General features: G+C 40.5%; 3 protein-coding genes across 4 annotated transcripts; 2 read left to right on the forward strand and 1 right to left on the reverse strand.

The window, feature by feature from the left end:
• The first annotated feature begins 23,447 nt into the window (after positions 1–23,447).
• Positions 23,448–87,490, forward strand: cspg4 (chondroitin sulfate proteoglycan 4). 2 transcript variants are annotated; one of them, XM_041038834.1, is made up of 11 exons: positions 23,448–23,585; positions 57,567–57,730; positions 60,133–63,687; positions 65,489–65,677; positions 65,851–66,126; positions 69,996–70,172; positions 77,755–77,959; positions 78,268–78,399; positions 79,867–80,027; positions 82,262–82,445; positions 83,327–87,490. In XM_041038834.1, the coding sequence occupies exons 1-11, from the start codon at positions 23,510–23,512 to the stop codon at positions 85,147–85,149; spliced, it is 6,942 nt and encodes a 2,313-aa protein (XP_040894768.1). In that variant the 5' UTR covers positions 23,448–23,509; the 3' UTR covers positions 85,150–87,490. The 2 variants fall into 2 exon arrangements, with proteins under 2 accessions (XP_040894768.1, XP_040894769.1); XM_041038835.1 differs by having other exon boundaries at positions 77,755–77,953.
• Positions 87,491–105,537: 18,047 nt separating this feature from the next.
• snx33 (sorting nexin 33) lies at positions 105,538–123,929 on the reverse strand. The gene is made up of 2 exons (XM_041038481.1): positions 121,600–123,929; positions 105,538–108,940 (listed from the first exon to the last, which is right to left on the reverse strand). The coding sequence occupies exons 1-2, from the start codon at positions 123,029–123,031 to the stop codon at positions 108,687–108,689; spliced, it is 1,686 nt and encodes a 561-aa protein (XP_040894415.1). The 5' UTR covers positions 123,032–123,929; the 3' UTR covers positions 105,538–108,686.
• Positions 123,930–125,082: 1,153 nt separating this feature from the next.
• On the forward strand, positions 125,083–133,256 carry snupn (snurportin 1). The gene is made up of 9 exons (XM_041039356.1): positions 125,083–125,162; positions 126,178–126,343; positions 126,846–127,029; positions 127,316–127,420; positions 130,511–130,607; positions 131,046–131,143; positions 131,309–131,386; positions 131,895–131,975; positions 132,182–133,256. The coding sequence occupies exons 2-9, from the start codon at positions 126,186–126,188 to the stop codon at positions 132,500–132,502; spliced, it is 1,122 nt and encodes a 373-aa protein (XP_040895290.1). The 5' UTR covers positions 125,083–125,162; positions 126,178–126,185; the 3' UTR covers positions 132,503–133,256.
• Positions 133,257–136,484: the final 3,228 nt, after the last annotated feature.

The raw sequence follows: 136,484 nt of genomic DNA on the forward strand, positions 1-136,484 counted from the left end.
TGGTGGATCACTTCACTCCAGAGGAAGTTGTTTTTGTTACTGTTCTTACTATACAAGAATGAATGGCAGCAAAAGGAGAAAAACAAGTCTTCATAAGTTCAGATGAATATTTGCCGAAAACACCAGGGAAAATGAGGACACCAGGAGCCTCTCACACTGTTAGTATTACAGTGAAGGTAGTAGTAATTGTAAACAATTTAATGAAGAGAAAAATAATGAGTTGAAACTATGCATATTAGTGGTATTTAAATATGATGTGTACTGAGAAAACTGCAGAAAATTATAGAAAAGGAAAAAAATAATGTTTAAAGATTTGCAAAATAAGAAAAATGTCTAATCCTATTTTATACATTGTGCAAGTAAACCCATTGTCTTAACACTGACACTGTAGTGGTAGCACCAAGTGATGCCATGCCTTTTTTGACAGATGTTCTTGTTTCTTTTTTCTTTTTTTGCATGTATGCATTTGTACACGTCTTATTGTAAGATAAAAAAAAATTAACCACTTCCCAAAGTTTTATGGCCTTTTTAATAATTGCAGACTTCTTAAGTATCCAGTCTTTACATATTTCATTCAAGCGAAGTTTCCTAACACTGGTGTGAACAGACCCATAGTACGCCTAGTAGAAAAACACTTAGGCTTATCCCGGGGCAGACTGCACAAAGAAAAGCCAAAATATACACCACAGGCATACTACATGGTCCCTGACAGAGATGCCATGATATCCTAAGTTTTCCCTCCCAACAGAATATCCATTTTACTACTGTGTAAGTTTAACACAGGGCCACTGTGCAAAACTCGTTTAATAACATTTAATCATAACAAAAAATATAGTAAGTGTATTAATTAACTACGTGGGTGTGCTACTGAGTACACTGCATCACGAGTCATTTGCTGATCATATTTTTGAACTGAATTGCAAAAGTAACTATTAACTATATCGCCCAGAAATGTAGTGGAGTAAATACAGCCGTTCCCTCTGCAATGTAGTGGAGCAGAAGCATATAGTAACATAAAATAGTAATACAATAGCAAAGTACACAACTTCGAACCTGTACTCAAGGACAACACCTGACTACATGTAGTGTATACTCCTCACCTCGCCAGGAGTCTTCCTTAATGGGATGCCACAGCGCATTATTATCAGAGTATAACAAACCGTACAGCACTGACAGATTATATTTACCAATTAAAGCTGATATTATACAGTACAACTCACAACCAAAGCAAGAAGGTGGAAAAACAACTAAACACCAGACCTCTGCACAGGCCGCAATCACGGATCACACACGACTAATCTGACATGGCAACAGTTAATACAAAACTAAAATTATTTCAGAGCAGGCTCTGACCATGGTGTCTGCATGTGGACAATACACATCGACAAACTAGCCAACACAAGAAGCCACATACGGGTAAATAAGGAACACATATTTACCCACAACAAGCGAGAAGGCCACAGCAGCACAGACAGCGTGTTTTACTCACCTGAAGTCCGCCGACGCTCCGCTATGGTGCGAAGATGTCCAAAAACCCGTCGCACAAATCCCGCTCGACTTTAGATCTTTCACGACAGATATTTCCATTTAAACTCCGTCCCCTACTTTTAGTATCCGGGTTCAGATCCAGTCTTTGAGTCGGACTTCACCTGGTTGCTCCACCTGGACCCGACAGGCGCTCCGCACACTGACTAACATTTACCACGCGCTGCAATCCAGAGGGCCGCAGTTTCCCCAGGCTAATTTGAATAAATTCAATAAACTGAAGAGTACTGTATAAGGCTGCTGCTCGGGTTTGTTGGTGACTTTGTAGTGCTGTTCAAATATGAGAGACTGAATATGGCTCAAAGCAAATAAGTTTAAAAAAAAAAAAAAAAAAAAAAAAAAATATATATATATATATATATATACATAAATTTTCAATTCCAATCCACTAAGAATAGCAAGGGGATCAATATGGTGTCCATTCCTTCTATCGCTTTTATATTGTAGGTTGTACTAAAAATTATAGTCTCTAGGGTCTATCCAGTGGACTGTCAAGTCCAGTGAATAAGCTTAAAGTTAAGAGGTAAACTTCCCAAGATTTAAAGAAAAAAAAAAAAAATCACCAAAAACTGAAAACTCATTTATACTGAGACACTATATAAATTTCAGCTACAACTGGAAACTGGAGGAGTTCTAAAACGTTTGAGTGGTGTAAACATAATACTAAGATTTGAATAATTCCTTCAACAAAAAAGAAATGGAAAATATTCATTATGACCCCACAGGTCAGTGTTAAGTGCTTCAGCACATAATGGTGGCATGAATCATTACTTCTGCTAAATACTGTACATAAACAAATGCCAACATCCATAATGGATGGAAAACTGACTGAACAGACCTCTACACTGTAATCTGTAGCAGCAAAAGATACAGGACGAGTGGGAGTTGTAATTTGTGTCAAACAATAAATGCAGACATTCAGCAAAAGAATTCATTCAGCTGGATTTCACTGCCATTTTCCACTATGTACAGACACTTAAAAGGTCTGTATATGTGATTGCGAGGTCTGCATGTGAAATGGTATTATCCATGATCGTGCTCACATTATGGCCAATTAAAGCACATGCTCCTCAACTATATGTTTGAGAATCTTCTGCTGGCTTTAATATCAAAGCATACTGAAAACCTAGTGTTGACCCTTTGTGTCTGAACAATACAAAAAAAAGGGGGTCAATGTAGTGATGAATCTACAAAGAAGTGACTCCTGAATCTGCAGCTCACCTCAGCTTCACAGAGCTTTATGGTGAGTTTCAGCTCACCGTTAAGTTGTGGGACCCTTTACTGTTTTTTTTTTTTTTTTTTCACTCTCACTGCACTTATAGCATTGTTCTCATTCTGATGAAAAAGCCTCCTGTTCAAAAACTGTCCACCATATTTGCTCAGCACCAAATGGCAGACATGCACAGTTGTGTACTGGCTGGTGAACATGGTGGAAGATTTAGCAGCTGAAGACCAAAATGTTTTTCACAAGAGTTGGTAAAGAACAAATCAGAAATAATAAAGTGAATGCTTGACTTCCATCAAGTGGCTGTGTAAGTAACATCTGTTTATTAACAAGATTTCTAAAACTAACAAATCATCACCTTGAAAGATTATAGTATTGTCAGTGGGTTTTGAAAGCCAGAATCCCACCAAAGCCCAGCAGAAATGTTATCATTACTTTGTCATCCAGACATTAAAATCTTTATTGCTCAGTTTTACTGCACTTTCATTCGCTATTTATTTAACTGAGATGCTTCCCAAGCATGGTTAAAAGGCAGTTTCTAAGTAAACACACATTTACTTCCAACCATGGAAAAACAGATACATGGAAATGTGCCTGAAATTGTTTAGTTCTGTTTTGTGCAGAGCTGAACATGGAGCTGCAGCATGTTATTGTTATTCACACATTTGTTCTCTGACTAGAATCAGGCTTTGACTCAGAAGTACAATCTCCTTGACACTAAAAGACGGCAGCTCCGGTGTTTCACTTGTTCTCTCAGTCTCTTTGAGCTGTGAAAGAAAAGTGCAATCTGTTTTAGTGATTAGTGACTCACAACAAACCACCAACACTGAAGCGCTGGAGGTGTCTTACCTCCATGTTGAAGGGGCCTTTTCTCCAAAATGTCTTGTGACCTCTTTAAACAACAAAAAAAAGAGACACTTCTGAGTCAGCCTGAGTCTGTTTTGTGACAGGACTTTTTGTTCATTACGGAACATGGAGATAGCAGTGTTATACGCAAATAATCTCCCATCACGAAACAGCTCAATAATGTTTTACATGAGCTGCAGCAATGAGATGTCTTAAGGCCTGTTAAATGCTTGTGAAACCACCTGTCATGGCAGTTGGATTTTGACAGTCTTCTGTTCAAACACTTCATGCTGACATCTTACAACGTTGGGACTAATTTTATTCCTTAGGAAACAATTCCAACAACAATGACTGAACAAAGCATCCTTCCTAAGCCAAAGATATTCAGAGTAATTTGATGTATTCCACCTTAAGAAAGCAATACATATTATAATTCAGACAGACAGGTGTTCTCAGAGTTGCATTTCTTCAGAGAAAGTCCTAGGTCCATGTAGGAAAAGTCACTTGTCATGCTTTGGAACCAGATATTTAATTCAGCTGAGTGGATGTGAGGCTCGAAAATTTATCATTTACATATTCATTTGCATGTCACAGTAGATCTGTTTCAGTGTGATTTTGTTAGGCTGCAGTGTCTCTGGTGTCTCTGCATACATTGTTGAATGTGAATGTCACTGCCTGTTGAAAAAGGCTGTGACAAAAAAAACTGTTTCATCATTGGCTCAGTTCAGGAGAAAGGTTGACTTGTTTTTCTTGTTCACTGGTTCATTCTTATTTGATGAACCCATTAATTCACACTATTTACCCCCTTTTGAAATGTTTATTTTAACTTCACCATGGAGGTCAGAGGTCAAACTCAGCCACAGAAGAGCTCCTGGGAAGTTGACAGGGATTTAGAGACTTGCTCAAGCACACGTCAGCAGGGCAGATGCTCGCTGTCACTCAGGCTTCAGCCTGCAATGACATCAGAATTAAAAGCAGATGCGAGTCCACAGGTCTGCCACTCCAGCATTAAACATCCAATTATGAGCACCATTTCTGTGGTAAAGGTTAAAGAAATAACTCCACTATGGAACTATTTACCACATCAGAGCTTCATTTTCCCACTAATTTTAGCACAAAACTCTAATTAACTAGCTAATTATTGTTGAAAAGGAAACCTGCAACAGATTTGGCAAATTTTAAAGGTTTCATTGATCAGTGTTTCATGTATAAATTCTGAATCAAATGGCTATTTCATGTGTGAGCTGGTGGGTTTTTGCTAACCTGTCATCTTCAAATTGTATAATAGACTGTGTATCAGTGCTGTATGTCTTCATGTTTGTTTTTTATTCATTCTGCCCTCCATTGGCCATTAATGAATGAATGCAATTTGTAATGAATGAAATGAATTAACAGACTTTAGAGAGTTGCATTGTTTGTACCAAGATGCCTTCATACCATTAAAAGTGGTTGACTGGGTGTACATGTTGAAAAATGGCCAAAAGCACAAGCACATTAGAGTCCTCCTCTGGCTGACCTTTCTGACTCCCTGCACACACGAATGGCAGGACAATGATTTACAGATACGCGTCATGTGGTTTTAGTTTTTATTGCACCTACTGTGACTGTGACAATACAGTTTCAGAGGATTTATGATGATCAGAATCTTTTGCTTCACCGATTTACAGACATTTTTCTTCTGCAATGATTTTGTAAGTTTTTTTTTTTTTTGCCATTCTGACTGTGGCCACGGTGCCAAAATGCCCCTCTCAGGGGATTGCATTAACAGATTAATTTTCCTTTATGCAATGAGATACATATTTTCCTGAAAGTTTGGAAAATGTCACAGTTGTCAAAACACTTGGTTAGCATTTCTGGAAGCAACAAGGCTCTGTGTGTAGATTCTGAAATGCCATGAGGTCTCAAACAGGGCGTGGATCTTGTGCAGTATACAGACTCCATTATAATGACGCTGCCCAACCTTTTAATGGAACTAAAAAAAAATCATTTCAGAAAAACCATTTGGCTGAATGTTTGTCTGTTTTATTGTCATGCAAATGATGATAACAAGTGGAAACAGTGAGCCCTGGAGATTAAAACAATTACTTTTATTGTGAGAGGCAGCTACAAATGAAATTGGCAGGCCTGCAGCTTTTAAGAGGTGACAGAAAAGAGGTTAGGAAAGCAGAGGGGGGAACGGAAGCCAAAGTCGAGCTGTTGAGCCATCTCCATCAGGTTAAGTAGTTAAACTCTTGACAGTCTGATTGCAAATGAGGTCTGCAAGCTCCCATGAGCTGTGGTGTGACAAGCTCTCTCTCAGCAGACTGAAACTGGCCCACAGTGCTGCCTGGCGCTGTGATCACAAGGTCGGCAGATGTTGAGCTTTAAGCAACAGCTCCCCCTTTAGAGCCAGGTCAGCTCTAAAATTTGTGTAACGAATGTAAGAGGAAGAAAGGCCAATCAGAGTTATGTCTGTTGAACACAGTCCAGATGTGCCCTGAGGGGGAATTTGAACTGTCTCCACTTTCTCCTTTCCCTCCTGAAACACAGCCAACAGCCGTGAAGATTTGAATGCATGCATCTTCATATTGACCTCACTAGAAGAGACAGATGCGAGGCTGACACTCTGAGTCTCCAATTTTTTGCTTTTTTTTTTTTTGCTTTCTTCTTAAAATTCTAAATTTTGAGAAGAAAGTTGTTTTTATGAAAACAAAAAAATTAAAATGAAAGCCATTTAGCGATTTTGCATTTTGATGAGACTCATTTGCATGTACCTGTCTGAGTAGCATTTTCTCCTCTAAGACTTCACAAATACCAGAATGTTGTGTTTTTAGATTTTACAGGGTTGTTTTGCAAACTGTCTGAGATTGAAAAAGCCCACTCAGTTGTAATATTGTCTTTCTATCTTATGAGAACTGAGGAGGTTATTTTTGATGTTCTAGGAAACAAAACTTTCCCTGTGTCGTGTCTAATGTTGATTATTTATGTTTTCACTTTCACATGTAAACTTTATAGTATGTACAATAAATTATTAGTGTTTCAAGAGTATGTGAACCAAAAATAGAATCACTTTAACAATGAAGTACAATGAATTCATGAATGCGTGAGAAGTTAAGGTTAGGAAAGCTTCTCAGTACAACATATTTCATAGAATTCAGACAATAAATATTAAAACTACACTATAGTTAACATTTAATATCCACTCACACCCTCATTGTTTTCATCCTTAATGAGTCAAGGAAAGACCCAAATTGATTTTATATCCCACTGTATCAAACCACCATTTCCGTTGTCAGTATCAGAGCAGCTCCGAGACATAAGCATCTCCTCCTGAGATACTTGCTATGCTTAATCTGCCAGCACTGCTTGCCCTCATACGTCTTCTGATTCCCTCTGTCTCTCTGCGTCTCCCCAATTGTCTCACCCTCTTTCTCTCTCCCTCTCTCTTTGTGTCTCTCAGAACACGTCTCTAACATAAATCTTCCTTACATCTCTGTGAGTATGTTCTTTTTCTTTTCATACAAGATTGAAACTTAGACACCTTGGCCCTGTTTATCAGAATCTCATTCAAAGCATCAAAATGTCCTTATGGGGGATTAGTATTTATCCTCTCCTGGCATACCGTAACATAAATGGATTTATAGATACCTACTCTATAAATATGCTACCTATGAAAGATGCATCCTCACTTTTATCTCTTGCATGAATAATAAGCTGCTGATGCTATACCTGCAGAGGGTTCATACCACCAGGCTGTAGGGCATAACAACCCTGCGAGGGCACAGGAGGAGTGGAGGTAAAGATGAAGGTGATGTGTGTATGTGTGGATATGCATTTGCATGAATGTGTGTCAGAGAAGCAGGCATTGGGGAAGGAAGTATTTAGATCCTTTGACTGGTAAAAGCAGAAATACAACAATGTAAATGTGTAAATGTAAATGAAAATACTGCATTACAAGTAAAAGTCCTGCATTCCAAATTTTACTCAAGTAAATGCACAGAAGTAGCATGAGCAAAAAATGATAGAAAATAAAAAGTTCTAGTCTTTAAACTCAAGTGTTTATTCCATTTAACCTCAAGTGTCAAAACAGTCATGATCGATATGTTTTCCAGCGATAGTCTTTGAGTGTGTCTGTGATTGTTTCCACCTTTCCTGTGCAAGATTCAAATTGTGTACCCAAGCAGAAGCGATTCACAAGTAATGACTCATGCACATATTGGGAATAATGTGGAGCACAAAAGCTGGTACATTGTTTACTGTCTTCCTCATTAAAAATTGACCCAATGATTCCTCTTGGTCCACAGTTTGTTTGGCTGCACTGTAAACAGATTCTCCAGTTGCAGTACTTCTCTTGCATATTTAACAGAGCGGCCATTCAAGGTGTGTTTGCTGCCCCCCACTGATCAATACATATAATATTTTAAACAAAATTCTGACTTTGGAATTTTGGAATACAAACCATGAGTTGCAGAATCTTCCAGGACTGAAATCTTAAAGATTTTACTTTAACTATCACAAGCAGCCATTATAAACATGCAGTAATAACTGCCAATATTTTCTAGTATAATGATACTGTGTTATAATTACTGATTAAACACTGTTTTATTGGTGCAGCTAATCACAGTGAATCTTACTTTAACTACTTTGGTACTGTTTAGTAAAGTTATAACAATATGCTTTGTCTGCAAAATCTTAAAGCACAAATTACTTATAGCTGTCAAATGTAGTGGGAAGCAGTTAAAAAGAACAATATTTCCTGTATTAGAGTAGAAGTAAAGTTTTATAAAGGAAACTATTTTATAGCAAGGACAGTACAAGTACCCAATAATTGTACTTAGGTACAGCACTTGAGGAAATATTGATTTTCCAACATGAGAAAACAAGAAATCTACTCAGTCTTTGTCCACACAGTTAAAATGACTAATCACTTTGTCTTCAAAGCCCAGTGGACACTGCCATGGTCTCTGCCATCTAATTGTTTATTTTCCCACATTGTGCTCTGATGATGCAGTCAGTTCCCAGCTGCTGACTGGTCCACTTTATATTTGCAGACACTTGTGAGTAGTCAGTATGCTGTTTGCCTGCTCATGTTGCAGGTGAGAGTGAAGTGAATGCTGAACCTGCCACCAAGCGCACAACCGATGTTGAGGAGAGCCTTAGGCAACCTGAAACAGGGCCATCGTTTTACCCTCCTGTGAGGTTCCCACGCCAGTGTTTCACACATAGATATTTGACGAGTCGACTTTGAAAGAGCATCTCAGAATATTAATTTGTCTTTTTGTGTGTGTGTGTTAGATTTGAAGGAAGTGAGGTGTGCTTGGCTTGGGGAAAGTGAGATGCTGCACAGTTCAGATTTAGGTTCTTAGTTTGTGAGACAAATTATGCACCTGGCATAAGCCAATTTCAAAAGTACCATGTTGATTTGCAGCAAGACGTAATAAGTTTTCCAACTGTGCTGTTCTCACCTGTTACCAGGTGCTTCAGCAGGTAGTCTTCAAGGTATTTTTAGGTGATTAGAAATGAGTACAACAAAACTTATCATGAACACATACTAACCGGTAGAGAAATGCTCACAGCCCCAAGAATAGCAGAAAGGGAGAGGAAGACAGCTGCTCACAGGCTGAAGGAAGAAGAGGAAAGAGCCACTTGTTGCTGTGGAATAGACAAGAAGAGCTGAGCTGGAAACCAGGAGCAGACGGGCATTGACTGGTCATTGCTGCCGGCCCACCAACGGGAGGATGCTGTCGTTCAGGGTCAAAATGTCCATGGAAAGTTGGACTCCACCTGATGACATCTCCTCCTTCAGTCATAAGAACGTGGCTGAAGCATCTAAAAGAATCTAGGCAAAGCTGACAAAAATGTATTTATTTATCACACGCTGTGTTTAGGGTTGATGTCCCATTTTAGTTCTACTAATATTTTCCTGAGACCTTTTATTGTTTTGTCAATCAAATTCCTTTTTGAGTTTCATAAAACAAATCACCAAGGTTACTATTTGAGTTTTATTCCACCGAAAATTGACTTCCTGTTCAGCAAAACGGAGTATCTGAAGGGAGATATGTGTTTTTTTAACAATGGTCACCCAACTAAATCCACCCGAATTTGAGACTTGACTGAATTTCTTTTCTTGGAATATCTGTTGTAGTTGCAGCCTCTGTATATGATATGGTATAATACAAGAGAATCCTGCGCAAAAGCATCTTGCCTTCACTGTATGCTTTTATCACCTGCTACATGTCAAAGGACTCACTGTGTCATTGTTTTTAGTATCTCAAAAGAAAAAAAATCTTTTCAAGTACAGCGACATTTGCTGTACAGTAATAAGTAATGGGTTGTGAGTGCACACTGACAAGGATGGAGCTGCAATCACTTTCAAAGCTGAAAAGAATCCTGTGAGTACACGGAGGTAATGTGACTTTGAATTTTGTGTGCCAGGACACGCTGTGCAACAATCTTGGTGGAGGGAGACTGCTGCACATATTGTAGAAGTGAGCAAAAAAGTACAATAACATTTTTTTTATTTGTATTATTCTTAAAGTGCACCTGTTGGTATTCAGATATAAAAGTCTGTGAAAAACTTTTTGGATGGCTGCCCAGGTGTATATATATATATGTGTGTGTGTGTGTGTGTGTTTGAGCCGCATACGACTGCACAGACGTGACCATTATTCACACGCCTGTTTTATCTCTATCTGCAGACAAGATCTGCTTTTGAGGTATGGTTAAATAAGTGTAGTCAATATGGTGGTACTTAAAGAAAAACCTAAGTAATCAATACTACTTTGCAGTCATTAGAAAGTAAAACAAGTTCTCCACAGTATATCATAGCCTCTGGATAGGCATTGAAAAAGTAGACCATTTGATGTTTGTAGAAAGCAGAATGCCTGATAAATTACAATCCAAATAAAAGAATAACACAAAGCAACTACTGTGTGCAATTTCTTTCTGTCTGTTCTCTGGAGAAAAATAACGATCCACATCTCTCTCTCTCCACCTCCTCTTAAATGTCTTTCAAGTCCTTCTTTAGAGATCTCAAAGCAAGGAGAAAGGATTAACAGAGGAATTATTGACTAGTTTTACTTTGAAGCGAAACCATGGAGGCTGTCCATTTGTCTTTGGCTTGGTTTTATCAAGTGCAAAAGTCCAGCAATTACTTTTCCTCTGACCTTAGGGAGATCAGGAAAGTAGGCTTCTGTAATCCTTGCTATTGTGCCATGGAAGTGGTGTCTTGTTATATTCGCACCAGCTTACATTAGAATTCACTGCTCATGTTGATGGAGGCCAGCGAGATCAATCCATTCAGAAAACCTCAGCATGGAGAATCTCAAACGCCGTATTGGAGTTGTTTAGCTGTCGGGGGCTACATTTAATTAACTGGCCGTATGTCAATGCCCGAGAGTCTGAAGGGTTTAGCATCTGATCATGTCAGTAGTGCTACTGAATGGGTGTTCAAGTCCAACTTTGTCATTACTGTTCATTTACTTTATTCTTCCTCTATGTTAAATTACACCTCTTTGTATTAACAAGCCATTTCAGTCTTGAAATGTTGGCTCCAGAAGGCTTCATTTGACCGTTCGCAACTGTGCCCAAAACGCAGATCATTTTTTTCCCACGTTATTGCAGGGCAAGAAGGACAGCATGATGATGAGGGGACAATGGCTGTTTGAGGCGCTCTACGATAATGTAATCAATGGCGTTAATGGAATCTGACTTCTATAAAGAGCTAATGTTGGTCAGCCTCTGCCACTAATTTGCATGGAGAAGGCTGTGGCGTCGAAAACACCGCAGAGAGCCATCTGGAAGTGCATCCCAATAGCAGCCGCCTGGATATGCCATTAGCAATGTGCACTGCTATTGTACCAAAGCCAATCAGCATCGCATACGGAGCCCACTGTATGGGAGCGGCTGTCAGAGAGAGACTTGGTCCCTATCTCAGACTTGGTTGATCTATCTCTTATCCTGTGCCTCATCTTTGTGTCTGACTTTCTCCTCCCTTTTTATTTCTGCTTCACACCCTGTCTGTGCAAATGTGACCAGTCATAATGCTACTGTTTTTTCTGTCAACATAGACACATTATCATTTGTGTGAATAACAGACAACAGCTATGGCAAAAGCCCCAAAAGAGCCACAGAATTTAAACTGTTTCTCACATTAACCTTTTAGCTAATGTCTCCTTCCACTCCCACGGACCTGTCTTCTGTTGCACCTTGGCCTCCTGCACCAGCTAAGAGTAAAGCTGCTGTAAGTTTGCAGGGTAGCTGGTGAATTAGCTCATTCGGCTGCAGCACACCGGGTTTAAAAATGTCAACATGGAAATGTCAGCATGAGTCGTTTTAGATGCTAAGTAATGTGGTTCTTATTTTTCGGTACCACAACAAAATGCTGTCTGTCCTAAGCTTGTAAGCGAGTTTCTTGGTGCCCCTGCGTGCTCAGCTGTCAATCAGCTGCATTCACTGACAAGCCCACTCAGAAGCTTTGATGCTGAAGGAGCATTTCTGACCATTTTTTCTTCCTATCAGTAATAAAAAAAATATATGTATTAAGAATAGACGACGCTTGAACAACACTTTAATATGATTTTTGGCTACAAAAAGAGATGTAAGTTTAGTGAGACTGAAATAATGTACGTTTTACTTATCTACATTTATCATTTATTGATTTTCACAAAATGTTTTACATCATGTGTGATATTCAAAACAAATTGCATTTAAAAACTTGAAAAAAAAATATTTATTTTATACCTGAGAAGAGTTTTATTAGTTGAGAAATATTTTTTGATAATGTGATATTGATTGAACCTTGTAGCGCAGCCCTAAACATGCTGGATCAGCCCTGCTGGAGTGATTAAGTTAAAAAAAAATATTAATGTCCTACCTGCTCCAGGAAGCTTCAGCATGGCAAATGCTTGCAAGCGCTGGAGCTCTTCATTCTTTAGACCTACATACTGCATGTCTTTGATAGTAAAAGAATCATTATCATTTTTCTTCTCATAAATTTGTCCTCACATCCAACCTTTTATTGCATTTTGCATATTTCTGCTTTTTGATTTTGACCTACTGGCACTCAGCTGAGAGTGCTGAGTGAGTGATAAAGTGCTTATGATGTGGAACATGGGGAACACATGCATCTTCTCCGCAGCAGTTTAGCTGCTGTTGGCATTTATGTATGTGATGTGTATGGGCACTGATGTCTTCATACTTTTGCACTGGTGTTAGTATGTGGGCGGGAATCTCAGCAACAACCATAACAATCGGCATTTACTTACTCAAGGAGCTTCACTTTTCATTAGAAGCAGGATTTGAATAATACTTTTGTTACATGTGCTGATTGTCTGCTTGTTTTTTCATTGTTTTTGTTTTCTTTTTCCCTACACAGGCAAACTATAAAATTAAAAGAAAGCTTCCATAGAAGTAAAAAAAAATATATCAGGTTTTTCATGTCTCCTGTTGATAATTAAAGAGATATATTTTTAAATACAGTTTTGCCAATATAAAAGCCTTTAATGGAAATTAACTGATATTATATTTACATTGTTTTGATAATATCCCCCATATCATGGTACAGATGTCCTGTTTATGTAAATGATAAACATACAGCATGATTGTTGGCTTCTGTAAACACTGTTAATATTTAAGTATCTCAGGCTGACTTACCAACTGAAGGTAAAAAAAAAAAAAAAAATATTGGGAAAAGTTATAAGGGGCAAAATGTGTCAATGCACAGCATCTACAGTTGAAGCAGTGCAGAGCTTTACTGCAGTGTTTCCTTTGGCAGAGTGTGAGGCCTTATTATTGCAACAGAAGCCAGGAATCCTTAATCCACAGGGGTCTCAGAGGGAAGGAAAAGCTTCTTGAACAATCCCCGTTCTGGGAGCCTGTGGTGAAATCCAGCGATCAGTCAACCCTGAGCCCCTGAGCCTCCTGAGGGCTTGGGACTCAGGCCAGTGTTTTACAATGGCCCCGGTGCACTGAGGAGAAAGAGAGGAAGAGACAGAGGGAGAGACAGAGATGTTAGCGATTGAGAGAGACTGAGACAGCCAAGGTCTGCTGGGGGGGGGGGGGGGGGGGGGGGAACACCGTAACTCACAAACACATAAAAAATTGGCTCAACAGTGGTGTATTCATAGAGCTGAGTTACATGGCTGGCAGGACACAGGAGTGGGTGTAGATTTCACACGACGCCTACACACACATATACACATCTCCACATACTGCGTCTGTATCAAGTCGATGTATTTGTGTCTGGATAGAGATCTTTGCACAGGGGACCATTTTTGTGAACAAAACCTCGTTTCAAACATCAACGTTGATATCATTCAAGACATCAGGGTCCGACAGAAGCCCACGGGAGGCCATCTTGTTCATTTCAACACAGTGATTTAGAAACCATTCAGGCTGCCCTGTGCATAATCTTGCTATGGCACTTACCAGAACCTCCCCTATTACTCTGGGATGTTGTACTGTTGAAATGTGAATGGACTGCCACATGGTTTTACACAGCTCATAAAATAAGAAAGGCAGCTTTTGAACAGTGGGAAACCTTTTGCAGATTGGGTGCTGGCATGAAAATACAATTCAGCGTTAAATATCATTGAAATTATGAGTTGTGGTGAAATTTTCATTAATAAAAGAATAGGATTTTGAGGACGGGAGCGATAGTACTTTGCAAATAGTGAGAAATCTGTAATGCTAAGACTAGGGATCAGGCCAGGACCCAAAGGCAATAACCCCCAAGACAGGCTAGGAGTAACTTAAAGTCTTTTGGTGAACCAAAAATCACTGGAATTGTTCAGGGCCAGGGAACAAAAGTCAAACAAACAAAAATCATCCACACAGGAGAAAAATACTCAGAGAACAAACCAAACGAAAATACAAAACGTTCTTACTTGCAATTAGAGGAAACCAAGGTAAGTCCATGAGGTGGGGAATAAATGCAAGACACAGGTACGGGAACGATCACGGCGAAGACACACACTCAGGCAAGGAAACAGACTCAGGCATGGAACACAGACGAACCAACAAGAACACAGAAATAACGAGACTTAAATGCACCAGGCAAAGGTCAACAGGTGAAACCAATTAGGGCGGGGCAGACAATCACAAAAGGAGGGAAACAAGACAAAGACAGGAAGTAGAACAAGACAAGATACACAAGGGCCATGATTTCAAAATAAAACAGGAACAGTGAACAAAACTTAAACTAAACAAGAATTTGAAAAGGTCCAAAAGTCCACAAAAGAGATCCAAACAAAACAAACGAGTTCAAAGAACAGCCCCCTTAGGGGCTAGTCATGACAAAATCATTGTCAGCTGAAAATATAACATAAAGTTTCATACATAGCAGCTCATGTAAGACAAGATCATTTTCTCTCATTCATTCAGTTGCCATTTAGCGATGACAACCTTTGACCACAGCTAACTAATGAAATTATATTCGCATGCACGATTTAATTTTACAAGCATCCTGCACTGCCTTGTTCCCAGGGACCCAGAGACTGACCTTGCATTTCTGGCCACTTCATCTCAGCACGCCGGAAATGACTGTTTATTCACCACAGTTTTGTTTACGTGGTTGATTCATTCCATGAGCAGTTTGATATAACTGAGCAACACTGCTACTAATATTACACTTCCTACCCTGTGAACTGGAAGCCTTTAGCTTGAGATTTTTCCCATGGAACAGTTTCTGGTGAGTCATGTAACCATCAGGCTACTTTATAGGAAGAACGTATTCCCCTCGAAACAATCTATTCATTATAATAATTGCAATTACACATTAAAGTGTGTGCAGGCAAAGGAGCCTGATGGGTGGTCATCAAAGCACATTTGATCCTCCACCAGAGGGCAGTGCTAAGTGCTCTCTTGACCTCAGAGCTCTGTTTGACTCCCAGGTGGTGCAGTGTCTGCATCTGATCCCACCTTCTACTGTACCTCAGAGCTGTGTTTATATGTAAACTGCACACTCATTTTGCATGAAAAAACAGCCTCTAATTGCTGCAGATGTTAAGGCTGTTTAATACATTGATGGTATTTTCTGTATTCCTGCGATGTACTGTAGCGTTTAGTAGGCATTGTGCAGCTTCGACTTTCAAACAGTGTGGGATGAAACTTTTCTTTCCTTGACTCTACACGCCATAAACCCTCATTCCTTTTTCACAAAGCATAGATGGGGCGTGCTTTGGATCTGTGCCAGCACCTCTCAAAAAAGAATACAAGAACAGAGGATGCACAGAATCATTGAGAGCATTGAAATGGAGCCTTTTTTTTAATAATCGCCTCGTCGCACTGTGCTAAGCTTTGTATCTGTGTGTGTCTTTTGTGTCTGAACAAGCCCGGCACGAACACAAAAGGCAGTCAAACATTTTTTTAAGGCTCCCAGAAGGTTTCTTTAAATGTGAGAAAAAATGAATGATACTCAGTCTCCACATGGCATCCTCAATCAGGGTTCCAAAATAGAAGGTAATTAAGTCAGTGAAGTCTCCGATGTGCTCCTATGTGCAGCTAATGCTACTCTTGACAGAAGTCTAAACCAGTGACAAGAACTAATACTGTTACTGAAAGAATATATATGATATAATATATATAATATGAAGAAAAAAGACATGAAAAAAACACATCTCAATATTACATTATCAAGTAACACTTTTGTCTATTTCTTTTTGAATATCATAACTCAGAGCGAAGTCTTTTCTCTTCTTGTGTATTCACCGATATGGCCGCGGCTGTGCACTGACCTCGCCACCCACGCTTTGGCATTCAAACTATGCCATCGCTTCACATTATGTGATAGAAATATATGTCTCCTATACAGGATCTAATAAATGCAACTCTGTGAAGCGAGAGCTTAAACTTACTTTATTGTCATGTGTATAGAAAACACACGACCACCAAGCAGAACAATGACACAAAACATAAAAAACTGTGTGCAAAGTGAGAGACACATGTTTTGCTGGGATGAGAAGATGATGTTGAGGATTCATGATTTAAAGCTTTAGATGGCAAATGTCCCATTCAGTTGAAGGTGAGATTTTTTTTTTCAAGCCAAAATGATACTTACAACACTTACAACCAACTTTATATGTAGATGAGAAGATCAATACCGCTCTCATGTAAAATCTTACTCTTGGCAAAAAAGCACATGAGCATATTTTCCAGATTCCTGTTCCTTTAATTTTCCCCATTTTAACATTACATGTTGAATCACAGTAGAAAAAGTCAACAACAGAGCCTCCCCAATGGAAAATGTAGTACTAACTGTATTTTTCTTGTTGTTATGACTTGTTTGCTTCTAATAAAAACCTTGACTTTGTGCTTTTTGTACTCCTCCTCATGTTGAATGTCCACACTTTTTATTTTTAATGAATTAAGTTTCCATGACTAATTTATCCCATCAGTTTGCCTTTACAAACTGCCATTCATTTCGCCGACAAGACAAGAATCCCTCACAATGCTCAACCTTGTAAGACAAAATCCTTGAGACATTTGTAAATATCTTCTTGATATGTGAATTAAGTTTTGCAAAAACACGAGTTTCATGCTCAGCTCACAGTCCTCTCCTGTTCATGCTGTTTCCGGAATATGCTGCAATACATCACTTATTGATTTCAGCCAAGAAAATCAAAGGATGTTTTTGTTTACTTCAAATAAAAAAGCCTCACAGTCTCATGCGCCTTAACTGTTCTTTTCTGATGCTTTCAATCGCTGCAAAGAAAACTGGCCACTTCATGCGTTCTGTCTCCTTCATGCTGTATATTTGCTGCTTTAAAGCTCTGTGATGTTCAGAGCACAGCAGGGGGACTCTGGGTTACAGTAACAATGTTTGCCACCCTCCCATCCCATCTTTCCTTCCATTTAGCAAGTTCATATGAAAGCAGCTGAACGGCTGACGCCCCTCTTTATCAAGTGAAACGGCACGTGAAATTCCGAATTTAGTTTTGTGTGCATGCTGACTTTGGCACACAATTGATTGTTAGAAAGATTTCTGTCCCGCTCTGTCACACTGATGATCTGCTGGCTTTGATGGAGGGAAAATTCAGTTTTGGGTGATCAGCTGTGATGTTATGGCTCACAATATTACGCATGTGTCAAGAAATAAGATTGGAATTTTTTTTTTCAACAAAACAAGCATATTTGTTTGGATTTAATCTTCAAGTTCTAACAAATTCAGAACAGACTCGTGTGGTTTGTGAATAGATTGTTGGTGAGTGAAGTTAATCAGCTGAAACAGAGGGAATATAAAATGCTCTCTGTGCTTACTACCTACATGCTACTTTTATCTTTAACTGTTCAGGGTTTCTTTTCATTAACACTTCTGCTTAGTTATTCACCCTCCATTTTCCATGCATCTTATTTATGTTCTTTCTCCAGAAGCATCATTTAATACTTGATGATTCCCATCTATTTGCAGACAATGTGCCCCACAGCATTGCATTAGGGACGGAGATTCAAAGTCACAGAGCTGTCAGGGAAAAGATAAACAAGCTGGATGTGGTGAGGATTTAGCCAGGGAGCCACGTGCCTTTGAAAACTACATACTGATAGAGATTAAGGCTTTGAAATGAAGTTTACAGCAAGTGCCAAAACACAGTTTAGGCTGCAACCACTTATTATGAGTTGTATCGCTTTAAAGGCTGTGGGATGATTTGATTGGCAAGTTTAATCCTTTCCCCTCCTTGAGCAAACACATCTAAACCAGTGATTATTTAAGTTGGAAAAAAATTACTGAAGGTGACACAAATATTGTCATAGTAATTAGCATCATTGATAAACATGGGAGACACAACATTACATGAGCACACACACAGCAAATGAGTCAACCATCTTCCCATGGTGTCATGTGTTTGCTGAGGTGAGAAAAGCAAATTAAGTTGACACTGTGGACGGATTGTCAAAAAAGGAGAGTAATAGGCTTACAGAGGGAAGAAAGTAACTCTGACAACTAGCATCTGCTAATGTCGCGGCACAGAATAGAAGCCTGAAGAATTATATTTGCCATGCTTTTTTTATTATCAGAAAATGTTGGCTTGTGGTCATTGGGAGCCCTTTGAAAGTTGGAAATGTGTCCTGTAAGTGAACTGACTTTATCAGCGAGCGTCAGTCAGTGGGTAGAAAATCACTGCAGATGCAGAACATGCCGCTCGGATCATTTATTGATTAAAATCACTTCAGTAATGTGTAGAGATTTTCATTTTTGCCTGCTTGCCATAAACATAAGGCTATAACCTCAAAATCTTAGTTCAATCAACACCTCTCTGGCAGTGTTAGGCTCATTAATCACACTGTAACACCTCGCCCTCTGTAGGTTCAGCGGACATAGATTCTCAAATCTTAAAATACATTTTTTTGAATAGATATTTCACCAGTTTTTATCCATGTAATCCTGTTAACATCTTCTGTGCAGGACATATTTGGCTATTTGGCGGTGAGCCCATGTACAGAATTATATATGGGACATTGGAATCCTAATCTTATCTGAATACTGTATGTGACAAATTCCTGTCTGGGTTCCAGAGCATGTTCCTGGACAGAAACACTTAAAATTCATGAAAATCTCTGCCATGCATGAGGTCACAAATAGTGAGGGTAGAAAGTTTGTGTGTAAAAATACATTCAGCTGTGTAGATGACTGATGTTTGTAAAGGAATGATTGAGATTATTTACTGTCAAATAACAACAGAGCAGCAATTAATGATTAATCAATGAAAGAGTCAGTTAAGAGTCCAAGCTGAAGACTTCAAAACTTTTGTCTGACCAATGGTATAAAACCCAAAGACATTCAGTTCTCTCACCTGGGAAGCTGGAGCCATCAATTTTTAAGAAATTTTCTCATACAAACAATAATAATAATGGCGATAAACAGTCTGTTGATGAACTAAGCTTATTTTTAATGTAACAAACCTGCTTTAGATAACAACAAAAACCTCAATTTACAATGACACTCTAGCTTCTCTTTTCCGTGTTTCATCTGTTAAAGTTTTTCTCCAATGATCACTGATCTACAACAGATCACATTTTGAAATAACCTTCTCTGCCCTGTTTGGAAAGGTCCCCATGAGCTTCACCTCTCCGTGTGCTGCTTTCTCTCACAGCGACTCATCAAAGTGTTTACCTGTGCTGTTAACTGACAGGGGTTGCTACCTTCAACCTCTTCAAAAAAAAAAAACCTTTCCACTCATAAAACCCTGTCCAGTAACCATGCTGGAGGCGTACTGCATGGAGAGCACTGATGTTATGCAGGTGGCCTTAGTTTACTCTCACTTTTGGTTGTCATGGAAATTAAAAATAATAATAATAATCATAAAAATAATGACAAGGAGCCATGGATTATTACTGTGCATTTTGCATTATTTTTCCATGCAGTTCCTCTTTGAATGGCCCTCAAAGAATAATAAAGACTAATGAGAGGAAAAGTGAACATTAGTCAAACAACTGAGCTAATGAAAAGTGAGCCATTATACTGTACTAAAGAGACAGAAAGCAGTAACAGAGTGGGCTCATATTAGCTGAGAGAGGCACAGAAAAGTGATACCTCCTGGACAAAATTAAGAATCTCTTATTATGAAACAGTTTTATTTTCCCACAGCAGGGTCCTTGCTACTGCCAATGCCACTAAAGCTCTTTGTTCAGAGACCACTTGATTATTACAGAGTATTTTAAAGGCAGTAAATCATGGTGATCAAAACAGACTGCTGTGATTATCTGGCATTTGGCTCAAGTTCTTATCCTGACGGTGGAAAAAGAGGGGTTTAGAATAACACTGACATACTTGCTGTGGTGTAATCAAGTCTGGAGCTTTGAGAACATAGCGGTGGTCTGGCCAGACGGCTGCAGCAACACATGAGGGTGATATTTGAGACCGTGTGGTGAAAGCGGAGCTTCTTCGCTCCGCCCGAGATGACTTGAGAGGTGATATTTTGGCAAAATGTCCCCGGTTACTGCTCTGTGTGAAGATTGCATCAATCGGGAGAGAAATGAGATCTGATAAGAATTGCTGAACTGACTCCAACCGCAGAACAGTCACTGAGACACAGCAGTGGGTAATGTGAGGAGGTGGTAGACTCAAATATAGCACGTTGTTGCAGAAGCGCACAAATAGTTCTATTTATAGGTTCAGATTGTTTTAGTCTCGAATTACAATACTCACATACCTATATATTTTATACTGTAAGAGCTATTGAACGCTGTAATCATTCTTCCTGTCCTCAGTGGCTGTGTAGTGATCCTTTCCCAGCTTGACATTGTAAGTGATGCAGGGACAAAATCCACAGTACGCATATCTGTCTCCACTTTATCTGAAACTAATGTGAGGCTTCATCAGTCTGAGATGAAGGGAGGGACCGTAAGACAAAGACAGATTTTCATACTAAAAAGTAGGACTTAGACTGTTCAGGTGGACAGACAGGGGACTCCAAATGAATACTAGTGTCACTCGGAGTCTGCTGGATGTTTTAATAGGTAAATGTTTGGTTTGCAACAACAGCTTCATTAAATGTTGTGCAGCTTGTTCTGTTGGCCCCAACTGGAGAAAACTTTATTAATATACGTTTAAAGGTACTGAATGGAGGTTTAGAGCACTAGTGTTCCTGGGGTGTACTGTTTCCATGAATGGGTCTTTATGATGTTTTTAATATGACACAAATTTCAGTGCAAAATGCAGCGGTGCAGCTATAAACGTAGATAATAAGAAGAAGAGGGCCTGCTGATGTAAACAAAGCAGGTTTCAAAAGACTACAAAAAGGGTTTGCAGATGTTTTATGAGGTGGAGAAAGCATTCAACATGTTTTTAGACCTTGAGGATACATATAATTATTTTGACGAGAATATTTGAACGTAAACAAACAGGGGTTTTGTTTTTTTTTAATTTACGTTCAACAAATAAGACTCCACAGGACACCTTTAATCAAAGCATCCATGCATTATTAAGCCAAAAAATCTCTTTAATCACATCCCCTTATTTTTGACAGAGTCGGGTTCACACGCATTCCCTTACATCATCTGGAGCACCTATGCTAAAGGGGCCACTGGTGTTGCAGATTGCGTAAGACTGCCTGTGCTCTCACATACTGCAGGAGCCCACTCATATCAGTGGGTGACATCCCTCCAGGGCAAATTATGCATCCCCAGGGAGGCGTGAGCGTGTCATTGGTGCAAATGGCTGGCTAACACTCAGAGGGAGCATTTTAATTGTAGCTCGTGTTATGCTGAAATAATCAGGGAGGCTGTGGTGTCAGAAAAGGTTCCTTGCAATAAATAGTATCATGTTATAGCTGCCGTGTGTTGTTTTACAGGTTTTCTTGAGGCTACAATGATTCACACCCTTTTACAGAGACAAGATGTCCACTTCATCTTCACTGTGGCTGTTGTTTACCCAGCAAATTAATGCCTCTTCAGTGTGGAGCAGTTAGGGTTATTTTCCACTGGTGGTGCTGTTGGCCCAAAGAAAAGACCTACACATTTAGTTTGGAGGAGAAGTTCTTCTTTTCTGCACAGATCACAGAAATACAGATGAAAAAACATGCTCTGATGGTGTTAAAGTCAGAATGTGCACACATGCACACAAGTCTGAGGGGAAAGAAAACACACTCTCTACACCAGTTCTATCAAATGCCCCCCTTATTCTCATGCTTTGGAATGGTTTAACACATTTTATATAGCAGCTAATTTGAAGATCATTTCTGAGGAATTGTTTGTTCAGTTGAAAAGAAAACTTCTAATTGAACTGCAAGAGCTGCAGTCAAGAGTGAATTACTGTTGTAAAGTTATTCCACACCTGAGAGGAAGTGTTTAGAAAATTGTAATTGTATTCCCATTTCGGCTGTCAGAAAGAACGAGGAATAATTTGCCAACCAGCTGACTGTGAACGCTGAGGCTTTGAGAGTGAACTTGAGGTTTAATCTTAGCATCCGACCAGAAAATACTAATCCTTGTGAAGAGTGTGCTCATGTTCATTACAAAAAAAAAAAATAAAGCCAAGTTAAGAACAATCAGCGACACCACTCACCACTATTAAAGTCTCTCACTGAGTGCTTTAGATAAGTTGAGCTGTAAAACTTTTCCATTGTCCCTGTCCTATCAATAGAAGAGAGATAGTGAATCCAAACCCAACACAGCCCACCTCTACTCGACGCTAAAGTGTGAGCTTAATTAGCTTCGGGAGCAGGTTTGTTGAACAAAAACATAAAGAACGAGACATTGATCAAGGGAAAGGCTAGGAAGATAAAGCACCAAGAGAGTTGAGCATCCTGATTTGTCTTTAATTAAAAGTAAAAGGTTTATCCTTGCAGAAGGCAGCTGCTGGTCTCCAAAGGCCACTCCAATTACTGCGTGAGACAAAAGGAGGGAGTCTACGAACCCAGGAGTGGCCAGACTGAGAGACAAGGAGACAGGTAGTGTTGCTCTGGTGTTGTTTTATTGTTCCTTTTTTCTGGTATTGTGTACTTGAATTTTGATGCTGTGGCAACATTGTTTTTTTTAAACCTTCATGCCAATAAAGCACATGTAAATTTAATGTTACTCTGGGGGTGTTTGATCTGAGGGGTGCAACAAGAAGCATGTTTGTGAACTGAAATGCATATATGTGAGTGTGCATGACTGTGTTTGTATGTGTGATCTTTTGCACATATATGTAGAGTAACAGGTCTTGCACTTGTGAATGTGTAAGTGCAGGGGCAGCAGGGAGAGGCAGGATGTGTTCCAATCTTTGAAGATGCCTGTGTGCGTGCGTGTGGTGTGTGTGTGTGTGTGTGAGGTGGGGGGGTTGAAAGAGGGCGTCCCTCTCATGGTCCCTCCCCAGTCCTGCCCCTTCACATAGAGGAGTATCCTGTAGCAGGTCCCAAAACTGGAAACTCATTCAGTCCCTTCTGAATGGCGTGTCTTTAACGTGAGAGTGGAGGACTAAACTTTCAGCACGAAGATATGAGAGCCCTGCATTCGGTCCTGGTCGGTGCCTTCCTGACCCTGCTGCTCTGCCTCCCCAGCCCCGGTCATGGAGGTAAGTGTCCCTGCAAATCATTCTCTTAGTGTCCTGTTCCTCCCTTCTGCTCCACTCTGTCAAAGATGAGGGAAATTAGATCACTGTCCCTCTCAGATGCTTCCCCAATTCATAAGTCAAAGCATGAAAAGTTGATGCCTCAAACCTGAACTAAGCAAACTTTAACTTTAACCTGCAACAACACTGCATTGAGCACAAGGTTTATAAATAAACTCCACACCAGGTCTTCTTTCCTATGCTTTTTTGTTGTCCGTTCTCGCAGTCCTTACACCATTCATTGCTCAGCAGTGAAACCTTCCTTTTCTTGGATGAAACTCAATACAAGAGGGGAATGATGTGCCAAGGGTCTGACCCTGATCTAAGGTCTGAGACAACATCTGTCGGTTTCTCATCTAGTGCAGTGTTTTTTTTTCTTTGCCTTTCAGTGTGTCCGTGGCTGTGTGTGAGTGCATTTACCTTGAGAATGTTTGCATTGAAAGCGTGTTGCCAAAAGGCAGGAGGTAGTGAAGCTGAAGCCCTCTGTGGTTAGGAGGTGAGCTGAGGTCCCTCTGCCGGCAGCAATGAATGGCTCTTTCAGAGGGAAGTGCACAGTGGCAGGCAGGACTGCTCCCTGTACACCCAGAGAGGAGAGATGAAAGGGGGGGGGGGCTAGTAAGGGAGTGAGAGAGGCAGTGAGTGCGTGTGTGTGTGTGTACTGGGGAGGGGGCTGCTCGAAGGCCAACTCATACAATGGCCCCATAGAGCATAAGTAAAGTCAGCTACAGATGTACCTTTCTCAATATGAAATGATGCAGCAGTTCTTCTCCTCATTCCCCTTGAGTGTGAGTACAGTTTGTGTGGGATGTACAGTGTTTGGGTGAGGCGAATCCAGCATGTGGATGGAGGTTGAAACAGTGACTTCAAACAGCTTAACCAACTCACCTCAGCGCAAAATTGTACATATGGCAAGTTGGCAGGATCAGCCTTGGACTTAGAGCAGCTGTTGAGCCCATTGTCTGCTGCCAGCTGTCAGATCTTCAAACTCTCACTGCAAATTCCACTCCAATTAAGTCCGGGCAAACCTCTCCCTGAGTGTCTCATTGGCAGCTAAAGTGAAAAAGTGGCTCTTGATCTGAACGGAGGAGTATTGCTTTGTTTCAGTGGCACAGAATCAAAGCTCAGCTGGAGAGCTGGCTTCAGTTCTTCTGCACTGTGATCTGTTCACCACGAGCATGAAAAGAGTCATCTGCCCTTCTGTTTGCTCATTTATAGATAAACCCCGCTGACTGCCGTGACGGCGACACCTCCGCTAAAGAATTAGCTGTACGCTGAGCAAACGGTGACGGCTGTCTGAGTTGCATAACAGCGTGCGGTATCTTTACAAAGACACAGATGCAGTGGTTAGCGTTTCAGTTAGCGCTTAATGCTTAAATGGTGCTTTAGGTATAATTTTTTCCACACATCTAAAACTAAACGTTCCTCTAATCAAAATGATGGCGAGTAAAACTGTGTGAGGGAAGAATTACTCCTCATCTAATTATCGGTTGGCCCAATCCTCACCGCCGCAGTGTGAACAGTACTCACCCACTGACCCAGGAGAGCTAATTGCTAATGTTGACCAGATGCACCAAGTCACTGATTAGATTTTGACCCCCCTTCTCTCCATGAAATGCCTGCCACAAGCTGTTGGGGAATTCTTCCACCAGCTACCTAGAAGGCTTTGTAGAGGGTGTCGTTTCTTCCCTGTGCACTTTCCAATGTCACAGGCCATGCCCCACATGATGTCCAGATACCTGGATGAGATTGAAGTCTTCTGCAATCTTTCTTCAGTTGCTGAAGTAATGTGCCTGCATCTACTCTTACTTTATTTTTCCACCATCAAGAACTTTTTGCACAGAATCAGACGTGATTTGAGGCAAATCATGAACGCAGAACAGAGAACCATCCTCTATAATAACATTTTCCCTGAGTTTTCCTCAGCGGTGCAACTTACCACTTTCTCATAGTCTTACACCATCGTGTTTCATCCGCCCACGTAGCAGCCACAGGAACAATTATGATGCAGTGTGAGCATAAGCAGAAGCTCACCAGATCAATTCTGCAATTTTCTCTGCATGTAGGATTCATGTCACGAAGTTTGACAGTCAGTATAGTTTAGCTTTCATGCTCAAAGGTGTGCCTGTGTAGCCTTCTGGTGATGTCATGGCCCAGTATGAATATCATTTCACCATAGAATTAAAAGGGAAACATCTTTTTCAGCATTGAAAGTCAACAACCAGCAGTTTTGTATCGGGCAGTCATGTGACAGCACTTCTTTTTTTTCTTTTTTTTTTAACTCAAGGGATGCACATTTTTTCATGGCTTTATCTGAAATTGGACATGACATGTTCCTGTTCGGAGTCTTTAAAACATCCGGCAGCTCTGTATTTTTTCAGTGGCTATTACGGCCACCCTTAAACCACACAAAAACTGGCAGGGCACCTATTTCCAAACTATAAATTGCTCTCCAGTGCTTACATGTTGTTCGGTTGGCCTGGTAATAGAATTTGTTTCCCGTTTTTCTGTCTGTTGATAGGCACACAAAGTTTGTGTGATGTTGTTATGAAGCTACAGGCTCCTAAGGAAGCCACGTCAACCGCCACTCCCTTCGGTTGGCCAAACAGTATGAAAAGTTAATGACTTCTTTCTTTCCCTGTTATCAACCCTTCTACAAAGTCTTTTGTTTGTTGTCTTATATTTTGTCTTGTTTTTCTGTCTGAAAATCCATTTGGCATTTTCCAAAATACAAATATGACCAGACAGATGAACAGACAGACAAAAAGGAGAGAAAATAAAACTCCCATCCAACCCTATTGGCAGAACTAATGATGCTCTGTGTAAAATACTAAAAATATGTATGTGAAAAAGCTTCTTGATAATATGATAATAGAACATTAATTGAATTACCACATACCCAACTGTAGATGCGTGTCTTAAATTATTCAAATAACATATAATAAGGCAACAACATCCACTACAAACATTGTCTAATGGTTTTTGCTCATTTGTGAGTGTTTTAGAGACGTCTTGCTCCTGAATGTGTTTGCATTTTCAATTGCAAAGCTTAACGAGGGGATTTGCATCCTGAGACCGCATATGAGCCTGCTATCTCCCCTGGAGTATAATGTCACTATGGTAACAAGAAAAAATAAATATGGAATTTGCCTGGGCTTTGTGAAGTGTCTGTATACAAGGCCTCCATGTGTTCCTTGAGAGCTGGCAGAGAGAATGGTGTGACTACAAGTGTCTGCACAGAAGATTAATAAGCCCAATATTTGCATTGGGAAATTGATGAGATTAGTGTTCTGCTGGTTGTGCTGGTCCCGCAGACGCACTTTGTGACCCTCCCCTCACCTCTTAGTTTAAACACAACACAATGTTAGGACAGAATAGAAATGGGGCATTTGGAGTAGATCCAAACAAGAAAATCAGAGTGTTTATAAATGCAGAGCAGAATGCATAGCCCTTTGCCTGCTCTTTCTCTGCGGAAGTCCTTCCACACGACAGAAGGACTGAAAAAATAAGCAGTATCTTCAACTTTGTGAGACATGACATAGGATTGATATTATATTGGTATTAAGAACAGTTTTAGTACTTGTACAAAGCATGTACAAATGTAAGGTATTTTTTCTGTCTAATCATATGTCATTGAAAAAGAATAAACTGCTTGTTTCTTTGCTGCAGAACAAGTACATTTCTTGTTAAACTTTTGTGCTGTACATGAGTTATTCTTGTACTTTGGAAGGCAGTCTGCTCATTGACAAGCTTGTCCTTTTGGCTGCATGAAAACGAAACCCTCATAACATCTCTGAGCGTGGGAGACAACCAATATTGATAATATTTGTAATATGATGCAACCTCCCTCACTTCTGCCTGCCCGATGTTTCATCCTGGCACTTTCAGAGAGAAAGTTTCAGTGAGTCAGGGTTTACTAACTACTTTTTTTGGGGGGGATTCTGGCCTGAGGCAAACATGACTGCAAGAATACAAAGTTAGCTGTATGGGCAGCCTGCCTCACCCCGCTCCCTTCGTCTCTATAACTTCATCTTGTTACTACAGCTAGAATTTTATATCTGACCTGCAGCAACAAGGTGGGCAGCATGACTGCCCAGAAATTACAGTGCTTGTCCAATAATTGAAATGTTAGAGGTTTGATTCCTGCAACAGCAGAAACCCCTTGTCAAGGTGTCCTTGAGCAAGACACTGGGCCCCCATTGCTTACTGACTGTGAGCTGCTGTAGTGAGATAATTTTAGCACATCAGTTAAAAGCCAGAAATGTAAAACGCAAAAGAGTGACATAGAAAAGCTGGGGTTACTCACCATTTTATCATTTAATTCACTGACGTACAGGTACAGTGAAAGGATTATTCCAGTTTATTACAACTTTGATTTCAGCCATTCAGCCATGTCTCTCAGTGATAACATTGTACTACCACTGCAGTAACTGCTGACATCCATACAAAAAAGTATGACAGGGCAGGAGAAGTCTAACAATCAGACAGGGTGTAAAGAAGCCAGTATTTAAAAAATTATTCAAATGATCTAAACCACTTTATTTGGAGCTGCAGCTGAATGTCAATGTCCCCAAAATCCACATGGTTTGTTATGGCGAGCATGGCAGGTCAGAGTTGTCGTCTGTAAACCATGATGGATGTTTACAGCAGTTTGGGAAATAATATTACCATTCGTATCTGGTTTGCCTTCCAAATAAATTTGGCTAACCTTGGGGCAAGGATGGATTACCAAATGGGCAACTGCCCCGGGGCTCCAGAATGTCTTGAGTCCCAAAAGATCCAGGTTTATTGTGTGGTTATTACTCAAGGCCGTGACTTCTAGACGGGGTCTCAAGATGAAATCTCGTTCAGCATCTTTATTATTTCAGTTAATACTGTGCTTATATAAAGCATATTCCTAATTAGCTTTTGTGCTGGATTAATTCACCACAAACTAATTGCTAATGTGAACATACATAGTGTAAAGAGATTTTGCAAGTCTTATCATCTTTCTGCTCATGCTTTTCCCTTATCTGACTTCTTTTTAAGTCCTCCAGATCTCAGCAATCAACTTGGCAAGCCCCATGTTATAATCACTGACAGGAATAACGTCTAAAAACTAGAACAAAAACAAGACCCGAGTTGTAACAAGTCAGAGTTATCCTTTAAAGCAAGGGAAACGTGATGAAGCTATCAGGCGGAGTTGTCCTTGACAGGGCTACAGATGTGCCAGATGCACAACCCTTCCGAAATAAGAGAGAAATCTGTGACTCCCTTGTCACACGTAAAGCACAAGACTCAGTGACTTCAAAAGCACTTACCATAGCTCAGTTTATTCTCATTGTGATGCAAGAATACAAAAAAAAAAAGACATGTCCCTTGCCTTGAGGACTCTATACTCTCCTGGCAGATGATCATTCCCACATTGCTCCCTTTGAGGTTGCTGGCTGTCAGCGGCGGGCTGCTCGGATTATATTTTAGGGCCATGATCTGCTTAGAGCAGGCAGACAGCCCACACACAGACCTCGTTTAGCCCTGGGTGTGTACACAAAAGATTTTCTGTACATAAACACTGGACCAGATTCTGTGCCTAGGTGGAAGGTCAAAGGCCATCTCATGGTGTGTTCCCCGTGTTGTTTTAACCCCTTCCATGTCAATCAGATAAGCTGATGGTAGGGGGTTTTGCAGCAGTTTAGTGACGGATGGTCTACACCCAGATTTCAGGTCTGTAAGTGGCAATTTGGGATTTCAAACTGTTGTTAAACTGTGATTACCTTCGCGCCATGCAATTTCAAGCAATTCTAAGGGCACAGTCTTACCTACAGCAGCAGCAGCAGTGTGGGGTTAGAGCTGCATGAATGAAGGAGAAAAACAGTCAACATTCACTCCAGAGGACTTCACTGATTAAAAAAAAAAAAAAAAAAAAAAAAAAGGTAACTGCCTTGCTGAAGGGCATCATTCTCTTCACAATTCTTCATACTTATGAACCAAAGAGTTTTACAGCCACAGGATGGGGGCCAGCCAGGGATCTTCATGTTTTTTTAGTGTTGGCGCACTGAACATGATAATAAAGTTTAACAGCTGTATTTTTCATTCATATAACATTATGACAAGAATACACACAAGACAGTGCTTTTTAGCACGCTAAATTTAGCATGCAAATGTCTTAGTTTATTATTTTAGCATGCTAACATTTGCATGTAGATGCACTACTGTGATAATGTCATGCACGTTAGGATACCCGTTGGGCCAAGACCAATGGAGCACAATGAAGCCAAGAGCCTGACATGGAGTATTTAAATGCAAAAGTGTGTCATGACCCTGAGAAAGACAGACTCATATTATTCCCCCCACTGCATCAACTAAACTCTGTGTGTTTAGTTTTGATAAGAGCTGTTGGGGAGTTTAGTGCCCAAAATGAAAACTCCAGAGAAAAGTCTCATCATCACAGAACAGCCAAGTTTTCAATAAGCAGGAATTATGCATGGCCAGATGTCTCGATATGAGTGGCCTCTATGGGTTGTTTTTTTTTTTCTTTTTCTTTTGAGAGTTGTCTGTTTTATCATTTTTGGTTGAGTAAAGAGGAATTAGTTTTATTCTGGCTGCCATTGTTTCTCTTATCCGTTGAAAATAAATTAAAAAAGCAACAGCAACATTTTTTCTTACCCCAGAGGGCTTTTGTGGAATCACTCAGGAAGTTTGCCTCTCAAGATCTCTTATGTTTATCGTGAATGTTAACAACTGGTAACATCACCCGATATTGTTATCTTACATCATCATATGACATGAATTAATGTATAAATTAGATTTAGGAACAATCCCTGCTTTGTCTAACACTCTGCATCGCGTGTAACTCACATGCCCTGATCAGTGGTATCAGACTGATGTGGCCAGTGGGGTAACAAAAGGCTACTGGAAAAGCAGCGTGAATCATGGGAAATGTTTCCAGTGTTGGGCTGATTCATCTGAGACATGTTAGGAAAAGCCTGAGGTTTCCACTCCAACATCTGGAGTTGGCTTGGTCAGTTAGTAGTGAGCCACAGCTGGAAGCTTTAATCAAATTGTCCCTGCACCTCTCTTACCTAATATAGACAAAACAACTGGAACGAAAGAATGCCAGTGCGTCGCAATTCGCCAATGAGGGAAGAATGTTAGATCTAAGAAGAAAAAAGTAGTTGTTGAAACAAGGATGGAGAAACCAGTTTGTTATCAGTTGGGTTTTATGTTCTCTCAGCAAGCCTTCATCTCCTGGGAACTTGGGAACGTACAGTAAGCCAAACAGCAGTAACAAAATGAAAAAAGCAAAAGCAAAATTATAAAATGTCGTGCGTTGTATGTTCCATTTCACATGTTAACTTTTGCTTTACATAGCACCATCCCTTAAAGACTTACGTCTTGTATTTTTACAAGTCCAGCAGGGACAGTAGCTCTCACATGAGCATGACTCATTATTTTAAATATAGAGAAATCCACTGCGAGTGTGGGGACTCCCTCCAGCCCAGAGGGTATATGACTCATAAGCACAAGGCTGCAGTGGTTAATCATGAGACATCAGACTCCAAACTAATAGTTTTTTGTGCTTCTAATTACACTGCATTCAGAGAGTATTCAGACCCCTTCACTTTGTTCACATTTTGTATGTTGCAGCCTTATGATTAAAAAAAGTTTAAATTAGTTGTTTCCCTCCTCAGTCTACACTCAATATCCTGTAATGACAAAGCAACAACTTAACTTTAAAAATGTTAGCAAATTTATTAAAAAGGAAAAACTGCAACATCACACTGACACAAGTTTACTCAGTAAACATTTACTCAGTATGATTACAGCCTCAAGTCTTCTTGAGTATGTTGCAATGAGCTTTGTGCTCCTGGATTTGGGGATTTTCTTGCCATTCTTCATTGCTCATTTTGGCCGGATGGACTTTTCTAACAAAGAAAATTCCCCCATTTAAGAATTATAGAGGCCACTGTGCTCCTGGGAACCTTCAATGCAGCAAAAAATTTTTTTGCAGCCTTCCCCAGATCTGTTCCTCAGCAGAATCCTGCATCCTGAATATTTTCTGAGCGCAACCTGGACGGCTGAAGACTCTATGATGTGTATATCTCCTGAGAGACATAAAATATTTCTGTTTAGTGCATTTGGTTACAAAGTTTTGACACTCTGACAAAGTTTACAGATTCTGGCAAAACACCTCACACTTGATGGATAACTTCACCACAAGTGTGACTTCATTTTCTCTATTTTCCATGAGGATGAGTTTCAGTTGGGTAAAATAAATGTGAACATCCCCGTTTTCTTCCAAATAGCTGGTCTCCTACTCTATCATTCCCACTACTCTGCAGCGGGAGGCTGCAGTTAGGAGGGCCACTTTTCACAGCATGCTGACATGAAGGCAGATCAGCGCCAGCTCCCATCCTGTTGAAAATCTTCATCAGCACCGCTGAGGGACCATGAAGTGTTCTGAGTAATTTGACGCCAGACGGCCTCATTACAGGCTGGGTTCAGACAGAATCAAGGGGGCTGGGGATAGCACCAGGCCTGGGATCTGGCAGATGACAGTCTGGAATAGCTTGCACCAGATAAATATAGCTAGACGGGAGAACCAACAAAAGAGCTTGTTGCTTCACACAGGGTTGACGAAAGATGGAAAGGGGGAGGGAAGGGGATCCAGGGTGGGGGATTTTGTGTCTGTGTTCATGATTGTGCTTATGTGTGTAAGGGCGTGTATTATGTATGTGCTGTGGTTCACACAGAGCCCAGTGTTAGGAGGCCAGAGCAAACGTCGTCATCTCACTGGTTATGAAGGCTTAAAATAACCGGAGGAAATGATGTGTCCCATGAAGTTTGGTCTGACTGACTGTACGGCTGCCTGCAGTAGCATGAAGCGCGGAACAGCTGCACAGCCGAGCTGGAGCACACGTCACTGCTTTGCCAAGCCAGACAACCGAGCTCCTTGTGTAATCATATGTCGAATCTTTCACACAGTTATGGCAAAACAGATGCTCAAAAGTTCAACATAGTTTCAGAAAATAGTGTGAAGTGAGCAGAAACTCAGTAATGGGGGAGAATTACAGTTCTTCGTACTAATAAGACTCCGTTAGCTGCTCAGTTTTAAGATTAGGCACGTACAACAGTTGTGGTTGAAGCAAGAATCTCCAGATTTTGCCAGGTCAGAATAAGGTAAAATTTTAGGGTTTAACCTTGATTAGTGTTGGGATTAAATGGGCAGACTGTACACACAGTGGGCAATTTCTTCACAAGTTGGCCGCTGAAGTCAGAATGAGCTGATGGCAAACATAAATTGGTTTAATTACAGAAGAAGTGAAGGAAAAACCTAATTATTCTCGTAATGTGATAGCTCACAGGCGGACATTAAAGGAATAGTTGCACATTTTGGTAAATATGCTTGTTTATTATCTTGCTGAGAGTTAGATGACAAATTTCATGCTGCTCTCATGCTCTCTATGGACTCTACTTCTATGCTGATTACCCTGTGAACTAATTGATTTGAATCTCCACATTTTTTTCAAACCATTCCCGTCCTCCTTCCTCGCTGAAAAAGCACGACTGTCTCACGTTTCGCGCCTTGACTCCGGGCACATATTTACATTTTCAGACATCATTCACATTTCACGAAATCCTCGGAGACGAAGCTCAAAATGATCACATGCTTGATTAAACAAACAGAGAAACTAAACATTCTTAAAAATACTCCATCATGTGGAAGAGAGTACAAAATGGTGAGAGATGAGAAAAAGAATCTGAAACTTTGAGCAACTGACAACAACAGCTGAATGCACTGAAGTCAACAAAGGATCAGCCAAACCAGAAGCAATGCAGATAACAAGAGAGAGGAGTGTGCACCAAGAACAACCTGTATTTTTGTGACCAACTATGCAATCTGACATACCATATTGTGCCAGACTTGGTCATGGGAATAGGCCCCTGGGGAAAGTAAAGATACCGAACAGGGAAACTGACTTTGTGACCCTGGAGCATCCTGACACTTTACAGCCAAAACTGCATTCCCGAGCTCCTTTACAGGACGAATCTTCATTGTATAAGTGACCACAGAGGAGACGCTCTAGATGTTGTAAACATCACTGAGTTCAGTTTGGATTTGGTGAGCTCATTGCCAGGCTATCACCAGAGACGTTGCCACAACAACACAGCTTCCATTTCTTCTTTTATATGAAACCAATCATAGACACAACCTGTTCAGGTCCCTGCTCAGTGACCTCCAGATGTTGTAAAGATCATGTGCAGTGTGTCAAAGAATGATGGTACCAACATGGATGGTGATTAGCCAAAGGCCAGCCAGAGGAGGGAAAGAATTAAGTTGCTTTTTTTGGCTGTCCGACTTTCTAATGCACATTAACCTATTAGAAAAATTAGCAAGCTGCTGGTGTCTCTTTGCCCTCTTCCCATGAGCAAATCTTGTAAAATGTATGGAAAGGGAAAATAGTCAAGTAAAAACAAAATAACATGTGTAACCAGATGGCCATTTAGTCAAAGCTGGTGTTGGAATTTATGTGGAAGTCCTAAATACTTTAAAACAGTTCAGATCCTTGAGGTGGTGAACTAACATTTGAACTCGCTCGTTCCATCAGCGTATAATATTGGAACCATCTGCTCTTTGCACATCAGCAGGTGAATCTGGGTGAAAGCGATGACCCTTTATCGAGTTGACTAATTAACCCAAGTACAAATGTCTCACACGGGAGATGCACAGTAGGTGAAGGGGAGGGCACACTTTTAATCAGGTTTAAGTTATGGGTCCATTGAGACATCATGGATGGGGAAGCAAATTTAAGGGTGGGAGGGTGGGTCTGAAGTTTCACACACATAGGCTTCTACTCTATTCTGGCAGACAGTGAAAGAGAAATCAGCCGTTTAACAGAAATATTGGATTGTGTGGAAAGTGTGGTCCAAACTTTAAAAAAGGGAAATCTCATTATTAGATTTCATTCTCATCTAACAGCCGGCTTTAAAGCTTCGACAAACTTTCTCAAAACAAAAAGAATGTTTTCCTCTTTGCACCCAGTCATTACAAAACCAGACAGCACATCAGCCAGATGAGGGGTGGCGAGTTCAGAGAACTGATAGAACAGAAACAGAGTTTGATACAGTCAATATGAGTGAGAGAAATATGAAAAGTTTCCAAAAAACAACACAGAGATATTTTCCTGTCACTGTAGAAGTAAAGATTTGCCTTCTGTAATTTGCTTTATTGCGTAGTTTGGTGGAAGCCTTAACACTAACTTGCTCAGCAGTTGATGTTGCACCAAAATCATAGTGTCATCCAACATGCAGCTACTTGTGAGCACAAATATTTTCCTGGCAGCTGAAAGTGGAATAAGCTGGGTTCACTGCCTTTGCCAAATCATGGATTTCATTTCCAGACATAATTGTACATGGATGTCAAAGGCAGGGAAGACTGTCATGATGTCTCTAAGATCGTATGCGTAGTATTTCTACTTTCCTGACGCAAGTAAAAAGCAGAGAATGCAATTGTGTTAGTAATTTAAACAAAGTGAACATCTCATGCCAGTAAAGCTCATCAGTTTGATAACAGTGATTGAAATTACACGTAATCAAGAATAATCCTGAACAGTAGATAATTGATTAGGCCTAATCATGAACATCCCTATTACTGGCTGCACAATCTAAACACTAACAGGCCCACTTCAGGCTTCTACCTCTGCTTGAATCCTGCAACAAATTACAGTATGTGTTCATTAAATACATTTTGGCATTGTTGTAACCTTCCCTTCTCCTCTGATGAGAAACTCTCTCGTAAGTGACTGACTTTTTGAACAGACCCTGTGGAGCAGCCAGCTCTACCTCGCAAAAGATGCCTTCACAGTGTTTTACTGGGAACGCTGGCCTTCAGACAGCACTGCAGAAGAGGCTGTTTTAAAACATGACACCTATAGTATCACAGTGAAAGGTGAAATCCTTTCAATGCGATACTATAGGTGAAAAAAAAAAATTTGCTGGTCTCTGGAAATTTGAAGTAGTACATTACTGCCAGGGAATGTTCAACCATTACCTGACATCTGTCTTTGTGTATGCAAGTCAGCATTCCTACGCGTTCCAGCATTCCTTGTTGAACTGAGTGGATACAGTTTGGGAGCTGATGCTACTAGGAATTAGCTGAACAGAAGCATCAGTGAGGTTAGGAATTTGATCTGGCTGAAGATTTTATTTCTTAAGCAGCTCTTTCTCATATGCAAATGAATAAGAACAACAGTAGTAAAGGAAAGATTTGTGTTTTTTCAAGTCTATGAGACGCATTTACCGATAGCAACACTGAAAGAATTGTTGGTCAATATATTGGAAGAAATAATGTCAACCCAAAGTAAGAGCTATGTTACAAAATCCACAGTCCCCTGCTCTGAGCAAAAATATATTCCAAAGTTCAGCTGAGGCTAAAATGAGAATGTAATTACTCATATTTCTGCCCCCACTGCAGTGCCAAAAATATATATATATATATACACAGAGGATGAGGTCAGTCCCTCCAGTATTTTGATATGCAGTAAGATATCTGACGACAACTGGTCAAATCACCATAAAATTTTGTGTGGATAATCAAGATCACAAGAGAACAGCTCCTATTTAGTTTAGGGAATTTCTGACCTTTAGTTTGCAGCCACCTTTAGATGAAAACTTCCACTAGACCAACACCTTTGTCCATGACAAGATATTCAGAGAGCTAACAGGTGGATTTCCATGAATGTTTCTGTGGATAGTCAGAGAGTCCAAGACAAGTAAATCTGGTGTTCTTATTTACCCCTCTGACCTTTCCACTGTGGTCACCATGAGACCGAACTGTGTACAAGGATTATAGAGATGTAACAGAGAGATTGCAATGATTTTTACTAAGAACATTCGTGCCTACAAGGGTACAACCACTTTTGGTTTTACTGCTACAGTGCCCTTTCTTGTAGCACCACTTCGAGGACAATTATTGCATTTTTAACCCCATTACTGGTACAGCTTTAATGATGTGAAGGATGTTTTAATTGTTTTTTTCCCTGTACCTTCATGTTATAGTTCAATAGGAGACTATAGAAGCTTTCAGCAGGGTTTTAGATTTTTTTAGTCACATTACTTTTATCACCAAAGTTACTATAAGGGCATTAAAGCAGTGTCTACATAATGTCAAATAATCCATTTGAGCCCTGATCTGATACACTGTGACCCCCTGATTATCAGACATCAGACGAGCATGTTATTTCAGTCCTGCATGGCAGGTTTTGTGAAGTCACTGTGAGATTCACTCGCTGACGATAATGGTTTTACCTTGATCAGAGCAGACCTCCTCTGGCCTCTTTTAAATGCAAGTCATAAAGTACTGATGGTGGTCTCCATCTGAACTCACTGCTGACTCCTGAATCACATCGCTCCACAGTGAGGTCATTTGGAATCAAACTTAGTGGCCCTGAAAAGGTCTGTCTGTCTCTGTGTGTGTGGGGGGGGGGGTGGATAACATGTATTGGAACAGGCTGTTGTACTAGATTTATGAATGAGGCTTTAACTGTGAGCAGGTGTCCTGTGTTACAGATATAGTATACTTCCTTCCTGTGAGTCTTGGAGCTACAAAAATATATTGTTTAGGAAAAAGAAAGGCCCTGCGGCATTGCTGAGTGAAGTATAGATAAATAACACAAAACCACTGAGCCTCATGTGGGCACATGGTTTGATTTCACTGAATCACTGTGAAGACATGAAGCACAGGTTGTGTGAGGACGATGATGTGGTGGTGCAGAGCTGCGCATTTCAGTGCCAAATCCAACAGGATCGTCCGTGCGCTGCCCGGCCCCACCCTGCCGCGCCCGCCTGTGTCAGCTTTCCTCTGTCTCCCCCGTCACACGCCAAAAGCGAATCCCATCCAAACGCATTTCAAAAAAATATGAAAGCAGCAACTTCTTTTTTTTTTTCATGTGGCATTCATGATGAAATTAAATGCAGATAACAAAGACAGCTTTGATAGTTTAGTATGACTGGAATGCAGTTTTTCAGTGTGGCACAGACAGGCAGACTTCATAATTAAAGCCACCTCCTGACACGTCTCAGTCTCTCTTATTTAGCCCAAATTCTGTGGTTCTGTGCCCTCATCCACACAACTAAATGAAAATCTTTCTGCACATGTCTCAGAAGTGTTTGCATAACTAATATTGGAACACACTTATGAGTACATTTCTGAGTGTACAGTTTATTCGGTGCACAGCACATGTATATGTAGGTTTTCCAGAAAGATCCCACACTGCAATATTTTTTCCTGTAATTTCCACTACAGTGTATACACAGTGAACACCAGTAACAAATACGTGGACGACACGTATCAAAACACTGGTCACCTCATTTGACTTGAGTACATAGTATGAGACACAACACCAAGATGCTCAACAACAAATGGACCATTGTATCTCCATAGTGTTACACATATCCAAACCGTTGGCTTGGAAGCCACACAGTTAAATATGTTTATGAAAATGCACCATTGACACATTCCATACTTTGCAGTGCAGTGTTCTGGATGCGTTTATTTCCACAGGCGTTGTTCTTGGTGAATTGAGTGCATCTGTAGAACATCTGAATGCCAGCTGGATGGTATTGGACGCCTTTGGCAGGATTATTGAGAATCAGTGCATTTCAGAGCAGCATTCATTAGTAGTCAGAAATATATGGGCTGCTTCATTTGGCCTGTGGAATTCAATTCCTCAACCTCATTTAAATTCTAATAAACAACTGTAAATATATTCATAACTAAAGGCCAGAACTCATTTACATTAGATTCACAGGACCAGTGTTATGAATTTTGAAAAGCTTCGACATACGCTGTGTTATATACATGATTCAAAATCCATTATGATAGCTATGAGTCTGATGCCGGAGATGTATTAAACAGATGCAGTTAATAGCTTAACTTAGATATGTTTGATTTCACAAGCATGTAAAGAAATGTGAGACCTTTGAGTGGGCTGCATTACAAATTAAGTGATGTTCATTTTCAGATGGATCTCTGTATTGTGTTATTCAGTGGATCTGAGCATGTTGACCAGGAGCCTATCTTCACTGTAGGCTTCTTTTACTCAGTATTTCCAGTTGGAAAGATGTTTATTATATGTTTCTGACAACTCTGAGAGTGTAGCATGTTGTTAAGCTTGAAGTCAGACGCATATAATTTTGTTGTAAATGGCTAAAATGCTTGAAATGGGTTTTCTGTAGTTGCATGGCAACAGCCAGAAGCATCAATGCCCATTAGCAGTTGTTCGGCACTGCAGCTAAAGGAGAGGTGTTCAGTGCATATGGGTTTCCTCCCCATGGACAAACAGCACAGCGCATTTCTCCTTTGAGCTGTCTGTCAAAGCAAATCCACAATCGCAGTTTGTGTGAGCTTCAGTTTAACTGCAGCTTCTCACTGAACATGACTGTTGCATTTAGCGCTGCCACATCAGATAACTGAAGCAGTTAAAAATAAAACACATTATTAAGTTCTTATGAAGCTGCTGTCGCACCAAAAGTGAGGCTATTGGAAACAAGACCAACGCCCTGACACCATGCCAAGGCCGTATGGTGAAACAGCAGATCAGAAGCTCTTTTCCCCAAAATACATCTTTTGCTGCACACAAGAAAATCCCCTCCTCCCACTGGGTACATTGCGTACTTTTTCTTTGAGTCTTTCTTTCCATTTGTCCTTTCCTTCGCTGCACTTAGTCAAGTGTCGGTTGGAGCAGATTTTTGAGGACACAAAGACTCCTTTTACAGTAGCCATCTGAAAAATAACTTTTTGTGCCATTTGTTTGGTTAGCTTTTTTGGGGGAGGCAGTTTCCTCCTCTGCCTGGGTTGGATGGCCCCTCCTGTTTGCAACGGGGTGCCCTGCAGCTTATAAATGTTTAAAAAAGAGCCCTCTTCTCTTCGATCCAAAACCACCTCAAAGCTTGGCAGAGTTAAAGGACAAACGCAGTAAAACGCAGCAAACACATTCCATGTCATCATCTACACAAAGCAGTTCTGGTTGTGTGCATGTGAACTAAATCCATGTGTGCGTGTGTGGAGTTCATGTGTGTGTGTTTTTCAACTTGCTGCAAGTCTCACACTTTGTGTTTGCTCATCACACTCAGCATGAAGCTGTGCTGTTACTTTCTGTCTCTTTACGTTCAAATGCTATAGTGTGATGATTCGGAGAACTGCTGTAGATTTATGGGCTCCGTGTTTTTCAGGTGACAGAACCATGAATACCGATTTAGTCTCCATATGGCAGGTGTAGAGGGTGATGAGCACTTCAGAGATTAGGAATTTTTCAACACTTAGCAACACACAGCCTCACATTCATGTCATTAGGCACATTCGCACTGGGGAGCCAGCAGTGTTAAACTGCCGGCTTACGTGTCTTGCTCAAGGGCACCTCATTGGACCTTTTTAGTGGGAGGAAACAGCGTTACTCAACCCCCAGCTCATTTGGGGATTCAAACTGACATCCCTGCAGTCATAAACCCTCCTCTATAACTTTCATGCCACAGGCACATGCATATGCTTTCGCTCAATCAGGAGGACCTTTATCTGCATCGAAGGCTGTGTGTTCATGTCTGTTTGTACCTGAGTGGATTGAATTGAGCGTGTCTGTGGCTCATTGGGAGGATTCTGTGAGAGCAGGAAATGGGGGATCCATATGTGTGCATGTGTGCATGTGTGAGTTTTCATGTGTGTGGCCATCTGATGCATGACGGCAGATGGATGAGTCATACATCTTAAGCTTCTCACTTTTGTTGCTGCCAATTACATTCAGTTCTGTTGTTTTATTTTTATCCATATTTATGTCTTTTGTTCTGTGAAAAACTTCCCTTGCCAAAGATCTTGCCCTACAATAAAAGTTCAGTTTATCTGAGCATGTACTACTGAAGGCCACAAAAAATCACTGTAGTAATACATCAGGTAATGTTTAGACAAAGTAACTGTGTAGTTGACATAAGAAGCTATGAACAGCCGACTGACTTCATGCAGCATTAATAAATATGGCAAAATATGAACCGACGGAGACTCATCTGTGCCAGATCCAGCACCACACCCTTCATATGACTCAAAGAAAGGAAACAAAATGTCATGCAGCTTTTACAAAACTACTAACTGCATAATAAATGCCTAAAATACCAAGTCTTATTTGTCTGAGCAACAGCTTGTAAACTGTTAATTACACTGCCTGACAAATGTGGCCTTTTGTTTAAGTAGATTTATTTCAAAGAGAGCACAAAGCAGCAGTATATTACCTGTAGTAACCTCTCTGAAAATGGGAAAAGTTGTCACAAATAACTAATAACTAAGTTTTAAGTGGAGCCATGTTCCCTGAGTCTGAGGGTGGTGAGCTGGCTTTTCCAACCTTTCCTACCTCCTGTCATCAACATATGTTGTTTGGGATGTTCTTTGCCTGGAACAGCAGTGTGTACAAGCTGTCTGTCCAAAATTAGTGTTTTTTAATTTGTCAGAAAACTAACCATCTCGTGATCCCTTAAAGTCTGTTAAAACTGAACCATCTGAACATCAAACCAGCCAAGAGAGGCTCTTCCCCTTCTTGTCTTTTTGGTTAAACTTTTGCTTGTTATTACGTCTGGGTTAAGTTTGGGTGCAAGTCAGTGGCTTACAAATTGGTTCAAAGGGATTGAGTCAGTGGAATCAAAGCAAGGCTGCACAAACCAAAAGAGATAGGAATGATATCACCCACACACATGATGGGAAAAAATTTCTAATGAGTCTTTATGAATGTCTGACCCTAATAAGAGTATAATCACATTGGGAGCTGTGAAATCATGTGTTCAACCATTAGCAGAAGGAACACTTCTCAGTCTCTCCGATTAGTCCAAGAAGCTCCCAAAAGGGCCGTTAGCATGCGCACTAGAGAATGTATTTAAATCCAGCGGAATTTTAATTACACTGGGATAGCTTTCATCTGGGTTAGCTTGTGCTGTTTGGCTGGTAAATTAATGGTTTTGTAAGCTGTTTTCATTTCATCCGCAAACTCAAACAGGAGTAAACAAGCAGACAACAACACAGGTGATGTCAGTGACTCCTCTTAATGATAAAAGGAAACACGTGGAATATCACACCAGGCAGTAATAGAGCTTTAAGCACTTCAATGCAGTCTCCATTTCACAAAGATGGATGCCTGTGTCAGATTTCAGTGGTCTCAGGCTCTGAGTCAGGTCTGTTGAGAGTCACTGCCAATGATCAGTTGATTGGTTGATTGATTTGAACATGTCACCGAATGTTTCTGTTTTTGAAGGCTGTGTTTGACAGAGCTGTCTCTGAGTAATAAGTGGAATATTTTGATTCTACTCACTGAATAAAAGAAGGAAAATACAGTTTAAGAAAACATCCAATTTCTCCATTCATCAGAAGTTAGAAACGCTGCGACAGATGTGTTTCATACACATGAATGAGCAAGGTTTTTTATCATTTGTTTGTCTGATGTGTGAGACAGAAGCTTTGAGAGCCGCCAGCTCGACAGATCATCCAGTATCTGTGCAATATTCAAAAAGCTAAACTTCAGATTTATGATTATCATATCTACTGACATCGAATTTGATCTCCCTGTAAGGTTTGAGATGTAAGATATGCATGTTCAGACGATGCCGCACATCAGTTTTCACACATATTGACATTCTGTGAGGTTTGCTTACTTATCTAGTAAGCACCAGTGAACACATCTGCAGATGGTTTAGCTTTGGTTGTGTGCTGTAGGAGGCCTCCCGTCCCATTTTCTCCATGTTTTATAGGTGAAAGTATATAATTTTTCCTCAAAAGAGGCAAAGAGAGAACGGAAAAGTTTAATCTTCAAAAACTCTTCCTCCTCCCCAACGAGCCAGATGGAACATAAATGCATAATAATTCCCTTTTTGGAAAAAAAAAAAAGTTTAAAGTTTTTATACAGCCAACATTCAAGTAACAACTAATGAATCATAATCAGTGTTCTAAATACAGGTGTGCAGGGGGTAATTTCTGCAGGACGTCAGAAGAAGAGTGAATATAACAGAGAAATCCTGCCTGAAGCCTTCTAAGTCCAAAAAAAACTCCAAAAATAGGATTGACTCTTGGATGTTGTGCTTCATGGTTGAGATCAAGTTTGTTTTTTGTTTTTTTAACAGATTGAAGTGCTCCTCTGTGTCTACGGGGAAAAGGAATTTCATTCAAGTTTATTTTAACTGTTATAGTCCTTAATGTGCACAGTGTGATTATGACTGAGCTGAGGAAGTTAAAAAGTCATAGTTCAATGGACAATGATTAAAGTGAATCACGGAGATCTTCAGCTACACTGGGCAAGGTGTAACATTAAAACATCAATTTCTAATTGAACTCAAATGATTAAAGAGGAGCTGTATCAGAGAGGAGGCTCCCATCTTCACAGCTGAGTATATGAGACTATTTTATTTATGAACAGAACATGGATAATGTGTAATGTCCGTAACACCATCCATAAAATTGATCTCGATTTGAAATTTTGAGTGTAAAATTCAAACTTGCTGTACAATTGCTGCTGGGACACTCCTATAGGTTGTATCCAAGGTTATGGACAAAAAGTCAAAATACAGAGCTTTTTTGGCTTTAACATAAAATATAAATGTTACAACAAAAGGGAAACATCTACTGTTCGCCACTAAAAGGTTGATCCAGTGGATATACAGCACTGTGTAATTGAACTACAAGACTGTTAAACAAGACATGTGGCCACGGTGCCCATCTGCCAAATGCCAGCATGTTGAGCACATGTTCACAAAACATTAGAAGGGAAATGGAGAAGAAAGAAGGTGAAGGACAGAACATTTGCTCCAGAAGGGGCTATTATCTGTAATAGCACCATCATGACTTACGTTCGCTCATCTACAGGGACTAGGAGCAGAGAGGTAGATTCTTTAATGCAATTCATTTGCATATTTTAAACAAGGTATGCAACGCAATATGTTCTTAGTAAACTGGCTCCTAATATACTGTATGATATGACTTCACGTGCCTGTAACAAACTAAACAGCTGAGGATATTTGCTGAAATTTCATTTGCATGTTACATTGCTTCTCTGCAATATGGACAAACTCCACTGCTACGCGGTCCAAACCATAACAGTTCACAGGTTATCGTGTTTTTAAAGGTCGTTCACTGTATGTTTTTATACTTTAACATTATGTCGTCAAATTGACATAGATACTGAATCTGTTTCGTTGAGAAACAGTTAAATTTACATTTTAGATTATTTAGATAGTGGTGCATGAGTGTATGAGATGGGACAGTTATCATGGTGGAGGCTGTTAAAAAAAAACTGAAGATATACAGAATCTGTATATACACAAACATTGTGGACAGATCTGAATAAGAGACTCGCCCTTCACAAGTAAAACCTTCCATTCAATCAATACTTGAAATTATCAGATGTCTGGATAGACTTTTAAACCCTTGGGGTTTATTTTTATTTATTTCTCTGCCACGTCAAAGTTTACAATGGCTGCCTCTATCAGGTTCTGTTCTGTTTTCAGATACAGGGTTTTATGAAGGCAAGCATTGATTTTAGTCATGGGCTTTGTTTTAGCCTTCAGTCCAGACAGTGACTGTCTCAATGGAGCTTTTGCCTCCAGCAGTGAACAAAAACACATTTCTCACTTTGCCTTTCGCCGGTGCTCAGTTACCCTGTTGATGATCTCTCTCTCTCTCTCTCTCTCTCTCTCTCTCTCTCTCACTCTCATTGACACTGTGTTTCAACATTGCACTCCTCCAACCCCTGGATTCATCAAAGTCTGACAGCCTTGTCAATATTCACCACCCAAAGTGGGCAAAAAGCCATCTCGAGCCTCGATGAGATGAACAAATGTGCTCATAAATCTAAATATATCCGACGAGCTGTCAACATTGTATGTAAAACTATGTGTAGCGACGTGGGTATTATCCACGAAATCTGCGTGGGCCATCTGTGCCGATGGCATGTCTTACACCATCAAATTACTCACCCATGTGTGGCACTTTCATCAGTACACGTAATTGCGCCTTGGCAAGATTAAAGATTTGTCTACCTGATGATGGATGAAAAGCTCACAAGATGCACCAGATTTGGATCAACAGATACGTTCTGACACAGTGTACACAAGTCTGACGAACATGCGCTCTGAAGCATGGACCAGCTAAATCTTTATAGATGCTATAATAGTTTATTGATTTTTTCCCGCTTAATGTTGCTCAGTCAAGAAATCGAATGTACGTGAAGACAGAGCAGAATTCGACTGATTACCAGTTAACGGTTTCTAGCATTTCATCCACTGAAAGCTTTTATATTTCGCTTTCACACCGTAGATGGTTTCTTTCATTTGTCACGCACGCTGTTTTTGTTCCAGCCATATTCTGAGCTGAATGTGCATCGACTTCCATGAGGCTTTAAGAGCTAACAATGGCTGAACCTCAGGCAAGCTGTAAGTGCTAACAAAATAATCAAGCTCTTTAGAAACTGTTGCTTCATCAGCTGTGGAATAAAGTCGACAGTGCTGCATAACCATCTTTCTGCCTCTGTCTTCTTTGCAAGTTAATATACTTCTCAGCTCCTGAATTCTGTAGCCGCAAGAATTTGTCGATTGATTAGAAAATCAGAAATAGAAATCATTACCTGCAGCCCTATTGAATTCATGTCGCATTTAACCTCAATCCTAAAGTGAACTTGATAGAAATCTGCTGAATCAATCAATAATCAATAAAATCAATAATTATTATATTTTAGTTTCAGTGATGGAATTTTAAGCTCAGTGGTCTGACGGTTCTTTTCAAAATCCTCCTTAAGAGTCATAATTGACTTGTCTTTGACTCAACCAGGAGAATTTCATGTCTGTCCGAGCCTCCTACTGTCAGCCATAGATCATTGTCTGTACAGACTATGAACGGTACTTTTACCGCCAGAAATCCTCGATTTCCTGAAATAACTCCCATGCTGCATTGTTTCTGAGCAAACCTGAAGGCTACATTCAGCTGTCACAGACTATTAGTCTTTGTATCCAGTGTTCTGGCAATTTAGACAGATCTTTGTTGGCGGTACAATGGTTTCACTTTCAGGACACACACCTCCGTAGATCGGTTCTGTTGTTGAGAGGCAGACAGCCTCCAACAACAGCTACCCTGATCTGCTGTCATCTTCGAGGTGGGTGGTACAGTAGTGGAGGGAGTTTTATTTCTCCACTGTCGTCTGCAGTACATATGCTTGTTTCAAACACAGTGATGAGCATTTAGTTGAATCAGCAGTGCGCGTTTGGGGGTTACACAAAGAGAGATTGTGAGCAACTTCTCTCAGACGAAATGAAGAAATAACACCGTAATCAGTCAGAGGCAATGAGGTGCATTACTGGTAATTACATCTGTTGGATACACAGAGAAATTGTTGGAACAACAGCCCGTTCAAACTCCCTGCTCTTGTTATCATCTAAATGCAAATTGGGTGTAATAAGGACCATGTCTGTCTATCTGTTGAAGTTCTGTACCAACTTGCAGGAACAGCAAAATGAAAACAAGCTGTCTGATGTAGCTCCCAATCATTCTGTATTCACTCTTTGTATTTTGTCAGCCTCTTAGAAGCATGCTTCCCAGCTCCTCTGTTTTATTTTTCATGATATTTCTTTCTCTGTGAACATTTTGTCTTTCCAAATTTTGTTTGTGCTTTCGTTCTTTGAGGCATCCCCGAGGTTCAGCAAGCTATGATGCACATGAACTCGTGGTACTGTGGCTTCAAATGTGACTCATGACCCTTGTCACAAGTTCCACTCCTTTGTAGGACTTTCACACATAAAACCAAGGAGACTGGCCTCACTGAATAAAAAAAAGACAGCACTGGTTGTTTATTCAAACACTTGGGACAGTATGTGTTTGCAATGTCCTGATGAGCGGCTGCCTGTGGTCATGCAAATAAAGCTGTCCCCTCAGAAGCAAAGGTGGATACTGAGTCACTTTGTATACAACCACAAAACCTCCTCTGCTACTGGCATAGATCGTTTCCAAAGCAAGTTTAACACTGAAGAATATGGTTCACATCCCCTAGCAGTAATAAACTTTTTCATTATTTCTCCTATTTCAGCCAACATCACATTGCACTGACTAAATAATACCCCCTAGCATATTCAGTTTCCTTTCTCAAGTACCTTTGGATCTGAGAGGATTCAGTAACAGCCATGATAGAACTTTCCAAACCAGAGTCTATCCTGCGCTGTGGTGTCTGATGCCTCTACAACTCTATCTTAAATGTTGCAACCCATGAGCAAATACAGTGCCTCAAGGTGAAGTGATGGCCAACAGCCATATTGGAAGAATTAAGACATCCAACATGGCAGAAAAGTGTCTGTGAACAGCTGATCTAAACACAGAGGTTGGACATCTCAGCAGAATTCAGTCAGCTAGTTTCTGATGAATTTATTATCAGAAACTGCAAAGTCTTTGTTTACTTAAAAAACTAAGACTGACAAAAGGGTGAGGGCTCTGAAGGGGACTCAAATGCACGACTTGAGTACACAGGAATGAGAGGCAACAGGGTCGGTACACAGAAAGGCAGACCAAAATCAGGCAGAGGTATCAAAGTCGTGAGGCAAAGGGAAAAACCGTAAGAAGGCAAACCAGGTCAAATCACACAGGGAGAAACACAAGGAACTAATGCTGGAACGCTTGACTAAACAGACAAAGACGATCTGGCAGAGAACAAAGGAGAGAGCAGGACTTAAATACACTAGGAGGCGGGGAAACAATAAGACACAGGTGCAACACATTAGGGGCGGGGCAGGTAATTACTGAGGCGGGAAACACAGGAGGACAGGAAGTGAATCTACAAAATAAAAGACAAGGGGGTTAGCACTTTCAAAGTAAAACAGGAAATTAACTAAACTGGTATTGAGGAACACACAGACAAACAGGACATGACTCAGGAGCTGGATGTGACAAAGACAAATGGCTGGAAGAAGACTTTCATTTTTTTTTTTTTTTACCAGAAAGGTGAAGGTTGGTGCAGCCATCATGGATTATACTGTTCAACCTCTACTGTTGCTGCATGTTTACACAGCACAGCTGCCAAAGGGCGTAAGTTATGTACTGTAAACAGCGGCTTGTGTTAGAGGATGCATGTTGCCACGACATCCCCTCAGGCCCACTGCGGTGTACAGAGTGGCCGCTGTCAGTGGATGATTTGGCAGGGACACAGAGTTTGTTTCCCCATAGGGCAATTTTGTCACCACATGTTTAAACCATTACCACAGATGTGGCATGAGTGTTTAGGCCAAACAAAACCAGTATTTACATTAAATGTGTATCCTTATGTTGTAGACTTATATGCCATGTGTAGGAAAGAATGACTTCTCAAGTCAGAAGGCCCAAATTCTTTTTTTGGACCGAGAAAAAGAAACTGACTTTTGACCAGAAGTTTGTTGGTTTGATGCCTGCACTAGCTGAACAAATCTGGGAAACAGAAGTGAAAGCACAGCCCTGGTTCCTTCTTCATTACCACTGGTAAGGAGCTCTTGAGCAAGAAGCTTACCTCCCATTGCATTATTAGTTTCCAGGTGTGTGTATGTCACTGTGTGGTGAAGGGCGTTTCTGGAAAAAAAGCATTCATGCTCAGTGAATCTGTTCTGTTTAAAGAAAGGTTGAATAAACAAAGTACACATTTTCACATCAGACTAAATCCCCACTTGTGTCACTTAGAGCCTTTTCAAATAATCATAAACTGTTCTTTTGGTTTGAGTCATCCATTACATAAGTATGTAATATTTCACGTAACTTGCATTACAAACATAAACTAATATGAGACTCACACAAAAATAGTTGATAAAGACACTTAAATGGACTTGCATCCATTTTATCAGCTCAGAATAATATTAGTTTTTGGTTAGAACTCAATATAAGGAGAGAGAGAGGAGTCCGTTTCAAAGTTCAAATCCCTAGAGACTTCTCCCCATGTCTACTACCAGCTAGCAACATTTTCCACTTAAAGCAGTGCTATCCATCTTCAAGTCTGTGCTTCAATAATGAAACCAAACCGTGCAAATTGTGGAAAAATGAAATGGACGTATAAATTGGAGCTGGAACATTGGGCTGCTGTTTAGGTTGTTACGCAGCGTTCCCGGGCTTTCCGTGCTGTTTATTTTAGGCTGGAAATGGCAGATAGAGACAGAGTGAGAGAAGGATAGAGGGACAGGAAAGCGGAGGGAGGGGTGGGGGGTTCTCCCAACTTCTCCTGAATGAGAGCTGAGCAGGAGAAAAGTGCCTGGGTGGACTGGGTGGAGCAGGGAGGGCCTCCTCAACGGTAGTCTGGTGGAAAATGGTTATGTGAATGGCAGGAGACGGTGGGCTGACTCAGCCATCTGAGGAGAAATGACTGTAAGGTTGTGAGATGTCTAACTCATGGTGGAGTGTGTGTGTGTGTGTGTGTGTGTGCTCATGGCTACTAATAAGTGCACGGCTGAGTTGGGGTGTTTATATTTGCACCATGTACTTCTGTCTGTGGGTGTGTGCACTGGAATGGTTTAGAGTAACACTGGTTGATGGAAGGGTTTGAGAGCAAGCATCTGGATAAAGCATTTATCTGGGCCTAAATTCAGTGGAGTTAAGCGAGAGAGAGGTGTCTCCAGGGTTTTGAGGGGAGGGGTGAAGTGGTGAGGTGGGGAGGGGGTCAGTCTGAGCTGGAGAGGGTCAGTCTGGCAGTGTGTTCCTTCAGCTGGTTCTCATTATGGAGCTAATGTGACGCTCTGATCTCAAACACAAAATGACTTTGCAGACCCAAGTTAAAGCCGGATATGAGTTTGTGAGGCCCCTTCACTGCAGCTTCTGTATCACAGTTTCCCTCCTCGGGCTCCGGCAAGCCTGGGGGCCTCATTTATAGAAAGGCCTCCCTATCAGATTTGGTCATGGAAATGTGTGTAGGCATGAAGCTTGAAACTGGTGTGGCATCCAGTCCTGCCTCTTGACATTAAATCAGCATGAGGTTTAAATAAGGTGAGTGACACTTCTAATGTTTTCTTTGTTTTTGCTTGGTTAATTTAGGTACTTTGAAACTGGATTCAACATAAAACTAGGGCTGGGTAATGAATCTCAGTCATCATGATTCATAATTAATAATTCAGTCAGTTATGTTTTTAAATGGACTTACATAGCACTTTTCCATCTTGGCGGACAAAGCATTTTACAAATTGCCTCCAATTTACGCATTCACACACACACACACACACACACACTGGTGGCAGTGCAGCTAATGCAAGGTGTTGGCCTGGCTAATAGGAGCAACTTTGGGTTGTGTTGGGTTTAGCATCTCACTCATGTGACATTTTGACATGAAGCCAGAGACTGAACCACCAATCCTGTGATTAATGGACAACCTACTGAAACAAAAAAGTTCTGGAGAAAAAAATTTTTCCATTTCCAAAAGCAGAGAAACAAAAAAGTTTTGGCATCTGTACCAAAACTGAGGTATCAAATCAGCACTAGTTTGTAGATATTTTAAACAGCACTCAGGCCACAAAAACAATCCATAAATTGCTTTGCATGTTTAATGAATGAGACCCTCCTGAGAGATAAAGACAAAAATAGAGATAAAACAAAAACAGAGAAAGTCAGTTAATTTATTAGATCTGCCTGGGAGTCCAATTTAAACCCAATCTCTACCAAGTGTGCCCCTGCACTGGACCCCAAGTAGGGATGGCTTCTCAGGGTCTGGTTTCCTAAATCTCTTCCCCTGTATTGGCGTTTCAGTAGAATGATTTATGACAGTGAATTGCTACTCAGCAAAATGTTTTCCAGCCCACTGAAAAGCCAGTGTCACGCTGATAATTAGTGGTGGAGTGACTGATGCCTGCACTCGTACTCATAACTACAGTCACAAGAGCACTCTGAGTGAAGACTGAATGGGGCCATTGATATGTCAGAAATGACTGTTAGTGGTGAATGAATCAGGCCTCGAAAGAATCAGGATGAGAGCAAACATGCAGACGTACCTTTTCAACAGGCCCCCAACAAAGTGTGTGACAGTGGAAATTATGAGAGCAAATGATAGCACTTTCAAGTGCTCTCTGCTCATTCATAGTTTGAAATTGTGACAGTTCTAATAATGCCTCACACATACTCAACAGTGAGCACCAGCATACCAGTCGCATGCATGATGGAAACATTAAAACCCACAGAGTAACTGAGGACAAAAACCTCAAGAGCACAGTATGCTGACATTAAGTGAAGTACCAGGAATTGCAGAGGGGTGTTTGAGTCATGATACAGGGACAGTGGCCACATCAGGAATGTGTGAGTCCTTACGTCAAAGTTGGAAAACCTCGAATTCTGAACTAATGGAGGACTCCACTGAAATTCTATCTTGTGACCATCAAATATTTATATTCCCCTCAATACTCTTAAAGAAACAGCTCAACACTTTGAGAAATACACTTATTTCCAAGAGTTAGGTGAGATCGATACCACTCTCATGTCTGCGCTAAAAGCGTGGAGCTAGAGCCAGGAGGCTTAGCGTAGCTTAGCTTACTCTGCTGTTCAACTAGAAAAAGTTAAAGCATGTAACTCCATGTAAAAAAAAAAAAAAAAAAAAAAAAAAGTTTTTGCAATGTCAAACCAGAACATGTGATCCACGCCTGCTTCCAGTGCAAGACGTTACACATTCTGTATGCACAAATTTGGGGAAGTGATGCAAAGATATGAACAGGAACAGAAAACATCATGGAACATTGGAATGGAAAAAGCCAATGGAAAAAGCCATCTTACTTAGAAGATGAGGACATCCGTTAATTAGTGCTTCACAAAGTCATGATGTGGTATCATGTTTCAAATTGGGAGCCTAAAATAGCCCACCTTAAAATAATTTAGTTTTATTATCCATACTAATGAGTGGATGTTACAACAGGACACAGAACCTCTTTGCTCGCCCACTTTGTGTTGACATTGTAAATATTAGAGACTTATAAGTGGCTGTACTTAACTGCTAGCTAATTTCCGGCTGCTATTACTTTGGGCCATCAGTGCTGTGGAACAAAGCCAGAGCAGTCTAGCCAGTCGTGCATTACATGCTCTGCTCGCAGTTTGTTCTTTCACCTTTACACTTACATTTTTTTTTTTTTTTAAATAAAGTACTGTAGAATAATGAAATCCCTTCACTGACCTTTAATTAGGTTTATAAGGATACATTGGCTGTAAAGGAGCAGAGGCACAGGACACGTTCCATTCTGCAAGATGAGAAATGTATTGTTGTAAACGTCTTAAGCTTAATACGATAAATGAGACTTCCTTTGCTATTTGGCTCTACTTTTACTCCTTTCTGTTCACTGTTCTACCTACTTTTCACACAGTGAGATCTCACACTGGAATTCATTACCGGTGTGTTAAAACGTCCTTCAGCTCAGTCTATAAACAGCCCTGCTTTAGCTGAGGGAAAACAGAGAAAGTCACAGCTAAATGTGTAAACCGTCACTTGTTAGAACGTCTCTTGCAGTGGGCTACATGAGCATTTGGCAAAAGAAAGTGTGTGTGTGTGAATGGGTGCAAAGGGGGGGTCAGCTGGTGTGAGGGGGGATATAGGTTGAACTGCTATGGAGGGGGGTCAGTCCTCTGATGTCACGGGGAGATTATTTTAACAGGACCCACCCACTGGGACCTCGGTGGTTGATGGCTTCCGTAGTCCGGCTGGGCCGACAGAGGCAAGCTTTGTATTAGTCAGTCATAAACTATAGCAGAGCCCTGAGTCACTACAATGTCTCTGTTCACGGTTGTGTTTGTCTTACAATGTTGTTGGGTGAGTGAGATCATTGGTCCAAAGTCATTATGACCTGTGAGCCTTTTAGTCGAGTGTGATGAGCCAACAAACTGTGAATTCGTTACGCGCCTTATTCGGCCACAATACTGAGTTTGATGAAGGATGTTTGCCTTGTAGCTGGAGTCCGACGTGAAAACGTGAGAATGTCCCATTGTGCACTTTTCAGGTAGCACAATATGTCTTTCTTTCGTCCGCTGTTGCCTTCAGAATACAGCACAGCACAGTTAACATGAACCTGAAATGCAGCCAACATTTGATGGAAATATTTTCACTGGCAACTGTGCAAGAGAGCATATAGACCGTAAAGAGGAGTTCATGGAGAGTTTCTGAAGTATAAAACAAGACTGAGCTTTGTTTTTTTTCCCGATGATTTGATTGGATGTTGTTTGGTCTTAAACTACACCCCTACAACCTGATCCTTACTGATTTCCTGCTCCGTCTCATCTCAATCCAGTCTATCACGTTTTTTTATACAAATGTCATTCAACAGTCAGTCCTGCAACAAAGTGCCTTTCCTTTTTTATTATATGCCTCACAAAAACTGTGGGGCTTTTCTGTTCATTTTGTGTGGAAACTCAGCCTTTCAGAATCCCTCGCTCATTAACAGCCCAAACCCAGACAACACTGAGCCGTTCACATCCTGCTTTCCCTCCCTTTTCTCACAGGTCCATTTTCCTAAGCTGAAATTACATTACACTGCCATTCTCCTTTCACAGGGAAAGGTCATAATTTTTCGTTACTGCCACCATCCCTTGTCTGTTGTGTAAGTGCGAGTTTTAGAGAGAGAGAGCCTGAAAAGTTTTAATTATTACCAGGGAGGAGGCCACCCGCTGTGGCTCCACAAGCCTGTTTTTTTTTTTTTTTTTTTTAAATGTATTGTACCTCTTCACTCTGGCTCGCATTTGTAGAGATGCAGAGGTAGATGAGGATTTGAAAGGGGGGTAAAATGATGCTGTGTTTGCTTTCACACTGACATAGCCCGGTCTGAGAAATGGCTCCATAAAACCTGTAAAAGTGTGTCCCTGGTGACTTCTGAAAAGTCAGTGGGGAAGGAGGGGGTCCTTATAAAGCAGTGCTGTCAAGGTATGTAGAGTTGTGGCTCTGCTCTCTGCTGTTTAACAATGCTGGAGTTAGCAGTATTTTCTTATACACACTCCTGTATACAAAGTCTGGTCTGTAAACATGTTGCACCAACATGATCACTTCCTTTTAAGAGCAGCCAGTGAGCTGTAATTAGTGTGTTACTCGTTACTATTCATTTGTTTTGCGAATATTGTAATTACTGCATAGATCAAGTTCAGTGGCAGCATTTTCTCCAGTTATTTTAGAGCAAGAAAGTCGGAGGGAGGTGGTCAGGGTGGATGGTGGGCTGACACAAAGCAAAGGCCTCCACTGTCCCACATGTGGTTATGTTTAGTCTGTAGGCTTTTCGTGACAAGATAAAAGATACATCTATTCATGTAGATAAAAGAGCTGCAACTAATGATTGCTTTTATAACTGATTCATTTGTGGATTATATTTTTTTTGATTAATCATTTCTTATGGTTATCAAATTGTTTGCTTAGTTTTTTTTTTTTATGTTTAACAGAGTAAAGCAGCAAATTCTCCCATATGAGAAGCTGGAAATTAGTGGATCAACTAATCGATTTAGGAATAGTTCATTTCTGATGTTCATCTGCTCCTATATACAACAAACAATGTTCTGATAGTCCACAGTAACAGTATCGTCAGACATGAGTGGAAAACTGTTTGTCTCAAGCTCAAGTGCCATTGACCCTTGTGAGAGATGTAATTGCTCATCGTGCTAATGACTGTGTTGCCATATGGTAAATGCTATTACACCCTTAAAAGCTTTCCAATTCCATCTATGGTTAACAACACCCTATCCTTCATATAATTATGTCCAGCGGCCATTGTGCTCTGTTGTAGTACACACAGCCCAGCAAAGGAAACGAATGACCAACATAACCACTATTTATAGTCAAGCTAACCATGGTTTAACCATGGGTTATGGGTGGTTTGTTTGGATTCCAGGCAGCGTTACCATGGCAAAATTGTAGTAGAGAAACACACACACTGGGAATCTTTGCTCCTGCATAACATTTTAAACAATCAAATCATATTATCTGAAAGGATTGTGGACTCTCAAGCTTAAAAAAAAAACAGAACTGTGTATTTCTGTGTTCCCCCTAACACTAACATTAGTCAATCTGATCTAGATTAGACACCACTTCTAGAATTTAAGTATTTCCTTTAGTGACCAGCACAGCTGGGGGAGTTAAAATCGGCGTGCTAAAGTCTCCAGTCTTGTCTGTCCAGCGCATCTTCACACTCGCTTAAAATACGACTGAAGTGGCTCTGACTCATTGGACAGACAAGTCAAGTGAATGTCTCCAATCTTCCTACACTTGTGGTCAGTGAGTCTCTCTTCCCCATAGCTTTTCCGGACATGTGTCGCTAGATTGAGACCAAAAGAGGATGGAGAAGAGGAGGAGGAGGAAAGGGAAAGAAAGACAACAGAGTAATTCATTCATCCATGCGTGAAAGAGAGGAAGACTCCGTTTCCTCTAAGCATTATAAATACAAGTGCAGTCAGTCATCAAATTATAGCCATCTGCACTGGCCTGAGACCAGGATTCTGCTTGACACACAATAAAGTAGTGTGAGGAGAGGTGTGGTAGCTTAAGGGGATCAGAGACTGTCCTCTTAGATGGTTAAACCTCCACACACAGACTGAAACCAACTGTGGCAGCAGCTTCACAGCTCCAGATTACACTTTTAAGGAGTGGGGATGATTCTTTACAAATAACGATGACTTGTCAGTAAAATCACCTCAGCTAGATCCCATCCCCAACCCCAAGTCCCCTGGAAGATGGAGAACATAGCTGAGAGCTGTGTTGCAGGGGCTTGCGATTCACAGTCCTGTTCTCACAGGCTGTCTGTGATCATGTTTTCTCTCATCCTGTAGGTATGATTCCGTCTTTGCATACATGTTAGTGTGAGCACAGAGACAGTTTAATCAAGGGTGCAGAGACAAAAGAAGTGTCACAGAGCAGGGCATTTGTACAGATAGCATATTGAAAATGTGCTTTTCCTACATGACGCCTATTCTATGCAGAGCTTTTCTCAGCTTAGCTGGGGAACTAATGAATTCCAGGTCCAGGTACACTGCGGCGAGTAAAGCTATTGTGTGCATCATTAGAAAATGTGCTCCTTTTCCTGCAGGCAACAGCAGCAAGCTGAATTTGAACCAGAAAATCCCCAGGCAGAATCGTCTTGGCATCGCTCTCTCCTTCAGCTTTTTATCCCCATGCTCAGTGAACAATCCAACAAAAGCTCTGGTTTAAGAACCATGGAGCTCATTGCGATTTTCTTTGTTAATGCAATTGCCTGTAAAAAAAGATTCTGCTCCTCCATTTTTCAGTTTCAGCCTGAAGGCCCCTGAGCAATTAGTCTTTCATTTGGGATACCTTAGCCTTACGAGAAACTCTCTGAACTGTACCGTAACAGCCTCTAGCACAGGCAGCAACAGCTAACGACAATAGCCTCAGAAAAGTGACATTTTGAAAATGAATGTGATAATGTTGTTTGATTCAGTAATACGAATAATATTTGCATGTTCTGCCTCATTCACATTTCGAATTACCGGGACGATCTTACTGCTTTAGTTTTGCTAGCTCTCTTGATTTGTTAGCATTCACACATTATGGATTACAAATACAACATGTGACAGTGATTTTTTTCCAGTGATATTTATGTCTGAGAGCCACCAACATGGCGTTCCTGTGGCTGCAGGAGACCAGTGCTGTGCAGCAGTGTGTAATCGAATGTCTCTGTCTGTATTTGGCCCTGTGCTGAGACTGTTCATCACTGACTTTGTTCATGACAGAACAGCCTTGGAGCCAAAAGCAAATGCCTCTTAGTGAAATCACAAAAGCATAGGCGCAATGATAAAAGCTTTGCTTTCGTGCTAGCTGACATCAAAATGATTGTCTTTGTTCACATTGCCAGTGTGTGTTGCAGATCTGGGATGGAAGGGTTCATTTACAGGAGGAGAAACCAGAGGACAAATGTGTTTTGAAGTTGGCAGCATGGCACTAATGCAGATGCAACACAGGCACAGGCTGCCCTTTAAAGGCACACACACACACACGTACACACGCATTTGTTCACAAATGGACACCTTCGAACAGAGTCTTGGGAAAATACTTTTTCCATTTATAGCCATGAATGTGAATGTTTAGTGCCTTATATTCTCCTCTTCTCTTTTCTGACTCATGTCTGAGAGGTTATTTTGTGAGATTTTTGCTTTGTGGCATCAAGCCTACTCTGTTGCTAAACCACTGGATGCTACTGTTGATTTTGAGGGAATATTTTGGTCTTCATGATCTCATAGGAATGTTCTAACTTTAACCTAGCAATGTCTCTCTCTGCTTCATGATTCCAACTATTCCAAAGCATTAGCATTATGTGATCAGAAGACTGCATTCTTTGCTGTTTTCCAATGCGTTTCTGTGTCTTGAACTGTCACCCCAAAGAGGGTGGGTGCATGGCAAATGGAAAGCCCCCTTTCTCTATCTCTTGGCTAAGGCCATGGAAAACCCATGGTGAGAAAACGGGGTCTTGGAGGTGCTCCAGTTTAATCTCAGAGTATGTGCACTGGGAAATAAATGACTTCCTCCGTGGTTTACATTTAGTCAAGGACCCGGGAGAGCACAGTCCGAGGCAGGTGGCTGAATTTGCATATCAGTGGAAATGAGACAGCTCAAGCCTGGGAAATCCTGCACCCCAAAACTCTATATGCCTAGAAAACCTCCGCAGGGGTAATGACTGATGTCTCAGTTAGAGAATCCCTTTGAGGCCAGAGGAGCTCCTCTTAACCTAGGAGCAGCTGGAGGACACCTGATAATACAGAAATAAGTCTGCAAGTTGTACTGAAACAAGACTCAGAAAGATGCTCACTTAACTGGTTTCTCCAAACGTCAACGTATGGAGTCACAGAGTTGCCAGTTAGCAGTTGTAGGATGAGTTTATAGAACTGTATGAAGCCACAGCGTAGAGAAAATTATGAAAATTATTGCAAAGTGAAAGAAAACATGTCAACCTTTGACTTCTGTGTCGTCATGATGCCTATTTCTTATCTTTATTTGCTATCTACAGAATCATACTTTGGGGACAGCTACTGCAGATTAGATGCATTCCATGATGTCTCCACCTTCCACCTGTCACTACAAATTAAGACAAGTCGGCGAAGTGGGCTGCTGCTTCTGGCTGCAGGAACAGAAGACTACCTGTTCCTTGAGCTCCAAAATGGGAAAGTACAGGTGAGTGGCTGAAATATTTTTAGACACTGTAAGATAATGCGGGTTGGTCAGTCCCAGCAGTTGAAAAACAAAAGGTTGCATCACTTTGATTTTAGCTCTATTGGCAGAACAGAGGTTTGCTATGCCAATATTATATTGTTATTTTAGCTGTATAATAACCTATTGATTCATTCTCTGCTATAATCCCAAGACATGTGAAAAACTTATTTTAAGAGATTTTGGGCATCTTAGCTGCAAAATGTACCATGCATTTTGAGTGCATTACGGTGGCATATTAAGTTGTGAAGAGTGTGAATGAATTTAAATGGAGTTTTGAGAGTCATTCAGCCCCAAGACTTGTACATGACACATTTCATTAGGTGCCACTCCATGAACAGCTGAAATTGATTTGATTTTTCTATTGTCTTCACTAGTTGTCTCACTGGAATAAGAACTGTGATGTTTTACATCTATAGTTAATTGCTTGACAGCTTTGAAAAGCAGCAGAATTAGCATCAGGTGTGCTATCCCAGAATATAGATTTTCATCCAAAAGACAATATCTGTTTTTATAATGAGATGACATCTCAGGGTAGGTGTAATAAAAGGAAGTATTACTATTTTTTGTCTTCTTCATTCTGTTCCACCTAGTGATATGAGACGCACTGATCAAATAGACTCAAGGCTTTACAAAAACTATTAAATTGCCTTATCTGCCTTGCGTGTGTAACAGTCATGTTTAACTTTATTTGAACAAAACTCAGATCTCTGATGTTATCAGTGAAACTTCTTTGAAGTAGTTCATTTTTAGAATATGGCTTAGTCAACACTGTGAGCATACCTGAGGAATTTTCTGGGGTTGGAGATACAGTGCAGTGCCTAGATCATCAGTGTTACTATTATGGTAAAACATCTTAGATTTAAGTGTTTTATGAGTCAACAATTTAGCCTTGGAAAAAGGGTGTGAAGTGAAAGGTTGAAAAGATTCAGCAATGGTCATAAGAATAGAGTATCTGGGTTGGTATTTATACATTTGAGAGAGAGTTTCTTGTATGTAAATATTGACAGGACTGCACCAAGTTGTTGTAACATTAACATTAGCCCCAAATCAAATCCATGCACTGCCCTTTTGTAATGAGTTTACCAATCAAATACACAAGAACATATGCCACAATATAGATACTGAAATTTGTTCCACACTGAAAAAAATGTTTTTAATGTTGAAAGTGGTTGCATGCAATACATTCATCTAAATCCAGACATATTTTTAAGTTGGCTGTACTTAATATTTTTGAGTAATTTCAAATAAATTATGTAAGTAGTTTCAGCACAAAGTATTTTGTTACTCTGATTTCCTTAGTAATTCTAACTAAGCCCATGTTTAATTTACTTAAATTCATTATGTAATTCATATATTGTGGTAATTTGTTATTGTGCTTTAAATTAAATTGTTTTATTCTACATATGTAAAATATTTTAATTCAATTCACAATTTTATTTAAAACAATCAAAATGCATGTAGATGTGGGGGTGGCCGAGAAACCCTGTATACAACAATGAGTTGTGGCAGTCTGGAGCAATTCCCAATTCCATTTTATTTGAAAATAATAAGAGTCTTGTTCAAAAACTCCACAGTAAAAAATGCACATTGGGCTAACCAGAAAGATAATCAAAAAGGGAGGAAAAAAATTCTCAAGAGCACTTCTCAAGAAGAATGAAAATAATACAGAACAAAAGAATTCGCTCTAAACTGCCTTTCTGGTTATACCCTTAAAGTTTGGCAGGAGCTATAATCCGGAGCTGTGTTCAGGAGCTGTGCTTCTCTCCTTTAGGCTCCGGCCACCACAGCCTCCTCACTTTTATACTGGTGGACTGCACCAAGAAATCAATATCAATTATCTCTTCCAGCACACTTACAATAATCCCAATACTAAATAACATATTATCAAAAAGAAGTTCAGTTAAACTTACTTTAAAAACACATATTTCTTTTTAAACAAGACACTTACACAGGTCATTTCACCACAAAAGACAAAACACCCCTCCCACTCTACCACACTTGGTTTCTTCTTCTGTGAACCCCCCTATTTAACCAAATGGACCGCTCCAGCTCAGGTTTGGCTGTTCCTGGTCTGACAGAGGAAGAAGTGCAACAAAGGAGACAGGTCAACAAAATTTAAATTCAATAAATCAACTACACAATCACAGTGTGACTTCTCTCCTTCACCCCCTCCTCCAAATGTTCATACCACACACATCACCACCAGCACTTCACAAGGCACATGTGTAGCACATGTGCCTTACTTTAGTGCACGGGGTCTCCCTGTGACAGTAGCATAAAACAATTGAATTATTTTGATTTCAATGAAACATTTTTTTCAGTGCAGGTTTTACATTAAATAAAACATTTCATTTTCCCTTTAGGCACGGATGAACTTGGGGTCTGGCGAGGTGACACTGTCCTCATCCCAAGGAGTGCAGCTGAACAATCTCCTGGAGCACAAAATCTCACTGACACTGCAAGATGACAAGCTCACCATGATAATTGATGAGCTCTTTCCAACATATGTTCCTGTGAACAACAAGGATGAAAAGCTCAATGCTGACTTGGGCGTTTGGCTTGGAGGAGCAGGAGAACTGGATATTCCGTACCTCAGCAATGCCATTCCCTCTTTCCGTGGATGCATGACTGTGGTCAAATTTGAGTCCCATCAGTTTGATATTCTCAGCACAGTAACTAAACAATGTCACGACACAAAGGAGTCCTGCAGCAGTGAGTTTGAGGCTGGTGATGGCGAGGCAACTAGTTTCAGCACTCCAGATTCCTTCATTTCTTTCCCCACCTGGAGCAGGGCTAGTGGTGCTCCAAGGGTCTTGGAGTTCCTAATGAAAACCACCATTGATGGTGCATTACTTGCTTTCCATCCTGGCCGAGAGTCAGACTTCGTTGCTATTGGTGTTATGGGTGGTCATCTCAAAGGTGTGCTGGACCTCGGCAGCGGCCCTGAAGTACTAGAAAATACCCACATACAGCTGGATGATGATCAGTGGCATAGAATTAAGGTTCAGATCAATCAGGATTCTTTTGTCCTTGATGTAGACAGCCAGTCTTCCTCCCTCCCTCTTGACTCATCACAACAACTGGACTTAGTTGGAAACCTGTATTTAGGAGGCATCCAGGGGAAAATGAAGGATGTCTTTCGTGCAAGTGGGCCCTTAAATATTGTTGAGGACGTATTGACTTCTGAATCCTTTATTGGTTGTTTGGGGGAAATCAAAGTAAATCAGAGGGACCGAAGCCTACAGGATGCTGTGGTGACCAAAGATGTTCATGTTAAATGTGAAGGAGAGGACTATGACTACTCAAGTTACTATGATGTAGACGCAACTACAACTGCTCCTCCTATTCGCATCCGATATGTTGAAATGGACATGGACCAACAACATTGCTACCCATCAGAAGATATGCCAGAGTTATTCAAAAATGTAACAAAACTTATTGATGTCACACCATTGCTTGTGCCTGAAGGTGGGGAAGTTTTTCTTGATATCAACAACTTAAGCCCTACATTTGACCTCAGTGCTGCAGGAATGCGCCAGTCACAGATTATCTTTACTCTCCTGAGTGAACCCTGGTATGGCCTGGTTGATATGAACATTAACACAAAACGCACACAAAAGTTTACTCTTCTAGATGTTGTCAATAAGAAAATTAAGTATATGCATGACGGAAATGAAAGGCATGCTGACCAAATCCAGCTAGAGGTGGTGGCTCAAAGTAACAGTTATCTTCCAGACTGTCTAAAAACTGCCCATGATTATGTCCTCCCAGTTGAAATACTTCCAATCAACGATATACCACAACTTAGTGGAGAAGGAATCACCATCACAGAAAATGGCAGGACTCGATTGAGCTCCAGCCTTATTAAAATCATGGATTCTGACACCCGCTGTGATGAATTAGTAGTAACTATAACCTCAGGGCCATCAATGGAATTTGGCTACCTGGAAAATGGTCAACAGCCAGGAAGAAGCATCTCGGAGTTCACTTGTAGGGATTTGAAAGATGGAAATATCTATTTTGTACATAGAGGGGGTAGTGCTGCTGGAATTACCTTGGACGTGTCTGATGGACAGTCAGTAAGCCAGTCAGCTACTTTAACGTTGTCTGTGGCACAGCCACATATGACTATTGTTACCAACACTGGCCTTCTCATGTCTCAAGGAAGAAACTCCTCCATTGGTGTTCACAACCTGGCTGTCCTCGCTCATCCCCGTTATGGAGATATTATGTATAACATCACACAACCACTGATATTTGGAGAACTACAAATTATGACAAGTGATGGAATGTACAAGCAGGTTACAACTTTCCATCAATCGGATCTGGACCAAAACCGCCTTCGATACGTCAGCACAGACTCAAGTGACCAGGAGGATATCGTTGTGGAGCGGATTCAGTTTGACACTCACCTGGGGCAGTTCTCTCTTTGGAATAACACCTTCCTGGTAAAGATCACCCCTGCACAAGTGAAAGTTTCTAACCTGGTTCCACTGGAGATGGAGGCTAGTGAAGAGCAAACAATTGGGCTTGCAGAGCTTCACGCTAAAGTAAAAGGGAAAAACCCAGATCCACAAACTGTAAAATACATCCTTGTCAAGCCTCCAACCCTGGGTAGTCTCCAGTTGCTAGACAAAGAGCTGGCAGAGGGTGATATTTTCACCCAGAAGGATATTTTGGACAATACTGTCAGCTATAGGGTCCGGGTGCAAAGAGCTGTGGACAGTATAGACCAGTTTCAGTTTAGAGTCTTTGCTGAGAATCAGTACTCTCCTCTGTACACTTTCCCAATTAACATCCTCGGCACCGCAGATGCTCCTGTTTTGACCAACGAAAAGCTGGTTGTCGTGCAAGGTGGTGAGCACACTCTGAACAAAAACAATCTTTGGATTGAGTCACCAGCTTCTACAGATTTTGTTTACCGGGTCACACAAGGGCCAAAGTACGGGCGACTGATCAGGGACTCCCCTCCCGGGCAGCCTAGATTTGAGGGAGCAATTAAAGTTTTCAGTAATGAAGACCTCCATCTTGACAGGCTTATTTACAAGCATGATGGCTCTAAGACAAGCAGTGATGAGTTCCTTTTCTCAGCATTTGATCAAGGAGAAGAAAGTTCTGACACTCACAAAACAATGAGTGGCATTTTCAGAATATCAATCCAGTCCAAGAACGAGCACGCTCCTGTGAGGGTTTTGGATAGAGTCTTTAACGTGGTACGCCATGGTCAGCGTCTGTTAACGACCGATGTCATACAATTCAAGGACGATGACTCAGGTTTCAGTGACACTCAAATTGTCTACGCTCGTGAGGGAATCCTCTCAGGAAATATCGTCTCAACATCGAATCCATCCCAGCCTCTTTTCCGTTTCACACAAGCCGACCTACGCAATAAGAACGTCCTCTTCATTCACCATGGAGCAGATCGGGAACGCTTCTCACTCCAGGTGTCAGATGGCTTCCACAAGACCACTGCGCTACTTCAGATCCAGGCTGGTGAGCCCTACCTGCGAGTGGCGAACAACACAATCATCGTCATCAACCATGGAAGCACTAAGACCCTCGACACCACCCTGCTGAGTGCTGACACCAACATGGACATCAGAGACGACAGCGAGATCAAGTTCCAGATTACATCCCCACCTGGCGATGGCAGAATTATTGTGAGTGGGATTGAGGCTTTGACATTCACACAGGAGGACCTGAAAAAAAGTGTTGTCTCATATGAGCATAATTACGAGAGCCTGAGGTCCAAGGACTCTTTCAGCTTCACTGTCCAAGCACGAGGACATTTTGAAGAGGGCACATTCAGGATTAAAATATTCAAGCAAGGTTACTACTCTGAGCCTGAGGTGATAACCAATGAGGTAATCATTTCCTATGAGGGAGAGCACACCACCATCAACCAGAATCATCTCAAGGTAATGTTTACTGACTGCACACTGCGGTATGTTGCACAAACATGATTTTTTGTTTGTTTGTTTTTTGTTTTGTTTTGTTTTTTGTTTTGTTTTTTTACTGGAGACATTTTGTATATGATCTTAGAGCTACAGTAAGCAAATCTACAGTTTGAATTAATTTACTTTGCTGACTTTTAATCTCTGCATTTAATACAATTTGGCAACAACAATGTGACAGAACATCATCTTTGTCCTTTTTCAAGTTTATTTCTTCTTTGTGAGAAAGATCTTTCACATGACTCATTCAACCATACAGCCCTGTTTTGTAACCCTGTCTCTAATTTACATTATAACCACATGAAAGCTAGGGCTAAATATGACTGTTCAGTTGCTGCTTTTAATCTAGTTTATGTACTAAATTACAGTCTATTAAGTGTGGAAAACAGAGCACTAAGTATCCCCTGAGGAGCTTCCTGAAGCCCACTGTAATTTATAAGATGAGTCTGCCTGCACTTCTTCTTAAAAGCAATTAATGAGGTTTAAATTGTCGGTCCATTCATAACACATTCCCTGTGTATGTAGCTTGACTTTTAAAATAATGAGGAACACTTCTGAAGGTAAAATATTCCTTCTTTTAAACTTTAATTTCACAATAGTGCACACATCTTACACCTGCAGTATTGACTGGAGAAGAACCTAGACACCTAGTACACGTACTACTGAAATATGTATTGAACAAAGCCTGGACAGAATGGCCTTTACATGAGGTAATGAGGCATCTGGGAACTTTTCCAATGTGTGTCTTTACTATGAAATGTAAAGTAGTATCATCATCTGAAACATTGCCAAATGACTGCCAAATGACTGCTAAACACTCCAAGGCTTCAGGCTCCAGAAAGTTTTTTTTAAACTTCTCAAAGTGGGAAGACTGTACATCCGCCTGTGTGTGAATCTGCTGCATGGGTTTAAATGTTTCCAAATGTCAATTTCAAGTCTTGGTCCACTGTGCTTTCTAACACTGTGTCCTAACCACATATTAGCCTGTACAGTACTCGTTAGTAGGACCATTAAGTTTACACTGTCCTAACGTTAACTGTGTGCTATTTTAGAATACTGCAAATGAATGTAGTTTGCTGACTTTCATGTTGTGGCTGCTCTGGAAGGAAAATATTGCAAGCACCTAACTACACATCAGTCGAACCGCAGCTTTAAAGCACTGCTGCCAATTTCAAATGCAAACTTTTTTTGGAAGATGTTTTAGTTCATTTTATTTGTTTTGCCAACTGTTGTTGGAGAAGTTGTACATCCCTCTGCTATTTTTGTCAGCTGAGGGTAGTTTCCCTATTCCCATTAGTTGTTGAACAACAGCATCTTATCTTAGCCATACTTCAAATGTGAAGCTGTATTGACATGCATCTCCAACTTTGGTGACTCTGAATTTTTCAGTGAGACCAAATGATTTAATGTTCTTTTATGGGTTCCCTTACTTCTTGAACTAAATTAACCATTTAAAAAGCCCATGAAAAATGCATTCACTCACAAAGGAGTAAACAAGGTTGTTTTTCTTCTCTACTGAAAATAAAACAACCTCATCTGTGTGTATGCTGGCATTTTGAGGAACCCTTAATGTAACCCTTAAACTTATTTCCAATTAGCTGTGTGATGTTGTGGTCAGGGTTAATGTCAAGCAACTACAAACTACTGTATGTACGTCTGCAACTTTATCATTCTGCAAAACAACAGTAAATGTAATTTTATATTTTATATAATAAAGTATCAGAACTGTTCGCCTAAACTTTTGAACTCTACCTTTGCCTTTTAGGTGGAGCAAGCTGATATTCTGCCTACAGAAATGGTGTTCACCATTAAAGAGCCCCCTCGGCTTGGTCATGTGGTCAAGCTGACAAACAGTTCAGACATAGTGGCCTCACCGGTCCTCGACTACATTCACACCTTCACTCAAGAGGAAATTGATCAGGAGCGCATTTTTTACGTGTCTGCATCCATCCAGGTTTAATGTCATTTAATTTATTCTGTTGTAATAAATCAGATATGGCAGCTTGTTCCCTTTCATATTCATACTCGGTGTAAAATCAAAAACACAGCCTCGGCGTCTGATGGGTCTAAGGTACAAGGTTTATTTTTAGTATATCAATAACTTATGTGAACATCCATCTCTTTCAGGGCACTGACGCCTTCACAGTGGATGTCAGTAATGGTTTTACCACAGTGGAGGACTTGCAGATCTCTGTGAACATTGTCCCTCGGATGATCCCCATCCAGGCCTTCAACTTTACAGTGAAGGAAGGCCTCAGCAGAGTAATTAATACAGAGATTATAAACATCTCACATCCCTTCTACAGCTCAGAAAACATCGAATGGCATGTGGAAGAGTTGCCACAGCATGGGGAAATCCGCTACATCGATGGAGATGAAGCTACTTACTTTTCATGGGAAGAGGTATGTAAGAAATATGGAAATCACAGATTCACATATATATGCTACAACAAAAAATATCATCAAAGACCTCTGAACAATCACATATCTCTGCCTCATTCAAATAATGCTGCCTCTTTGTCCTGTTTATTATAACTGGTGTAAACTTTTATATGATTCTTTCTCTCACTAAGCTTTTTAATTAAAAATCACGTAAAATTTTATTGCTCAACAATATGGTACTATGATATGGTTATTGGCATGATTAGCTTCTAGCTGACGAGCTAGGTCATTGGCTGGTTGCTGGTGGCTAATGATCCAGCTCTTATCTTCTATACGCATTAATTCGGCATGCGTTATTTCGAGTGCTTGCATGCCCCCAGTCGATGCTTCAGTTAAATTTACATGTTTGCCAAGAATGCTTGAACTCCCACACTGTAAAGAGCAGTATCTGCAAAAATATGATCTTAAATCCCGTGAAATAACGTGAAATAACTGATTTTGTAGACTTGGGGACAAAGCAAAAAACCTGTAAGCACGTAACGGCCATATCATCACTTCTTAAGTTGATATGGTGAACATGCTAGCAAACAATTGGCTAATTACACATTCAGCAGATAAATTAGCAATATTATTTCATGATGTGAAATGCTTCACTAGCACTAGAGCTGTAGAGTGATAGTGTGTGGCTTTATCCCTTTGAGCAACACCTTTAACAAAGAAGTGGTTACATGATCCATTGCTGATATGCAAAATCTTGATTACAGCCATCTTAAGGATTATGTTTTCCCTTTCGGTTTCCCTTGTTGTTTTAAAATTTCTACTCAAAATCCTATCATTTGTTTTTGCCCGGCCCTGCTGCTGGCAGACATATGCCTCGTAGAACTTGATACTTATTATTCACCAAATGGTTGGTTGCACCAAATGGTTAGCAAATGTGCACCACATGTTTTGCCAAATCCACCAAAACATTGGATCCTTTATCTAACATTTTAAGGATTAGATATATTGGATTAATAATTGTTTTCAGAGAAGAGTCCATTCCCAGCACCTGAAATTCATCTAGGTAAAGATTAACATGTTTTTATCGCTGTGGGGCCAAAACCTTCCCAGAGTACCTCAAAAAAACCCAATTATGTATTTTTTATCCTGTCTTAGTAACTCCAGGGAGTCTAACATCTTCCTCTCACGACAATATCATGGTGGCTGTTCGAGAGGATAACCACAGCAAGGCGTCACCATGGAACCTTCCCCAGTTACTACTCAGTGCTGTTTTGGATTTGTTTTGTTGTACCAGATAGAGAGGGGAGGGAGAATCTGGGAGCTGCTGCAGCACAGTTATCTAGTCTCCCTCCATGTGGTTCAGAGGCCCCAACTTTAGGAAAATATTAAAAATGCATGAGTAGTTACCGGTGGAAAAACCTCATGCATTCTGAATGGACCACATAGTTTAGTGAAGCACACATGTCTGGACACATATCTTATAGCTCCTACATCGAGCCCTGCTCCTCTCTACTTTGCTGAACCATTGTGGAAAAACTGACGCTGCCTTTGGACCGTCTTACGCCAAAATAAACTGGCCCAGTATATTCCTATAATAATGTGCGAGTGCACACAAACCTCCCGCGCTTTGCTACTGCCAGACTCACTCATACTGTCGCTCAAAGATCCCAATGTGAAATTCAAATGGGTCTAGTACATAGCAGCGATTATGTTGGTAGTGGGAGACAAAAATGGACATAGATATCATCATCTGCCACTTTGGAAATGTCACAGAGAAAAAAGTTTTTATTATACTGCTTCTTTGAGACTTTTTTTTAAAATGCGTGTCCAGTGTGCACTCTTTTTCTGTTTTCTTTTATCGTTTATAGTCAGAGGATAAAACATAGTCAGCTCTCCCAAATGAGGACCAGATTGAAGAATAAATGCCCCAAGTCCGGTCGGTGCAGCATTTAAACCAGATCTTAATTGCTGCAAAAATAATAAAAGTCGGATGCGTGTGTACTTTTCTGTCTTGCAGGGGTTTTTTCCCCTTAGTTCAGTGCAGTTGTAAGGTCCACTGGGCAAGTTCCCCCTGCCCATGGAAATGTACACTGGACTACACTGGTGTGTGCAGTAATTTGGTCATAAAGCCATTGCTTGGGGTGGTTCACTGAGGTTAAATAAGCGTACAGTTACATGGGGGGTGTGCAGTGAGAAAAACTGAGAGTGACTCATGCAGAAGAAGTACATGAACACCAACCACAAGAATGTAAAGTAACACTATGTGCCATGTGGCCCAGATGTGTCACATAAGCAAAGAATCTGTGTCAGACAATGTAGGACCCTCCGCTAACCACATCGCTGACTATGATTTACTGTGGCTTTGAACAATTAAGTTGTGTACACATTCAGTAACATATGCCACGCTGAGTGAGATACAACTTGAAGAAATACAGGACATCTGAAACTCTCAGTTGTAACACACCTTTACGTTAATAAGGTTCAGTTCTCCATCAGGTCTCCATTAGTTCTTCCATCTGTGGAAACCTATTAAAGTACACACAGGCACCTTTACTTTTCACAAAGTACAAAATGTTTTCAGAACAAAGTGAGCAATCTGTTTACTATTCTCCAAAATACAGCAGGTACAATGAACCTTAGATTTTACATCAATCTTAAATGAAAGTAAAACAAATTATGCAGCTTGTATTAAATATTGACAGACACATCAGTCTTCCCCTGACTAAATCTGAAGGCCACATGTCCAACAACCACCCACTGTTTATTGTCCCAGCGAGCAGACTGATTGTCTCCCTGACTCTCCCTGATCAGTAATGATGATGGGGGTTGTTATTCCAGAAGGATGCCAGTCATATGGGATCCATTTGGCACTTCCTGCTCTCTGAAGCAGGTCCACTCATCCCACCAGCTCACTGACTTTTTTCTAGACAAAGTTCTGACTGTCCTCTTTGCAGAGAAGCAACATGAATCTCTGGAAATTTGTCAAAAAGCACGAGAGGAAAAGGTTAGATCAACAGATTGTGTGATCCACATAGGACCACAGGACTGAGAAACCAGAACATAGGATGCTGGGTGCTGAGATTTCTCTTCTGTATGCAGAAAGTCAACAGAGTTGGCTTGTCCTGGCCGCAGGTGCTGTTTTCCATCTAGCTCACTTGACACTGGATGACTGATTCCTTTGTGCATCTGGTTTCCCTCAAGGTTTCGTCCCACAAGGGAGAGTCTCCTTGTTCCTGTGCTGCAGCCAGAAGGCCTGATTATAGCCTTTGTCTCAAGACTTTGAAAAGATATGTGTCTTGCTTAGAAACAAAACAGAAGACTCAGTGTAGACTGTAGACACATTTGTTGTATCCATAGATGTTTTCCTTTCACATTTTCTAGAATAAACCCTTAAAGGAATACTGTGACATTTTGGGAAATACACTTCCCATAATGCAGCCAAGAGGATCCACTGAGGCACTCCCTTTCTAGTAAACACCCACATGCTTCAAACTCCTTTGTACACAGACTTTCTGCTGTAAATTTGGAGTCTTCAAGCCAAAGTGGAGATAATAAGCTTCCCTTATCAGGGGAAAGACAGCTATCTGAGAAAAATTCAAGTATTTGAATCAAATAGAGAAAATAAACTCAGGAAGAAAAGTATGTCATGAATTTTAGTTTGTCACAATTGTCACAGGAGTTTGTCTGAGTTAACCGAGATATGATGGCTTCCTTGTTTCTCAAAAGCAGAGTGTTCTTTTGGATATATACGTGTTAAAAGACACAGTCACGCTGTAAAATTTTATTCCACCTTTTAGACTCACTCAGCCTTTCCCTATTTCATGATGTTTCCTACCAGTCAGGCCTGATTCAGAACTGAGTGACAACCTGATCCTTTTTGTCTCCTCCAGGTGAAACTTGGACACGTCTGCTACACGCATGACAGCACAGAGAGCACAGAGGACAGTTTTACACTCTATGCCTCGTCTCTTGATAGAACCCGCCAGAGCCTCTTTGTCACCATCTCAGTGACTGTCATACCAGTCAACGACGAGCCACCAAAACTGACACGTAACACGGGACTGGAGGTAATGTTTTGCGCTTTGAAAGTGTATTAGCTGTTACTTTGAGCTTTCCTCCAGCACACTCAAAGGGTGGAAATGTTGCTGTAGGGAAAAATACCTATAAAATGTAAACTTTGAGTTAGTTTGATACTTTTTTCCTTGAGTACATTTCAGCTGTTGAGAATTCAAGCTGAGCATGGCTTTCGTTTTGTGTGAAGGATGGAGAACAAACTTTTTTTTTTTTTTTTTTGGTCTTTCAAAACACTGGAATGAGAATTTTATGCTAAGATGAAGCTGTGGAGAAAATAACTTGTTTCCCTTCAGGTGCATTCCACTTTCAGTATATAGTTATTCTTCTCATTACTATTGTGGACATATTTACACTGTGTCCTGCTGGAAAAGAGAACTAGTCTGACTTGTGCATGTGTGATTGAGAGGCTGTAGGCATTCCCACCTGCTCCAGATTTTGAATGACCAGTCTGATTCCCAAGCCTCAAAAAATATGAGAGAACTGCAGATAAATGGCTTTCTAATGGTTGGAGAGATTCTGACATGTTGAAAGGTCAGTTTATGTAAAAAAAAAAAAAAAAAAAAAAAACTACCTCTTAACTCCTTTATGCTTGAGTCTTAATTTAGTTTGATTTCCTGAGAAATAGTATGTCAGTTTCATAGTGTTTATCTCACATCTACATCCGTCTCTCTCAAATATTTTTGAGGTTCAAGGGTAAAACAGTGCCATCATGATTTCAGTCTGAGCTGGTCCAGAATCATAGTTTTAAGAATTTAGAAACTCTGAACTCCGAATGAACTCCGCAGAATTTACTGATCTCTCTCACATCCATACTGGATAGTTTCATCTGCAGTTGCAGCCCAGTGTCATGAATCCTGTATGAAATGAGAATTAAATTCACTCCATGCTGCAAGTACAATAAATGCAGCGAGTTTGTAGTCTGACGCTGAAGGATACTGACCTCACAGAGGATGACACATGCTACATCAGTACAGCCGTGGCCTCCACAACATATTTGTTTTTATAAAGAGCCATAAAATACAAGTGAATTAGCATATTCTCAGCTTGGCTGCTCCAAAATGTGGAAAGTGAATCATGTAAATCAACTATAAGAAGGCAGTGATTCACTACTGAATGTGCTCCATGCAGCATCAAGCATAGCCTCAGGGAAATAGCATCTGTACATGTTTTAATGTAGTCCCAAATTTGCTGATATGTCAGTTTGCACTAGAACAGGTGAGTAGAAAGCACACTATCACAGTAAGTATGCCTCTCTGTCTTCAAAATGTATAGTGAGGCAATATATGTCAATTTCCATATTGAAAAATATGAAAAAAAAAATATGTCTAACAGGGAAACATTTCAGTGTCTGTTTTCTATTAAATGAAAACAAAGAAAAATATTCCAGCTCTCAGTCCCAAAAAGTGGAGACAGTCTGATGAAAAGGTATCCTGCAAATCTGAAATAACCCAAATAAATAAGTTACATGAAAGGAAGCATTAAATTATTTTACGTGATTAAAAGGATTAAAAACATATTTAACCAGAAATGCATCATATTTATCATTAAGACTATACAGCTATCAACAGAAATCTATACCCAATATGTGCCTAGATTTACAAAATCCAAGTTGACAGTGTTTTATTTCATATCCATAATTACTAGTTGCCCTGCACCTACATGTGATGTGCATATCCTTCAAGTCTTAGACTGTGTACCAATTCCTTCAGTGTGGATAGATCACACTTATATTTCCTTACTAATTAATTACACTGTGCACCTAAATAATTTCATCGGTTTGTTGCCAAAGGAATGGTGTTAAATATTATAATAACAGTATTTACATTACATAACAGTTTAACTGAATCTATAGGAGGTTCACGGTGTGTTTAAAACACGCTGTCAAACTGATTTACGTTAGTCATAAAAGAAAAAGTTTTGCAGGGTCCGTGACGTAGATTCTACTGTAAGAGTAGGCAGGCTGTTGGAAAAAGGCAGCAGTAATCAGCTCACAGAACTGGAAACCAACTGTGTCATTCAGCCCTCCCTGCTCTGCCTGCGGCTCCGCGTCTCCGTGGCAACCCTTATTTTTGGAAAACCAAGATGGTCGACGAGACCGCGGGTTTCTGGCAGAGTGAGGGCGGCATCCAATCCCTGTGCCTCCTCTGCTGGGGCTGCAGAATGTAACATAATAATATGTGGATGTCTAACCCACACAGAGCCAGGGCTGGCCCAGCGGCACTTGGATTGATTTAAAGCAGGAAGTGTATGTGTGCATGTGTGTGTAGTGACCTCTGTAGCAGATGATCAGACACAATGAGTAACATGGCCGTGATCAGGCTCTGTTCGAGCTCATCATTGATCCCATTTGGCCCAGTCTATAGGATACAGCTGGTCTCGATTAGGGTTTACACTCTGTCTCTGTCTGTCTCTGTCTGCTTCAACTTGACTTTGGTGTATTTCTGAATAGTTGTCCCATTGGGTCAGTCTGACTTTTTGACAGTCTAGCTTCTTATCTTTCTTTTTATCTGTTTATCCGCCTATCTGTCTATTTGTGGTATATCTATCAGCCTTTTCTCTTTTGAATCTGTCACATATCCAAACACTTTTCCTTTGAATGCCAGCCTAATCCCTCTTCCTATTTGTGTATATGACCAGTGAGTGATAGATAGGGTGCAGTAATTTTGTTTTATCCCTCATCAAAACACAGAGCAAGAGAGGGTATGTGTAATTAATCTGTGTCTCAGAGAGAAATACCATGATGAGCTGAAATCAAAATGGTACACCACCACTGCATTTTTTTCCTTCTTGGCTACTACAGCTATCATCGTTCTTGTTGTTGTTTTCCTGTTGTCTGTCCAGCTTTACCTCCCACTCCCCAACATAGAATTAGGAGCACACTAGTGTACCCTGTAAATAAACCAACCAAGGTTTCAGATGCCCGGACAGACACGGATGCAGCTTCAGACGTCTGGCGCCCCTCAGAGTCTCAAACGTTTAAGAGATGGTGGTATCCTGTTGAGTCATCAGCAAACTAAGTCATTTGCCTATGGCAGCTGCTTCATTACTGCCTCCAAATGAAATATCAGCCATTGTGTCTGATCAAATTGAATTTGCAGCCCATCTTCTTAGGTGCTAAATGCATTGATTGTTACATAAACCATCATTCTGCAAAGCCATTTTCAGAATACCTGCCCTAGACTGTCTGGTGCTTTGCTGGGGTGCAGGGTGGGATAATGTGGCCATCTAGTGTTGGGGATTGTGGATTACACTGTGCAGAAAAAAAAACTACTGCAACTAGTACTGACAACACTCATTTAAACTATTTACACTTTTTTTTATAATTCAAGTTCACATTTTACAGTGTAAATTCAGATTTTTATATTTTATATTTCTTCCAGTGGTAGTCTGGTGTAAATGGTTATATTTCAGCTCCACCAGTGCTGTGTACATGGTGGTCATTATCATCCTCATCATGGACATCACAACCCTGTACAATCACTTAAAAGAAAGAAAGCACAGTCTCACATCAGCTGCTCGGTGAAATTTATTGGGTCCGTTCACATTTGAACACAGTGTTCAAAAAAAATGCACAACTGAGTAGGAAAGGACTGGCAACAAGCTGCTACAGGCATTTTTACTGTCAGGCATTTTAAGATGTCTAATCCACAGGTGACCAAACCTCCTGTGTAACCATTATGTGGGTGTTAAACCTGTAATTAGTACCATTTTGTGTATTTGTTAACCTTCATTTTGAATTTAAGTCTGAGGTGCACAATTCTCAAATAATTTGAACAAAATACATTGGTAATTAAAAAAAAAAAAAAAAAAAACATTTAGTCGCATGTTCGAGGCTGTATATTTTAAAAATGTGTCTCTGGTTTATGCTATTGCACACAGGAGATGACAGCAAAAACGCTGCTTTTCAGCCTGGTGTTAAGTTCCTCTTGAAAGCCTCATTGCATTGGGGCTTTTCAGGGATCTGCTAAAGCACCTGATTAATTTTGTGAATTCTGGCATTTAATCGTGATACCTTTGTAAAGTTCCTTTGAGGCAAGTGAAACCATGGTTGAGATCAGTGGAAGCTTTTGTTCTTCGGCTGCAGTATTGCTAGAGCAAACATTTCTCAAAATTAACACCATGTTTCCTGTTGCTCCATGCTGAGAGCTTATTCTCCCATTTCTTGAAAGCAAATCTTTGACGGCCCTGTTAGTAATTGTGGAAGAATGATGTTTAGGTATTAGAACACTATTTTTTTTCCTGCAACAATGCTCCTTAATGCTGAGACATTGTCCAGGTGGGTGGCGAAGTTATCAGCTGAATCATCTCAGCATACTGTGCCATGTCCAGAGCAACCAGAAGGACTGTCAGCCTCTCATGTCTGACTCTCTGTGCAGGGAGCAGTAGCAGAAGGCGGGGGGGGCAGCTGTCTCATTCCTGGCACACAGTGGATAGTGGGTGCTCTGCCTTAAGGCAAACAGATTCACTCCCTCCCTAACAGAAGCCAGATTTGGCTCAAAATGCTTGGGTTCAGTCTTCCCCCACCAGGGGTGTGCCCCCAGACAAACTATCATTCTCAGCTTTCTGCAGGCCTGAAATGTAAACTGCGTCGTGGAGGCAGAGCTTCTTAAAGACCTGATATCACAGGTTCTCTGCAGGCTTCAACTACACAGTCGATAAAACATTGCCCTGTTTGTTGACGCAGGCTGATGTGGTGAGGTTGTCAGCTCTAACCAAAGTGTCCCTGCTGCCTATCAAAGGCTTGATGTGATGCAGAACTATTATTTCCAGAGGGATGACGTGACAGTCTTGCTCTGAAGGTGACACACCACCTGCCGAGCTCATCCAGGCAGGTTAACCTCGTCCTGCAATGAAGGCATCTGACACATGAGAGGACATGTCCTTTGGACTGGACTTACCCACTTTTTATAGATGGGGTCCCCGTTAACTGCACATCCAAGCAAGAGGCCTCTCTCTTCTCCAAGCTCACGGTCCAGGGATCATCCTAAATTTAGCCACCTGCTTACTCTCAAACCTCAGCTCTCCACACCCTGGCACCCAAGGCTCCCAGTGAGCAGTTAAATTGCTATATTCAGTGCGAAACCAGGCTAAATATATATTTGAATGTAGTGATTTAAATGCTGATGAAACAACAGTTATATGTAACTAAAACCTTTCAACCGAATTTAGTCTAGGTTTAACTTAGACAACTAGACGTGTTTTTTTTCCTGTAAATCATCAAATCAGTGCGTTTGTTTGAGCGATCATGGAGCAGATTTTCTGACCCAAAGTGTAAAATTAAAACTTAAAAAAGTTAATTGCATATTGTTTCTGTCTTACTTTAGTTTTTTGCATGTAAACTTAGCACACAAACAAATGAAAGTTTCTCAGTGTTCATTCAAAGGTTAAAGAATGTATAGCAGCAGAACTTGTGCTAAAAAGTCCTGTTGATTTCACTTCAACTCAGACGCCTTCTTCTTTTTTTTTATTTTTGAACACGTCACCACTTCTTAAAGTTATAATTTGAGAGGAACAAAGGCGCAATATATCAGCAGGATAAAGCACAGAGTGTGTAACGGTGAGTTACGGCTTTGAACTGCTGATGCTGCGTGTGATGGTGATAGAGCTTTGATGCGGTGTCAAACTGAATGGGATGGTAGGAGCAACAGACTGTACAGCAACTAAATTATACACTTTACAACACATTCGTTATATTGAACCAGTCTAGATGGGTCAGACAAACCAGAAATGACAGAGGACTGAAAGAGACGGCAGTTTTGTTGATTTCACAATAAACTCTGAGAGAGTTGAGCTCACATGGAAAGTGTAAAACAGGGGGAAATGGAGCAGATGTTCTTTTAGATACACTGGTGGTGTTAGGGGATGTTGGTTGGTTTGGTTGGCACGATGACTTTGCTCAACCTTCCCCTGACTTCTCCTCTGGCACCACCATGAGATTAGCATTTGTGGTTTTGAGTATAAATCTCATCAAATAGTTGATGAATTGCCCTGAAATTTGGTTTAGCATTACACCTGCATTAAACCAAGCATTTTCATTGTGAGTATGTTAGCATGTTGATAATAGCATTTAGTTCAAAGTATCACTGTAACAAAGCACAGCCTCAGAGAGCTGCCAGAACAGTTGCAGGTTCTTAGTCTTGTTTTGTTTCTGTATGGGTTTCTACTAAGTTGTCCTTCAGTTTAAGTGTCTAGATCTGTGTTTGATTACACACAGTATTAGCTTAAACACAAAATTAAATGTTTCAGCTATTACAGTAAAATAAAAAAAGAAATCCTCCCTAAAGCATTGAGCTACTTTTGAAAACAGCTGTTGTTAATGTACCGTGCCTCTCTGGATCACTTGTATTATTTAGTTGTGCATTTCCAAACTCCCATTGAAAACTGGTCACGTGCAGACAAAGTGTCCTCACACAAAGATTTTTTAAGTGCAGCTACAATAATAGCACAAATAGCAGCAACATTTTCTGTAATTCAGGTATCAACAATAAACATCAGGGGGTTTTTTGGGTTTTTTTTTTAAAAACAGCTCAACTCTTGCACCATCTCTAATGTGTATCCTCAGCAGATCAGAATGCCACACAGCTTCAATACAGGATGAGTTATTGCTATTTCTCAGCTGAAAAACCTCTTTCTATCCTGCGTTGTTGATGTTATTTCCCTCTTTACTGGCACACACACTCCTCAAATGAATGCTACAAGTTCATGTTCACTCTCCAAAGGTAACTGAAAAACTGTCAGCTTAAAATAACAGACATAACATGAGTTCACTAAAACAGAGTTCAATACAGCTCTTTTATTATCGTATCTTTTAACATTAGAAAACAACATAGGTGTTATACACGTGCTGCACAGCGCAATTTCATTTCTAGATATAACTGATGAAGCCTCTTTTCTCCTCATCTTCCTGCCCAAAGCTTCTTGCTCTTCATCCGGAGGCTTGAGAAAGAAGGAGCGAGAGAGCGGGCGAGAGAGGAATCAGAGGCCGAATGGCTTTCAAGATCGATATGTACCTCTTACTGCAGGGTACCCTCGGCTCACTCTCCCAACTGATTCCAGCTATTTAAGAATGTCTTTCTGAGGGGATCTGGCCCATTTCTTTCAATTAATGCTCCTTTCAGCAAGCCAACCATTAGAAGTCCATTAAAGCCCCTCCTCCCGGGGAGAGTCATTCAGCCTCTACTGCTGTGCTCCATCTTCTGATAACAGGAGCTTCTAGACTGCCATGGAGAAATAATTAACCTTTTAAATTGTTACTTTGGAGGTGGCTGTTTGTAGGATGGGTTTGGGTTTTTGGGCTTGATTTCTTTTTCCAAGTTTCCTTATTTGTTTTATTTCTTTTTCTTTGCTTCTCTTTCTATCTGTCAGTCTAGCTATCTAAGAAATTTCTTATACATTAAAGTACAGCATCATATTGTCTTTTTATACACAGCGTGCACTCTAATAATCTTCAGATAAAACTCCTGACCCCTGGCTTGAATTACATTCCTCCAAACATGAGTCAGACTGAGTGATCTCCTGTGTCTTTTCATCTCTGTTTCTCATACTCTCTCTTTCTCTCTCTTTGATATTTCACAGGTTCTTGCTGGAGAGGAAGCTGATATCACATCCAGCATGCTGAACACAGAGGATGCTGATACCCCTGCAGAGGAACTGGTCTACCACGTCGAGGTGCCAACCAATGGGATAGTGGCGCTGGAAGAGGCTCCCGAGAAGAGCATCCTGAATTTCACACAGGCTCACATAAACAGAGGAGAGGTCATCTTCATTCACCAGGGTGAGGGTGAGACTGCTTCTGTAGCCGCATTATCATCTTCTACACCAGTGTCTGAGTCTTAATAACGAAGTAATCGATAAGTCACTGTTATTGATCAACAACCTTATTAAACCACTACAGACATGCTGTGGTTCTGTTGTCTGAAATAGTCTGCTTACAACTTGTGTCAAATTAAAGTTTAACACATTTATTTAATTACCTTTATTAAATTCTTTATAATTATAATTAATTAAAAAAAAGAAGGAAGCAAAGAAACAAAGAATTAACAAACTGAATGAACAGTAACAAATGTCCAAACTGGTCTGTTCCTCCAGGTGAGCAGTCTGGTGGTTTCAGTTTCACCGTGACAGACGGCGAGCACACGTCTCCTCTCTACCAATTTGTCATCACAGCCAGGCCTCTCACCATCACCACGGTAACGCATGAGGAGCTCATAGTATTTCCAGGTAAGATGCCAAAAATCCCCCAGATTTTAAACCGTGAAGACGGCAGTGATGGGAGGATAACCACAGTGACGAATGCGTGGTGACTTGCTCAACCCAGTCATTACAGCTGCATAATAATAGGCCCTTTTTTAAAAAAAACTTCATATTTCTTCTGTTTTGTATCTATGTCAGACATTAAGAAAAAAAAACATGGTCAGTCACAGAGAGCTTGTCCAAACCTCACTTAAGTTATTCCTTTGTAATAAATAGAGTTCTTGTATGGAATAATCCCTTTTAGGATTAGTTTTCGGTCCGTGAATGGTTCCCACATCCCTTCAAAGTCTCTTCAAAGATTTTCCCTTTATTGCACATATTAATTTTCCAAAAATACTGACCTTGAAAGTCCTTTTGACCACTGGCTAAGAAATGATTTTTCCAAAACACACTAACTTTATATGTGCTGTGCAGATAACAAAAAAAGCATAATTTTTTTTCTTCTCCTCCTGAAGTTACACAGTAGGAAGTATACCAAGTATACCATATTTAAGACCCAAACATCAAGTCAAGTCAGTTTTATATATATAGCACCGAATCATAACAGAATTATTTACAGAGACCCAGCATTCCCCCAAGAGCAAGCACTTGGCAAGGAAAAACTCACAGGTCATAATCAACAATGCAAGACACACGAAAATAAAACTCTCCCAGAAATATTTGATAACAGGACATGGACAGTGATAGAGTGTCCCTCTATCCTTTCTACATTTAAAGTAATGGTATATTTGTTTTGATCTTAGAACTTAGATGTAGTCTTAATTTTAAATGTGTCAAAATGAGTAAATGTGTCAAAGACTTTTGTATTTTTGTTCTTTTAATCCTCATAGGAATTTAATTTGAGCCTATGTAACTGTTGCTAAACAACAGCGCCAGTGGCCACAAATGGTGATTGCACAAAACCGAAAACAGCAATGAATGCGCCTTTGTTTTTCAAGACTCTTTTAAGCCAAACAATATTATTTTTGGAGAATATAAGTACAGAAAAGACATAAAGTTGTCAAACTTATTCATGTCAGTTACACAGTGTCAATGCTAACATTACTACTTGCTGCTAGTCATACCAGACCAAGTAAGCTTGGCTCGGCAGTGAACTGAATTCAACACGGGTCCGTTTTACTGCCAATTTAAGATTGTATTTTTTTTACCCAGTCGCAATGTCATGGTGCCTTTAAAAGACTTTTTTCAAATGACATAGAAGATGAGTCGTCACATTTTTTTAAGCCTGGATAAAATTTTTGAAATAAAACTCTCCACATCCAGAGACTCTCCTGCACAGTAGTGTGCATGAGTTACTGAAACTGCTAAAGTCTGAGGCGAGTCTAAACTCTGCTTAATTGCACGAGCTTAACTATGCTGCCAAGAGGCCATTTTCCACAGAATCATCTCAGCACTCAGAGGACCGCGTGTGTGTCTGTGCGTGTGTTTTCACAGGGACGAGGCAGCAGATCACAAGTGCCAATCTGGGGGCTGTAACCAATGAGGATGGAAATGAGATAAGCTACTCGCTTATCCGCCCACCTCGTTTGGGAAGACTCATCCTGGCCAATGACAGGAACCAGTATGAGGAAATTACCCGCTTCTTACAAACACAGGTAATTACTTTTTCTGTGTGTGTGATGATAGATGTGTGTTTCTGGGATGTGTTTCTTCTAGGGCACATTAAACTAATTTCCTCCCTTCTTGAAATTAATGTTCTCCACTAACTTATAAATATTAATAATAATAATAATGGTAATAATAATAACTTATTGGTAGCAGTAAAAAGTATATAATAAACTTGATAGACAAGCTCTCTCAGTGTAGACTAAACCAGCTGTAACTTGGTTAAAGTGGGACAGCAAGTCAATAGCTGTAAAGAATGTCCTCGCCAAAAGAATGTCCTCACCAGAAAAGCAGCACTTCAGACACTTGAAAATGACCTGCTCTTTGGTTACATTTTCCTGAAAATGCATTGCTTTGTTGTTCTCAGCCAAATAGTTTGATTTTTTATTTTTATTTAAACAAATATTAGTCATAGAAGTAACAGATCAGAAAATGCTGTTATGAATTGTTTTTTGATGTCATCAGGAGTCACTGACAAACAGTCTCCTTTGATTTTTGAGGTATAAGGACTTGTAACTAATGTGGACTGAGCTGGTCGTGGTTGATGCATTGATTGATAGCAATTAACTGAATATTCCAATATCAATAATTATCAGTTAAACATTAAATTGACCATTTCCTGCGTCTCTCCAGACAGTGTAACTCTAACCCCAAGCTTACGTCACCTCAGCCCAAACTTATTACTAATTTTTATTACTCACCATTAACCCCAGCTCACCCGAAACTCCAGACTGACCTGCTTTATCACCTGATTATTAGCACTAGACTGTCCAAATAAAGTTTTATTATAGTAAATATGTGCTCTAACTGCAGTCTGTTTAATGCATGAGTGTTTCAGTGACCTTCAAACTCACAGCATTTGAGGCATGAACATGTTCCTCTTCTTTACCAGCAGGGGGCCTCATTGAATATGACATTGTGCCACTGTGATGTTTGGGGTCCTCACTGGCATGAGGTTCTTAGCTTATAGGCTTTTAGAATTTTGAGGTTTTACCCTTGAGAGTTTTGATTAGATTTGACTGCAGCATTGCCTTTACCCTCATTATTGTCAAACAAATCTCTTGTGTCCTGTATGTAGTGGACAAGGCTGGAGAAGTTTCAAAACCTTTAAACACTGGGGGGCACAGGCAAAGGATAATACCCCAAATCAGGAGATTTCAGTGATTTATTTACAACAGTTTTCATTTTAGCTGTACACATGGAAAAGTACCCTCAAAGCAAAACAAAGAGGAAAGAAAATTTCAGTCACTGAGTCCTGAGTATAATAAAATGTTGACACCTACATGTTTTGGCAAAACCCTTCATCAGGGTGTGGCTCTTGACTCTAAAGAGTTTGTTTGGTCGTTATTGTGAAAATGATTTTATATATACACACACACACACACACACACACTTCTGTGCATGCACCGCAGACCTGGTGTCTGGTGTTGTCTGCTATGGTGGTTGTGTGCTTTCACTCTCATCTCCATCTGATTCAAGATTTCATTGCCATTCCTGACATCTGAGCGTGCTTGGATGAGCATGAGAACAAATTCTTTCCATGCAAACTGCTCCGTTCAGAGTGTGACAGAAAATCTAACACTAGGCTGAGCTGAAAACAAGATTTGAGGAGCTGAGTTATTCTGCAGTGTCTGTGTTTGTGTGTGCGTGCATTAAATAAACTTGAGCACATTTGTGTGTGAAAGAGAGATGGAGAGAGAAGGGAAGAGTTGAGTTTAGGACACAGTGACCTCAGAGAGCGAACACAGGCCGTCACATTCCAGTTCTCCAACCCGTATCCCAGTTCAACTGAGCCAAACCACTGCTGCAGCCAGTTGAGCTCCCTTTTTACTGTTGGGCTTACAAACGTCAGAGGGAAAGAGAGCAATAAAATATTTGTGCAAACTTAAATGTCAGTCCTCGTCTATAAAAATTACTCAAGTCAAAATAAGTTATCAACAAGTGACTGCAGACAGAATGCCACTATCAAAATTGACCTTAAACTGACATAAAACTTTCATATTTCCTGCAAAATTCAGTTGGAATGAAACCAAATCTTATAGTTGCTGGCCTAGTATGGGTTTTTACAAGATACTCATATAGAGTTTCCTAATACCTATTTTAACATCAGATTTTTGGCCAAAAGATACTTATGGCTGCGAGTGGATAAAACATGCCAAGGGTAGCACTGAATTTCATCAAAAACAGCTCATCATCTTCTGATTTTGTTTCCCCCGACACACAGCTGGAGTCAGGAAAAGTCTACTATGAGCACCAGATGCCTGAAGAGCCTTTTTGGGTGGTGACAGACTCCTTGGAGCTCACTTTGTCATCTGAACCAGCTCCAAATGTCCGTCACGTCCTGCCCATCACCATCTCTTACTTTGCTGCTCACAGCAACATCTCCTCACAGCTGTGGAAGAACAAAGGTACACGACAAAATGAAAGAGAAACATTATTTTCACATGGATAAATTTAGTATTAAAGAAGTGATCAGAAAATTGTTACTGGTGTACACACATTTCCACAGATGCTGCGATCCACAGATCCTACAAATCCCCATTAGGGGGCTCTACCTAAAATAACAGTACAAGAGTTCCAATGTTAAAGCATTGATTTCACCAGCTGTAGCCATGTTCTGTTTGAATGGACATGTAAGATACTGTATATATTTATTTCTTTAATATTTATTCATACAGGGTAGGCTGTTAGCAGTTAAATAGAATAAACAAACATTCATCCATTTGTCCATGCCCTGGGATCAAATCTATCTATACATATATTTTTTTTTAATTCCACGTCTGCTTGCTTCACATATACTTTACTGTATATTTATGTTGATGTGAAATGGCAGCTTGTTTTGAATAATTACTTTACCTTGCAGTCACATTTGAATCACTGTTCAATCTTAAAAAAAAAAAAAAAAAAAAGACAGTGTCCCTTCTGGTGAAAATCACATTGATGTCCATTTCTGATTAATCTGCCATTATGCTGGGAAAGTGCCTGAGTTGTATCTCATTATTCTTCATTTTAATTTTTCATGGAGAGAAACTTTCTTAGCATCTAATGTAATTCTTCATTGCCTGAAAAGGCCAAAGTCATAAAGGGATTTATCACCCCTGCTTCTGTCGCTGCCAAAACAACAAGCACCCTGCTCCATCTGTCTCTCCTAACGTGCCAACAGCCTAAATGTACTGTGCTGCATAATTGAACATGGATGGGGGACAGCCAAAACTGGATAGAAAGTATCTCTGAAAACTGAATTTTATGACATTTATAATTTCTGTTTGTTTTTATTGTTTCCTCTCAGGTCTGGAAATTGTGCAGGGCCAGAGGAAAACCATTGACAATTCAATTCTGGATGCCTCCAACCTTCTGGCTAGCCTACTTGAAGCTGAGCAAGATGATGTGGATGTGGTTTTTGAGATTAAGCGTTTCCCTGATCATGGTCGTATAACCCTGGGTGGTCAGGACCTGCCCCGTAATGCCCCATCCTTCATGCAGGAAGATGTAAATCAAGGAAAGCTGGAGTATCTCCATGATGACACGGGGGCCTCTTTTGACAGTTTCTCTTTCAGGGCCCATCTAAAGTCTGAGGGTCGTGGTGTGGCCTCACCTGCCAGCTCCGTGATCCTGGAGGAGATCTTTAACATCTCAATCAAACGGCGAGGCTCTGACCCACCTGAACTTGTTACTACAGACATGCTCTTGGAGGTTCTTCAAGGCTCCATGACCACCTTGACCCAGAGGCATGTCAACACTCAAGACGAGGACAGTCCACCAGATGAGGTGCACTTCAAGGTGACCAAAGCCCCTAGCAACGGTCGACTGGTTGACTCCATCACAATGGACCCCATCACTGAGTTCACACAAGAGATGGTCAATCGCGGGCAGGTGGGTTTCTACAGCGATGACAGCCTTGCAGATGGCTTCATGGAATTCATTGTGTCAGATGGAGAACACCAAACAGAGCCACACACGCTCCACATCGGTGTCCTAGCTCGCACCTTGCTTCTTGACAAAGCTACTGAGATCAAGGTGAAACAAGGTGATGATGAGACCCTGGTGACTGAAGAGATGTTGAGGGCCACCACCAGGGGCCCTGTTGAGGAGGACATCCTTTACAAGATCACAAGTGTTCCTAAGTATGCAGCTGTCATGGTAGACCGGCAGCCCACATCAGCCTTCACCCAGAAACAGATCAAAGAGGGCAGAGTCAGTGTGCGGTTTGTGAAGTCCACTTCTCCTCGAGATAGTGTTGCATTTATGGCTCGCAGTCGGGCTGCCAATGTCTCCTCTGTCCTCAACATCACAGTCCAGCCACTGGCCAACATCGCTCAGGACCCTCTCTTACCTCAAGGTACACTTGTCCAACTGGACAGGAAGCTTCTGGATGCAACTCCACTGGCAAACAAGACCAGAACATCCCCCACATTCACTGTCATCCAACAGCCACGGGGGGCTCGTTTTGTGAGGTCTGGAGGTCCTGGTGCAGGTCAGCCAGTGAACACATTCAGCCACAGGGACTTGGATGAGGGCCGTGTAGCCATGGAAATCCTAAATCGCTCCTCTGGATCACGAGGTGTTGTAACTCAGGACGAGGCCCGCTTTCTGCTCAAAGCCCATGGGGTGCCTCCTGCCGAATGTGTGCTTTCCTTCCAAACAGGCCCCTATAATGCTTCTGGGGTCTACCCTGTCACTCTGTTGAGGATTCCCTCAGAAGCCCCAGTCACCACTCCAGCTAGCCCCCACTGGGGAGATGTGGAGCCCCGTGGAGATGCCTTCACTACAGCATCTTCTGGCTCTAACTCCCACAGGAAACCACATGTTTCCCGACGCAGCAACTTCTGGTCTATTCTCATCCCGATCCTGGTAATCCTCCTTCTCCTACTGCTGGCAGCCATCTTGGCCTACTACCTGATTCGTAAAAACAAGACAGGCAAGCACAACGTCCAGACGGCAGCATCCAAGCCCAAAAATGGAGAGGTGGCCAGTACAGAAACTTTTCGCAAAACGGACCCAGCCAATAACATCCCTATGTCCAGCATGGACTCCAAAGACGCAGACCCGGAGTTGTTGCAGCACTGTCGGACAACGAACCCGGCCTTGAAAAAGAACCAGTACTGGGTCTGAGACACCTTAAGATACAGTAGGACACAGAGAGAGGTGGATCCTGAAGTGTTTGGAAGCCTCCTCAAATCATTCCTCTCAGTATTAAAGACCTCCTGCCACAGCAGTTTAAATGAAAATAATGTTTTGACGTCATTGGTTATTTACTTATCTAAACACAACTGTGGACAAATTCTCAGGCAATGAAACACTGAATACTTATTGGCAAAGAAAGAGGCAGTTTCTTATCTTATGAGGTTCATGCCATGTCTATTTATTTTAGTTTTATCATTCCTCTTTGTCAAAGGGCACAGATGAAGACATAAACATGCCATGTGTTTGCAAAAAGTATTTTGGGTGTGCTCTGCCATTGTATTCTTTATGATATCATAGGCCAATATTATTCATTTAAAGTGGATAGGTAATTTAAAGTCTTGGTAATAGTTTGATTTTAGTTTTGTTGCATCAGAAAAGTTGTGTACATAGATGATGAGCTAAATAGATTGCTGTATTATCGAGAAGATGACAAACTGCCTCTTACAGTTTTCTCTTTATTTTTCAATGTTTGAAAGGTACCGCTGTATGTTGATTCTCAGGGCTAAATTCAGTTTAAAGAAATAGTTTGATATTTTGGAAAATACACTGATTCACTTCCTTGCTACAAGTTAGACGAGAAGATTGATGCCAGTCTTGTGTCTGTAATGTGTCTGTAAAATATGAAGCTACAGCCAGGACACAGTTGTGGCAGTCTTCTCATCTAAATCTCAACAAGACAGCCAATAATCTGATTTCCCAAAATGTTGATCTATTTCTTTAATGTCAACACACAACAACATTTCAGTAGTTCGATGTTTGGATGGAAAGCAGATGGTTTATCACTAAAAACAGTTTAAAATCCAAAAAAATGTTGCACAGGTTTGATTGAATTTAGCTCAGAGTCATGTCATCATCTGTCACATGTTATTATTTCTGCATGCTTCCAAAGTGCTTGTAAATATTCACTGGACTGGCACAGCACTGACCACAAAATTACATTGTACACAGTTTGTAGACCACAGGCAGTACATTATTCCGGTAGTATTGGTCTTTAACACATCCGTATTGGCTGACAGGCACGGGTGAGGTCATCTTAACTTGGGATGTTTCCAGTTTCCAAGTGTACAATTAAGAATTCATAAATACTGGTTGGTGCTGGGATGAATGAATAAAATTCTCCACTGGTTTGGTTATGTTGATTTAAAATGAAGACATTTACAGAGTTTCAGTCTTCAAAGCTATTTTTGATTTTAAGCATTCCATATGTAAGCTGAATATACAGGCTGTCATCTATTGAAATCATGAGGTTTTTTTTTTTTTTTTTTTTAACTCTTTTGACTTGTTTTGTATATTGAGCATTACTGTAAATGAGACTCTCCTTAGCTGTCTTTCTTTTGTCATGGTGACCTGTCACGGTTAAGTTATCTGATTGTTGAATGTTGAATGACATACTTAAGCTGAAGTAGAAAGTGTACAATGAGAAATTCAGAAAACTTTTTTGATCCACGATAGAAAAGAAAGACTCAACTAATTTTTCTGATAAAAGTGTTTTGCTCATTGCTGTATATTTCTTTTCTCCGACTGTATACCGATGACACCTTATTCTACGTTAGTCATATACTGAATATACAATTATTTCTTTGCAGTATTCAGCGTCTATTGAACGTCTATTTCTATTTTTGTAGTGTTTTGAGAGCTGGAAATGTAGGTAGAGATTTTACAGACAGCACAAAGCTCAGAAAACAATGTGTTTCAGGCTACTGTGTATTTCCAGGGACATTATCTTTTACAGATAGCTGAAAAAAATTATAGGTCCTTCCTTCAGGATATCACATCCACATCTTACCATTTTTACGTATTAATATTCTGTTTTGGGATTAGATTTCTGGGCGTCAAAGTATATGTGGAAATAACTACATTTAATTAGACAGATCAACTACAAAGTACGTGTGTGTGTGTGTGTGTGTGTGTGTGTGTGTGTGTGTGTGTGTGTGTGTGTGTGTGTGTGTGTATGCTTGTGCAAGTGCCCATCTCACTCTTCTGTTTACTCTGCTCACAGAAGGTTGAGTTCATGGCAGAGTTTCATCACCATCCCTCATTTTTCATTATTTATTGTTTCTGTCACTCCCCACACATCAATTTGTACTCAAGTTATGTGCTCTGTCAGAGATTAAACTCTTATCTGTAAACTGCAGGTGCCTTTGAAAATAATGGTAATACAAAGCAATGTTTAGAGTCTGAAAATAGAACATAAATGTCTATTAAAGCTGCAGTATGCCTCAGAGCTTGTTCTCAGCACTAATGGAAATAAAATGTTCATGCAACCAAACCCGTAGTCATCATTTTGCCTGTAACTTCTGCTGAAAAAAAAAAAAAAAAAAGTAACTTTTGTTTAGAAAAGTGCCAGACAAAGAAATCTTCACTCACAGAATGTTAGCCCTAAACAATAGTAAAGGCTGCATTCCTTAAAAGAAGTAATAATCTTTTTCATTTTATTTTATACATTCTGGTGAATGATATTGTGTTGTTTTATTTTACTTTCTAAGATGTGTATCTAATACTAATTTATGTATGTATATAGCACCAAACCCAATTCATGAATATGGGCAATGAAATGCACAGGTTGTAAGATTATCCACTTCTTTTAATTTAACAGGCAAAAGTATTAAAAACACATTAACATTATGCATTATTATGGTGTGAATTTGGGCAAAGAGAGAAAAATAGAGACAAGCAACTTTTCCTTTTATTAAAAGGAAATGTATTAAAATGCAATTTCCTAGAGAAAGACACAACATTTTTTTTAGATATTTATAATAAAAGAAAGTGGTGTGTTTTTCCCAGGGAAACGTCTTTTTGTCAACATTTTGCTCTCTCCTGCTGTATGTCCTTTTGACCACCAGGTGGCACTGGGGTGCTAGTAGGCCTCAGAAGAAGCCTGAGCAGTTCTTGCAGCCTTTCGTCAGCATTTAACAAGGCTGTATCCGTCCGTCATTCTTTCCAGTGACTGGCCTTTGCTTTCAGCGTTTCTCTCAGCTTTTTACATTTTCCTGCTCTCTTGTCTTCTCCCGGTGTCATTGGCCTGCCTTCGCTCTGCCTCCGCTCTGCTCTGAGTGCTCATCCTGCAGGTTTCATAAGCTGCTTGGCACAGCTGCTCATCCACATGTGTCTCCTTATGTCATGGTCTCTGAACAGTCTCTGTGCTGTGGATGTCAGGTCTCACGTTGAATGTATTTGGATATGTTCAAATCAAGGATACTGTGATTTGCTGTGTATAAAAAAAAAACTATTGCTAACACTAAAGTTCAGGAAAAATAATATGACAGAACAAACTTTAAAAGAATGAAAAGAATCTGATATCTGTCATTTAGTTTCGGTCTCACTCACAATGTTGATTGTCTTGTTTGCCACAGATACCTACTGTGCAAATCTGATTCCAAACCTAAATTTAAACTAAAACAAAACAAAAGCTGAACAGGGATGGATGAAGTCAAAACTTAACTAAAGCAAGCAAATGTCCTTTCCAGAGCAATTTAAACTAAGCCAAAATTTAAATTTCATTAAATAAAGAAAAAGGAAAACTGAAAGTAAAACTACAGCAGTCCTGCATAGTTTCTATGACAGTTTCTATGGGTACATGGAACATGTCATGTAACTACACCAGAAATAAAAGATAGACAGAAAGTTAATGGCCAGGGTGGGCAAAGATCAAATAGTTATTAAACCACTGAAAAGAACACTTATTGATTTTTGTATTAACAGAAGTTCTAAAAAAACTTGGAGGATAAGGATTACATGTTCTGATGTTGTGTTTCTCAAAGCCGGACTTATCTTTTATTTTTAATGTCTCAGTCTGGTCAGAGAGGCAGAGCTGCTGATTGGCGAATGTTGTCCAGCTTTGGTTTGGAACAAAATGACTCCTCCTTTTTTCCCAAAAGACCAAAAGGAATGAAAACACACAAGGCAGGGAGGAGGAAACCAGTGGAGATAAATGTCTGAACTTTCTGTGAGAATTGAGGACAAGACAAAGTGTCACATTTTATTTTTTGTTTTCTTTCTTTTTCTTTTTTCTTTTCTGTACTGTATTAAACAACTTTGAAAGTTTGCAATTGTTCTTAGGTTTTAGGAGTGCCAGAATTACATAAGATGGTGGCAATATACTTGTTTGTCAGTCTGGGTGGTGCATTAATTTCATGTCATCCGTTAAATATCACGAGTAACAAAAAAGATTCTCCTACATAGTCCCAGTTACTTTACAAGCTAAGCATCAAGCAGCTGAGTCAGCATTTTGTCAACCTCTTTGAGTTTCAGAACATTAATTTGCTTGTTAACCTTCAATATAAGTCTGAGCTGGGTTATGTTGACACTGGCCTTGGCTCTGAGTCAGCCTCAGTAGAAGAGACATGCCTGTTTGCTTTGGACTTAACTCTGCTTTCATTATCTACAGACTCCATCAGCCCTCGATGTGCAGTTGGTGGCATGCAACAGGACAAACTTCCAGACCTGGAGGTATGGACCTGTTTCGGTGTATGCTGTTCCCACATCCCCACAACATCTCTCACATCAGTGCTGAAAGCCTGATTGGAGCGTCACTGCTGTCGAATTCAATCAACTGCTCTCAAGCTGATGTGGTTATATGCTAGTTCCTGTTTGCTCTGATAGCTGGTGTAATGCTGTGGAGACCATTGCTGTCTGTTTTGAGTTTGAGTAAATGACAATAAGTCAGAGGAGTAAAATGTTTGCAAACCTAGTTAGGAAATAAAATGCTCCAAAGCTGATATGTTGTGTATGTACTGTAAATGTATCCTCTGAGGTTCATACTGAACACATGGAACACTCAGCTGTCGGGGTGGAGGTGTGTCCCCGGGGCCATATGTTGGGGTCAGGAGAGCAGCGTAATGTGCTGGCACAAACAGCCCTGCTGCTGTGATCAGTCCTGGAGGAAGAAAGGCCTTTCATTCACAAGGACAAACAGCTGGAAGAGAGATAGTGTTCTGTGGCTCTAGCTGCGACCCACTGTACAGTTTGTATGTTTGTACGTATGTTCACAATGAAGAGAACAAATCACTGCCACCTTTTTTTCATTTCAGTCCCAACAGATCAAGTTGACAATAAGAAGTGTATTAAAAGTCAAATTTCAAAAAGCTGGAAGAGGAACTATGGAGTTTCTGAAGCAATTATTTAATGACAACTGACAGTAGCTAGATGTATATCATCATTAAATGTGACGGCACTCTAACTTGCTCAGGTGTGCCCGCAGATTTGAGCATATTGCTTTACAGGTAAGACAGCATGCACACTAATCACAGCCCCCACCCCACCCCCCAGAGAGCGAGGAGGATAATGGGTTCCTGGTAGCTTCATGTTTGATTCTACTCTCTTTGGCAGTTAATTTGCTTCTTTTTTTCTTGTTTCTTGACGGTTTGCAACAAAACATTTGATGCTTCTGTGATCATGCCCCAATATCTTAGCAATTTCAAGAGTGCTGCAACCCCCTGAAAGACTTTTTTACAATTGTTGGCTTTTCAGAGTCAGTTCAATCTCTTTTTTGGCCCATTTTGCCTGAGGAAAAGAAACAGACTAACAATTATGCACACCTTGATATAGGGTGTTGGTCTCCTTAGGCCACACCCTCTCTCATTACACAAATACACAACACCTGGTAGGCTTAATTCCAATAAGGATTCAAGTTTATACAGCTTGCAGTTGGAAAATATGGATAAAAATGATGATACTCACTTGCCTAATAATTGTGCACACAGTGTATAAAGTAGGATTACCCATTTATCAAGACAACTGTCCCCATGAATGACTTAATCCTCATGAACTGTTGGCTTAGGCTGTGATGTTCACATTGTCCAATAAATATCTAACATTTCTGAATTTATTAGAGGCAACTTTCAGTTACGTCATTTTACATCCTCCCACATTGCTCTGATCTTCTGTCAGACATAGAATTGTCACCATGATAAGTATTAAATGACACAGAATGAAGTTAAAGAAGAATGGAGGGAGAGTGAGGATGACGCAGCCTGTGTGACGGAGTTAATGAGACCTTTGAGGCTCTGCTCATGTTATTTTATGTTTGGACCATGTATATCGTAGTTTGCGTGCCTCCCCTTGAACCATTAACCATGTCTCCAAGCTACATTCCATTCACAGTAGGCTTCTTATACCATGTAATGAGATTTACATTAACTCTTTGTGGGAAGGCTCATACACACCATTCAAGCAAACATGTTTTTAGTGACTGTTGGAGAAAACAAAAGACACACAGCACCTAATGAGGACAACTTAGCTGAGGATCGTTTCTGTCAGATTTAGCCAGTTTACCTTCATACTTCCTTCATACGATTCATTCTGGATTCTTTAAAAGAATAGTCTGACATTTTGAGAGATACATACCCTTTTTTTTACTCTTTTGGATAAGAAGATTGATTCCTCTCTCATGTCTGTACATGAAATATGAAGCAAGAGCCAGCAGAGGATTAGTTTAGCTTAGCAAAGACTGGGAACAGAAACAAAGAACCTCAGAACAGAATCTCCACGCCTAGAGCATCTGTCCATTTACTGTAAAGACTGAGAAGTACGAAGTAAAATTGCAAAATTGCAAACACAAACTAAGAAACATGAACCAAAAGGGAGGCAATGCAGTCACAATTAAATTGACTTCAGACACAAATCATTCACATTGCAGCTCTCTGTCGTATTTTGGATTGATGGTAATTTTGAGTTGCAGTTTTTGCTGAATGGCTTGTGATCAAACATTTCATCATTAACAGACAGAATTAATTTCATGCCCTCAGCTCCAGTTTTGTAGTGTGTTTCACTTCCTTGTTTTGATTTTCCAGCCTGCAGCTATTTTTTCCTCTCCCACTGCTCTTTGTTTTAAGGCCTATTGGGCAACTGTTCAGCAAGAAGGATCTAAAAAAATCTTCTGTACATGACCTGTCAAGCGCTAAAGACAGACAAAGTTAGCAACTGGCAAGTTACATATTACAGCATTTAGAAGCTACAGAGTCAGATGTTTCTCACCGGAGTTGGTGGAGACCAAAACAAACATGTACATGTAACATATAAATCCAGTTTGCTCCAGTCACCTTCTTTTGGAAAGATTTCTGCTGGTCGGCATGGTTTAGAATCAAATTATGTAACCATCCCTGGCCCAGTTTCTCCGCCTTTTCCCATTAACTCCCACCACTACAGCAGCTTATTCCCAGTGACTTCTACTACATGAAAGTTAATTAATTTTACACAGTTCATTCCTCAGTTTGCCACAGACCCCCCCACTGGCAAACCACTTTGCCTGAGGGCTGCCTAGACACCAGCTTGCCACTGAAGTCGTGATGCTGCTTATTTGGTTTTGCAGCCTGACAAGCGGAGCAGATGATTCCTCAGGTCTTCAGCGCTGAGCGACACTTTCACCCTCTCCTCCTCTGTGAGAAATGTGCCGTGGTCCCTCTGCTTTGTTACTCCCACAGGCTGGAACACTATTGTCATGGAAATATCCGTTGTGTTTTGTTTTGTGTGTGTGTGTGTGTGTGTGTGTGTGTGTGTGTGTGTGTGTGTGTGTGTGTGTGTGTGTGTGTGTGTGTGTGTGTGTGTGTGTGTGTGTATGATACGCTGCAGTGGGGTGGGACAGACTTCAGAGAGAGCCAAGAACAACACATTACTGGTCTTATATTGCCTCCCACCCTCCTTTCATCCCTCCCTCCGTTTCACCTCATCTTTCTCCCCTCCTTCACCACCTACCCTCCATCCTCTCCATCCCCTCATCCATCCTAATGCCCTCCAAAACCATGAACTGAGGCCAAGCGTCTGGATCAGGCAGGAAATCACCAGGGTGGACTCCCATCATCCCCTCCCTGAGAGCTCGGGAAGGGGGGGGTTCATGCCTTCAGATCTGAACTGTGTCGTTGCTCCGTCCAGCTGATAGGGTGGAGCTGCTCTCCCTCAAGAGTTTATTGTGTCACTGCATGAAGCAGGGGAACAAACTGCATCAGCTTAAAAGCCTGTGCATGAAAAATGCAAAACAGGCTTTAGTTTCTTTTCCTCAGCAGAGAATATGGAAAATACTCCACACGGTGGTGATGTTCTTCATGTTGGCAGGCAGCTGTTTTTACAATTTGCCAAAGATTCAGCTGTTCTTATTTTTCAAAGGCGGGTTTGTGATTAAGGTGAAAAGTTGTGCAAGTTCTCCCTGTTGACTTTGGAGAATGGAGGCACCAAACTGTAACACGACCAGAGGAAGCACGGTCCTGAGGTGGTCCTGAAGGTGTATGAGCAGGGTGAGGTGGTGGTCAGATCGGGGCGGGCTGGGGTTCAGAGCACACAGAGATGTGGTATGCAGGACCAGACTGGGAAGTTATTTTAAGGGAGAGGGCTTCTGGAAATTCACTCAGAGCTGTCTGCCTCCACTGCTTTTCATCACCGATGCTGCTATACAGGCCACCGTATAACAATGTAAAGTTGCACAGTAGATGGAAAAGAACTGTACTTTACAATGTCTACAGCATGTCAGTTTACCGGATGAATGAACTTAAAGTTTGCAGCAAGTGCTGAATGCGCGACTACTAATGTACTTTATGGGAACATATGCCATTGTGTTCCCTTAAAGTAATGACGGGTACTACACAGACTGTGAAAACAGTGTGAGCATAGTTATCACATTCAATTATTTACACATAACTGAAAAAAAATTGGAAGGAAAGCAGGAAAAGTGTAGAAAAACAGAAAAATGTTATAAGCTGAGCTGGAAACTAAAGTATGTAAAAAGGTGTGTGTACATGGGACACTAATGAATATGTTTAATGAATATTTTAAGGAAGTGCCACTAATGTTAAACGTTTTCAACAAATTAATGACAATTATCTTGCATAAGTTGAAACACTGGGACAAGGCCACTTGCAAAGTGTTATCAGCCTACTTAACTTAATATCATTTATTGTAAAACATCCATGTTTGTGTCTGACATTGTGTAATTTGTTTTTCCACTTTAATGCTTCCAAAGAAACGGTGTCTTCAGACACACATGAGAATTCACTGTCTTCTAAGATGTCTCCTTAGAGCTTGATGGATGTGACAAACACCAGGAATGTGACTTGTTTACAAAGTGAGTGGATGTTTACTCGGCTGGTGTGGAGGATTCACTGGGATCTGTCTTATTGCTGGTAATATCTGTTCACAGTTTAGTCTCCAACCATCCAGGAATGCTTAAAACCACAGTCAGTGGAGGGAGCACGGGGTGGAAGAAAAAAAAATCACAGACTGAAGGGGAAAAATGTTGGCATGCCTCCTCAGCCAAACAACCAGGCAGAACCTTTCTTTTTTTCCTTATCTTTTTCCCCTTGCTCAGTGTTTGAGCTCTGACATTTGTTCAGGGCGTGATGTGAGCAGATTAATTGTGTCAGTCCTGTATTGTATGTCACAGTCTTATTTGTGCAGTGTTTGATAATGCTATCTTGGACTGACATTTTCCTACTTTAAATTTCACCTTTAAAAGGTTATTGGACAACTTGAGCGGAACGATTAAGACGTGTTACAGTTCTGAGCTGCTGGACAATTTCCTGTTAAATTCTTTGGTTTTCATTTTTTGTTTTTTGGTTTTTACTTTCCTCTCATCAAACAGTGTTGATGTCTGGGTGTTGATCCGATCTGGTGAAGTAATATAAATTTACTAATGGAATATCTGCTTGGTGTAAAAGTTGACCTCAGACTTAGCGCACTGCCTGAAAAAAATACTAGCAATTAGCTCTCAGATGCTAACAATCTGGGCTCTGTAAGAAAGAAAATATGTGTGTTTCATGCAGTATTAATGATAAAATCGTTCTTCTCTGTAATGTTGCCCAACCAGCTGCCAAAAGAAGGCTGACTGGCACCCTTATTCTCAGACTTTGTGTTTAATAATGGATGTTTTGACTGTGCAGGGATTTGCCAGATTTCATTCCAATTCATTAGATATCCACCATTTGAAAACTGAGTCACAGTCTCAGTCCAAACACTGTGGGCAACGAAAGTAAAATTCACTAAACATGAGCGATGTACTGTATGAACTCATCGGTTTTCTGGAAAAATGAAGCAATGCACACTGTACATCAGGGAGCAGTGAATCACTATGAATAGATATCTGTGTTGCTGGAATAAAACCTTTTAATCACGCTCGGCTGTATAATGTCTACAGCCTGATGTTAGTTTTTCAGTGTTGACATTTGCCCTGTCCATTTCATGGACAGATCATTCTGGCCCGGGGGGAGACGGGGATGGAAGGGGGGGCAGTTTGGTATGAGGCAGCCCAGACCAAACTGTGAGCATGGACGGCTGAGACTCTCATGGTTATCACAGTCATTCCAGTGTCTGTTTCACCATGTATTCTCCCCCTCCTCGTAAACTCAAGGCGACTTTAAGAATTTTTATTAGTAAGTGCAACCGTAACGTGTCTGCAGGAGTTTGCTGATCAATACTTGTGACCTGATGATGTTTTTTTTTTTTTTTCAGGCCTCCACTTTGGTTAAAAACAAAACATTCTTCCTTCACAGTCAATAGTAGTTTGTCGAATACAGAACACAGTTACAGAACACAGGGTTAAAAGCAACTACTCCAATATACCGTTCCACTTACAAAGGCTTTGACAGTCAAAAAAGAAGGCAGCTTCATTATTGCCGCATTCTCTGTCCATTTCCTGGCATTTCTGACTTCTTGAGGGCTGCATGTCTCATGACTGCTGCTTGTTTATTTTTCCTTTTTTATGATACAGTCCCACTGTATAACAGCGCTATGCATTGTGGGGTTGTCCCCCAGGCACCGTCTGCAGCACTGCAGACATATGGAAACTCAACTCAATGAGTCAACCAGAAACATTTCAGACACTATGAAAATTTCATAGGGGGACAACCCTGAACATGTTCACTGGAAATGTGCGACAAACACAGCGAGTGCACAAGGTGAAGCACAGAAACCAGATGTATTAGTTGGTTCCCATTGTAGATCTTTTTCAAAGCAGACATTTCAACATGTCAAACCAGGACAAGCACAGGTGTAATTAACAACATTCGTGATGGCTGCTTTCATGTTGGTGTGCAGGTTTCAGGGCGGTGCTGCTGTGCTGTGCCCGCTGACTTTGCTGACTGGGACACTTATTGAAAATGGAAGAGATCCACAATTAAAGTTATCGGTTTTATACCGGAGTCTTTCCTCCTGTGAAAAGTCAAAATGTTTGCTGTGAAAAAGATCCATTCTTCAGCCTCACCTGCCAGCACACCTGCCTCTCGTTGACCTCAATTAGCCATTGTTCTGCAGTATCTGCAGTCGACAAACACTAGTTCTCTGTCAGGTTGTCTGTTGTGCTCCCAGAGGCCATCGTTGTTCAGCCTCTGTTCTTGTTTGCCTGCCTACTAGTTAATGACTCCATCCTGTTTTTGGTTTTTGCCTGGCTGCTCCCTTTTTGGGTTTATTTGCTCCCACTTACTGCTTGCTGGTTGCTGAACTCCGCCTTGAACCAAGATCAAGAACTGCTAAAGTTAATTCTTCTCTAAAAGTTTCAGTTTAATTCCTGCATCCATATGCAGGAATTTCAAGGGAAATTCTTGAATTTGGTAGAAGATCCACCTTCTGGTCAACATGCTTACTGTTACAGTTGACTTTGTGTGTCCGCTGACTTTGTATGCAAATCACTTCGCTTCCAGTGTGTACACACCTTGTGTGAGGTTGTGGCTCACTGTTCTGTTTAGTTTATGTGCATGCTTCATAAGTAGTACTAAACAAGCAGGTCTGCAAGTTTTCATCAACCTCCACTGTACAATAAACACAGACTCCAATTGTGGCTACAGCACGAAATAAGAAAAAGTCAGATCAACAAATATAGTGTCATGACTAGCCCCTAAGGGGGCTGAATTTGGAACTCTAGTTTTAGCTTTGGTTATAGTTCCTGTTTTATTTTGAAATTTCTGCTCTTGTGTATCTGGTCTTGTTGTACTTCCTGTCTTTGTCTTGTTTCCCGCGTTTGTCATTGTTTTCCCCGCCCTAATTGGTTCCACCTGTCCCCCTTACCTGTGTGTGTATATATAGTCTGCGTTTCCCTTTGTCCAGTGTCAGTTCGTTTTTTGTCTCATGTTTTTGTCTCATGTTATTGTCTCATGCCTTCGTCCTTCACGCCATGGTCCATGCTTTTGTCCCTTGCCTTTGCCTTGTCTCGTTCCTCGCCTTGCCTCTCGTCATTGTTTCCCTAGTCAGGTTTTGTGTTCATTTGTTACTTTGTTTCTTGTTTTGTTCATTTTCCTCGTAAGAGAGATTTTGTGTTCTAGTTTTGGTAACTTTTGTTTTAGTGCCTTTTTCCCCTTAATGGATGATCTTTTGTTTGTTACTTTGTCCAGTTAGTCTTCCTCCTCCTCAGTGAGTGATTTTCTGTTTGTTACTTTGAATAAATAACTGTTATTTTTGATCTGAGGGGTCTTGCATTTGGGTCCAAGTCCTTGCCTTCCTAAAGCCGTGACATATAGAAATGAACCCTCGTCCTGCCTCTGTTGTGACTGTGAGATTTTATAATATTTTTGAGGAGAGGAGACACTCGTTGAAGTTGTTGAGGCTTTATAGTTTTGCTGTGTCAGAAATGAAGATGTGAAAACGTGTTGTCTCCATCCAGGCTTCAGTCACTGTCACGAAACTGGCCCAACAGTTTCCAATAAAATGTTGGACACACCAGCACAGAGAGGAGCGGACGTCACTCATTAGTGTAAGAGAGAAAAAGAGATATGTGGCGAGAGGGAGAGATGGCAAAGAGGAGGCTTTTGGATCGGACAGTGAGATAATGGTTTTTTGTGGCTTTTGTTTCCCAAAGCAGGAATGTTGTTTACAGGCACTGGACAGCGTCTCAGGAATGCAGACTGTGTTCTGAGGAAATGGTTGTTGTCTCCAGAGGGAACTACTTCAACAGCCTGGCTGCCGATCCAGAGGAGAAAGGTTGACAGGGACAGACTTCATGTGTAGCACAGCAAGCATGTTCAAAAGCTTCTTATAAAAAAAGATAATGTGATGATACAACATGCTTGTGAAAGCTTTACACAGCCACAATAGAAGCTCAGTTTTCATTGTGATATTTACATCTGGGAGACATCCTCTGAGTCATTTGTGCTCGGTTTGACAAGGACCAGACCAATCGCAAACTCAGGAGTGTTTAAATAGTAACATGACTTCCTAACAACTATTAAAGTGAAGCTTTATAGATATAAAATAAGCATCAATCTGCAACTTTATGGCTTATGGTTATTGTCTCTTATTTATTGATAAATTGATTTTGGTTGAGAGTTTAAGAGAATTCCCCAATTTTCAAGCTTCTCCAGCTTGAAAATTGGTAATGAATTGGTGATGCAATAACAATCGAGCAAGTGGTCTGCTCATCCAATCAGATGAGGGAAGGGTTCATGTTTATTTGTGAAGAAGACCACTGCTTCTGTTCAGCCGACCCGTCTCAGTCAGAATCGTCCGTGGTGAATTGTGGGGTGGGTTTGATCAGCCTCTCTCATGGGAACTATTCCTTCTCACTACAACAGTCCTTAACCCATAAACCCGTTTGGTCCTTCATTCTTGTGGAGTGCAGAGAAGAATAGGTGGTTAGAAAATTGCTGTTAACAAACAGTTAATGACTTTAGACGACTTTGTTTTACTGATTTGAATTCTCTGTAACTTAGTGGGTACTGAGAAGTACCAACTTTACCCAAATCTCTAAACTCCTTGTGGCTTGGTGCATTTATTGAAGTCTATTTTAAACAGGATGTTTTAATTTCTTCCAGATTTAATGTTTGGGTGGTTTCATTGTGCTTTTTGTATCTCAGTTGCCACTGAATCATACTTGTAGTTTTGAAATGATCCTTTCTGGCACTCTGACTTTGGCATCTTGACTCTGGTATACTGCAAACTACAACGTGTCCAAAAGGCATGTATTACTCCAACATCTCAAACTTATAGACACGACAGGATATAATTAAACCACCCCTTGGTTCAGAATCCTTCAGCTTTGCTGAAGCTATTTCATCCTAACATTAATGTATCTACTTACTTGTACCAGATGTGGTCTTTTCTGGATGAATTTGGGTCAACAGAAAGCAGCAAGAAAATTCATACAAGAAACCTGCAAAATTATGATACATAATATTATGAGACACATAATATTCTTGCAAAAGCACTGTACCTACTTTTAAGTATCAGTTGGAACCGGTCAGTATTTGATTAGTTCCTGAGTCATGCAATGAAATTACCCTGTAAATTTCAGGCTGAATTATAAACTGTTATCGAATTTTGCATCTTTATGGGGGAATTGAAACTGACAACAGCTCTCTAGCCATGTTTACTATGCACTGATTGAAATAAGTCTGAGTCAAAACACCAACAAGACAAAAACAAGTCCAAGATAATTGAAAAATGCTGGAAAAATACAGCAGTGAAACAAAAATGTAATGAAAACTTCTTGTGTGCATTTCACAAATCAAGATATCGTTGCAAAGATATACAGCCAAGTCACTGTCAAAATGCTGCACAGGAACTTTGAACATCAACCCAAAGTTTTCAAATGCAGCTAAGAAATGTGTCTGGAACAGGAATCTAATTTTAAGGTGTAAGAACAAGGATGTAGGCTTTATGAGGATACAGAAGTGCTCAGATTAGAAGTACCGACGCTGCAGTTTCCATGTGATGACACAGCAGTCCCACGTCTATGTTTTCTTACAATTAGAGGCTGTGGTCCGGATGCAACAGCAGTGCTTTGTATCCCGGCAGAATTGTTTACAGGCCTTGCATTTGTCTGATCTAAGACTGAGTTGTTCACTTAATTTTCCCAGCAGCCCCTGCAATTTCCACGCTCGCTTGCTATCTAAAGATCTCTGGATTTCACAATCTCCTTACTTGTGGAGAAACAAGTCTATGCCATGTGACGTCCTGCAAATGCTCAGCAGAGAGAGAGAGACTATTCACACGCAACTTGTGCATTACCTGTTCAGGCCTGTGGCAAGGAAAAGATTTCATCACTGTAAAGTAAAGCACACCAGCACACACACACACGTATATATTCACAGTCCAGTTAGACATCATGTATCACATGTTTTCCTCCCAGCTACAAATTGTGTCAATGCAAACCATAAGTGCAGGGATTAGCGTGTGTATAAAGTATGTTCTCAGCACTTGAAATGCTCTCTAATATAACAGCACAGAGGCATGTGAGAAAATGACTGTTTACTATTGTCTTTCGCAGCCAAGAACCAGTCGTTGAAGTTTCTGACACCCTGTATTCTGATGTGACATTAACATACCACCTCACAGGGAGCAATGTGCAGTTTAGGATCATTAGCACAAATAAAATATGATGCTGGCTCATGTGTTCGGTAGATAAGTCCCTAAAATTAGTCTCCTAGCTATTGTGCGTGGAGCCGCTCCAGGCTGTACATCAATCTGACTTCTTGGCCCTCTGGGTTTTCATTTTGCCAGAGAAGAGTTCATGACGATTAATGCTGAGTGGAAGAGCAAACTGATGAGTCAGTGGTAAAATGGTTGTTTTTATCATGTAGCAGGGAGAACAGAAATTAGATTTTCATAACACATCCTGGGCTTTGTGGACACTGCTGATGTCACCCAACGGACGCAGCCATGTTGAGGCTGATGTGGCCTGATTAATGTGTCAGAAGACCTACTCAATTAAAAAAAAAAAAAAACATTTTGTTGGGACTTTCCGGAAGAATGTGGAAGCACTTTAGATCCAGCCCACTGGAATGTCCTCTCTCGTATCCAAGTGTTAGAGACCAGCCTTTCTTTGACAAGCACGTAGGACGTTATTGGCATCAGTACTTGGGGTGCATAATAAAAGAAGTGCTAATACAAATCTGAGATGGATGCTTTTATCCAAAGTGCCCTCTAGGACCATTAGATCAAGCATTCGCTGTAACAGTGGAGCCAGTGGAGATGTGACCTTTAACCTCAGAGTGCTGCCACATTTGATCTTCACAGAATAAAAGGATAATGTGTGGAGGTGTGGGTGAATTGGTGTTTTAATTCTACGAAGCCAAACAGCCACAGTGTTCTCTGCAGCTAAAGAAGAAGACTCCCACTTCTACTGGCTTCACTGTGATCGAGCATGTATTCACTTGTACTGTCAGGCAGGCAGCTCATTATGACTACAGCTGCGATCTGCAGAAAAGAAAGCCCCCTCAGACACCTGAAATGCTCTTCTCTGATGGGTCTGTTCAGTCAGAAGCATCTGGAACCAGTCAGTCTGAGGTATGGGTCACCCCTCCCCCTTATCAATGAGTTGCTGGAGGGAAGGGTGAAGGAGGGCGGACAGAGAGATATGAAGAGGCAGAAAGAACAACACAGAATAGCCCTGCCACAAATTAATAAGTATATCAATCCAGGAAACTTTCTGCAAGAATAAAAGTTTGCAAACCCATAGCTTCAATTGTTTCTTTCCCTTTATTTATCAGTTTTTTTAAGGATATCCTCCTGACTTGCACTAATGTTCAGTATATTTCAGTGTATTCCTGTCACTGAAACTATAATATTCAGCCCATAGTATTGTCTATAGTCACGGTTTTATCTTTAGTCTCTCTTCTTTTTTAGTCTCCATTCTTTCTTTCTTTTCTTCTTTTTAGATATTGTATGTGATTTAGACTTTAACTGACTTTCGTCATCGTCATCTCATTATCTTACGCTTTGTATTTCATTAGACCCTTTTCTGCCTGGTAAGTGTCCATATCTTGTAAACTGCACACTGCAGTGTATAATTTATGCTTTCTGTTAACAATGTGGAGCCTCGTGCCAAAATTGAAATTTCTCAGACTTTAGAAAGCTCCCTTCAGAGCCCCAGCAGACATTATACAACTGTTTTGACATTGTACTCTCCATGATAAGTAACATTACATTAATGTATAACATCCGTGAAGTGCCCCTTTAAATCTAAGGTACCACATGTGGCTAATTTATAATGACTTGTGCTGTGAATGCCCAGCAGGGCGGCAGATTGTTTCAAAAATAATTTCCATATGTTTTTAAAACACATCTTAACTCCACAGTGGCCATGTTTTCATCAGCCTCAAATCCCTTTCGCCTCCATATACTCCCTGTTGTCATCTATAAATTAGACTATTAGCTGACATGTCAAACACTGACTGAATGTAGGCAAGTTATACTGACGACATCTGTAAACTGTTTACCCTCTGAGGCCTTTGATTCTGGATGAATGTTCATGTTCAGAAGAAAAATGACTCATCGACGAGATACGCTGAGAGACGTGGTTCCCGTTAAGTCAGTTCTCTGGTTTCAGTTTCAAATCAGCTTCCCAAAGAGGGCTAACACTTAATAGGCGCTACTTGTGTTAAACATGTTGAAATCCACAGTTGTTAGTTGTTATTTTGTCAAATATATCCACCTCTTCAGGATTTCAGAAACCCTCCAAATGAATCAATCTGAGAAGGAAAAATAAACATTTGGTTGGCCTGTTTACAACATATGTCCACATTTAAAGGACATAACCACAGCAGTTAATGTAATCCTGTGTTTTTCTACATAAAACTGAGTGAGGAAAAAATGTACCTTGAACTCTCTGGAAAGGTCAAAATGAGATTTTTCCATGGTTAAAGATTGTTCCTCTTTCGTAATTCAGTGAAGGGACATTAATTACCCCCAAAGATTTCCAATGCCAGGATTCCTCTCCCAAACTAATTCAATGGAGCCACAAATCTGGTTTGAATGTTGGCTTTTGGCCCTGCTGTGACGTTGCCCCAGCAGCAAGCAGGAGGAGCAGGAGGAGGAGGGATTAACAGACCCACCATGTGCTGTGATTCGACCATCTGTTGCCTTTGTTTCCTCTAGATGCTTGGGGAGGAGGACTCTGTAATCCTCTGCAGCGTGGAGGTCAAGTCCATGTCTCTGCAGAAAGTTCAGGAGTGAGACAGCAGTCCTGTCTGGTCATCCATGAAAACGACAGTAACAACAAACTCCTAATTTAGGTTTTCCTTGTACTGCTGCGCATACAGACCACATACTTCAGGGAATCTTGCTTACAAATGAGTGGGAAATTTGAGATGAAAGACTTGGACTATTGACTTGTTGGAAAAAGTCATGTGTGATTCATGTCTGCAGTCTAGCTGTGCTGCTGCGGGAATCTAAACACATTTGCTTCTGTGCTCTGGTGCTCAGACTGATTTTTCATTAAGGGAAACAAATGAGGACTCTGGGTACGTCGTGTCCTCTGAGGTATCCTGTCGAGGGACTGGAGACACAGTTCCCCTCCCCAGACATGAAACTGCTCCTTTCCTTCACTCGGCATCTTATTTATTTTTTTTATAGACATCTGCTGGCACTTTGGGCCATAACGCTTTAACCATGTGCCCCTGCAGCAGCACTGCAGACCTGAAAGAAATTTATGCTTCTCCCTTTAGATGAGCCAAGTGAGTTACTTTGGAAGTTTAGGGCATGAAAAGAAGTTAAGAATGTGCTAAGTAATGTAAATGTGACTTGCAACACGACACCTAAGCCTGAGGAGACCAGTAGCAACAGATACATAATGCTGTGATAAACTGAAGGAGTGTGCTGCTTCCAGACTTTTTTAGTTTTTATTATACCACTTCCATTTTTGCACCAAGCTGGAGCCGTTTCAACAACTGTTCCCTTCCTGGAAAAGAAGCAGTTAGTTCATCCAGGCCTCAGCTGTGTCCGATGGAAAAAGCCTAAAAGAAGGCGAAGTTAACTGGTTTTCATCTGCCCCACTTCCTCGCTCACACAAATTGTGCTCTGATAGCACCACTCTGGCAATACCTCAGGGTTTTAGAACTTTTTCCAAGGTGTCATTTTACTGCCATTGAGGCCTTTTTGCTTCATCAGTGTTCTGCCTCACATTAGAGAGGTGTGAGGCAAACAAGCTTAATTGGTCTGAAAATACTTTCTGCATTTACGTACACCATTCTAATGCATGCAGTGATTTACGCTTCAAATTCAGATTTTAATTCCTCTGTCAGTTTTGAGTTTCTAAGTGAACGTGATGAGGTCTCCTCCTGGCCACATTTCATGAAGGTGACTTCATCCCTCCGCTCCAGTTGCATACCAAACCCTGAGAGAGCTTGAAGTGTAACCATCAGACCCAGGCACTGGGTTCAAACTGAAACATCTGGATTTTTTTTTTTTGTAAGTTGAAAAGATTGCAAGTCATGAAGTGCATCTGTAGCATACTTAACAGACAGTGGAGCAGCTGTGATCCCTTAGCATCACTATATGTCTCCACAAAGCAACTGTTTGTTTAAAAGGTACAAAATAGTATATTGTTAAGACACCTGTTGTCAGGGTGAAATCTGAAGAGCTCAACAAATTAAGGTCTACGCCAACACCTCATGCACTTTGACAACAAAGCTGTTTATCTGAGCTGTCCAAATTAAATGTTTGCTTCCGAAACATCTGGAACACATTAAAGGGAAAAGCCTGGGCTCCATTTTAACATTTTGTACTAGGCTACAGTTTGGCATTCATCAGCTGTCTCTGAGAATTAACCCAGCAGGAGCACCTCATTCATTTAAGGAAACTTTCAATAAAATGTTCTTGGACTAAAGTTAATATCAGAATGTGAGCAAAATTTGGACCAACTCCCTCCAATAATTATCAAGATATTTCTCTCAATACAAAAAAAATAAAAAAAAAAAAATGTCAGCCTCATGGAGGCACTGGAGGAAAATTCAAGGGATCACCAAAGTCAGTAGGATTTACCAGGAGGTGAAAATGAATGTCTGTACACAATTTTATGGTAATCCATTCAGTGGTTGTTGGGATGTTTCAGTCTAGACCAAAATGGTGGACCAACCAACCAACCAACAGACTGGCATTCCCATAACACTAGAGTGGCTAAAAAAACATGCAGATAATAGATTTAGCAGAATGATTACTCCCTCCAAGACTTTTAAGGGGGAAAAAAGTCTTCTCTTTTCAGACCTCTGGCAAGATGTGCACATATTTCTTTCTGGTTCATTAATTTTGGCATTACACCACTGTGTTGGTGTGTTTACATGTACAGAGAAATGTGGAAAAGAGCGCCTGGCTGCCCTTGTTTTGGTTATGTTCAGGATAAACTGTTTGTGTGTGTCATTACATCCTGTTCACAAATATCCTGGCGGACCGAGCATGGACAGAGAAAACAGTAGAATATGACAACAGGAATGCAAAGACACACTGGATAAAGTGGATGCCCCATTTTTGTATCCGTGCTTAGACGTGTCAATGATTTAAAAACACTTGAATAGTCCACATATTCATGGAAACAAACTCACACTGCTGTATCACACACTGGTTTCTAAGTAATTTCTGACTGATGTTGCAGACATTCAAACCCACAAAGATGAGAAAGACAGAGAGAAATCACCATCATTACTTTTATTAAGATTTTTATGTCCCCTTCCCTTAAATCAAGTGACAAATTACTTACTGAAAATCATCGTCTTGTTATTTCAGAGACTCAAACTAAAGCATAGAGCTCCTGCAACTCACCAGGTCACACATCCATGTTAAGAAACAGTCACCTGTGTGAAATGCCTGGCATTTAACTTATCATGCAGCTTTGGAACATGAGGCAAGTGTCATTATGAAACCTGGTTGGGGCTGCAAGTACTTTTTTGAAAGGATTTCACTCTTTCATCTGCACTTTTCTTATTTTTCTTTTGCCAAAAATCTGTCTTTGCCTTTGGTGTCCATGATATTGTCTTTGTGGAATGTTTTTTTCGTTCTTTCCAAATGCTCTCTTCACAGTTTCCTCGGAGTTGAACAGATTCAATTACAAAACCAGAGAACCAATTTGTTCAGTATAGAAAATGTCTGACTTCTTTGGTCTTGGAGAAACTGCAATGAGTGCAACTGCTGACCAAAAAAGAAAAAATGCTGACATATGGAAAGCAGAGGTTTGCTCAAAAATAACCAAACATAAACAATGCCACATTTAGACAGCAAAGAGTTAAGGGCTGCAGATGTGGACTGAGCAGCAAAGTAACTGAGACAACACTCATATCTGAGTCACACACAAACACACACATACACAGACCATTTGTTTACTGAGAAACCTGCACTCTGAATCAGCACTTCTTTGTTATGGAAGAGCCACAATAAGGTTCTAACTTCAAATTCGGAAACTGAAAAACAGGCAGAGATTTCACACAATGAATTTTCATCCGCACCCAAACGCACCACTGAGAGATCAACCCCTCTTCCATCAAAATCAAGAATCAGTGTCTCACAACTTGCAAATAAACATTGGAAGCTACTTGAGGAAAAGCAACGTCAAGCTCATAAATACATCCCCTACACTTCTTGAGGTAATGCTCATAATTGCAACGCAGACTCCACATGCACCTCTAAGGTCGACACGATGCTAAAGATAGTCTCGTCTACACCACAAGTTGCCGTGAAACTGTTCTCTTGTTAAACAGGATGAGTAATGTTACTAGAACAACTCTTATTTAGTAATAAACACTCACTCAGACAGAGAGGATTGGGACTCTAATCCTCATGGTCATACGGATCTCATGTGACGTGGAAAAATGAGAAGAAATGTCAAATTAAAAGCTAAATTTCAGAACTTCACACGTCTACACTGTGATCACAGTGAAATAAAAGCAATATGGTACATGGATCATTATTGAAGGAGTAGTTCAACATTTTGGAAAATATGTGTAACTTTGTCTTTTGGACAGAGTTAAAGGAGAAGATTGATGCTACTCATATCTGCAGGATAAATTTGAGGGTCCATTCAGCAACTGGTTATCTTAGCACAGCATTAAAATCCACCTCCAAAGTTCACTAATTAACACGTTGCATCTTGTTTGTTTACTCTGCACAAAAACCCAAATGTAAGAATGACAAGTTGTGGTTTTACAGGTGGTTATGTGCGAGACTATTTCTTGAAAGGTTAACCCCCTGTAAAACCACACACTGACAGTCTTACACTTTCATTTTTGTGTAGAATAAACAGATGAGAGATAACATGCTGATTACTGAGCTTTAAAGGTTCTGGCAGGTGCTGTTACCCAATGGCCTGAGTAAGGCTAGCTGTCTTCCCAGTATTCATGCAAAGCTAACTACCTACTAGCTGTAGCTTCTTATTTAACAGAAAGACTGAATGCTATTGATCTTCTCACTAACTCTGCTTAAAAAAAAAAAAAAAAATCAAGTATGCACATTTTCCAAAATGTCAGATTCTAGGCATATTCTGAATAATATTATTTGGTTTTACTTGTGCATTTAATGTGGTTTAAAAATTCTAAACAGTGAACAAATCATTTTTAACCCACAATACATGGAAACACAAAAACTCTGGTAATAGGAAGAATTTGGGGGTTTTTTTGTCAATGAAATGATCTAATACAAACACTGAAACGCCAAATTGATGCTCTGCCTCACACAACCAGTTTAATCATACCTGACTATTTCCCATATAAAATGACTGGATAAACCTGCTGCTACATAAAAACACAGGATTGTTTGTTTTTCACCACAGCAAAGGGAACTGATCAGCACAGCTGTTGATCCATTTCATTCATTCACCTTCACATAAACACAACCACACGCACTATGACCCATCAGTATATAAAAAAAACATGTGCAAACTTGTCTATAAACACAACTCATTCCAACAATTCACCCTACACAACACATGCCATGCTACAGACAAATGGTCCATTTACAAATATTCCATCAGAATGCCTCAGATCCTTAAAGGCACGTAATTCATGGAAAAAAAAAGTAAGAAAACGAAACTGGATCACATGGTGTCATTAACATCGTCCAAGGTTTAGACAGGCTTCTCTGACTTGTATAAAGAGATAACAAAAAGAAAGTAAGTGAAACTAAGCAGTGAACACCTGAGCAAGTTGAGCCCTTAATATGAATCAGAGGAAATTCCCCATATGATATATTGTACAGTTGACTGGATAGAAATACTATCTTTTGTGTTTTGATAAAAGTGACTGGATGATCTGGAATGTTTATTTATTGTGATTTTTTTTTTCTCACATGTAGGAAGTAACTGGAATCAGTCCCTGGAGCAGCCAAAGTGCATGATGTTGGAGAGAAGGGGACAGTTTCAAAATAAAAACCCGTTTCATGGCTTTCATGTGTTACACTATGGAACAATCAACTATAGATCCACTATGAATTTGAAACCTATATTCTTATCTTAGTGTTACAAACACCTTAAATTATGTAAAATAAACAAAATGCTGTGACATTGCCTATGTGATGTGTATTTCAGAAAAAAAGGTACAGTAGGTCTTTGAAAAAAAAAAAACACAAACAAAAACAAAACAACAATATGACTTTGAATCCATCAAGGTGAAAGACTGACTGGCTTTGTATGTCTTCCAGTAACTACTGCTTCATTTATCTGCAAGTCTTTTCAAACTGAGCCAAATATGGCCAACAACAAAATGCCTTGATGAAAGAGTCAAGACCTGGATCTTCCTTTCTGCCTCCTCTGTGTGTTTTTTGGCATCTTGAACTGGGGGAGCAATTTGGTGTCTTTACAGACAGTCGTACATGCGCAGGGTGCGCTCCAGTTGCTGAACAACACGTTGGTAAAAGGCTATCTGCTCCCTGAGGTAGGCCTGCATCATGTCTTTGAAGTCCACCTCTCGCTGCTGATGGAAGTGGCTCATCTCTGCCTGGAGGGCAAAACCAACCGTCCGGCAGCGTTTCCTAATGCCGTCGGCCTCGTCCTGGTCCATCTTCCCTTCGTCACTCATCCGCTGACTCTCTTTCACCTTGGCAAAGGCACCTGGGTTGAAAGAAAAAAAAAACTACTATAAAAACTGTCATAGTCTAAACACAAAGCAGCATTGTCAGTTTATGGTAAATTGTGAGGTTAAAGGGCCAGTTCACACAAATGGGAGATGAAATGGAAATTGAGATATCCATTTGAGGAGTCTGCCTCCACCCAAATACAACAAAACTATCTCTTATCACTTACACATCCAATTATCTATTCATGCAGACAGTTCTGATTTTATTTCTCAGGCTGTGGGTTATTTCTGCCTCCACAGTACAACGCAGGTGAATTTTAATTTGTCCTGCTCACTACGCTGAAAAACTATATTTAAAAGTTTAACAGTGACGTGTCTTTACAGAAACATAGCGATAGTTTACAGAACACACCGTGAACAGCTGCTGATTGCTACTGAATTTTATAAAAATGTCATTTAATACACCTCCATTGTTTTGGAGTGAAGGCATAAATATTACAAAGGACAGATAAACTGGACAAATAAAACAAAAACTATCTGAATGGATAAATACCGCTAGAGGTAAATGAGAAATTGTGTTTTGTTTTGGTGGAACACACCCTTTAATGTCACTCTTAACTCACCTTTCACTATTTTTCGACAATGTTAAAAACTCAGAGTATATCCCAATTAGAGGTTAGTGATAGTAACTGTTGCATAGTCAGAAAAAAGACTATAAAATGTGCTTGAAAAAAAAAACCCTAAACAAACGTTGTGATAAAAAATAAAGTCTAAAAAAAAAACAGTCTCAGGTTTTTATTGCTCTTTGGGTGGGTCTGTATTACAGTATAATGTGCTATATGAGAGAAAAACCCCTCTAAGAGTAATGTTATACCAATATCTTCTCAGTGGAGCTCTGCAGGAAAGACCAACATCGTAACTTTTACCCCAGATATTAACTAGAGTAAAGCTGTGCACTTTATAGGTAGAGCAGGGAACACGCCGCACTATTACTTTTTGTTTCACTGCATACCAAACGTCTAGTTTCAGTGAGATGAGGACAAGTTGTAACCACATTCGCCCCAGACTGCCATGACGTCACTTTCCAAGTGCAGAACATGGCAGTCTCATGGTATGTCGCCACACCGCATTTCCCATCAGATTAGCGAGTCTGTCTCGATCTCATACGACCTGAGCTCAAAACCAGGAAGCACAGAGATTTCAGTCAGACTCTGTGTAAATAATCCAGCTAGCAGGACTAGTTTGGACAAGCTGGTTGTTCTGTCTTTCATATATCTGCCGCAGCATCGGTTAACTGTATCTGTGAGTTCATGCCGTCCTGGATTTTTCATGGAATTCCTGGCAGAAGTCTGGGAAAGCATGAACAGCACTTCCAATCTGTTCCAGAGAGGAGGAGGTGTGTGGACTACAGTCTGTGGCGCTGACCTACATTCATGTATTCTGTTTTCCACATGAGAGGAGAATGTGCATCACCAGATAGCATGTCTGTGGGACATAAAGGGAAAGCGCTTATGGTTGTGTGTGGTTGTGTGCATGTGTAGGGATGGGGGAATAATGGGTGAGTCTGATATTTTTGAATCAGCTAATTCAAAATCTCATCACAAAGAGAGCTTGAAGCACTCTTCTTTGCAGTTATGTGAGTCACAAAATTATACTATTAAAGCCACAAAATACAAGTTACAACATGAAAAACTGTGGTAAAATAAAAAGAAAGGCTGTGTAGGTCTCCTACAGTTCCTTCTGTAAATTTTCAGCCAATCCAAAATCTCACCACAAAGACAGCTTGATGTGTTCTTCCTTGCAGCTAAATCTGCTTTGTTAACTTGACGCAAAACTATACAAATACCTGCTACAAAAAGACAAACTGTGATGGAATAAAAACCAAATCTGTGTAGGTTTCCTGCTATTCTACAAACAAATCTCTCTTTCCCACTATAAGCTTTTACTTGAGCTAGCAAATATCCTGTGATACATGGCCAGTGGTCTGGAAAGTCACCAGATTTGTTTATCTTGTCCAACCAGAGCGGCTACCGCAAGTTTTATGGCTCACGTGTGAAAGCTTCATGGGTCTGTGCTCTGTAGATATTATTGCTCTACAGGAGATTAAGACGGGAAAGGAGGTTATAGTGGGAGGAGAGGAAAGCGTCAATTCAAGCTTTTGCTAAAATCGTCACGTGCACCTGTGTAACTACTGTAGCTTGTTGTTGTGACAGTGTTACCATAGGTTTAATGGTGCTGACTGAAACTCCTCCAAAAAGGACTGAACACCCTCCTGTGAGCACAGTCCACTGTTGCAACATTCCCACTTTCAGTTTATCAGTATGCAACATTTCCCTCTTAGCACGCAGTCGGACACAAAACTAAATTTAATGCCTTTTAATTCCTTCTTTTGAGGGAGCTTAATGCAGTGGTTTCTGTTGACTTTTCGAAACCCGCAGATACCCCGCCTAGTTTAACAAGTCATGCACTATGTGAGAGTATGATACAGAGAGAAAAAGAATGAGGACGGTCAAGATTGACTATGACCGCAACCCTCTGGGTAAATGAACTCTGCTAAACGGCATCTGCTAAATACCCCATTCCCACAGACCTCCCTGGGCCTGAGGTCACTGCAGGACGGGTTCAGGATGTGCAGCTCTTCTACTCTGTCTATTCTGTCCCTTTGGAAGTCGGAAGGAAGTCCCTCTTTAAGATACTTGTATTTGTTTACAGCATGTTGTTGTTGTTGTTTTTTTAATGTGCTTAGATTTGTGTATTAGTGTTGATGAAATTTCCCAGTTCATTATGGTTGAGTTCCTTTTAATCAAAGCCAGCATTATTTTTCACCACAGACTGCAGATTCTTCTAAGATCCAAACATTAGCACACAGCACTTTTAGGACAAGTGTGTCTAATTTTAAATCATTCTCATCTGGGATCATGGTTTCCCGTCATAGTTTATTAAATCACACTTCTTGTTTAATCCTGAAGTGGAGGTAGGCCTACCCTTAAGCTGGAGTTGAGCCTCTTTAGCTGAGTTTAGTTTGTATACATCCGTCAACCCCTACAATGTGTATGCAATCGATCAGCATAACATAGGCCGATAAGTGGACTGCTAGTCTCCACTGTTTGACAAGAGATCTTACTGTAATGGGTCTCTTTAGGAAGATGTACAAATGTACAAATGTAGCATGACTAAATTTGTCAGGGTAGTAGCTAGTACACTGAATCAAAATGTCAACTTTGCCCAGTTATGTTGTGCTGTGGACAGTTTATTTTTCTGAGGAAGTCACTGGCCTTTTTAACCTCTTCTGAAAATAATGATTATATTTCCAAAACAAACACATTAAGTAGCAGTTTTTGGGAAAAAACTGACCCCATGCTTACAAATCAAGATATCATCCTTCAAAAGCTTTCCCTTAACAGGTTAAGTTAAATAAAATCTCTATGAAAAAGACTGCTTATTGCTTCACAATCCTTTCGAGGTAAATGGGTTTATGTGGCTGTGAGGAGTGAAACAGTACTGGGTTAATATGTGAAAGCATAGCCACCAGTATGTAATGACTTCACTGCTGCAGTGCAAACCGCAAAACACCCCCATTTTTCCTTCAAGACTTGGAAATGGGCTAAATTTCTCTCTTGCAAAGTAAAAGGGAAAAATATTTGGCAGGTTATAGCATGACGTTTTCAAATCCAAGATAATGTGCTACAGTTTGGTGAACCAGCTTACTGAAACAGCCATTACATGTGCATTATAACACCAGAATACAGTCTAAGTTAGAATACTGTAAGTCTGAAAACCTTTACCTGCTTTATAATGGTCAAATACTGACAAGAAAACTTGGTGTAATATTCCTTTTGAATTGAATTTGCGTAGTCAGGATGACTCATCAGTGCATTGTAAAATAAACTAAACTGGGAATTTGGTTAAGACTTCAAACACAGGAAGAAATAACGTGACTGAATAAGATTAGTGGATGTTATTCACAACAGGCAGAATAGAAACATTTTCCAACTGAGGACAAATGGGGCTTGTCACCACAAAACACTGACCATTACTAAAGGGATGTGAGTGAGTGTGTGTGTGAGTGTGTGCGGAGGGGCTGACGTCTGTGTCAAGCACCACAGTGAACTGATGAGATGTTTCTCCTTTGTTGATCTAAATGTGAATGAAAACAAAAAAAGACAAATGGTAAAATGGCAACCAGAAATTCATCCACACATTTTAACAGTAGTGACAAATCAGGAACATGCTAGAGAAAGTCTAATTTCTCTGTACTGTGCTGTTTACACTCCCTGACATTTTATTACTTTATTATTAGTTTCTGTTCCCTGAAAGGATAGCACTGTCAAGATTTCACAGATTTAGTCACAGTGTAGGCACAAAATTCAACTTTGGTGAGCTCTGACATTTTAAAGTTTATATTTGCTTCTTCTCTGCCAGATCTAGGTAAACACTGACATTTAAGCTTAATGGAGTTGCAGAGAGGAATGGAGAAAAGTTAAGGAAAATGGGTACAGAAGAGCTCAAAATAGAGAGGAAAGGGAAGCTTTAAAGAGAAGAGCATGAGTGCATGACAGGGTCAAAAGGACTTTGCAATATCTGCCAGTGTTTAAAATGGACCTTAAAAGCATGGAGGATACACAAACATGAAAAAACCCCCACTGCTGAGTAAGCTAACAGTAATAGTGTTTACAGCAGCCAATCAGATACACAGATAAAAACAGAGCTGGAGTTATGTCCTAAGCTGGAATGTGCTCACCACCAACTTTAGCCATCTCAAATATCCTTTGTCCATTTATCTTTGAGGCTAATTTTTTACTCTTTTATTTTTCATTACTTCAGGGATGAGGAATGTTCAAAACAGAACCGCCCTCTCAAGCCTGCACAGGGAATCAGTTACCAGAAATGTTTAATCTGTGATCAGGCAACTTCCTCTGCACGCTCCATCCTCCCTTGTGCTCGTCTACTTTACTGACCATGAATGCAACTGTTACACTCGCAGAAGTAAGGCACGAAGTTTCTACAGTAATAGCTCCAACGCTCAAGCCGAAGCTCTTAATTGAAGCCATGCAAAGAGATGTTCAACAGATGTTTGTTTTATGTGTGTAAAGAATATGATCTAAAACTATTATATACTTCACGTTTACACAGATGGTGTTATAAATCCACCCTCGTGTCAGACATGTTGCCATCATGATGTATTTGTTTATTAAGTGGGATATGCTAAGCACTAATCTTGAAAGGATGTATAATTCATTACCACTCCTAATAGTTCTGTGTTTATCTCACAATGTTCCTCTGCAGAGGATTTCATTTCATCTCTTTTCAGCTCAAGTTTCCTACACTTGGATTTTAAAAAGGGGGTGTTTCCCAGTTAAATCAAAAGTTGGACCAGATATGGATAAAAATATTTGGAATTTCCAGCTGTCATTTGGAACACAATGGCCAGCTTTATTGTTAAGTTTTGAGAAGGCTTGTCAAACTCAGCCAACCTCACACAGTTTAGACATTAAAAAATTAGTTATGTCACCACACAAATAGTAAAACAAAGGACCATAATTCCATAATTGTTTAGCTTACTATTATGACTTTAAGCTTTGTGAGACAAGAGTTCTGTTTCTGGCTGTGACATTAAATTAATACACAGCGTTATATAACAGTGTCAGTTCTTTTGTTATGGAACAGATGTATTATTTCCTCAGTGTGTTTGTCCTGTAACATTTGTCTAATGAGAAGTGTTGCAATGGCTTGAGCGAGGCAAGCACACATTTAAAAAAAAAAAGTGCAAGATGTTCCTGTGATGAAAGATGTTTAACTAATCAGAATTTTAGTTGCCCTTGACACAATGAATGTGTCCATCATGTCCAACCTCAACTGACATATCCTACCAAATAAAACACTTGGTGAAATGACAAGGCTTGTTCCATGACTCTAACATGTATGATTGCTTAGTAATGCTCACACAACAATAGCATGACACAAGAAAAGACTAGAGAATACACTGCTAACAATGCTCTCCTATGAGGGGTGGCATCTCCATGCCAACCACAAGTATCATGTCAGTGTTACCATGGCAGCAGCGATACCCAGACACCCAGAGGCTTTCTGAGAGTTGGAGCTTAATTTCTTTCAGGGAAAGACAGAGAAACAAAGAAGATAGAGTTTCAGAAACGTAGAAATGTTATCATCTCAGTGGACAGACAGCAAACTGGTAAACCCATAGAATGAATTGATCTAAACATGAACAAAATAGAGAGTTACCTCTATTTTCCATTCCTTTAAGACAATACAAGCACATGGAGAGTCAAGCAAATAAGACATCCATCCATTTTCTATCCTATCCCAGCTCAGCCAGGACAGGTTGCCAGTCTATCTCAGGATAAGCACATGTAGACAGACATTCACATTCACACACACTAGCAATTCAAGGTTTCCACTGAACCTGGCCTGCATAACTTTGGACTGTGGAAAGAAGCCAGAGCACGGAGGAGGAAACCCAAGCAGACACAGGAAGATCATGCAAACTACTCACAGAAAGCCCCCAGCTGGCCTGGTCGGCTCCAGCTGTGGGGTGAAAGTGCAAACCATTGAGCAGCCATGTCATTCCTTCAGACTGTCTTTCAGGCTAAAAATAGCCGTACATTCACTGAACACTGATTGATTTGGGGCACATTTGGGAGCAGTGGAGCAGCCAAACAACATATTTAAAATAATACAACATTAGAGAGTCGTTTATGGTCACTACAAGTGTCTCTTTTCACATTACACACGCTCATTTAATCCACTGTCAATATACTTTGTTGGTGCTGCTACAGGTAGTGGTGAAAGTATGAAATACAGTACAATCCCAGACGTCTACTTTAAGTTACAGATCCATGTCAGGTATATCAGACACCAAAAACCAGCATACTGTGAGACAGGAAGTCCAAAGTCGTCACACTGACAATCTGTTTTACCTGTCTCAATAACTGCACGGTAAGTAGTAGTCATGTTATAAAGTAATCCACCAGGAATGTGTCCTAATTCGCGCTTGATTGGCTGTAACACAGTGCTTGATGGAGGACGTCACATTCGGCTGTGGCCAGGTTCGACTTGGCTAGGCTAATTTACTTTATTTAATTTAGTTGGCCAAGAGACACTTGTTGAAACTTGGTTATTTGACTAACGCTGGCACTTTGACAATGTTGTCGATCAGTGTGCCAATGCAGCAGTCTGATTGAAATGAAGGAGAAGGATGGATTTTTTTTCTGTCTGGACAAAACCTTTATAGCTATATCTTTGTGAACCATAAGAAACAATAGAAATAGACTTTCTATGGCACTGGCTTTTATAATATTTGCCAGCTTCCTCTCTTACTTTATTTCTTTTTCAGTCTAATGCCACAAAGTATGTGGTTTTTGGAGAGGAGGAGGGAGGCGGCGGTGGTAAAAAACCGAGTTCTTGGAGACATCTGTAATCTCCTTCAGTGTGAAACAGCAGTGCGCTGGGCCAACACAGACAGGAATGCAGAAGCATGTGGATAGACTGTGTGTGTGAAGACGAGGGCCTAGCCTTTGTCAAGATTTATGAGTTAGAAAACAGGAGAGAGAAAACATTTGCCTCCAAAGTCACCACCGTCAGTAAAGGGGGACAGAGGACGACAAAATAACATACAATCAACATTCAAAAGGTGCCATGACATGGTCCAGTGCAGGATCCCGCAACCCAGAGTACGCTTTCATTAGCCTGGTATCACAGATTGCAGTTTGTGAACCTGCTGACAATGTGGTATTTTCTTGACTTCTGCAACCAGTATATGGAATTAATTAATCTGTTACATGTCTGTTAGAACATATAAACACGCCATGTGCTCCTGGTCTGCCCTTAGGAAAACTAAACAATAGTGAGAACTGCTCAGACAAACTGTAAGTTAGACTCTCTGTTCTTGGTGCAGATAAAGGGGGCATTTGACACACACATTTCCTCAGAACTGGCAATAAAATGTCTTTCCCTTCAGAATGATAGAGCCTGCATATGGTTTTGTAATGTGTTGCCATATGGAGGACAACTAACCTCTTGTCCAGATTAAAAGTCTGGCTGGCGTGCTGGAGGAATCCCAGGGGAGCTAGCTCATTCTCAAACTGAATAATGCTCTGCTCTGGTGTGGATCACAGAAGGTTTTATCCCAATGTCGACAACAGCTAAAGGGGCGTAAAGACTTTCTATACCAAGAAAATGAGTCACGACACAGCAAAAGTCTGGTGCATTTTCTTTAGAAAAATGCACCACACAGTACAACAGAACATCTGTCATGGTTTTTGCTTTGGTTTTATGTCATTTATGACCTTGTACTTCAGGATTTTAAACTGCAAATATTCCAGTGTGGCCTTTTCTAGCTAACCCACAACTTCGAAGTTCAGAAATACATTATTGTTTGGGTTTGTCCACAAGAATTTATCATTTTTTGCCTTGCTCTCCACAACATGTCATTTGCAGGTGATGCAGATTCAGACTTCACACAGAGCCTCAGATTTCATCTTACCAAAGTGAAACTCACACCATGGGGCGGGTTGGTTTCACTGTATTGTGTTCCCTTTTGTGATTATTGAAAGCTTCAAGAGGTGGTTTTTTCTCAGATTAGTGTCTCAGTTGTCGCCAGGTACAAAATCTACAGACTATATCTGCTTTACAGTTACAGATGCTGTCAATGTATCCTTCCTTCCAGAGAGAACACATTTAATATTTAAATCCATATTGATACCAGGCCAACATAGCTCAGTTTACGATTAAGTATAGTAATTCAAAATATATCGAAGTACTATTGATTCAATAGGGGACAGCGCAGTAAATTTCAGAGATTACCAACAAACAAGTAATTGTAGCCGGCAGTGCTCGCATCTGCCTTTCACACAAAAGCCTCAGATGGCTTTTATTCTATCACAATGCAATGCAATTAACCCTTCAGATCAAGACTTCCAATTGTATTCAAACAAGATCAAGGTCTAACTATGGGATTAGTTTTGGCAAAGGTTCAAAGTGCTGCAGTGCACTGTTAGGAGTCCAGGCCTCTCTTGTTATTGAAACCAGGGCAGCAGATAGATAATTTTGATATGGATGTCTTTAGGGGAAAATGAGAGGGAAAGAGATGAAAAGAAGCAGACAGACGTGAAGAGTAGAACGAGACAGAGGTGAAGCTTTCGTGACAGACTGAGAAACAGCAGAGGCCAAAAAAGATGTTGAGTAAAAGCCAAAACAGGGCAGAGAAAATGGGAGCAAAAGATGCATGGAGCGCACCCTGACATTTTTCTGACATTACCCAAAACCTTCTCCTCCCTTCACCCATTTTATCAAGGCCACATGCAGTCACTGCCCACCACCAAAACTCAAAGACAGTCAACATTCCTGAAGATCACATGCTCACCAGGATCACAGTAAAAAAAACAGCTCCTATAGTCCTCAGTGAAGGGGAAAGTCAGGCAGGAAAAAAGCAATGAAGAAGAGGAGGAGGAGTGCACCGGAAAAGGTTGACCTCAGTTCTGCGTGTTCTGAGTGTTGCCACAGCTGTATGTGGTTCAGCAGAACACAAGTCACATCAAGGGAAGATTCAGCTGAGAGAAAAGGTCTCTGCTTGAACAAAAACACCCCTGCACAACCTCCTCATGTACAGTTTAAAATATAAATAGCTTTATCCCCCTTTAAAATGTCAAATTGTCATTATTAAACTTTATTTTTGCATGGTTTAAATAAATAAGATATAATATGTTAATGAGCTTTAGAGGTGCTGGTAGGCAGAATTTGTTACCTTTAGAGTGAGCCAGGCTAGCTGTTTCCCCCTGCTTCCAGTCTTTATGCTAAGTTAAGCTTACTATCTCCTAGCTCCAGGTTTATTTCTGTGGTACAGACATGAAAGTGCTATCACTTATCTCACAAATGTGAATAAACATATGTCCCAAAATGATCAACTATTCCTTTTTGCAAAAACTACTTTAAAACTAGATTAAAGTATAAGTAAACAAAACTACACATCTGACCACAACTTTGACGCCAACTTTCAGTGACATAATTTTGGCTTGACTTATGATACAAGTCTCGACTTAAACTTAATCATATGTAACAGAGCAAATATTTTGACTTAATGTACCCAGGTTTTCAGCTGTTTGTCCCAGTCATCCCAGTATAGTCAAGGTGAATGGAATTTGACATGACCTGACACCACCCTGGTGCTGATTAATAACATTCATTTTTCATGATTTGGGTGGACTGGCCCTTTAATATTACTCAGATAGCTTTGTTTTTCTCAGTTGTACCTGGGTGGAGTGACTAAATATAACTAGCTGAACTGAATCACAAATGAATTCTGTGATAACGAGCACCAGCTGCATGAAGCAGATAACAACATTCACGAGCAGCATTATTCCTCGCTGGTAGCAGCCCTTTCCTTTCTCCTGAACTAACTCCAATCAGCTGATACGGTTACTTGTTTGAGAGCAGACACAGAAAGCTGATATGTCTGTGCACGGAGTGTCCTGGGCAAAAATCTAACAAGGTTAACAGCAGATAATGTTTGAGTAGTAGACCTGAGCAGAACTAAAATTTCCCCATGTGGTTTATGTAAAGTTACAGGACAATGGCGTGTTTTATGATTTCAGCTCCATGGGTTTAATGATTACACCATTATGCTAATACAGGAGCATGTAAAGGTTTTCAGCACATAAAAGCAGTGACTGTTGCACATGACGTTTATGCTGTCATTCACATATGTGAGCACAGATAAGTAGAATCAGGTTGAACAACTTCTTGAAGGGTAAAGGTGGCTCTATTTTTCCACGTTTGTACCTATGTAATGTATGATTCTTAGAGTGGGTTTTTAGAAATAAGTGTGGTGGTGATTTGCAAGACCACACATTACTGCAGCCACCTGCATTGCCAAGTGAGAGCAATAATGAATGTGCATTTCACATTCTTCTGTCAGCTCATATAAAAATGGCAATTAGTGAACTTTTCCTTGTGTCATAGAAACGTTTGCCTCTGCAGCTCTGAACAGCTGGTGTCTACTAAGTGGAAACGCTCTGGCGCAAAGATGACGAGATGCATTTTACATTTCCGCCAGCAACTATGAGAAAATGTTTGGACTTAATAAATAACAAAATGGGTGTTTGGCATTAGTATTGATACACAGTATTTCTTGACCACGCAACCAAAACAGTAAGGATAAAGATGTCAACAAGTTGTCTGTGAGAACCACCGGATTAAAAGACCACAGCGATGCTAAGCACCAAGGATGTCATCAAAATAAATCTAAAAAAAACACAGGGATTTTAGGTTGAGCAGCTAATTAGCCATTGATTAAGTGGTTCTAAATGGTATTTGGAACAGTAGGCAAACTACTGAGGAAGACCAAGGTCACAGTGGGTAAGGAAACCTGATAACATACCACTTGACTTGACCATTCTGACTGCACAGTCCATACACCACTCCCTGCCATTGATACTGAGGTGTCCTTGTCAAATCATGGCTGCTGGTAGTATCATTCCTCTACAACAAAGCTGCTGGCATTTGGTCTCATTAAATTTTAAACAGGACCCAGAGGAATCTTAAGGTTAACTTCCAAAACAAAAACACACAATTTTAAATGTAATATTAATGGCGGCTTTGTTATATCACAAGTTAGGTAGACAGTTGGACACCTGAGCTCCTTGATACATGCACAGTTTACTTTGGATTATTTGCACTTAAGAGATATTGAATATAATAGTTACGTTATGATTTTCTATTGGAGTGTGTATCTATATCTTCAACTGTTTTGTAATTTACTTCATAATATGATCAGTTTAGGGTTAACACCAGGCAAGTGATGAATAAATTATTTCTGCAACACTCCCCTACCTTCTCTTCACAGACGTGTTTGCACAAGTTGTCAGTGTCCATCCTTGTTAGGGAAGTATTTGTTAGAGAGAGAGAATGTGGTAGTTATGTGTGTGTGTGTATTTGTGTGTGTCTGGGTGCAAGGGGGTCAAGGAGATGGTGCGAATGACCTCAGATGCTGCAGGCAAACTCTCTGACCTAATATTCATCCCATACCCACACTATGTTTTTTATTTGGGTTAAAATGGTGTGTGTGTCTGTGGAGAGGGGAGGGGAGATCCTGGAGGCCAAAACTTGACCTAATCTGTCATCCACCACAAAATGAATACCATATACTGAGAAACAAAACATGATGACGGGCCATCAGCTTAGTCTGCTACCATTAGACTTTGTATATTATTTTTTACCACCACTGAAGCTGTAGCAACACTTTCCCAATGTAGCTGCTGCTTGTCTAAATTACAGGATGCAACAACATCATGTAGGACAACCAGATACACAATTTCACTTTCACAAAGTTATCACTGGTGGTTGTCTCTGAGTGTTTAGGTTCAATGAAAATCTGCTAGAACCTTGAAGCCAGCCATATCCTCTGATAAATTCAAACTCATGTGACATGAAAAGTCCATTATGTGGTCAGAGAGCTGATTTGGATATTCAGTTAAAATGTGAATGAAGTTGCAGGAATGATAAAAAGAATGGGAGGCTGAGGATACACCCAAACATCTGCGGTGATTATGGACATAATCATCATTAAAATGTTTTACTATCATTACATTTATCCATTTTCCCTTAATGGAGCTTGCATGCATGAAGGCACCAAAGAAACCACTCACACATCCAAACTAGTCACAGGCGAGCTCATTACCTTTCTGTAGATGAATAATGTCGGGGAAGTTGGCGAGCAGGCCTTGGTAGAGTGACAGCTTGTCCAGCATTTGGAAGAGGTCATACTTAGGTTGCTCTGCAAACATCTCTCCAATGTTCTCATAGGTGCGGCCTGTATGGGAGATGGCGTTGTTGAGGGCATCTGAGCTGTGTGGAGGGTCGAGCATGAATGCCTGGCTGATAGACTGAAAGGCATTTCCCAGCCGCTGGAACTCCTTCCTGAACCCACCAAGGTGTTTACGCACCAGCTCTGAGGCAACATGTGTGAGCTGCATCACGCTGTCGTCCATTTTTTTAGCAAAGGCCTTGAAGGAATCCACCCGCTCCTCTACATCCTGAAGGTCCTGGTGCTCATTAGGGATCTGGAGGGTCAGCATGAAATGGGCGCCCACCATCTCGTCCTTCTCCGCCCGTCTCTTTCCCAGTTTCCACTGCTTGTCATCAGCACACATCAGAAAGTGCTCAAAGCCTTCATACTGGGAGAGGACTGGGTGACTGGTCATGTGGTTCATCCACAGTATCAACCGTCTCTTACGCTTCTCGATAAAGTCTTCCTCAAATCTCCCTGTAGCCTGCTTCTCAGGCAGGTGAGGCACGGAGATCACAGTGAACTTGTGCAGTAAGCGGTTGTACAGCCAGTCAAAGTGTTTGTAGCGCCTGTAGACAGGACGCCCTGTGTGGCTCGGGGTGACCCGGTACGAAATGTAGGTCTTGATGCCCTTGAACTTTGTCTGTTTTGTGGGGTCTTCAATGGAGCAGGAGAAAGGCAGTGGGCTCTCCTTCCACCGGGGCCCTAAGGGACCCATCTCAATGGTGTATGACTCAGCTATCTTTGCCATCATGGGTACATCACCCAGAACAAATGCTTCCACCCCTGAGCGGACAAAGCTGGAAAATCGGTTCAAGTTCCTGCCCACCATACTGCCTTTCCTGGAGCTGGAGATGCTGTCCTGTCTCTCCATGTGTGGTTTGGCCCGGTAGTGCACATTGGGGTTGTTGGACAGTGGGCTCTGATGGGCATGTCCATTGGCCCCGGGGCTCCTAGAGTGGTCAGCATCTTCCACCACAGTAGACCTGTCATCCCAGTCATCCCAGTCATCATCTTCGTCGTCATCGTACGGTGGCTGCAAATGAGGAGGGGTGATTGGGATTGAGGAGAAATAAGAGGAGTCCTTTCCTAAAGAGCCTGCTGGGCTGATGGAGCAGTCAGTCACATTAGAGTTTGAGCGAGTGCGAATAATTTCCACATAAGACGCCGGGAAAAGACCCCTCTCCCCCCGGCTGTTCTCCCCCTGAAACCAGCCGTCCACTGAGTTCTCATCAAAGATAACCAGTTCCTCGTTCTCCTGGATGCTGATCTCCTCCTTGTTTTCACTTTGAAAAGTGTAGATGGCTTTGGCTTTCACTGACATCTTGATACTCCAGTGGGGCCTAAACCAGAAAAATTCTACATGCACATAGTGCCTAGTATATACTGACGCTACTGTCTTGATGCATGCTGTGTTGGAAACATCTGACACAAGCTCACTGTAATATTAAAACTCATCTCAAATTACATGGCAGCTGTTGGATCAGGTGTGCAGCAGCACAAGACGACCTATGTAAATTTAATGATCGGATGCTTCACAAACACAGGAGGAGTAAACTATTACTTCTATCCGCCAAAACACAGTCTAAAATAAGCCTACTGTTGCCACTAGCATCCTCAGCCCATTGAGGCTACCGCTCTATTGTCTTATCTATTGTGCTTAAAAAAAATCTAACAGTAACTTTAGGCTATAAAGGCTCTATAACACATAACCTCCCTCATAACAGAGAGAGTTTCTACCTCGTTTGGCATCACAAAGTCAACAGGTTCAGAAACAAAACTGGTTTCACCAAAGAGCTCCTCCGAAAGCACCGACGGTGGTTTTAATCCTCAGAAACTGGACTGCGACCTCGCGTTGTTCACTTATCGGACACTTGTTTCTCATCACGGAGCCAAGAAAAGATCCTTGATGAAAATATTTCCAAGACAAAGTGTCCCGGCGTGAAGAAAAACAGAGGGATGAGTAATGGTATCCCTGTGCATTCTGAGCCTGCTCCGCATTCCCTCAGACTCAAACTTGCTGCGTTTTCCTTGTAAACAGGTTCCTGCGCATCTTCGGTCGATTCCTCAAATTTAACCCAAAAAACAAAATAATAATCGGCGACCAAACAATCTGCTCCCGCACGGTGTCAACACACACCACGGGCAACTATTATTTCTTGGGTTTATTCCTGTGCGCGCTGCAACAAAGTAACTCTTTCCATGACGTTAGGCTTTGGACAATTGAAGGCAACTTGGCCTTTTTTTTTCATCTGCTCCTTTATGGTCTTCGAAAGAGGAGAGATTGGCTCAACACCGCCCCCGACAGGAGACACAGAGTATAACCCACAACACTGGCTTCGACAACCAAGTGGCACTTTGTATGATAAGGCTGATGATCATCACCATTGGGTAGAGACAATATAAAGGATAGTTAAAAATGGCAATAATAATAAAGACATGTATTATTGTCATGATCTTCATGTGTATATACCTATCATACTACATATATACAGTAGGATAGGTTGGAGGTAGGGGTTGCATCAAATAAACCACTATCATGCCACTGTAAAGTCATACACTTGGTTAATATTCTCCAGATAAGATGATCAAATTCAACATGATTTTTTTTTTTTTTTGTGTCCAGCACCATTTCGTGGCCTGTTCAGAGTGTTTTACAGGATAATGGTTTTAAAAAACACAGACAAACAAAAACAGTCAGGTGAAAACTAAATATGAGAGTACGATAAAGTACACTTACTAAAGTACAGCATGTAAGTACAATTTAGAGATACGTCTACTTTACATGAGTATTTTCCTTTTTGTGCTATTTTGTACTTTTTTGTACTGTTCTACTGTATTTATTCTCATACCTACACACATATATCTATAGATGTAACAAACACACCTTGCTACAAAACAAAACAGATTTTATAGAAATCACCAAGGTCCCATGTGCACAAGCAGGGCTGAAGTAGAGGGGGGAATAGCACAAAGGGCCCCAACACATCAAAGGGCTCCTAAAAAAAATAATAAAACTTTTGTTGTTGTTTTCATCTGCAATTTGAATTATAAGTAAACTGTTATTGTTGGCTGAATAATTCTACAAACTTTACTGTATCCAAAACAATAGCAGAGCTTCTCAAATAATAACTTTACTATTGTGTTTTGATCAGTTTTGACTGCAGATTTTACTAAAATTATTTATGTAAATAAACCTTCTGCACCATTAGAAAGGTTTGAAAACTTAGACTGAGTTTTTATTTAACATTATTCCCTATTTTAAGACCAGTCAATCAGATGGTGATAGCAGGGTATTCATTAGTATTTCCATCATGGGCACGCTGTAACGTTGCTCTGTTTAACTCCGGGTTAGTTTGCCGCTGTTGGTCGGCCAACTATTTGCCGTCACTGGTGGGAAAGATGACAGTGTGACGTTTCGGCAGCAGCGGCAGCAGCCTCCCTGCATGTCCAAGGTACCTGTCTAAACAGCGTATTTATTTATTATTATCCGATCAAGCCAGCTGTTCAGTGGTAAACTTGGGCCTGATAATTATGTGTAGCTGGGAGGAATTAAAGCAGTACCGTAGTGTTTGGAGACTCAATGTTGCTAACTACTGGTCGGCCCCCAGCATGCTAGCAGGTTTAGCATAATGCTAGCTGCTATGATAAACTCTAAGACTCCGGGGTTTTTATTGAAGTCAGTGAATCTAAACGGACTCTTACTGGATGAGGGTTTACACCACTCGTTTGAGAAGACGTGTGTGTTATGGGTGTCTCTCAAACGTGTTATCAGGCAAAGTTATATTTTGTTATGAAACTAAAGCTAGTTCAATGACTAAGTTAAATTAAGCACACCTAACTCAAACTAATGCAGTCTAATACAACAGTCCTGCAATAACTCCCAGTTTCATGAAGGTTATAATGTTCATTTGGATCAGTGAGGGTAGGTTAAATAACTGAAAGCTCTCTCTCTCTGTGTAATGCAGTGCAGTTCAACAGCAGCACAAACTACATCCTTCAGAATGACATATACAGTTAAATCAACGCCTCTGTAAAACGATTTGCATTCGTTGGTGTACCTAATAAACTGGAAACTAAGTGGACGCAGCTTTGAATTTAGCTAAACCAGTGAAATTCTCTCTATGTCCTCCTCAGATTTAAGGATATGTTTTCTTTAGGTTGCACTGTTGGCTTAAAAAACTTATCTAATCTATTTAATGATTTCACCTTGAGTTTTGGGAAATTATAATAGGCATATTGCACTGTTGACTGAGGGCTGAGTGAGTGAGGAGAAAATGGCCTCTTGCACTAATATTTTCATTTTCAGGCTTGCATATAGTGCTCATTCATGCATCCATCAACCATTAACTTACAAAGCTTACAGTATAAGCACCTTCTGTAGTCTGAGGGAAGGGGATAGTCAGTCTCAGAGAGAGAAGGAAAAATGGCTATGAGCTTGCGTAACCATTATTTTGTACTGATCTGCAGAGTCCCCCATGGATGACCTGACCCAAGCCCTTTCGGCCAGCTTTGCTGTGTCCAAGGAGCCCAACAGTACAGCTGCCCCCCATCCTCGGCTGGCCCAGTACAAGAGCAAGTACAGCGTACTGGAGCAGAGTGAGCGACGGAGGCGCTTCCTTGAACTGCAGAAAAGGTACATGTCCCAACTATTTAGGGTTTGTCCAGTCCAAATGGAATATGTTTTGGGACATGGAAATGTACTGTAATTGTCTCAACTGGCCATTTACTTGTTTGAGGTGTAAAATAAGAGGATGGATTTCTGTCCCTCTTCCCTGTATATTGCAGCATTAGCAGATTTTCAGCAGTGAATGCTCACTACAGATAAATGGTTAAAGGTAACCACTGCATTTACAGAATGCACTGACCTTTTTCCATTGTGCATCTGCTTTGTGCTGCTTCCAGCTACATACAACTAGTGCACCTGTATTGCAGCCACAATAATTCTTAGTTCTGCAAAGACACTTTGTCAATTTAAAAATGCAACTTACTGGCTGGTGTTGCTTCAGGAAGCTGCCATTTTATTGTATGTTTTAATGTTTTTAGTGATTAGTAAGATCTGTGAGCAAGTAAATTCCACAGATGATCTAAATTAGCATGTATTTATATATATATATTTTTATCATCAATAATCTCAGTAAAAGGTTAAACTACGTCAACCATGCACGGCGTCTGGCTGATGGGGACTGGACAGGGGCAGACAGCGATGGGGAGGAGGACATGGAAAAACAGGAGGAGGGGCAACGAGAGCAAGATGGCAACACAGAGGAAGAGGGAATGGAGATTGAGAGGAGGAAGTTGCCAAAACATTATGCAAACCAGGTCAGTGTTTGACATACTACAATACAGATATATCACTCTTACTCATGTGTGAAGGACACGTTACTTATATGTCTTGCATATGTCTTCCTGCATTCTCCATTTTGTCCAATAGAGGGCACATTAGTTTCTTGAATCACAGGCCTGTTCTCTGGCATTAGACCTTGCAATAAATCACACTTGTGTTGAATTGTGACAGATTTTTCCATAATTCTTGGACCCTCTAATACAAATGTTGATGCGGATGAAATACTGAGTTTGTTGACAAACCTCCTCCCGTCCTCCTCAGCTCATGCTGTCAGAGTGGCTGGTGGACGTCCCATCAGAACTGGACACTGATTGGCTGATGGTGGTCTGTCCTGTGGGGAAAAGATCTCTCATTGTGTCCTCCAAGGTAGGAACCTGTCACTGCTCTTATACTGTTTCACCTGAATTGTTGGTGCAGTCTTTGAACTCAAGAAATCAGGAGGGAAAAAGATCATTATTTTAAGGCACAACATCAATAACTGGCCACATATAGAAATAAGATTCTGTGAGCCTCTTCTTATTGGCTTTTGAATTAGTTTGCATCTCATCTGATTTTGATGTGTCACCTTCCGGCCCTGACGTGAAGAGCAGCTATCGAGATCTTTTCTAATTTGAATGCACTGTCACGGCTTTACTGAGTCAGTATTTTAAGAGGATTACTGCACTCTGCATCTATTGCTTGTAAATTCAACGCTACATTCCCAGTATCGAGGAGAACGAGGTGAGTTGTAACGTGAGTAAGATGAGCCACCTAGTCTGAGAAACCTTACACAATATTAATAATGTGGGTGAATAGTTTGGACGAATTTTCCTGAATCTGTGACAGAGAAAGCAGTAAGTGATCAGAAGTGATTTCCTTATAATTCTGTAAACATGTTGATTCATGTATTTAAGGTGTAAAGCACCATCTGAATCATAAGATTTGCATAATTTTGAGTCTGAGTCACTGTGCCACTCAGTTTTATCAAAATAAAATAGGCAGCTGCGTACAAAGCCACTGGTATATGATTGTTTTAAACTCTGAAGTATGCGACATGACTACACGAATCAAAGGCAAAAACGAAAAAAGGGTTTGACCTTGGCACTGAAGTGTTGAGGAAACTGAAAAGTGAGAAGTATCAAAAGCCAATTATACCAGATGCACACACACAACACAAACATTGAGCCACACTGTGTCTCATCATCCAGCTGGAAATAAAAGAAGCGAACATCATGCTGATGCAAATGTGAATTATGTCATTAGATTGTAAAACAGGAACAAAAAAAGATCATCAGAAAAGAGGCAGATTGTCTGCCTTTAGTGAAAGCACACGAAGGCTTTAAATTGTGTAATATTTTACCACTGTTCTCCTCCTGTGGGGTACGATTAGACAAAAGACCAAACTTTTTTCTGCGAGGGTTGTTAAACTAAATCTGTAGCAATGGTTCCCGACCCCAGGGCCATAAGCCAGTACCCGAGCTCTGAACATTTGCAGCTGGGCCGAAAGGACGCGGTACCCTTGGATACAAAAGCGGAATAATAATTATCAATTTTTATAAAACATTAATGCTGTAATTTCCTTGAACTCAGCACAACCTGTCAGTTCTGCACCATTCTTCCTGTCTTCTTGTCAAGCTCACCACAACATGATAATGATTTTGAACTGAGGAAGGTCTTCTGCACTGGAGGTAACCAGTCTATCATCACCTACTATCTGCTACTCCATCTGCATATGCTTTGTTCGTATTACTGTGCTGAGTAAAAGCAGATCAGTGGCAGTCTCCAGGGCTGTGTTCTGAATCATTAGAAAATTGCTAGTCCAATCAAACACCATCAAACAATACCTTATCATCCTCTCCAGAATAAAATCGTCACGGGGCATAAATTATAAGAGGTGAAATTAGTTGTTGATAACTTCTTGTGAAAAAAATACTTGTGGTCAGAACTTTTGAGGTTTTCTAATTTATTTTCCTGCTATATGACATGTTTTTCTGTGGTAATCTTAAATGTAAAACAAATGCCTCATTGACCTGATATTATATCAGTCTTGTGGTTGGTGCATAATGGAAAGGCTTGAAAATGCTTCTTAGCATAAGATGCCGATTACTGGTAACTGGTTCAACATGCCTGTCCTGTCATACTGGCCCAGTAGCTTTCCTCTATCAGGATACACAAACCTGCGTTTTTACTAGTGTCACTAACACACACACACACACACCCTGTGATGCAACCACCTACAATATCATAATGACTGTGCACATACAGTCATCCGGTTCCTCATTCACTATTTCAGACCTTGACCTCACATGGTGACAGATGTGTGAAACAGCACAGCCCAATTCTCTTTACAAAACAAGAACTGAAGATTCTTTGAACAACAGAAACAACAGATGGTTTCCGGTGCTCGAGGAAAACTGCATGTGAAATGTTTCATCTGCTCGCTAGTATTCGCATTTATTTGTTTGTCAGTTATCTAGTTTGACACATTTAGCTTTTAATGTCTCCAGACTTCCTGGGAACATCGTGCCAGTTATGCTGCCAGAGTTCTGAGCACTGTTGGGACCAATGACACTAAAAACCTCTTAACTTTGATCATTATTATTCTTATTATTCATGAGTACAATGGGACACGGATGAGAAAAAAAACAAATATAATCATCAAGTTGTCTTTGAGTATAATACATGTAACTTGAGTGTATAACTCTTTTCTATTTTTAAATGCACAGAGGGAACTCCACACAGGATATACATATATTTCAAATAGGGCCGGGCAGTTATTCAGGAGTATGGTCCTCTCCCCTACTTCCAGTGGGACTGAACTGAACTGACAGTTGCCTTATAGCATAATCAACCAATCATTTTAGCTCATATGACAGTATGATTACAGTGTTATCGTTCTACTAAATGTTGTTTTAAATGAATGACTCCAAGTAAATTATGATCAAAAACACACGTAACTAAAATGAGTGATTACAATTTTTCTTTTACAAATGTGAAGTGTGTTTTTTTTCCTCATGGATTGCAAAGCAGTGGATCACTTTTCATATATATCAGTATTATAAATCTCCCATGGCCATGTCTGTGTGTGTGTTAGGCAACCATACCTGAGATTCAGAGTCCAAGGTTTAGAAAAAGCTGGATTTTTAAGTTACATTAAATTGTTATTCAAGCTAGCCTTCAAAAGCAGGTGTGACATAGTGATGTAATGCTGCATATGTTCATGCCTTTATAAGGATATTAGGACGTTGACCATGAGGCCAACCCTAACCCTAACCATAGAATAAACAAAATTCTTTGTCCTCTTTTTGTTTTTCATAACCAACAACAGAAACACAGGGTCAGAAGGAATTTCAAACACAGTTAACTGACCATGTGGGGACTAGCTAACAGTCTAACAATAAAAAGTGTTAGCCATTGTCTCTTCCCTCCTGTAGCATCTCTGTTTCTGACTTTTTTATTTTTTTTATTTTTTTGAAGGGTTCCACTGCAGCGTACACTAAAAGCGGCTACTGTGTGAACCGTTTTCCCTCCCTGCTGCCCGGTGGGAACCGGCACAACTCTGCCATGGGAAAAGGTAGGTGGGCCCGTTGTATCTGGAGGGCAGTGGTTCACTAAAATGGGCCTTCAAGGCATTTTCACCAACAGTAGATAGTTGTTTCCCATTCACTTGTGAGTTGTTTTGTTTTGTTTTTTTTAACCTCTTAAACCCCACCTACCTGCTGATGGTACAAACTCATACCACACAGACAAGCTTTGTGCAAACTCACCAAACTTTATTTGGAATTCTAGAAGAAAATTTCCAGAGGTACCAAATAAGACTGACTGAAATGATCATAAGACACATTTCACATAAGACTATTTCCATATGATGGAATGGTTATTTTAGTGAGGAGTTTTACCATCTTAAAGCTACTTAAGGGGACATAAAAAGTGATAAAAAGATTATATTGTAAGTCTTATACCTCTGAATTCTGTATATACGTAAATTGATCTTTGTATTTGCCCTGTGCAGACTATACAATCCTGGACTGCATTTACAGTGAAGTGGACAGAACGTACTACATCCTGGATGTCATGTGCTGGAGAGGCCACCCGGTCTACGACTGCCCGGTAAGACCGGCTTCTAATCCCCCAGCAATCCAGGAATGCTTGTCTAATTGCTTAAGTAGCAAAGTCTGGGCCACAGATGTGTGTTTTTACCACGTTGCCAATCTCATTGGCTGAGGATTGGAAATAGGAGTTTTTTGTTTACAGTGCTTGTTTTCTCATCAACAGACTGAGTTCCGTTTCTACTGGCTTCAGTCCAAAGTCCAGGAGACAGACGGTCTATCAGAGATCGCCAAACGCAACCCTGTGAGTACCAGCAACAGGAATAAAGCCTTTCCATCTCATTACCCAGTTTTCCTTCCTAGTTTGCTGTACTTGGTTTTGTTGTTTGTGACACTCTGACATGTTTATTCAATCTTTGGTTTTCTGCATTTTGTGTTTGTTGTGTTTCATGCTTTGCTGCACCTTATTTCCCCATATGGGATAAATAAAGTCCTGAGCTTGAGCCTAAACCTCTTCAGGGGAAAATAAGACAAAGGAGAATTAAAGGCAAACTCCCATTTGCATTTTGGGGATTAATTGTGCACTAAAGTGATTATTACACCCAAATCTTGAAGATTATGGTGTTTGAGTGAACTTTGAGTTCCAGCTCCAAACATTCAGTGTTTGTGAAGCCCTACCCAATGGAAGCTAAATCAGGCTTACTCCTCTCAGAGTACACTCACCATTGGAAAGTAATTTCTCACATTTGACAAGAAGACAAATTGTGTTTGGAACTAACAACGTGGTGCTCTGGTTTTGTTTGGTCCAACAGTTCCGGTTTGTGAGCCTCCAAAGCACAGACTGCACAGCGGTATCAATTCAGAAAGCCCTAACAGCTGAGTACAGCTTCAGTGTAAGAACAGATATTTACATCTTTAACTGTTTTCTGCAAACACCTTACATTGCAAGTAGTGTTAAGAGTCAGCATAATGATAAAAATGCTAGGTGTAATGATGTATTTGGGACAAATATTATCTTTTTATGAAAGACAAACAGAAATATATTTTGTTTGCTTCTCATCAGGCTTTGATTAGTTTAATCCTGAATTTCTGGCTGCAGGTGGATGGTCTGCTCTTCTACCACAAGCAGACCCACTACACTCCTGGCAGCACCCCTCTAGTAGGCTGGCTTCGCCCCTACATGGTTCCTGACATCCTGGGTATAGAGGTTCCCGTAGGGCCGCTCACCAGCAAGCCTGAGTATGCCGGCCACCAGCTGCAGCAGATCCTGGAACACAAGAAAGCATCAAGTGAAGTCCGCCCGGCCAACAGAAGCGGGGGCTACGAGTTAGAGTACCTTTCCACGCCGAGCCAGGACAGCGCGGACTCTCTGAACTTTTTGAATCAAAAGCCAATAAGGGAAGCAAACATGGAGATCTGAGTGGGAGGCTTAACGAGATGCAAATTGCCAGCTCAGTGTTTCTAAGTGGTGGCGGCCCACATATGGCTCTTTAGAATGTCTGCTGAATGGTTTTGCAGATCTGACCAATTGTAAAGCATGGCTAATTCTAATCTGGCACTGCTCAAGACGCCCTCAGAGTGCAGATTAGCAGAACTATGTTGTGCGTGTGTTTTTATTTTGACTAAAAAACATTAACATCTTTTCTTCTACCTGCTGCAGAACTTGGAAACAGTTAATTTCCTGTGAATAACTGCACAATATTCAGCCACAATAATCACAATGTCACAGTCTATTACGCATATCACTTTCATCACACCATAGGTAATCACATGCGATCAAAACAGGAGGACAGGAGGTGTCTCTATGTGAGATGTACTGCAAAGTGCAGCGTGGTCAAATTTGTGGTCAGGTATTGGTGCTTCTCTGCACTTTGTGCACTTAAAACAGATCTCACGTCGAAATATCTCATCCTTACTGTCGTCAGTTGTGTGTTGGTTTTCTACAACTGTCATTGATGCGTCGAATGCTGAATGTTGAGCAATGTTAATGGGGAGTTTAGGATTCACTCAGCGTTTTGGAAGGTTAAGATGTTGACTGTTCAGACCCTGTAAGTTGCGATCATGCTGAACAGCAGGGGTGGCATAAAGCTTTTACGGTTTAATAAGTTTAAAATTGCTAAGAAAGTGTTTTTAACTGTATGTTTCTAAATAAATGTTTGGTTTTTTTTACTGGATATGCTCCTGTTCACTGTGTTCCCACTGGTTTTGTTGAAAGCTCTACAATATTTCAAAATCAGTTTTCTAGATGAGAGAGACGTGTAACGTAGCAAATTTTTAAATTAAATGAAAAGTCTTGCTGACAGGAATTTTTCAAAAATATGTCAAAATGCAAAATAACTACTATCAAACACTGCATTTTGACATATTTTTGACATAAAAATATGTCAAAATGCAGTGTTTGATAGTAGTTATTTTTCAAATACACCACTAAACAGTGTTGATTCTGTACTGTACACACTGCCAGTATACCTCCAAGTAGCTGATGTTCCAGTATTTGGTATGACATGAGTCATACTGCTGTTGCCGCCGCTCATCAGCAGAATTCATGAGCATCTCTTCCCCTCTGTGCTGAGCTTAGTGTGCCATTTGCGTAACTGTGAATAGCTGGGCGGAAACTGTCAACAGGAAAAGACATGTGAAGTGTCTGACATGGTTGTGAACTTAGTTTCACTGACCTGTGCCAACACATCCTCTGAGAAAGAACACCTAAGATTGCCTCAGGTCACCAGATCTTGGTTGTGTGAGGTAGTTTACAATCTTAGGAAGGGAGGTGACCTGATTTCCCTTTTCCCTTTGTTTCCATGTGTTTAGAGAAATCACACTTTGGAAGTGGAGTTGTTTCTGGTTTCAGCTGACAGCCCCCAGTTTTTAAACTCTTTGGATCCATTTCCACCTTTGACATACTGAGGTCTATCTGGTAACTTTAAAGCTAGGGGCTCTTGGGATGGCTTTGTCACACAGTCATCCACTTGGGTTTACATCTTTGTACAAATCTCCAGAGGGAAAAGAAAGCTTAGATTTGCAAAATAACTCTATATCAATGTGATGGGATCCATACATTTTTAGAGAGACCTGGCTGCAGACAATACGCCGGACCTCGGCGTATTGGCTGGTTTTCTTTGTGTCATTTTAGCGTGAATGATATACAGTGCTTGGCCAATTAAAATGTATTCTGATTCTGAACTATGTGTTCCCTGCTAATGTCCTGAAGTGTAAACTTTATTGATTTTGACAACAGAGGATGCAGTGAAAGTGCTTTGATCAGTAGCTCACAGAATTATTGAGTTATTACATTATACCTGCTTACCATTAGCATTTTGGCATCATTGTGAGCATCTTAGCATTGTAATGTTAGTATTCAGCTAAAAGCACTGCTGAGTACAGCCTCACAGAGCCTACTAGCTTAGCTGTTGTCTAAATTCAAAGCATTTCAACACATCCTTTTGGACTTTAGTTTTAAATTTTAAGCTATCTGAACAGCACAGGGCTTTGTGTGTTGACCCTTTGAATCAAAGAGTAGCCACTTGTCTAAAACTTGTGTTTGTGCCATAACTCACTTTTTCTACACTGGAAAGAACTAATCTAATTTTCTCCGTGTCTTGCTTTTGTGACTGTATCGCTATTGCTATCAGCACCTACGTGGAACAACAGGTGAAAATAACATGTACACTAACCCTCTGTGGGGATTATTGTAACTCATTCTGGGAAACGTAGGAGATCACTCACTCACTCAAGTGGAGGAAGGTGCACGATGTAGCTGAAGGAAACTGTACCACAATATCTCATCACGCGATAACTCCTGGAAAGCATCAAATACAAAACAGTAACAGATAACAGTACTTAGTAGTTGCACGCTCTGATAATTTTCAGTTATCTGCTTTTTGGTGAGAGATCACTTCTATCTCAGTGCAGACAATGAAAAAAAATAGGTGAATTTCCTTTCACATGGTTTTAGGGTTAACTTTCTTAAATGTTCTTCCTGCAAATTTCTGCAAAAAGATAAACAGACTTTGACTTTATATAGTGTAGTATTTAAGAACAAGATGTTTTATAAATGCATTTTATCAAGTACAGTCGGATGTTTTTTCTTTCACATGCAGTCACCTCTATACTGAGGAGTCTCTCAAAGAGAGCAGAGTCAGGCGTGTGGTTACTGCAAGAATTCAGCTATTAGTCAGCAACACCGATCACTTTCCAGGAACTGAGCACCTGCCAGTCCACAGTTACACTTTTCAGAGTGCTATCAGTCTCCCACACACACACACACACACACACACACACACACACACACAATGCTGCTTACTTCAGGCCTCTCTGATCTCTATGAAAACCTTGTCACAAGACTTCTAGCAAGTGAAGCAGATTTGTGTTTCTCCTGAAACTCTTCAACACCTGTCACACAAAGCAAACCTCCATGGATGGTTTTAGTTCCTAATACTAATTTCTAGACAAAATGAAGATGCATCTTGATTTCTGGGTTCAGGAGGCACCACTCAGACTCCCTGAACAAATGTTTAACTTACCAACAACAACATTTTTTTATTATTATTCCTACATTTTTAAACATTAATCAAAAGAAATTGTTCATTTTGGGAACTATATTTATTTGCTTTCTTGCCAAGAATGAGATGACAAAATTGATACCCTTTTAATGTCTCTACTGCAAATAACTTCAAGCAGCTGGTTAGCTTACAACAAAGCTAACAACATAACATGTTAAATCTTGTTTGTTTAATTAACTCTTGAAACAACACAATGTGGTTTTAAAGATTATAGTGTCACTTCAGACTTAATATATGGGGTCTGAAGTGGATCATGTTGAACCAGAGCCTTCCATACACTGTACATTAGGCAGCATCTTGTAGTAAACTGATCTTTTTGGAAACTAAATGCCTCAATCTCCAGCTTTTACTGACTGTTACAGTGCGTAAAATCAGGCCTTCTTCTCATAAGCGTTTGATGCACTCTGAGACTTTTTTGTCTGGCTGGACATTACGTGGGCAGGACTAAGAGTTTACCAATCACATTTTCCCAAATGGCATGATGTCAGCTGATTTCACAGGAAGTCTATTGTTGTCCACCCCCTTTTCCCTTTGGTTTTCAAGCCAGACTTTCTCACGCCTCATTGTTTACAGTTCGCCTATTGTGGGACCTTGTTTTTTGTGGAAAAAAAAAACATAAACAACATGTGAATGTACCTATAATTTACAGCCTTTCCTTTAAAAAAACACTTGAAGTCAGAGAAATAAATAATCCACCTGTCTCAAAGGACAGTTCCTTCTTTACAGGTATAAAATGATCTATGAGGAGAAAGTTACATTACACACACATTGAGAAATCTTTTCAACCTTTCTCACACTCTCACCCAGTTTTGTAAGATATTATTTTTGCAGTCTCATTAA

Source organism: Toxotes jaculatrix, chromosome 5 (assembly GCF_017976425.1).
Source record: "Toxotes jaculatrix isolate fToxJac2 chromosome 5, fToxJac2.pri, whole genome shotgun sequence".
Lineage (NCBI taxonomy): Eukaryota > Metazoa > Chordata > Actinopteri > Toxotidae > Toxotes > Toxotes jaculatrix.

Bases quoted from the DNA above. Each gene is read 5' to 3' on its own strand.
- snupn (XM_041039356.1), top strand. From the start codon at position 126,186: ATGGATGACCTGACCCAAGCCCTTTCGGCCAGCTTTGCTGTGTCCAAG. The intron at 127,030-127,315 runs GTCAGTGTTTGA...CGTCCTCCTCAG, and splicing joins CAAAACATTATGCAAACCAG to CTCATGCTGTCAGAGTGGCT. The intron at 131,387-131,894 runs GTGAGTACCAGC...TTGGTCCAACAG, and splicing joins AGATCGCCAAACGCAACCCT to TTCCGGTTTGTGAGCCTCCA.
- cspg4 (XM_041038834.1), top strand. From the start codon at position 23,510: ATGAGAGCCCTGCATTCGGTCCTGGTCGGTGCCTTCCTGACCCTGCTG. The intron at 65,678-65,850 runs GTTTAATGTCAT...CATCTCTTTCAG, and splicing joins ACGTGTCTGCATCCATCCAG to GGCACTGACGCCTTCACAGT. The intron at 78,400-79,866 runs GTAAGATGCCAA...GTGTTTTCACAG, and splicing joins GGAGCTCATAGTATTTCCAG to GGACGAGGCAGCAGATCACA.
- snx33 (XM_041038481.1), bottom strand. From the start codon at position 123,031: ATGTCAGTGAAAGCCAAAGCCATCTACACTTTTCAAAGTGAAAACAAG. The intron at 108,941-121,599 runs GTAATGAGCTCG...CTTTCAACCCAG, and splicing joins CATTATTCATCTACAGAAAG to GTGCCTTTGCCAAGGTGAAA.